This window comes from Filicampus tigris, chromosome 14, assembly GCF_054856515.1.
Source record: "Filicampus tigris isolate MCC_2025a chromosome 14, RoL_Ftig_1.0, whole genome shotgun sequence".
NCBI lineage: Eukaryota > Metazoa > Chordata > Actinopteri > Syngnathiformes > Syngnathidae > Filicampus > Filicampus tigris.
In genome coordinates, this window is record NC_141230.1 from 3,454,172 (window position 1) to 3,577,500 (window position 123,329).

The following is a 123,329-nucleotide window of genomic DNA, read 5'->3' on the forward strand; positions in this document are numbered from 1 at the left end:
GTGAACGTGTCGCTGCAGGAATCAGTGATGTCATTTCCCGTTCACCAACGATTCACTGAGTGCACGTGTCGCTGCAGGAATCAGTGATGTCATTTCCCGTTCACCAACGATTCGGTGAGTGAACGTATTGCTGCGGGAATCAGTGATGTCATTTCCCGTTCACCAACGATTCAGTGAGTGAACGTGTCGCTGCCATTTCCCGTTCACGCGAACGAGAACTCCATGCAGTCAGTGAGTGAACTGAGTTTTGCTATGAATGATTCGCGACTCGCCAAGGAAGGAACCACTCACCAATACCACTCCTTTCGTGCTCGAGGGGACAAGCTTTCTTTGGCATCCGTTTCTCCAAGCTAACGGCTAATGTTAAGCCCACCCAAGTACCGGGGGCAAGTGCATGAAAACAAATAAGAGCTCTGACAAACTTAAAGTCCCTCGCCAGATCGTGATGAGGCTCCCCGATCTGCAGCAGCTGGGAGATGACGTTGTTGTGGACATGGGACAACTTTATTTGAAAACATTTATTACAATACACAGACGTGCACTTAAATATTACTATCCTCTCTGTCTACTGCAACTATAATGTGGTGCGATCATCATAATGTTGGTTTGCCATTAAATTGTACTTTTATTTCAAATCTTGTTTGGTGCTCCAGTGTTTTATTAATTTGACAAGCCTGCACTTCGTAACACATGAAAACAAAAACACACCGGGCGCGTGACGGCGTGTGTTATGTCCTCCAAAATAACAAATGTTTATATTTGTAGGCATAGTGTCGACTGCGATTATTGTTGTTGTTAGTATTTATCACCATTATTATAACCATGATTATAATGGTTATGATAATGGTTTTAAATATTTGAGTGTTTTTTTGTGTGTTTTTTTATTTTTGAAAGTCCGGTGCATTATCACCAAACACGAATACGACTATTGCCTGACGTGATTACAGTACATCAATGCAAACGCATAGGTTTTTGTTAGCAAAGATAATCCAAACGCACCAATTATAAAACTATGATAAGTAGAATATCAGGTGTGGACGATTATAAAAAAAAAAAAAATATATATATATATATAAAAAATATATATATATATATATATATATATATATATATATATATATATTTTTTTTTTTTTTTTTCGGGGGGAAAATCCACCCGGCCCGCGGTCGGGGTGGAGGTATGCGGGGCTGAATGATTCGGTACAAATGATCTTTAGAACGATTCTTTTTGATGGACTGATTCTAATGATTCTGTATTGTTATGCCCATCACTATGAGGAAACTCTCCAACAGTCGCCTGCTAGGTGCATGGAGGCATAAATAATCGATCTCAGATTGTTCGATTACAAACTATTGGAGATCCCAGATATACAGCATCACTAGTGTGATAAACAAGAAAATATTTAAATAACAAAATAAATGTTTTCTTTTCATATTAATAAAGTACTCATCTTTTTATCCTCAGCAATACAGTATTCAAGTTCTAATTTTATCAGATTATTTTCATATTACAAATGATACATTTATCAGACTAATATTTCAAGTTGTTACAGGGACACCCCAATTTTTCTTCCCCAGGTGTCCCTAGTTTTAGATATATTTTTTGGTTAGGAAAATGAAAAGGGTTGTCATTTTCTATTTTATCAATAAATTTGGGAGAAATTAGGAAATAAGTGACTCCATGAATATAACGCCTCTTGTTAATAAGGAGAATGGCCGCACCCCCTACCGTCCTATCCTTGTTCACTGAAGGTACCGATTACAAACCCTCCATTGGAAATCATTGTACTTTCATTGCTTATAACGTCCAAAAACGGGGATCAATTGGCACCAAAATTTATGTGGACATCCCTACTAATGACCACTTCAACATATCAAAAGGATTAACCTCTCTGTGGCTGATTTATATGAGAATGAGGAAATGTGGATGTGAGCAGAGCTACATAGATTTATGCTGGGATGAGCGCAAACAGCTTCTTTGCTTGAAAAAAAAAAAGAAAAAACACTACTTCTTTGCTGATCACGTTTAGGACGGGTGAGGCAATTAACACCAGTCAGGATATTTACAGAGACTGAAGTGGGAATGAGTGGACGTGCACATTTATTTGGATGAGGAATGGGCCCAGTTTTTCGACCTACAACACGCCGTCCAATTTGGACGTGCAATTAACAGCCGAAATGGTGTGTTCCAATGCACACACCCTGTGGAGTCGGATGCGCACGTTCAAGATACCCCCAGTGTTCGATGAGGTCTTACCTCACTCTGACCCCGCTTCACTCTCCCGGCTGCAAGCGGTGTCGGACAACGCACGCGACTGCTTGGGAGGCAACCTCGCGACATCGAAGACGCAGGCTCATGATCACCTCCACACGCAGCGCGGACAGTAAGCAGCTAATGTTGTTGTGCTAACGCCTTTTGTTTTAACGGCATGAAGCTAGTTGTTGCTATTAGCTGTGCCGTTATCCTACTGTTAGCCGGGGAGGGATAAAGATCCATGCTTGCCTGATTGCTTGCCCGCTGCCAGTCGCCGTCTGCTTCCTGAGAGTTAACACGAGTTTAGCGTCGCTAAATGTCCGAAATAAAAGCAGTCGAAATTCGTGTGCGTATTCATGCTCTTGTCACCTTCAGCCTGTGTAAGTGGAGAAGCGATCGCCACGGTATTTTTGATTTTGTAGAGGTGATCATGATGACATCACATTTTATGTCAATAAATCCAAACTATTGTGCAGAACACTTATTATTATTATTCTTTCACAGATTGAAGTGGACAAGAGTAGTGATGTGCATTTGCATTTTGATGGCGATCGGTCGCAGTTTTAGACAACAGAGCTGACAAAGCGAGCAATATGACCACTCTTGCCTCCCTCCCGTGACGTAGACCGCTGAGACCGAAAAAAATCACAAGCCTAGCTCCAAAAGGGGGCGGGGCAATTTGTCATAAATCAAATCACAAAAAAAAACTTAAATCACCACAGAGTCTTTACATGCAAACCGATTATATTAGTGCCAATGTTAAGCCCATCCAAGTGTCCCTTTAAGAATATTACTAGAACTAGGTTTTTTCACCTCCACAATATTGCAGAAATTCGTCCAATTCTATCTACGAGTGACACAGAAATCATAATCCATGCGTTTCCCACAACTGTCCTCGATTATTGGAACGTTTTGCTCTCTGGTCTTCCCATGTCTAGTATTAAAAGTGTAGCTTGTATAAAATGCTCCAGCTAGACTCCTGACAAGGACGAGAAAGTTTGATCATAACCTGATACTAGCCAATTTACATTGGCTCCCAGTCCACTTGAGATGTGATTTCAAGGTTTTGCTTCTTACCTACAGTATAAAATATTGCACAGCTTAGCACCTTCCTAACTTATTGACCTAGTGGTACCGTATGTTCCATTCCAGAACCTTTCTTCACAAAATACTGGGCTTTTTGTGATCCAGAGAGCCAAATGTAAGTCTGGAGGTACTAGAGCTTTAAAAAAAAAATGTAATTCTCTGTTTATTTAGTTTTCACAGATCCAAACCAACAATGCTTATACATCTCACATATTATTTACCTGTCACAGTTATGCCTTCACATCTGTATTCACATCTCTAATAAAAGTGCTATTTATTCAGGCACCAGTGTTCTGGAATGGCCTACCCATGCATATTAGAGGCGTTACCACAGTAGAAATGTTTAAAACACAACTAAGGTTTTATTTATATACTTTTGCATTTAGTTGAGCTATTTGTTGGTCTGTTTGCTGCCGCTTCTATTCTCTTTTCTGCTCCCTCTTCCACAGCCTGGGAATTAGGTGATAATGATCGAAGTGGAAGTGGCTGTTTGGATTCTTCAGCAACTGACTGGAACAAGATCGGAGGTTGACTGCATCCTCAGATGCGCTGCTATGGAGATTTCTGCTTTCACCAACTGGGCAGGGACCTATTTCACCGAAGTCGTCTTCTGCAGTAGAGCTGTTCGATTTTGCCTAACAAGAAAATCCTGATTATTTTCTCTCAAACCCAATTTTACGATTACGATTTCTTTGTAAAATAAAAAATAATGAAAAATGAAGTATTTTGAATGTCTTTTATTTAAACTTAATTCTTTTTTCTGTGAACTCAAAATGGCGGTCAATTTCACTTAATACACACAGAACAATCCATTGGGATTAACAGCATTTGACTTACACAATAGATTTCAGATCTGTTCTTAACTAAACCAATAATGACAGAAGACAGTGCATATACCATCTGAAATGAAATCATCAACATGAGAGAAGGTAGGCAGTCAAGTCTGTTAACCAAACAGTTTGTCAGCAAGTCATTTTGCCAACCAGCTAGTGACTAGCCTGCTGTCTTTCTCCCTGGTCTTACTTAAACATAAATCAATGATTAGCGCAAAACTGTCACTCAATAATACAATGCACTGTCAAGCTTAAGTACGGATGCATAGTCCGGCTGGACCAGACTTAATGAGCCTTAAGTTAAAATGCTAAGCAATCAGTCACTAAAGCCCATTTCGGAAGCGTATCAATGCCTTTGTCGTTACTTGGCTGTTGGCCTCTGACTCCGTCCTAGCATCAAGTGTGTTTGCAAACTGACATTGGGCTAGAGAGAACCCTCCTGGGTTAGCTTAGCGCTAGCTAGTTGGTTTGACACAACACAGATGGATTTAAAACTTTACCAAAAGCGAAAAAAGAATAACTGGGTTATATCATTGACCAGTGTAAGGCGAAGGATCCTGGAGATTAAGTTAAATTCATTTTAGCTAAAACGGAAATCCTTTCCGTAGTTTGATGCAGCTACATTAGCATGCCGGACTCATACAGTCTTGGTGCACTCCAAATTCTTGGTGCACTCCAATATGTTTAAAAAAAAAATGAATATGAGGCTTGCTAAAGCGCTTTGTACACGTGCATGTACATGAGTTGTTTGTGTGTGTGTGTGTGTGTATATATATATATATATATATATATATATATATATATATATATATATATATATATATATATATATATATATATATATATATATATATATATATACATACACACAGTGGGTACGGAAAGTATTCAGACCCCTTGAAATTTTTCACTTTCTGTCATTGCAGCCATTTGCCAAAATCAAAAAAAGTTCATTTTATTTCTCATGAATGTACACTCAGCACCCCATCTTGACAGAAAAAAAGTCATAAATGTAGAAATTTTCGTAAAAAAGAAATATAAGTATTCAGATCCTTAGTAGAAGCCCCCTTTTGAGCTAGTTCAGCCATGAGTCTAATTGGTAATGTTGCAACAAGTTTTTCACACCTGGATTTGGGGATCCCCTTCCATTCTAACTTGCAGATCCTCTCCAGTTCTGTCAGGTTGGATGTTGAACGTTGGTGGACAGCCATTTTCAGGTCTCTCCATAGATGCTCAATCAGGTTTAGGTCAGGGCTCTGGCTGGGCCAATCAAGAACGGTCACAGAGTTGTTCTGAAGCCACTCCTTTGTTAGTTTAGTTGTGTGCTTCACGTCATTGCCCTGTTGAAAGGTGAAACTTTACTCTCATTTCACAAACGCAATATTTATTATTTACTAGAGGGCTTGCATAGAACACATTCTTGAAAAAAATATGTTTGGGTTGACTTCCTCTTTAAATGTATTATTTATTCTACTGTACGCCATACAAAATTTGGAACGTTGAACCAATGTTTCGGAGTTGTAGGTGACTTTACTTTACTACGCAATACTTAATGACTGTTTTCTAAAACTGATAAATTAAGCATTCGTGGGCCAGGGGGCACAACTAATAACTAATAAAAACTAACAACCTCTCCTTAAAGCTAATTATAAGTAACTGAATCACTAATGAAAAATCCCCAACTATTATAACCCTGATACTGTGAGGGAAGGAATCATCTGTCCATCCATTTTCGGTTTGCTGGTCCTGACTACGGTCGCCGATGAGCTGGAGGCTATCCTAGCTGACATTGGGGCCAGCGGTGAGGTACACCCTGGATTGGTCGCTAATCACACAGTCGCACATCTGGTCACCCTGGCTTTGGTCAATAGGGCTGTGTAGAGCGAGTAGATAACACCTAATGGAAAAGGGGATTCTGGACCTTTGCATGGCCTCTCATCAAATGTGAGCCTCGGCAAGTGTCTGGGTCTCCTCACCAGTGATGATGAGTCGCAGCACTTCCTCAAGCCAGCCAAATGTCTGTAGCCACTAGCCAGCACATGTTGTCTGTGATGAATGTACTCTCTTTCTCCCTCACGCACTTCTTTACTCCAAAGTTGAAATGGAGAGAAAGTGTGCGCCCAAAAAGGCTTTTTTTGCCAGAGTGAAATGGAAAAAGAGATTTGGAGAGTGGATGAAGTGGAAGTAAAAAACAGTTGGAGGGATGGAGGGAGGAACGGTGAGGCCAGTGACTGGCTTTACACCTCATCTCGGTGGAAACTAATTGGGAGAGAGCCGCAGGGCACTCATTTGAGCACTCTGCTGGGTAAATGTAGTGCAACCAACTATGAAGGGTAAATCAATGTATTACCTCTGCCTACACCTTGCTTTTTTCTCTTCCTTTTTCCTCTCGCAATAAGCTATCCAGCTAATAAAAATTCAATTGACTTGCACTATGCTTGTGGGCATACAACTATCGACCCAAGTTGCACTGCTGAGAAGTTCTGCTAGTTAGCAAGAAAGAAATGCCAAACCACCAATCCCTGGAATGAATAGAATAGAATACTTTATTGTCCGTCCCAAATGGTGACAGAAATTCAACTTCGACAGGGCTCACAAACACATTCACATATTCCCATCAAGACACATTACAATAAAGACCAAAACAAAAAAAAAAACATCCAATAATCTATTTCAAAGTGTTCAGAATGGTTGCGGCAGATGGAAGGAATGAGTTATTGTAAATATTTTTTTCGGGCCAGTGGAATTTTATACCTTCTGCCTGACAGCAGTAGTAGTCTGTTGAAAAAGTGTTGTTTTATGTTGTTTGCATGTTCCAGGTAGTGTGACATCCTCAGTGGACATGCTTTATCTTTAAATTTAAAGTGGAAGTCAACGCAAACATTTTTTTTTTTCAAGAATATGTTCTATGCAGGCAGCACGGTGGTCGACTGTTTAGCACGTCCGCCTCACAGTTCAGAGGTCGTGGGTTCGATCCCGGCCCCCGGCCTCCCTGTGTGGAGTTTGCATGTTCTCCCCGTGCCTGCGTGGGTTTCCTCCGGGTACTCCGGTTTCCTCCCACATTCCAAAAACATGCATGGTAAGTTGATTGGACTGTCTAAATTGCCCCTAGGTGTGATTGTGAGTGCGGATGTTTGTTTCTGTGTGCCCTGCGATTGGCTGGCAACCAATTCAGGGTGTCCCCTGCCTACTGCCCAAAGACAGCTGGGATAGGCTCCAGCACGCCCGCGACCCTTGTGAGGATAAGCGGTATGGATAATGAATGAATGAATGAATGTTCTATGCAAGCCCACTAGTCAAAACAGGGCATTCCGATAAATATTGCGTTTGTGGAATAAGTGTTAATCTGCTCGTTTTTAGCCATCTCCGGGTGCGGCCGGAGATGGCTAAAAACGAGTGGATTAAGACTTATTCCACAAACGCAAAATTAATCACAATGCCATGTTTCAACTAGTGGGCCTGCTGGGAAGATATGTTTGGGTTGACTTCCGCTTTAAAGAAAGAAACACAGCAGAATTTAACAGCCCAGAGGTTGTCGAGTAACATTTTCAGGGAAAAATATGCCTCTGATGTTGCTCGGAAAGCTGCACAGTTTCAAACACAGTGTTCAAAACTTTCACAAATTTCACAGGACTACAGAAAAACTAATGACGATGACAAACTAATTTCGTTGGTGGCCCTTTTTTCATATCGGTAATATGACAGTGACAAGCTAAGCATGGCTCTTGGACTAAAACATGATGAAATGAGATCATTTTAGTGGCTGGTCTGTCAGGCATACTAAATGCATGAACATTATACAAAGGTTCATTCGAAAGTAAGTTACAAGGTTACAAAGTCTCTCAACATCTTAAACATAGTGCATATGTTACTCAATTGTGAAAACTTTGATAGTAAGCTTCGTTTTCCCCGTACACCTGACGCAAATGGCCTGCTAGCTTGCTTAAGATGAGGTTAGCTTTGTTGCGCTAATGTCAGTTCATTAGCCTATGTGTATGCAGAGCTGGTCACAACTCTTTTTTGCCGGTCCGTCCTCCGTCCGCGACCTTCCGTTTTCGTCCCTCCATCCTTGTTCATAAATCATCGTCCTCAGACCCCGGTCGTCATCATCCTTCTTTTAAAAGAGCTTCCGTCCTTGCATGGCGTCGGCGCGCCCCCCCGCCGCAATGCCCATCCATGCATGACATTATTTCAAGCTCATTAGCTGGCTAAATTCCTATGAACATCCACTTGTCGTGAGTGGATTGAATTGTTTACAACTGTAAGCTGCCAGCAACCAGTGTCGTGATGAGATGATGAAGATGATGATGATGAAGCGCGGACCAGAGCGAGCCAGGGGACATCACAAGAATATCTAAGATTGCATAATAACACAATACTATTGGGTTTTGTTGCACGTATTCACTTTTTATTGCGTTATTTCGCAATAAAAATAATTATTGCAAAATAAGGCAATGTTATTTTAGGAGAACAAACGTCTTCCACTTCCGGGTCACAGCATTCTGTGTTTTTTTCCCGCCCTTGTCAGTAAAATGGGCGTCCACTAGAGGGCAGACTATGCCTATGAGAACAATAATGCAGGGAGGGAACGCACATGGAAAAAAAGCGTTCTAGTGTTATGCAAGCTTAGCAAGGCAAAACCCAAGAACCCAACACAAGACGTCAGTCGGGACTTGACCCGGTTAGGGACGATTAGAGGGATGGACGAAAACCTACCTCAATCCTTGCTTTGTCCGTCCTTTTTAATAGAGTTCTCATCCTCCGTCCAACCGTCCACAAAATGGGCGTCCATCCGCCCCGTTCCGTCCCAGGGACGGAATTCCCATCTCTGTGATTATGTTACTGTTATGTGTATAAAATACAGGGATTTGGGGCCGTGTCATATTGGCCCACACTTGGGTGACTGAGAAATGAAGGGAAATGTATAGTTTTAGACCTGTTGCTGTTCCCCATGTGTCTAAATTAACAGCACACTTTGCTTCTGTAACGTTAGCAGCATGCTAGCAATGAAGTGTGGGGAAAGAGGGAGCATAAAAAACAAGCCCAACAGTATAGATAAATCATAATTTTGGCCATTACTCAGAAAGAAAGATTAGAAAGATTAACTAAAGGGTGGGTGCCAGTGGTTTACAGGCGTAAAATATATTTTTGTTTTGCTTGTTTGATAGATAAGGCATTATGTTTCACTAACATGATAGTATGTTGTCAAATATGTATTCGATGTGTCTGCAGTATAGATGTTCAGGTTGCGCTCATCCGGCCTACAGTATACGTCATCAAAATCCAAATGTCTGCCATCATCTTAATTACCGAGGGGGCTCCTCTCTTCACGCCAAACCATATTTACTTCCGTAACATGTGATAACACCATTAATTCTCGGATAAGGTTGTTACAATATAAAAGGCTTATGCCTGTTTATATTACACCTGTGAAATTAAATCGATACAACCCAAATACACATGTATAAAATGTGGGGAAGGAAAAGGGACTCTCTTCCACTGTATTTGGGAATGTAGGAAAATCTAAAGTTTTTGGATGGTTGTAAAACTTGCTGTAAAAGATGTTATTTCTAAGGATTTACCATTGGAACTTTCATTCATAATTTTGGGGAATTAAAAAGCACACTAAATTTACAAAGAGCGAACACATTTTCATTGATATGTATTTATTATAAGCCAAAAGACTGATTGCGATGCACTGGAAAAACGTTAAAAAACAACCATCGGACAGTGGACTAAACAAATGTTGGAGACACTTCCACTGGAACGCATCACTTATCAGCTGAAAGAGAAAAAGGGACTGAAAGAGTTAAGATACCATATATTAGGGGTGTAACGGTACGCTAAATAACAGTTCGGTTCAGTTTGGTTTCTTGGAAATTTCGGTTCGGTATATTTTCAGTACAAAAAAACCCCTGATTTTTAAAAAAATATATGTTTATTTTGAAAAGATGACAAGTAAACGGTACATTTTTTAGAAAAAAATAAATAAAACTGAACTCTCTGGGTGATAGTCTGAGAAATTACACCAGAATAAAAAATACATTAACTAAACACTAAAGATCTCTTAATTTTGTAAATTATTAAGACAATGAAATCTTTAAACACTCAGCAGCAACAGCCAATGACTATGACACACCTAAGTATTCAAGTTAAAGACAAGTTGTCATTACAGTACATATATACACTTTTTGTGATGAAAAAAATACATACAATAACAATTACAATTATTGCTAACTATATTAAAACTCTTTTTGTAATGAAATATAGTAACTTTAAAGTCTTGATTGATTGATTTACACTTTTTAATCATTAAAATCTTTGAATGTTCAACAGCATATAAACGAAAATCTGTGTTGTGGTCGGATTTGTGTTTTTCTGAGTGATGTTTTTGAGGTTCATGAATGCATCGTACAGCTAGTGAGAGGAGCAGTGGAGAACGAAGTAGAGAGCTGTTGTACTTTGTTTTTGGCTAAAAAGACTGCTTGCTTCCTCGTTTAAGAAACATCCAAAGTCGGATGATGTCGTTTTAAGTGCTATTATGTTAGACATGCTAGCTACAGCATAGCCGCCGATCTCATTTAGCAATGTCGGCACACAACTTTGGGACTTATACACGTACCTTTCCCCATCGGCGATTTTAACAAGAAAGCTAGAATGTTCCCAAACAGGAGACCGCAGTGTACAGGGGAACTTCGAACTCTGGCTTGTTTGCGTATTCGTTTGCTCCTCTTTAGTGCGGCCGCCCTCCTCTCACATGTGCAACAGTCAATAGCGCCGGTGCGTAAGATCGCACTAATAATAAAAACTGATCAGGAACGGTACGCAAGGTGGACAGAATCGAACATGCCATACCAAAACTTATTGGCATACACCCACGTGTACCTTTACGCCCCTACCATATATGCTCTTTGCCCAGGACACTGACTTGACTGATGATGAAGAGGATGCCTCGAATCACCTTTCGTTTTTCATGGTTTTGATCTGCTTGAAGGGTTGGGGTTGGAAAGGTCTGTGTATATTATTGTGTCTTTACTTTATGGTATGGTGATCGGATTACTAATATACTGCAAGTCTTCAAATTACTACGACTTTTCGACTTTACAACGCCCGTGCCTCCTCCTCTTCTCTTTGTCTCCAGCACCATAGTGACTACGTTTACATGCAGTCAATATTCGGGTTAAGGTCAAAATTCCGATTTCTGAAAGATTCTGAATGTCCTGTTTACATGAATGAGCGGACAGAGTTTCTCCGGCATTTGAATAAACCACTGTGACGGTGACGCACGGCGTCGTGACTCAAATGGACGTCATTTCCGCGTGTAACTTTCAACTGTCAATAAAACACTTGATATTCATGTCCCTCACCACAGGAATGATGAAGCAGTTGGTTTCCTCCTCGCTCCAAAAGTGTGCTTTTGTGCTGTGTCTCAGAGCTTATGTGCGCGCAACCACCGCACCTCCACACACAAGCACTTCCTGTACTACAAAGACCAGTATTTCTTGCGGTTGTGCATGCGCAGAGTGTCTCGATCGTGTCTGCGCGCCGGCAGTATCTTTGCCTTTTTCGCCCTCCTCTCCTTCTTCATTCACCTCTCAGTACAGCATCTTCTGTTTTTATTTGAATGTTTTTTCATTTTTTTATACCAAGCATTTTGATGTAAATTTCGACTTTAATGGTGAAATCCAACATACGCGGAAATTCAGGTTACATCGCTAGTGTAGGAACGGAACTCGTTGAGGACTTCCTGCACTTGGTGTCTCAGAGGGTGTTTTGTTGAGTGTTTGTGTGTATTTTAAAATTGTAAAGCACAAATAAACATAGTGTTGGGAAAAAAATAGTTTTTTGCACATGTGCGTCAGTCACCGTTGAGTATCGTATGCATTCCGTTCACATTAGATGTCACATTTGTTTATGAAATGCAAATGACAACATAAAAAGATAAGATTTAACAAAGAATATGAATTGGGCATAATGATCTCCATTGTGAATGTAACCTAAAACAAAACAACACAATCAATTATTTTGATGTTAAAATACTTAACAGATGTTTACTACATCCCAATTGCAAGTCATATGGACAGCAAACATTGTTAATATTTGCTCTTTACTTTGGTTGGATCACATTTATGAATTAATGTGTTACATCCCATAACAGTGTGTTAGCAGCATGAGGAGAAGGTTTCAGATATGCATTGTGTCATTTTTATTTTGATAAAAACTGAAAACGGGTGGCACAGACCCGACATCAGTCATATAACCAATAAAAATGTATATTGTGTCCTTGACATAGGTGTCCTGGCTGGTCCACCTGGCTGGTTGCAGTGCATATGATAACAGAGATGCTAGTTTTCTTATTAGCGGTCTTTCCATCATCAACGCTATAGCTTTTAGTTAACTGTAACAGTATTGCTTAATGCGCAGGCTGAAGATGAAATTGCTTTGGTGTAGAAAAATAAATTATAACTATGATTAAATACAATTAAAATATGACAAAATACAAATGAACTATATAAATAAAACAAATTAAACACATTTTAAAAAATATGTATAATAAAAATCATCACATAAAAATACAGCAATACAGACCAAATACTTTATAGCATGTGAGTTTTCTCCCATGGTGGTATTCTCCACAGTGGGAGAAAAGGGAAACAAAAGTGCATTGCTCCCCCCTGCAGAGAGCCCAAGGGCGGGCTGAAGAACGCAGCCAGAAATTGGGAGGTCTGAGGTGGGATTTATCCACACCCTCAGGCTTGGGGATATTGTAGGCCTTCACAGACTTACATAAGAAAGGAGTTGTCCGCACACGCACACACACACACACGCAAACTCAGAAATTCAATGATTTGAGAGACAAAAATGAAGCTCATAGCCATCAAATGATGCAATGATCAAACAAAAAGTTGATTGTTTCATACTTTGCGCATGTGTGTTGAATTGTCTCATCCCACCTCTCATTGTGCTACTTAGAGGCCCCTGATCTGCACTGTTTAGCCCCATATGCCCCCCAACCCATTCCTCGTACTCCCTTGGCGACGGTGGCTCGCCGCTCGGCCTCCTGGGAAATAGCTGCGGATAAGTTATTCAATTACAGCGCCATCATTGGCCTGCGTGCTCTCTGAGGACGCTGCTGCTGATGATGCTGTGATTACACCGCCGCTGCTCCTTTATGGCTCTCTAAGCCTGCAGCCCAGTAGGTGCATTCTTGCACTTCAACATGCTCACTTTGCGGTGCTTTTGTGTGCTAATCCAAATCTCTAAAGTCAAGTGTAAGTCAATAAATGGAGAGGGAGATAAGGGTCAAAAATAAAGTCATGAATGCATTTTGGCTAACAGAGCTGGTATTCATTTAGTAGACTATCATACAAAATGAGAATTTTGTACAACTTTGTACCGTAATAAGTTGAAAACTGACACTATGGTATTACTGTATATACAGGACAGGATGTTCAAATGATAATAGAGTGTAGAAATCTGCTAAAGTTGAACTTTAGGCGTATGGAGTATACCCTACTTGTGGCAGTTATCCATGAGGCAGAGATGGGAAATCTAGGTCCAAAAACTAAAAACCCTGCCACAGTTTGGCTTTAGCCACAGGTGCTTCTACTTTACCGGCAAGTAAACAAGCTCAGTTGATTCGAAGTGGCAAGAGTTTTACTTTCTAAACCTCCATTTGGTCCAAAATGCTGCTGCTCACCTCCTAACTGGAGCTCATAGGAGGGAGCACATAAAAATACAAAACAATACATCTATATTTTGGCCTTCCTGTACATTTTAGAGTTCATTTTAAGATTCTTTTATTTGTATTTTAATCTTTAAGTGGTCTCGCACCACCTTACCTCTCTGAACTCCTCCACCCCTACGTACGCACCTGGTGCCTCAAGTCAGGACCAGACGCTACTGGAGGTTCTGAGAACTAAGCGGAGCCTCAGAGGAGATCGAGCTTTTTCTTTTGCTGGTCCTTCGATTTGGAATGACCTTCTATTAAACATTAAGCAAGCCCCCTCTATTAATATATTGTTTTAACTGTCTTTGTTTTTTACATGTCAGATTTTTAGGTTATGTGCAGCACTTTGTGTGGTTGTGGTTGTTTTTAAAGTGCTCTATAAATAAAGTTGAGTTGTTTATGATATGGGAAACGATTCCATTGTGAGTCAAATGACAATATAAAGAAAAATGAAACTACAGTGGAAAAATTGAGGAAGATCATTTGTTATATTGCTTGATGAATCTGCATCATTTGCAGATTGGTTGTTTTATCAGTATTACTGCACTACTGACCTGACATTACCTAGTGACTCTTAATGGGTTTATGTCTGAAATGTACATTTTGTTGTAGTGGTTTGGTTGCTGTAGTATTACAGTTGCTCCAACTACCAGAGACAAATTCCTTGTGTGTTTTTAGCATACTCAAGAAACTTTGGTTTGTTGGTCCATCAGTTTGTTAGTGACTGGCTACGTTCTGGTTCATGAGGAACGACTAAAGACAATAGGACTGTGCCATTCTTATTTATTTTTTTTACTTTATTGTAGTGGAAGTTATTCCATCATGACACAGATGGGACAATGTGGAAAAACTTTTACTTTATTTTTTTTCTGTCAATTTCTTAGCTAGCAGGCTACTTCCTGGTTAATGAAGGATGACTAAATACAATAGACACATATATTTTTATTTTAGCAGGCAAAATTAGTCCATCATGATGTAAATGGCAAAGCAAGAAAAAAAAAATTGGGAACCCCGTTCTGTTTGTTTTTCTGTCTGTTCATTAGCTAGCAGGCTACTTCCTGGTTTATGGAGGATCACTTCAGACAATGGGACGTTTCAACATTGTGACTCAACTGGCAAGAAAATGTGCCATCTATGAGGAGACAAATGACTAATGAGAGACAGCATTTGCTTGTGTTTAATTGTTTACTGCATACAATATAAAAAATTGCTTTGTGTGTATTAGTGTCTAATCAATTGTCACAATAGATACTCATCATTGTCACAATCAACTCTTTGCTATGGGAACACTATTATTGCCAGGAAAATAAAAGAAACAATGTCACTTGAGACGGAAGCAGGGAAGCAGCAACGCCTCAGCACGCCAGCACACAAGGCGGCCCCCTCACACACACACCCAAAATCCAAACACATCCCTTCTCACGGGACAAGTGAGGTGCTCTTTAAAGTGCTGCCATGATGGGTCTGCCCTATCTAACCAGTGCAGACCCACAGATGCCCTCCCCGAGGGGACGGGCTGGAGGGGAGCAGGGCAGCGGGCCTGGAGCCTCATCTGCTCTGCCCAGAATACAAATAGGTCACACACACACACATGCGCACACGCATGCACGTACACACACACAGACACACAACCACGATGACCATGAACAAGAAGGGGTTCTGCCAGCTGAATTCCTCCATTAGCCATGATGGGAAGGGCCATCTGGTGTCAGTGTGGTGAAGCAAGCAAGTTTGTGAGTACGCACACGTTAAAGCATCACACACACACACACACCCACACACACAGCAGATTGGATTTTGTTTGAGAGATGGCGGTACTTAAGGAGTATCTATTAGCGCCACACCAAAAAGATAACATTTAACTACAATGAAAAACAAACTCGATGATTTTGGCAATCAGTTATTTTTGGAGAAAAAGTCATAATCTCAGGAGAATTTGTTTTTTTCCAAAGGAAAAGTTTAATATATGAGGAAAAAAAGTAACATTATTATGCGAAAACAAGTTTTAATCTTCAAGAAAAAAAGTTGTGGGTATTTGATAGAAACTGTCTTATTCTAAAGAGGGCAGTGGGAATTTTTATTATTATTATTATTATTATTGTAGAAAACAAGTATTTTTGAGAAAGCAGTCATCTATTCAAAACATCACAAAAACACAAAATCATAATTTTCAGGAATTTTCAGAGTTGTACTGTTATCAGACCAAACTCTTCAAAGAATGAAATATTCTATTTACTAGAATAAGCCTAAAAGGCAGAGCTGGGCATTTTACTAAAAATTGAGCGTCCGTTATTCGTTATCCGTGTCCAGTATGGGTACCCTTCCGTGTATAGGCCGGTCCGCCTCTAATTTTAAACGTCCATCCGTCTGCGAGTCCGACTAAACTTTCACTAGCGGCAGTAGTGGATGTGCAATTACACGTTGTTCAAGTAGAAAGAAAGCATGTTCCCTGCCCCCCCTTGCATTGCCCCACTATTTGAGGACTGCACAAAAGCAAGTCTTCCGAGTAAATTTGCATGCGTAAAAGTGAGTTCTTCCAATTTTTTTTATTAAAATTGAGGTTGAGATAAAAGTGACAAGAGAGAGCAATTGTTCAGAATACTCTTTTGGATTGGAGTCCATTAAGAAGCTGTGAAACCCAATGCAAATGAGCATTCACCACACATCACATTCATGTGCTTTTATGAGCAAGAAAAGCCCTTCCTGAGATGAGACGGAATGTGCAATCTCAGCACTCCAGAGTTTAGAGTCCACTCCAAACATCACAGACATTGTTTCCTACTGTACTGCACCAGCGCATTCACTCTTTGAGATGTTCACTCTGTTTTGGAAATTCCTGGAAGAGAGAAAAACTTGAGTCAAGTTAAAAATAGACATTGTTTAGCCGTGATGTCATTCCGTAAAGCTGAGCTCTGAAGTTTCCTTTTCGCTGTCTGCGCGGCCTCTACAAAGTGGATAAAGGAGAAAACGTATCATTTGTTTTGGCTTATCAAAGATTCTGGCCTGATAAAGAATCAAGGAGGGAATAAAGATATATATTTAATTGAATGTATACTTACCGTATACAACACATGCACAAAAGGACAGTTGTGCAGAGTTTGAACACAACATCAAATATTTCCCTTGGGTCATAATGAAAACTTTTGGAGAAAATAAGTTGACTGAGGAAAAAGTCGAATGTTTCTGGAAGAAGTCTAGTCAAGTCTATTCACTTTTTGTGACATTTTTGTTTGGTTGTGTGACTTGAAATTTTTCTGACTTAAAATATGTACCTTGGCTCATATGTACCTTGGCTCAATAAAGATTGGGAATCACTGCCTTATAAGATAAAAAAAAAAAACGAGAATTGCTTAAAACAAATCTAGAATTTCGTGAGAATTTGCTTCTAAGAAAATGAACAATATGAGAATAAAAGCTGTTTATCCATAAAAAAAATTATAATTTTACGACAACATCATTTTTAAGCGAGGACAAAAAGTCATATTATTTTCAATAAGAAAAACTACAGTTATTTAAGAAAAATATCTTATTCAATATAGCACGTCCGCCTCACAGTTCAGAGATCGTGGGTTCGATCCCGGCTCCGGCCTCCCTGTGTGGAGTTTGCATGTTCTCCCCGTGCCTGCGTGGGTTTTCTCCGGGTACTCCGGTTTCCTCCCACATTCCAAAAACATGCATGGTAAGTTGATTGGACTCTCTAAATTTACCCTAGGTGTGATTGTGGGTGCGGATGTTTGTCTCTGTGTGCCCTGCAATTGGCTGGCAACCAATTCAGGGTGTCCCCTGCCTACTGTCCGAAGACAGCTGGGATAGGCTCCAGCACGCCCTGCGACCCTTGTGAGGAGAAGCGGTATCAATAATGGATGGATGGATCTTATTCAATAATCTATATATATGTGGAAAAGCAGAAATTAGAGTAAAGACAATGACAAAGAAATTCTTTTTCTTTTTTTAATGTTATATAACACATTTGGGGGCGGCACGGTGGTCGACTGGTTAGCACGTCCGCCTCACAGTTCAGAGGTCGTGGGTTCGATACCGGCTCCGGCCTCCCTGTGTGGAGTTTGCATGTTCTCCCCGTGCCTGCGTGGGTTTTCTCCGGGTGCTCCGGTTTCCTCCCACATTCCAAAAACATGCATGGTAAGTTGATTGGACTCTCTAAATTGCCCCTAGGTGTGATTGCGAGTGCGGATGTTTGTCTCTGTGTGCCCTGCGATTGGCTGGCGACCAATTCAGGGCGTCCCCCGCCTACTGCCCGAAGACAGCTGGGATAGGCTCCAGCACGCCCCGCGACCCTTGTGAGGAGAAGCGGTACAGATAATGGATGGATAGATAACACATTTGGAGGGAAAAAAAAGCACATGTTCAAGAAAAAACATAATCTCATGACGAGAGTATAATTCTGTTCAGGAAAAAGAAAAGATTATTATTATTTGTTTGAGAAATTACTTGAAGAGTCATAAAATAAAATAAAAATAAAATACAAATAACACTTTTTGGAATACTATATTTGCTAAAACTGTCTGTAGGACCTGACAGAAGAATATTATAAAACCTATCTTTTGAAAAATCATCCCTTCATGCCCATTTTATACCTCTAATTTAATTTTTAATTATCATTCCTAAACTTAAAGTCATGGTGCAATAAAACTAGCCAACCAGAGACTGTAAAGACAGAAGGCGTGACCGAATAACGTGTCAGTCATTTTTCTGTGCACGCCACACACTCGTGCACTCAGTCTGCCAGACTGCAGCACACAGCGCTGTTTCGCTGATAGCTTTCTTGGGCAGATTATTGAATTCCAGTTCCAGCAATTCCAGCAACAAAAGTTAGAAGGGAAGTATTTTGACAGCGCTCGTGATGTCATTTAAATTGACCACGTGTCTTCTATCGTTAATTGATTGTACATTCCCAAAAATCCAACATCAAACCAACATTTTGTGTTTGGCAACTTCCCAACATGAATAGCCTTGGCTAAAGACTGCTTGTACACTTCATATTGTACATACAGCTGCATGTCACGTGCACGTTTGTAAGGGGATAGGAGTAGTGAAGTGAGGTGACATTCAAATCTTACTGGCAGTTTGAACATCGCAGAACAAAAAACATCTAATGCGAAAAAAGAAAAAGGGCAGATTTATATTTTGAAAAAAAAAAAGTGTTAACCAGAAAAAAGTTGGATGTTATTCTCTGAAAAAGTTTAATATTACGAGAAAAATATATATATTTTTCAACAACAAAGTTGCAATTTGATGACAAAAATGTGATTCTTCGGGGGTGGAATGTATGATTACTGGTCATCTGTCAATCACAGGGCACATAATATCGTTGCTGTTGGCGGAATTGTCATAGTGTCAAAAGGACAACTTTACAGGGGGTAAAAAAAGAAAAAAACGCCAGATTGTTTGAGTTCGAAGGCACTGCTTCGTTCAAGTTGTATTATACCTTATAAGGCTGTTCGATTTTGCCTATCAAGAAAATCCTGATTGTCTTCTTTCAAACCCAATTTTCCGATAACGATTACTATTTCCTTGTAAAATAAAAATGATGGCAAATAAAATATTTTCAATATCTTATTCAAACGTATTTTTTCTTTCTTTGAACTCAAAATGCCAGTGAATTTAACTCTAATTTAACTAACTGTTAATACACACAGAACAATACCTTGGGATTAAGAGCAGTTTATTTATACAACAGACTTCAGGTTTGTTCTTAATTAAACCAAAAATGAAAGAAGGAAGTGCATATACCAAGCATGAGAAAAGGTAAGGCCTAGATAGACCAAACCGACGTCGGAGATCCTGAAGCGTCGTGGCGTCTGAATGCGCCGTCTGATAAGTGTAGTGACCACCGTCGTAGTGTCGTAACCCGTCTGTAAGCGTCTTGTGGGCTTTTACTCATGTTGAATCGGCGTCGCGAGTCGTGACATTTGGTCACTCTTATTGGCTGTTAGCTAGCAAATCAGCACTTGGAGCACCAACGGGAAGTGATAAATGGGGATAAACAGTGAGCACGCCTTCGCTGCCTTAATCTTCTTACAAGTACAAGAGCGAGGGTTGACAATGTAAGTATTTCACAATACCGTGTCAAGAACGTGAGGGTTTACTTGGGAGTGGGAGTTCATCGTGAGTGAAGAATATAACTGAATGCATTGTTTACGTTTTCATAATCCGCCCCCGGCCAATAGCTTTCCGGTTGGATTTTTCGAACCATGAGAAATAGTTACTACCGCCGCATGCGCAGAAGGTACTTTAATGGTCAGCGTCGCTGTCTGTCGTCGCGGTGTGTTTTTCTTGCGTGACGTGCCGACAGCCGGCCGGACGCCAGAGGGAGTAAGGATCTGTCACTGTTGGCCAACGTCGGTTTGGTCTATCTAGGCCTTTAGTCAGTCAGTCAGTCTGGAAACCAAACAGTCTGTCAGCAAGTCAGTCGGCCAACCAGCTAGCTAGTCAGCTAGCCAGTCAATCAGGTGAGGTAGCTAGTCAAGCAGCCAGGCTCAAGGTGATGTGCTATTTCTCTCTGGTCTTACTTAAATATAATAATTAGTGCAAAACTGTCACTCAATAATAACAATATGCAAACACATACATGGGCCAAAGAACAATGTGCATATAGCTTACATTTTCAAATGTAGACCTATGCATTTTGCCAAAATATGAAATTGTATAAAAAGAAAAACAACATGGCATGCTTTTAGTTACTGTAATCTAGTAGCAACAATCTTGACAGGAAAACAGAGAGACAGACACACATGCACACATAGTGAGACAGACAGTAAATATTCTCACACTTACACACACGCACGCATATACTTGCATACTTTGAGTACATGATGAGATAATACACTTACCGATGTTGTTAAGCAGTTTGTGCCCAAAGCATTGTAAGTTGCGTTGCAGAGCCTTCACTATGTTGGCTCCGCTGTCGTCTAACTCTTCTTTCAAGCCATGGGCTATTTCCTCTCCCGTGTGGGTCACGAGGGAAGTAGGACATCTGCAAGCAGACACTTTCTAGTTTCCATTCATCGCTTACAAAATGCACTGTCAAGCTTAAGTACGGATGCATAGTCCGGCCGTTGTTCGTATGAAAGGGACGGCTTTCAGACGTTGAGTTACTTGCTCATGAGTTGTGTCGTGCATACGGGGCAGGACAACTTCGCTAAAGTACTTTCTTCCAGGTAGTTTGTAGCGGGAGTCCAGCACGTTTGGCAAGTAGGTAAACCCCTCCTTTTCCACAGTATAAATTGGCAACATGTCTTTTGCCATATGATACGTCACTGCATCCGTAATTCTTTCCACCTCGGCAAACGAAGTAGAATCGCCGGTAGCCATGGTTGTTGTTGTTGTTGTTTCAAACTGCGCTGCGTGGGAGGAAGCGCAAATGCAAAGGAAACTACGGTGGCTTAGATAAACCAGTAAATCGAACCTACCGATTTCAACGTTTTTAAAATCGTTTTAACCAGAAAAGTCGGTTACGGTTCAAAATTGATGTATTGAACAGCCCTAATACCTTATATTGCCATTGCACACTCACGTCAACGTATTACTCCCTAAAAAATGCATTCAAATGATAATTTAACGCTGGAAAGTACAAACACAAAGTAGGTGGCAGCCGAGTACTTCAAAGTCCGCGATCATGTGAAACCCCATCGTGCAAAAAGCCTTTGAAAACGTCTCAAAAGCGAACCTCTGCCCTAGGTTACAACACCTTCACAAAACGGCTTCTAAAAGGTTTGTTGAGTGATGCAATAAATAAAACAATGAGCCAACTAGCAGCCCCGTCTATTAAGTAGATATTACGTCCGTGACACACACGATCGCGGGTCCATCTGCAACGAAGCATCACATCGATCCATATTAAACAAACAAGCCTACTTAATCCAACGAATCTTCTATATTCACTTGTTATTGTCTAAAAAAAAACACCTAGGCGTCAAATAGAGGTGACATTTATGCCACACACCTTCCACAGTCCAGCTTCCACAGACCGAAGAAACGGAAGTAGTTTTGTCACACGTCTGCAAACGTGCACTTATCAAACGCAAGTTGCATTCAAGAGCGGCAATGTATTTGTGTTCCTATTTCTGTATTTACTATTTTCACCACCTTACCCCATTAAGGCCGAGACCTCATAACCACGTTTCAACCACTAGAGCCAGGAGCGCTGTTGCATCTTTCTACCTTTACTGCCGGGAGAGCGCATACCTCATTTTATTTTTTTAATCCAATTCTCGGTATCCTAGCCAACAAAATGCATTGGAATATACACGTGATGCTGTCGTGACTCCTCGGAGGATGTCGGTAATGTCCGCCAGTAATGGCGGATGCTATCAAAGTGAAAAAGATGACGCGCATGTGGTCTTGGAACCAGCGCAACCAGTCAAAGGTGATATGTGGTTAAGATTAATGTTGTCAAGCCATTAAAATATTTAATCGCATTTAATCACATTTTTCATAGTTTACTTGTAGTTAATCACGCATTTTATTCATTTTGAAAAATCCTTTGTTTTTTCTGTCCCATTATTTTATCGAATTTTAATACCCTAAGCATGAATGAGAGGATTGATTTCCTTATGCAAATACTTCATTAAAGGTAAAGTCAACCCAAACATATTTCTTTTCCAAGAATATGTTCAATGCTGGCCCACTAGTTGAAACACGGCATTCTTATAATTATTGCGTTTGTGGAATAAGAGATAATCCACCCGTTTTTAGCCATCACTGGGGGCGGCCATTTAGTTATTTCTGTCGACTGAAAATGACATCACAGCTGCTCATGGCTCAGGTAACGACCAATCACAGCTCACCTGTTTTCTGAAGCCAAGCTATGATATAGGAAAAATGATATTTTTACATGTTGAAATATCATCCCTATTGTCATCCACATTTGAAATTCTTTATTCCTGGTCAAAACGATTAAACGTGAGATGCTCACTGAAATTCAATGAAGGCATGAAGGTACTTCATGTTGTTAACGTGCATGGAAACTTGTGTGGTGTCCAAGGCCTCCACCTGCACAAAGTGGCGTCTGGATAAGCGTTCTGCCTTGTTTGTGTGTTACATACAAGGGAACGGACGTGCGGGGATGGAATCTTCCAATAAATCCCATCAAGAGTGAGTTGGGAACAAGGAATTGATGTGACGAGCAGACGCTTGCCTCGTTTGCTCTTTTGGAGTGCACTCCTGCACTTGCGCCCAGAGAGATAAGTCCTGCACCCTGGCCTGGAAATATCTCAGGCATCCTTGTCCCCACACCCACTCCAGTCTTATGCCTATAATCAAGGAGAGAAAAAAAAAAATCATTTGTTGCGCCGCAATCTGTCTTTTTGATTAACACCCCCATTCACCTCTCTTTCTTCCTCCTCCTCCCACTCTACGCACACATGATGATTTAAAGGGATGCCAGAAAAACACTGTGACAAGTCTAATTTGGGCCGCTTGGGAGAAAGAGAGACGGTGAGAGCGAGAGGGGGCCTAGTCGATTCTCCACAGTTGGGGCGAGAATGAAGCTGTTGCCATGGCGATTCGCTGGCAGCTCGCGTCCTCGTGTTTGGAGAGCACTGGCTGTACCCAAACGCCTGGGAGGGAAGGAGGGGAAGAGAGGTGAGGCGGCGGTGGTGGTAGGAAGGAGGTTGGGGTGGAGTATGTGTGTGTGTGTAGGGGGGGGGGCCGGGGTAACGCAAGGGCTCACAACAAAAGAGCAACAGAGAGGTGGCTTGCACAACTGTTGATGACAGGCTTGACAGCTGAGGGGGCTGACTAGGTGGGGGCGTGGTCAAACTTGCTGCACTGGTTCAGGTATCAAGTGCAATGTCATGTCCATTTGCTGCTTTCAATGTGTGTAGCCCTGCTTCATGCAACTTCTTGTATGTGTTCTCTCCTCACCTTTTTTTCAAGACCAGTCCTGTATTCAAAGAGAAAACATTACGGGAAAAAGGTTTTTAATATTACGAAAGAAAAAAATGTAAACCTGTGGGACAAAAATCAGATATACGTCAATCCTCAGTATCTCTTGTGCTCATTAGGGTCAAAGGTGTGCTGCAGCCTATCCCGGTTAACTAAACTAGTCGGCAGCCAAATATGGATATCTTTTTCTTTGATATGGTAAAGGTCAGCGTAAAAGGGCTAATGAGTGGTTAGTGCATCCACCTCACAGTTCTCAGTTTGGGGTTCGAAGTCTTCCTGTGTGGAGTTTGCATGCCCTCCTTGTGCTTGGGTCAGACTTTTCTCCACATTCCAAAAACATGCATGTTAGGCTAATTGAAGGCTCTAAATTGTCACGTTTATTTTCAATAAAAGGAGTCAGAACCTTCCAAAAAAAGGTCTGGGTTATTTTAGAAAAAAAAATTGATTGATTCAACAAAAAAGTATTAAGTTACTCATACCAAGATGAAATGACAATATTGTGAAAAGTGTTGTTTTTTTTAAAATGCAGTACAATGAAAAGTTTAATATTACGAACAAAAATATTTTAAGAAAAAAAGTCACAATTGTTTGAGAAAGAAGCTAAACTTGTTAAAAGAAAAATAGTAATACAGTGTTATGCATTAAAAAGTTATTGTTTCAAGAAAAGCATAAAAAAATTCTGAAAGAAAACACTTAATTACAGCAAAGGTTTTTGAGATTATGAGATATAGTCGTACTTTTTTAGAGAAAATGTCGTAAAGTTTAACATGTTGAGGAAGTGTGTTTGTGTCAGACCCAATTATAATATCTTCTCACCTTCTTATCTTGAAGACCCCTTTAATCTCAGTGTACTTTTTCATTCCTGTTCTTAAAGTGGAAGTCAACCCAAACATATTTTTTTCAAGAATATGTTCCCAGCAGGCCCACTAGTTGAAACACGGCATTCTGACTAATTTTGCGTTTGTGGAATATGAGTTAAGCAGCAAAATGCACTCATTTTTAGCCATCACGGGGGCGGCCATTTTGTCTTCTGTCGACTGAAAATTACATCACAACTACTCACAACGACCAATCACGGCTGACCTGTTTTCTGAATCTGATTGGTCGTTGCGAGCAGTTGTGCACTTCAACATATCAAAAGGATTAACCTCTCCGTGGCTGATTTATGAGAATGAGGAAATGTGGAGGTGAGCATGAACTACATAGATTTATGTTGGGACGAGCGTACACTGCTTCTTTGCTTGAAAAAAAAAAAAAAAAAACACTACTTCTTTCTACACCAGTCAGGATATTTACAGAGACTGAAGTGGAAATAAGACTTGCACATTTATTTGGATGAGGAATGGGCCCAGTTTTTCGACTGACAACACGCCGTCCAATTTGGAAAGTAAACAGCCGAAAAGATACATTCCAATGCGGCCACACTCGGTTGTGGAATCAGCCTCGCTGGAACTTTTTGTTCACTCAAAATTGACGCTTGTTCGATGAGGGCTTATCTCACTCTCTGGCGTCTCTGTCTGACAACGCACGCGACTGCTTGGGAGGCAACCCCGCGACATGAAGATCGACGCAGGCTTGACGCAGAGTAAGGAGCTAATGTTGTTGTGCTAAGACCTTCTGTTTTAACGACCTGAAGCTAGTTGTTAGCCATTAGCCGTCCCATTATCCTACCTTTAGCCGGGGAGGGAAGAGGGGGGCGTAAAGCTCCAATCTGCTTGCTGCTGCTGCAAGCCGCCGTCTGCCTCCCGAGAGTTGACACGAGTTTAGCGTCGCTAAATGTCCGAAATATAACCAGTCGAGGTTCGTGTGCGCATTCATGCTCTTCTGAAAGTGGAGGAGCAATCGCCACGGTATTTTTGATTTTGTGGAGGTGATCATGATGAGATCACATTTTATGTCAATAAATCCAAACTATTGTGCAGAGCACTTTTATATTTTCACAGGTTGAAATGGACAAGAGTAGCAATGTGCATTTGCATTTTGGTGGCGATCGGTCGCCGTTTTAGACAACAGAACTGACAAAGCGAGCAATATTACCACGCTTGGCTCCCTTCCGTGACGTGACAGCTGAGACCAAAAATATAACATAAGCCACGCCCCAAAAAGGGGTGGGGCAATTTGTCGTAAATCTAATCACAAAAACAGACCTTAAATCAGAGTGTTTTGGGGGCGGCATATTTTTACATGCAAACCTATTATATAAGTGCCAATGTTAAGCTCAGTGTCCCTTTAACAAACTCACCCCGGCCCTCCATCAGAGAAGGGAAAAGTCATGTGGCCCTCACAGGAAAATAGTTTGGGGACCCCTGGTTTCATTCATGTCACAAAATAACTAGTACAAACACATTTTAAAACGTCATGTATTGAACAAGTTTCTACATTCAAGTCAACACAAACATTTTTTTACAAGAAATGTGTTCTATGCAGGCCCACTAGTTGAAACACGGCATTCTGATTAATATTACATTTGTGGAATATGAGTTAACACTAGGAGTATGAGAGCAGTCATTTTGACTGTTTTCAAAATTTCATGTGTTATTACTCTGCGTATTATAGGTATAAGACGCTACTGGCCTCTTGACGTTTCCTAATTCTGTGTATAATTTCATTCCCATGGTGCAATTTTATGGTATTAAACAATATAAAAATAGTTATGAGCCAATACTCCTTTAACTATGGCATCCCAGTCAATTTGGCGGCACTACTTTATCTTATGCATGTGGTGCTGGGACAGCGCAGCCGGGTTTCTATAGCAACCAGTGGTTGTATTGAGAAACTCTGCTGGTCATTATGATCTCTATATACTGTATACTAGGGGTGTAACGGTACACGTGGGTGTATTAATACATTTTGGTATGGCATGTTTGGTTCGGTCCACCTTGCGTACCATATCTGATCTGTTTTTATTATTAGCACGATCTTACGTACAGATGCTATTGACTGTTGCTCTCGGGAGAGGAGGGTGGCGGCACAAAAGAGAGAGCCAGAAAAGAGCCAGAGCTAGAAGCCAGACCCCGTACACTGCGGTTTCCTGTTTGGGAACATTCTGGTTTTCCTGTTCCCCATCAGGGAAAGGTGCGTGGATACGTCCGAAAGTTGTGTGCCGACATTGCTACATGAGATTGGCGGCTATGTTGCAGCTAGTACGTCTAACATGTACGGCATCATCCGACTGTGAATGTTTCTTAGATGAGGAAGCAAGCAGTCTTTTTCGCCAAAAACGTCAAACTTAAATAGTGAGATTTATCATATTGTAGCGTCTTCCAGGAACACGCCGCCAGACGTAGTTAAATTATCACGTTTTTAGTAATCCAAGTACAACTGTTGCGCTCTTCTTTCTCCGCTGATCCACTCGGTTGCTGTACGATGCATTCATGAACCTCGGAAACATCACAACGCAACAAACCAATTTGTTAACAATATGCTGTTGAACATTCAAAGATTTCAATGCCTAAAAAATGTATACAATTTCATAAAGACTTTTTTAAAGTTACTGTATTTTTTCATTATAAAAAGAGTTTTAATATAGTACGTATTTTTTAATCAAAACAAGTGTATATATGTACTGTAATGACAACTTGTCTTTAACTTGAATACTTAGATGTGTCATAGGCTGTTGCTGCAGAGTGTTTAAAGATTTCAATGTCTTAATAATTTACAAAATTTATGAGATCTTTATTGTTAATGTACCGTATTTTTTATTCTGGTGTAATTTCTTAGAATATCAGCTGAATGGTTCGCTTTTATTTATTTATTTCTAAAAAATGTACAATTTACTTGTCATCTTTTCAAAATAAACATATTTAAAAAAAAATCTGTACCAAAAATATACCGAACCAAAGTTTCCCACAAACCCAACCGAGCCGAAATGTGATTTAGCGTACCGTTACACCCCTACTGTATACTGTATGTATATATATATATCCATCCATTATCTGTACCGCTTCTCCTCACAAGGGTCGCGGAGCGTGCTGGAGCCTATCCCAGCTGTCTTTGGGCAGTAGGCGGGGGACACCCTGAATTGGTTGCCAGCCAATCGCAGGGCACACAGAGACAAACATCCGCACTCACAATCACACCTAGGGGCAATTTAGAGTATCCAATCAACTTACCATGCATGTTTTTGGAATGTGGGAGGAAACCGGAGTACCCGGAGAAAACCCACGCAGGCACGGGGAGAACATGCAAACTCCACACAGGGAGGCCGGAGCCGGGATCGAACCCACGACCTCTGAACTGTGAGGCGGACGTGCTAACCAGTCGACCACCGTGCCGCCTATATATATATATATATATATATATATATATATATATATATATATATATATATATATATATACATATATATATATATATATATATATATATATATATATATATATATATATATATATATATATATACATATATTAGTGCTGTCAAGTGATACACTTTTTTAAACTAATTAATCGCAAAATTTTCCATAATTTATCGTGATCAATCATATTTTTCAACTATAAGTTTTTATGAAGCTTGGAACCGATATTTACTTGAGTAAAATCTTGTAATTAATGTGAAAAAATAAAAGTATATTTCGATTCAAAAACGGCTCTAATACCTTTCTTTGGTCTTTGAACACGATTCTTTTCCTGTAGAATTCGACAGTTGAACGATACACCAAAGACGTAGAACTAATATGGTATTTGAATTTGGCTTTGCAAAGTGTGTAAATTATTTTGGATTTCTCTAATTAGCAGGCAAGCAACTTTTTAAAGTAATGTATTACTATTTATTTTAAATTGAATAATTAATCTCCATGTGTTTAAAAAATACATGTAAAAAAGTCCCCCTGGCAAGGTGGAGGAAGAGCCGTGTTGCGTGTGATAAAATAGGCTGTTCGGTGTGATAGACATGATGTTGTGAGTAGTGCATGCCAGACAGTCGAAATAAATAAAAAAATGAGCTTATGTGGGGCTTGTTGACATAATGCACCAATGGAAAAAAAAGAATTCCGGGTTGCGCTCGGGACGGAGTTGTTTTGTGTGCCGTACTTCCCATTTACTTCCTCTTTCGAAGTGAAGTGCAGTAAAGCCATTTGTGGCACGCGACTCCTTTCCTTCGGCTCCAAACCAGCAGTATTTTATTACAGCTGACCTGCAATCAGCGCGAGAGCCGCACGGGACAATATAAGTGCTCCGGCAACTGTTTCCCATTCTTTAGTATGACAATTTGCATTAAAAGATATACAATTGTAATAAATAAAATACCTTTATTAGATAGCCGACTTGAGCAGCAAGTAATAATAATTTTAGTCGATGACGTCATTGTCAGAGCGCAAGCCGTCAAAATGACTACTACTTCTAATAGTTTCACAATCCTGGTAGTCCTAGTAGCAGCAAAATCCACCCGTTTTTAGCCAACTCATGGGCGGCCATTTTGTCACTTCTGTCGACTGCAAATGACATCACGGTTACTCAGGGCTCAGTTAACGACCAATCACAGCTCATATGTTTTCTGAAGCTGAGCCATGATAGGTCGTTACCTGAGCCCTGAGCAACTCCGATGTCATTTTCAGTCGACATTGTGTCAAAATGGCCGCCCCCTGAGATGGACAAAAACAGGTGGATTTTACTGCTTAACTCATATATAACAAACGCAATATTAAAGAGAATGCCATGTTTCGACTAGTTGGCCTGCATAGAACATATTCTGGTAAAGATTTATTTTGTGTTGACTTTCCGTTTAAATTTACTTCCCAATGAAGATTCAAGCTACAAAGTTGAATATGAATAGTTTGATTAGAATTCTAAATTGTGTGATTTTTAGTGGTATTGACTTAATTTGAGCCGTTGCTCGCTGATCAGCGATCTCACAAAGTATGCACGTACCTTTTGTGGCATCATGCATTAGGAAGGTAAACTGTGATTTCTGAAATTTTGGACCAAAACTTTTATTCAAGCTGAATTCTACAGTTTCCATGTCATTTTACATTACTGGACAAGACACTTGGAGGCCTTATGAGGTACAATGGTATCTTTTATGACATCATGTATACCACGGTTCAAACTGTGAGGTTTAGTAGGAAATGCTTTTGTTCAAATTCCGAGTGTGTGCAATTTTAGTGGCAGATTTGTCAAAAATTACTGAATTGTGCAATCTCAGGGAGTACATTAGACATAATCCACCAATCAGTACTTTGACTATCATTTCCTTCCTCATCTGTAGTGGTCGCTTCTACTGTATGTGCTGGACATTGATTGGCCAGCGGCCAGCCAATCACATACTAGTAGCATTTCAAAGAAATTCACAACAAACTTGGAGGCATTTCCATACACGTGTCAGTGCACGTTTCGGCAGGTCGGAGAGCGAAAGCCGGCTTTTGATGCGCTGTAATCGCGGTTGTCCTGCTGGCACGTCCCTTTCACCACCCCCGCCCCGCCCCCCACCCCCAGCGGGAGGCTGACCTTGGCAGGGCCTGACAGAGAGACGGCCCGCGGGGAACTGTCGAGTTCCGCGCCAGCCCACTCGGTCTGTGCAGGTGTACTGACGCCTGGACAAACACAAATGCACAGCGCCCACCCACTCACACAGGCACGCACACACATATACACACACATGCAAATCCACTGGACCGGGGGAGACACCCTTGGCTAGCAGATGTGCTAACGCTCTATTTCTCTGCATTCTTCTTGCACTGTCGTCTTCTCTCTATTTCACAGTTATGTGACTATTTATTTTTCCATTTTCGTTTTTTTTTTGTATTGCACACACACGCACGCCCTCACTTGCACAATCACACACACTAGAGCTGGGCTAGAGGAATCCCATCTGTTGGTTATACAGCACAACATTTGTGAATTAAGAAAAAATATCAAATATCTCAATGACATTTTTCCTCACAGAGTCAATGCCATTCAAAAGAGATTCCACAGTTCAATTTGAGTTAACCCTATTAAATCGTACATACGGCATATATGCTATATAAACAATTGGTGGATACCCAGTGGGATACACATATTGTACAGTAGTAAACCACACTGTGAGTAATGCTCAGTTGTTGTTTTATGCACGTTCATGCCATAGGTCACATTACTACAAAACACGCCTACATGCCTACACGCCAACACCAAACCAAACATTTTTTTTTTCAAGAATATGTTCTATGCAGACCCAATAGTTGAATAGGCATTCTGATAAATATTGCGTTTGTGGAATAAGAGTTAATCCACACATTTTTAGCCATTGCCGGGAGCAGCCATTTTGTCACTTCTGTCGACTGAACATGACATCACAGTTGCTCAGGGCTCAGGTAACAATCACATGTTTTTAAAATGTAGCTGCTCTTGGTTTAATGTATAACAAAATAGATGAACACACACCCCAAAAAATTACATGCATTCCATCCAAAGATAATGTTAATTGTTTGGATTGATGCGCTGTTGTTTGGATTGTTAGTATTACTCTACCTCATACCTTTTTCGTATAATTGATAGTCGTAACTTGCGTAGCAATGGACACCCAAACTGCGGTATTCTTGCTGCTGCTGATTGCTATTTTTTGCGCGATCGTGTCCGGCGACTTGGCTCGGAGCCGAGCCCCCATTGTTTACAGCCGGAATCAGCTGTTAGCACTCCGTGCTAACCATGCGCCGGCTCCCGGGGCGAGACCCGATATCCCCCGTGAGCTGAGGAGGAAGAGACGGGGATCTCGTGCGGGGGTTAAACGCCGGGAAAGGAGGAGACGATACCATCCCGTCCTCCCGTCTGTTATCATGGGGAATGTTAGATCGCTCCCCAACAAGATGGACGAGCTAGCGGCGCTTACCCGGCACGAGAGGGACTTCCGGGAGGCTAGCCTGATGCTATTCACGGAGTCGTGGCTAACAACGCTAACGCCGAACGCGGTCGTAGAATTGGACGGCTTCCAAATCATACGCGCGGACAGGACGCTGGAGAGTGGAAAGAGGAAAGGAGGAGGGCTGGCTGTGTTTGTGAACGATAGATGGTGTAATCCTGGGCACATCACGATTAAGGAGCAGCTTTGCAGCAGGGATATTGAGCTGCTAGCTGTTGGCATGAGGCCATTCTACATCCCGCGAGAGTTTAGTCACGTGATCGCGGTGACCGTCTACGTCCCACCAGCTGCCAGCTGCGACACAGCCTGTGATGTCTTGACTGCAGCAGTGAGCAGGCTACAAACACAGCACCCAAATGCCCTGGTACTCATCTCTGGTGACTTCAATCATGCCTCCCCTTCCTCCTCTCTGCCTTCATTCACACAGTATGTCACCTGCCACACCAGAGACAATAAAACACTGGACCTTTTCTATGCCAACACCAAGGAGGCATACACATCACTGCCCCTCCCCCCGCTGGGCAAAGCTGATCACAACCTGGTGGCTCTCCAGTCTGTGTACAAACCTCTGGTCCGCAGGCAGCCAGCTGTGACCCGCACGGTTCAGAGATGGTCTGGAGAGGCCGAGGAGGCCTTAAAGGACTGCTTCAGCACAACTGTGTGGGAAGTATTCAGCGATGCTCATGGGGAAGACATTAGTAGTCTAACGGACACTGTTACAGACTATATAAATTTCTGCATGGAGAACACCATACCCACCAGGACAGTAAGGTGTTTCTCCAACAACAAACCCTGGATCACACCAGACATAAAAGCTCTCCTGAAGGAGAAGAGGAGGGCTTTTGCGTCAGGCAACATAGAGGAGCGGAGGACTGTGCAGCGCCAGCTGAGGAGGAGGATCAGAGAGGGGAAAAGGTCCTACAGGAAGAGGATGGAGGAGCAGCTGCTGCAGAATAACGCCAGGGGAGTCTGGAGGGGCCTGAAGACCATCTCAGGCCACGGACAACCCAAGACCCGGACTGAGGGGGACCTGCAGTGGGCAAATGAGCTGAATCTCTTTTTCAATAGGTTCGATCAGATGCCTGCCTCCACTCAGTCTCTCCTGCTGCAGTCTCCACCTACTCCTCCTGCTGGGCGTGTCACCCCCTCCCCTCTTTTCTCCACAGACTCCAGCTCCCAGCTACACCAGATAGCCACCACTCCTTCCTGTCCAGCCTTGGCCTTCACAACATCTCAGGTGAGGAACCAGCTGAAGAAGATGAAGGCGAGGAAGGCAGCGGGTCCAGATGGCATCAGCCCCCAGCTCCTCAAATCCTGCGCAGACCAGCTGTGTGGAATTGTCCAGCACATGTTCAACCTGAGCCTGAAGCTGGGCAGGGTCCCCCAGCTATGGAAAACATCCTGCCTGGTCCCGGTGCCAAAGACCCCCCACCCGAAGGAGCTCAACAGCTTCAGACCGGTGGCGCTGACGTCTCACCTGATGAAGACCCTGGAGAGACTGGTCCTTGTCCACCTGCGCCCCCTGGTGAGCTCCTCAATGGACCCACTCCAGTTCGCATACCAGCCTGGCATCAGTGTGGATGATGCCATCATCTACCTCCTCCACACTTCACTCTCCCACCTGGAGAAGGCGGGGAGCACTGTGAGGATCATGTTCTTTGATTTCTCCAGTGCTTTCAACACCATCCAGCCCACCCTACTGGGAGACAAGCTGGAGCGGGCGGGGGTGGCGCACCACCTCACCACATGGATCCAGGACTACCTCACAAACCGGCCACAGTATGTGAGAACACAGGACTGTGTGTCTGACGTGCTCCTCTGCAGCACGGGGGCCCCACAGGGAACTGTCTTGGCTCCCTTCCTGTTCACCCTCTACACCTCGGACTTCAACTACAACACCCCTACCTGTCACCTGCAGAAGTTCTCTGACGACTCTGCGATTGTCGGCCTCATCACAGGCGGAGATGATCGGGAGTACAGAGAACTTACTCAGGGTTTTGTGGATTGGTGCCAGCAGAACCGCCTCCTGATCAATGCGGGGAAATCCAAAGAAATGGTGGTGGATTTCGGTAGGCGCCAGCACTCTTCACCTGCACCAGTGAATATCCGGGGAACAGATGTTGAGAGAGTCTCAACTTACAAGTACCTGGGTGTTCATCTGAACAATAAACTGGACTGGTGCGACAACACAGACGCCCTCTATAGGAAGAGTCAGAGCAGACTCTTCCTACTCAGGAGACTGAGGTCTTTTGGGGTTCAGGGGACACTCCTCAGGAACTTTTATGACTCGGTGGTTGCATCGGTCATCTTCCAGGGAGTGGTCACCTGGGCAGGCGGCGTCTCGGCCCGGGACAAGAAGCGGCTGGACAAACTGGTCAAGAGGGCCGGCTCTGTCCTGGGCTGCTCCCTGGACTCTGTGGACTCGGTGGGGGACAGGAGGATGTTGGCCAAGCTGTCATCAATGCTGGGCAACCCGGACCACCCCCTCCAGGGCACCCTAACAGCACTCCATAGCACCTTCAGTGACAGACTGTTACACCCTCGCTGTGCAAAGGAGAGATTCCGCCGTTCCTTCTTGCCTGCTGCTGTCAGACTCTTTAACAAGAACATTGTGTAGTCTCTACAAACTGGCGGTCATTAGTGCAATTGTGCAGTCCTGCACCTGAGCTCGTATCGTGCAATACCCAATATTCCCCACTACTGTAATACCGTGCAATACTCAACATTCCCCACTACTGTTAGTCTAGTTTTATTTTTATCCAATGCTGTTCCTTACATTTCACTACAGCACTGCAGCACTGTCACTTAGAGTATTTTTTCCTCTGTACTATGTACAGGCCGAAATGAGTGTTCCTCATATTTTTTATGTAGATGTAGGTTGGTGTGTATACACATGTGTATATACACATGTTACTGCGTATATCTACATAGGTTTGATTCTAAATGTTTGCCGTCAATGTTATACATTAATGGCCACATTATGCCGCCGCCCCTGTGTGACCTATATCTTTGCTACTGTAACAACGAAAATTTCCCCACTGTGGGATCAATAAAGGCATTCTTATCTTATCTTATCTTATTTTTTGTCACAGATTATGTCAAGGACAGGACCTCGATGTAAGTAGTGCTAATGTCAATTTAGCCTGTTGCTGTTTTTGTGCCTTAGTTGTGAACTCTGCAGTACAGTATATATTTCTTAGTCTCCACTTGGCTGCAGCGCTTTGTGAAGTTGCTGCGCTCAGTCTCCTCTTGGGTAAAATTTATCCATGTACATTTGAGGAATGATGGCTAGAAATGATGGAAATACACAATAATGCTCACCTTATCTTAGGCTGTTACTGTTCCCTACACCTGGGCCCTGTTCTATTAAACGCCACAGTCTCCACTTTGCTGTAGCGCTCTGTTTTCTTGCAGCCCTCAGTCTTCTTTGGATCAAAATTCATCTTACAATTGCCTTAGCATTGTTGCAGAAAAATATAACAATCTTACCACAGCCTTTCCAGTTGTCCACCATCTTTGTGACGTGGTTAGCAACAGGGCTTCTCATTATTTTTCTGGTGTATGCTTTAAAAACAGTCAGTTTTATATACAAAATGGGGCTCCCACAAGAATTCAGTTAATATAAAAGGTGCGTGTGTGAAAAGTAAGACACAATGTTAATGTTAAGTAATTTTTGTGTGATTCTGCTTTGAAATCACTAATCAGTGATCTGGGCCCCGAATACATTAAAGAAATGCTAATTGAATAAAAAACCCTGTAGTGCTCTTAGATCTGCAAACTCAGGTCAATTAATGGAACCTAGGTTTCAAAGCAAACATGGTGACACAGCATTTAGCTGTTATGCTCCACGCAATTGGAATAAATTGCCAACAGAAGTTAATTCAGTCATTCCCAAAGATAAATTAAAAACTGTTTTTTTTTTTTACACATTCCTTTGATTAAGGTCTTTTGATCACTTTAAAAATCAATTTTACAAATGCATGTTTTCGCATACAGAGGTAAGTGTTTGCAAAACAGTTGTAAGCATTTGTGAACTGTCGTAAGACGTGTCGCCAAATTTCTTTTTGATTCGCAAATGCTCGAGGTCACGTGACCATGGTTGCCGTGGTTCAGATGTATGTCATCCTATTCGTGCATGGCATTCACAAAGATTTGCCGCTCAGTGAGATTGCAGCACCCATTCTCCACATGCCAGGGCAAACAAAGCACAAAGAAGAAAGCAATGAGGAGTACTAGTGGTGTAACGGTACTCTAAATCACATTTCGGTTCGGTATATTTTCTGTACAAAAAAACGGATATTTTTTTTTTAATATGTTTGTTTTTAAAAGATCACAAGTAAACGGTACTTTTTTTTTTTAGAAAAAATAAATAAAAGAGAACCATTCGGGTGATATTCTGAGAAACTACACCAGAATAAAAATACACTAACAATAAAGATTTCTTAATTTTGTAAATTATTAAGACACTGAAATCTTTAAACACTCAGCAGCAACAGCCTATGACACATCTAAGTATTAGTTAGACAAGTTGTCATTACAGTACATATGTACACTTTTTGTGGTGAAAAAAACGCAATAACAGTTACAATTATTGCAAACTATATTAAAACTCTATAATGAAAAAATACAGTAACATTAAAAAGCCTTTATGAAATTATATACCGGTACACTTTTTAGGTATTGAAATCTTTGAATTTTCAACACCGTAATGTAACGAATTGGGGTATCTGTGTTGTGGTCGGATTTGTGTTTTTCTGAGTTGTGATGTTTCCGAGGTTCATGAATGCATCGTACGGCGAGCGTAGAGGAGAACGAAGAAGAGGGACAGCAGTTGTACATTTGAAAGAAACTATTGTTGTACTGTGTTGGCTGCGGTCCACAGTAGCCGGTGGGATTAATAAAAATGTGATCATTAAATTACACCTGACGGCGTGTTCCTGGAAGACGCTACAATATGATAAATCTCGCTATTTAAGTTAGACTTTTTTGGCTAAAAAGACTGCTTGCTTCCTCGTCTAAGAAACATTCACAGTCGGATGATGCCGTTTTAAGTGCATTATTATGTTCGACGTGTTACCTGCAACATAGCCGCCGATCTCATGTAGCAATGTCGGCACACAACTTTCGGACTTATCCACGTACCTTTCTCCATCGGCGATTTTAACAGGAAAGCCAGAATGTTCCCAAACAGGAGACCGCAGTGTACAGGGGACCTTCGAGCTCTGGCTTGTTTGCGTATGCCATAATAATGCCATTTATCCACGCATATATGATTTATCATGGCTTCTGTCGTACTGGCTCCTCTTTTGTGCCGCCACTCTCCCGTGTGCAAGGGTCAATAGCGCCCGTGCGTATAATAAAAACTCAGAAACGGTACGCAAGGTGGTCCGAACCGAACATGCCATACCGATGTGTTTTTATCTTCGGAGTAACAAAATAAAAAATAAAATAAAGTACATCACTGCTACTTTTGCGAGGCAGCTCGTACATTACTTTCGTTTGCGTTTCTCCTGCCAAACTGGAAACAATTTTCTGGTTGACTCGGGCTGCAAGATTGTATGAACTGTACATAATTTGAAGAAAAACGGAGAGGATCATATGATTGGTATGATGTCTCCAGCTGACTCTATTTTAGAGTGGCAAGGTATGAATGTGTGTGCCCCTGTCAGAAAACACAGGCCCGTATTCCACTTGACACGTCTATCTATTGTGGTCTGCAACAACACAGACAAAGATTAACCTAGCAACATCATCCAATGCATAGTCCATTAGTTAACAATATGCCTAAACATTACAATTCATTGTATTAAGCAATTAAACAGCCAAACAATACACATTCACACGTTTCATCACTAGAATAGTTAGCATACTAGCCAAAATAACTAACTAGTGTTCATCAACGTGACATCACTCACGAGAACATTTCCAAGCTATTATGTACAGCAGTTACCTGACACGAACCTGAGTGATTAAACTCACCTTTTACATTTACACACAACAACAAACGTGGTGAAACACGGGCAATCTGCAACTACTGAGTTTGCTGGCACGAACAAACTACTAGCTGTGTGAAGGGAGAAAAAAAGAAACAAAATGTCACTCGTTATCAACACTTAGCGCTCGAGGAGCATTCAATGCCTGCTCACAGTGTGGGACATCTCCGCACTACATCGAAACGCAATGAATTTATCAAATGCCAACAATTACTAATAACAAAACAACGTGAGATTTCTAACATGAAGTATTTCTTAATAAAGTGTGCTTTACTCCAAATAACTTTTCACCACAATCCTATTCTGAAGGCCACGAAAAGTGACGTGAAGTCTTCAGTCGGCACGTAGACGACTGAAGGACAATCCTCGCAAAAGTAGCGGTAATGTTCGTTATAACAACAGCCAGGGGGTGCCAAACATAGATGCAAGATGTTATCTGTGTTGTGGTCGAATTTGTGTCCTGCCAAGTTGTTTTGTTTCCGAAGTTAATAAATACATCATGCGGCTGGATGGGAGGGCATGCGAACGAGAGTAGCGGAGGACGAATAGGAGAGGCATTGCTCTTTTTTGACTGAACGGTTGTCGTACTGTATTGGCGTCGGCTGCGGCCCACAGTAGCCGGTTGGACTAATAAAAACATGATAATTCAAAAAAGCAAACATTTTGCAATAAAATGCAAATGCAATAGTATTGCGTTATTACACAATCTTAAATATTCTCGTGATGTCCCCTGGCCTGCTCGGGACCTCATGATAATCATGATCATCATCATCATCATCACATCACGACGGTCTTGTATTGGCAGCTAAATGCTATCTTGGTTAAACAGTCGTGAACAATTCAATCCACTCATGATACTCCCAGCCGGTACGTGGATGTGCACAGGAAATTAGCAAGCTCGTGAGCTTTAAATAATTTTTATGAGTTCACGGACGCTTTGCGTCCGGGGGCGGACTAACGGAATGTAAGGAGGAAGCACTTTAAAAGGATGAGGACAGACGGGGACCGAGGACGATTATTTTTATGAACAAGGACGGAAGGGTACCCAGGTCGCGGACAGAGGACGGACCAGCAAAAAAGGATAAAGTGTCCATCTCTGATAATTAGTAATAACATTATTCAACATTAAATTGGAGTTTTCAACCACTCATATATTGTGATGAAAAGCATATCTCATGTCCCTCTCCACTTGACCATAATATTATAAGACAACAAAGAATGAAGTCAGGATTTATGAACAATTATGATTATTACCAATTTTCCCATTTACTTACATTGATTTCTGGACAAGCCAACTTGGACCAATTCCCAATTTGTGGCAGGTAATCCTTGACCAGTTTTTAGAAACTAGGGCTAATTTTAATTTGAAATCAATATTCAATTATATGCTCTATCTCAATAAAAGATGGTTTGATTTTTTTTTTGTCCTCACATACTTACATTATGTAAAGTGTAATGATCTCTGGACAGTTGTGATACTGGTTTGGCTGCCGTGTGCATGTCTGATGTTGCTCGCCATGGTCCAAGCCAGGAATGCTCAGGGAGTTTGTGTGAACGCTCCGACACAAAGAAAATTAGAGGGAACACTGGTTTGGTCCAGACGGTAGGTTAACCTGCTACTCCAGGAGTTGGTAAACAGTTCCAAAGATTTACAAACAATTGCAAAGGAATTACAAATACTTGCTCGTCTTTGCCATACTGTCCCAAATGGCCGCTAACATTTGCATCTGTATCGCAAACACCATGCCAAACTTTTGCACGTTGTCTCTAAACATTGCAAAAAGTTGCTAAATGTCGCAAATGATAGAAGACCAGCTGATTTTCATCCGAAAAATTGACAAATCCAACATTTGTTACCTTTGCAAGCAATCGCCGCTCACTCAGATACCACCTAACCTTTTTGCAGTTCTGTATTGTGCTTCCACAATCTCCACTTGCACTGCCCTAAGTCTCCTCTTGGATGAAGTTTGTTCCAATAAATAAATAGAGCGACCCAATCTCCTCCACAGTTTTTTTAGCATATCTGGTTGTGACTGATGCATTCAGTGATGTATTTTTGGTCGTTTTGAAGTGAAAAACCAAAGGGGCTAAACTGAGCCAAGCTGGTACTGTACAGAGGAAAACCGGCAGAAATAGTACGTTTAGGATGGAAAACAACACATCCTACTGGAGTAGTAATATTTTCTTATATACAATACTACCTCTCCTACACACATTCTTTCAATTTTCCTCCAGAGTCAAATCGGAAGCGCTTTTATAGAGTGAGAACGTTCGCCCCCTCACATTTTGTTACATGACTAATTGACGAATGGTTTTACAATAATTTGATGAGATTGGGTCGGATGATGCAAGGGAGAAGTGTGTAACGCTAATAACGTCTTGATGGCTTCTGAAGCCTCCGTGATGATGCCCCGCAAATGAACCCCCAGACGCCCATATTATCTCCGAGCCGCTGCCACCGCGAGGTGACGCATTAGCAGCCTGTCTACAGTTGCTCGGTGCCTCTCAGGTGTTTAATAAGCCCTACTGGGGACAGAATATATCCGGCCGGCCCTTTTCAGCCCATGCAACTCCCCCACAAGACCCTCAAACTATCTGCTCTCATCGTATCATTTCCGCTCTCCACTATCCCATCCATGATTTCCTCACGAAGCTCTTGTCTTTGCAATTTGTACAACAATTGGACTTTTATCAGTGGTAAACTGATGCTTTATAATAATACACTCTTACTGCTTTAAAATTGTGTCATGTCTTGCAAAATGTGTTTCAGAGGCAAAATAGTGCATGCATGAGTCAAATTTAGTTCAAAAAGTATCAATGCTTCAAAACACAGTACCCTCACTGCTCAAATTTTGTGGCCCCAAGAATTTTGTAATGTACTTAAAGTAATACAGTGTAATCAGAAAACATTTTGGGGGCTCATTTTTTATAAATGGTTGATCAACATTTTAAACGTGTTTTGCATAAAAATATGTTGTTAGTGCAACACATTTTTGGGGATGTACGTCAATGTAGCTTGAAAATTGTTGAATTCAGCTGCAAAACTGTGCTTTTTTGGTACAATTTCTGAGAAACTTTTCACAAGACAATATCACCTTAAAGAACCATCATCTTAAATTGATGTTCTGAGCTGATAGGATGGCCACTTTTGTCACAAATCCGCAAAACGACAACAACACAACTGTATGTCAGGTACGACAGACTGTGACTGTGTGGCTTCAATTTCCTCAGGTTTCAAAGGGTGTGATTTTCCCACACAGCAAGCAACATGTCACATCACCCCTTTGTGTGTGTGTGTAGGGGTGGGGGGGGGATGCGCGCGCGTGTGTGTTTTGTAAAAAATCCATTGGTGTTGCATCTGGATCATTGTAACAAGCAGTTCCACCTCCATCGCGCTGCTGCGGGCACTGAACGATCCGAGCAATTCCCTCTTGTTCCGAGTGCTGTTTGTAGTATTTTAGGTGGGTGTGCTCACTGTGCTGTTGAGCGCTGCTGTAGGTGTCATGGAGAAAAAAAAGCAGACAAAAAAGCTTTTTTTGCAAGAATTGTGTAACACGGCCTTCCTGCAACCCTTTCAGTATACAAACAACTAAAAAGCATTGGGAAATCGTTAAAGAAAAAGAGAAAATATCATAATGCTGGATATGCTTTTAAGCTGCAATGTGCTTGAAAAAAAAAATCCATTAAAAGAAGAGGCTGAATGGTTTTGCATTCTGCAATTACATCCTTTTAAAACCGAGGTGCAGAGATTGCCCTCAGAGGGCCACTGTGAACTATGAAACCATATAAACGTATGTTCGACACGTCATTTTATGACACTATTGTCGCTGCGTTTGCTTATTTTAAATTTGTAACCAAATTCATTTGAGCACGATTATTCAGTGGGATTTTGTACAAAAAGTCATGCACTGCAAGTAGAAGACAACTGACATATTTTTCATTCTTTTAACCACCATGTTATAAATCAGTACAGTATTTACATTTTGGATGCGAACTAGCAGAGATGGGCACTTTACCCTATTTTGCTGCCCGTCCGTGACCTGGGCACCCTACCGTCATCGTCCCTCCGTCCTTATTCATAAAAATAATCGTCCTCCAACCCCGTCCATCCTTGTCCTATTAAAGCGCTTCTGTCCTTACATTCCGCCACCGTGTGGGAGCGATGCTAATAGTAGAGGGCAAAAGTTTCATAATTCAGAAACATTATTTAAAACCTTATTCACATCCACTTACCAGCTTAGAGTATTGCGAGTGGATTGAATTGTTTACGGGCGGCACGGTAGTCGACTGGTTAGCATGTCCGCCTCACAGTTCAGAGGTCGTGGGTTCGATCCTGGCTCCGGCCTTCCTGTGTGGAGTTTGCATGTTCTCCCCGTGCCTGCATGGGTTTTCTCCGGGTACTCCGGTATTCCTCCCACATTCCAAAAACATGCATGGTAAGTTGATTGGACACTCTAAATTGCCCCAAGGTGTGATTGTGAGTGTTTGTGATTGTTTGTCTCTGTGTGCCCAACCAATTCAGGGTGTCCCCCGCCTACTGCCCGAAGACAGCTAGGATAGGCTCCAGCACGCCTCGCGACCCTTGTGTGGATAAGCGGTATGGATAATGAATGAATGAATGAATTGTTTACAACTGTTTAAGTGTCACCCAAGATAGCATTTAGCCAGGGGACTAGAATATTTAACATTGCGTTATAATGCAATACTATTGTGTTTTAGTACGCAGCTTTTGCATAGTAACACAATGAATTTTCAGTTTTTAATTGAGTTATTATGCAATAAAAATTATTATTGCAATATAAAATAAAAATAATTATTGCAATATAACGCAATGTTATTTTAGGATATTTTAGGATGAGAACGAAAGACTTCCAAATCCGGGTCGTAGCTTTCAGTGTACGGCGGACCTAGCATGAGCATGAATGACGGTTTGGAGAGATTTTTACGCTCTAGAGATGTCCCAGACAAGGACATAATTTGCATGCAAAGGGATAAAGTATGTACTAAATGTTAACAGTTAGTTAAAAAAAAATCAAAATTGCTATCCAACTTTTTCCTCATCACTGAAATGAGCATCCTGTGCATAATCCATGGCATTACATGTGTTGAACCACTAAAGGGCAGACTATACCTGTGAGTACAGTGTTACTGCAGGGAACGCAAATGAAAAGTGTTGTGCAGGAAGTTAAGAAAGGCGTCTACGTGAAATCGCAGAAGATAACAAAGGTCTTGCTTTTTAACACAACCCAACACAACACGTACTTAGTAGCATTTTGTACAAAATGCAATGCAGTGCCATGAGTAGAAGACGGATATATTTTTAACATATTTTTGTTGGTTCTGTGAAGCAATGTTCAAATTACTGATTTGGATCTTCTGCAACACTTATTGTGCATTTGAGTCCATCCTTTTGTGCTGTTGACCAAAAGGGCCCGGGCACTGAACAAAAATGTAGACTGCTACCTTAGCTTCTCACGCTAGCTTGTTAGCTGCCACCTGGCCAGCTGCCATATGCTTGTCACCTGGTTTGACACCTGTGCATTACATCAGCCAGCTCGCCATCTTCTTATTGCACCCCAAAACAATCGCCCATGCACCCCTTCATTGAGCCCACCCAAGCCCATTTATCATGTCTTTCTTCCCCTCCACCCAGCCATTCTACCCTGACAGGCAATCGCAAGCCTCTCATTATCTGAACTGAAACAGGAGGAATATTAAATGCTTAGCCTTCATTGTACAACGGCAGGCATCTCTATCATCCCCTGCCGAAAGCCAATCACAATGCTCCAAAACTACCATCCACACCGTGTGTACATGCAGATGAGTCCTGACGCCTTTACCTTAATGAGTGCTCCCATGGGGAGGAACCACTGCGAGGCGGGAAACACCCGCGAGGGAAACCGAGAGGCATGCACTGCGATCAGGCGCTCACCGAAATGCCGGGTAATAAAAGCAGTCATTATGAGGAGTTCTTCCAGTGTATTATCCAAGGCTGGTAGCACACACACACACACACACACCACGGAATATGATTCATATTGTATAAAACTGACTGTTTGTATTGTATGATTTTTTTCTAAATACAATCATGTAGCAAGATCCTTTTTTTACCCTCCACATACCCATTGATGTGTGTCATAATGATTGTATATGGTTTTGATGCTGAATATAGGGATGTAATGATGCACTCAAGCCCTGATTCGATTCTATTTACAGTTCCTAAGTTCGATTTGATTAGATTTTTTAAAATCTTTTTGGTTTTTACAAAATGAATGACTCATTTTAAAACCAAAAGATGTTTTTATTTCAACATCTGCATTTTGTCCTTATTACAAACAGTAACTTTTTGTAACTTTAATAATTTTAAGTGTTTGTCTTATCAGTGTTTGTAGGTTTAAAGTTTCTTTTTTTCAGACAGTGGTCTTCTTATTCTAGTGAAGAGGAAATCTCTTACCTTGCTGACAGTTTTGGCTGTCACATCAGCCTTCCTTGTGACGTGTCTAAAAACAGCTGACCAAGTTGGGCAAACCTTCAAAATAAGGCTCCCTGATGAGGAATAAGAAGCCCACTGTCTGAAAAAAAGAAACCTTAATCCTACTTTAACTAATAAGAGGACATGATGAACATCATAGTGCCTTATCAGTGTTTTGTTAGTGCCAGAACTAAATATGAAAACGGTAAAGAGGCTATTACTTTTCTACCTTCGGTACTCAAAGTGCTTCACACTGTACCTAATGATGACTGAGCATCAGGAGCAACTGGGGCTTCAGAAGCTTTCCCAAGGATACAATGCCGGGGGATCGAATCCACAACCTCTGTAACCACTCTACCACTGAGCCATGCATCCCCAAAAATCAATACATGTACAATAAATTTGACTGTTATCATTACAAATCCATCCCATTATCCGAACCGCTTATCCACACCAGGCTCGCGGTCGTGCTGGAGCCTATCCCAGTTGTCTTCGGGCAGTAGGTACACCCTGAATTGGTTGCCAGCCAATTCATTACAAATTCTTGTGATTAAAATTTCAATATCGATTCTTTTAATTGTTTTACATCGATGCATATTTTAATCCAGTTTAAATCGACTTTCAATAGATTTTTGATTAATCGTTCCATCCTATATATATATATATATATATATATATATATATATATATATATATATATATATATATATAATATCAAAGTCAAAATAGATACATATAGAATCAATTCTTTCGCCAAAATTGATTACGGAAACCAATTTATAATCCAGTGTGGTTATAATTAAATGCATCTTTATTGAGGCAGAATAAAAGCTTAATAGAATATTTGACTCATCATGTTAAACAGCCTTCTAGTCACCAGATACATACACATACATACACACACAGATAAATCAACTAACCAACTCAATAAAAACAGATGCTGACGGCTTCATGAGGAAATTATTCAGCACAGCTACCACGACAGCAGTTCATCTTCTATAGTGGTACTTAATAAATTGTCACATTTGTGGATATGATGTACAGATGAAAACACACCAGCGCGAGGTGCTACTTATATGATTAAATAACTATTTATTTACTTATTGAAGTATTGTGACTGTCTACTCAATCAAGGGGATTTTGAAAACATGTTGTCGCTAAAACTTTAACTTTTGCATTGTAAATGCAATTTTAGGCTGACCAATTTCAAAAAGCCTGTTAAGGGAGAAAGAAAACAAAAGTAAAAGAAAAAAAAGTTTATAAACTTTTATAAATGTATGTTCCACTTCAGTCCTGTAGGTGGTGGTTGTAATATCATTATAACCAGCTGCCAAGTACCACCGCAGAGAAAGAGGCGCTGGATCGTTTTCTTTGATATCTCTGTGGGTTTTCTAACAAAAATGTAAATGGACCCACGACCAAAGGTGCCAACATTTTTTTGGGTACCGCTTAAGTGAAATTTAATTCCAAAACAGACATGCACAAACAAATAAATGAAAATGTTTAATTTGTGACACATATCTGTGACGTCATATGCAGGAAACGAGCCGGTTCGGACGTCAACATAAAGAAAGTCAATCCAAAAAGGGGAAGTCAACTCAAACCTTTTTTGTCAAGAATATCGCTAGTTGAAACAAGGCATTCTGATTAAAGAGACACTTGGATGATCTTAACATTGGCACTTATATAATAGGTTTGCATGTAAAAATGACATCAGTACTAAAATGCCCACCTCAAAAGACTCTGTAGTGATTTAAGGGCTTTTTTTGTGATTAGGTTTACGACAAATTTCCCCGCCCCTTCTTGGGGCGTGGCTTATGTTATGTTTTCGGTCTCAGCTGTCCACGTCACGGGAGGAAGCCAAGCGTGGTAATATTGCTTGCTTTGTCAGTTCTGTTGTCTAAAACGGCGACCGATCGCCCCCAAAATGAAAATGCACATTACTACTCTTGTCCACTTCAACCTGTGAAAGAATAAAAGTGTTCTCCACAATAGTTTGTTTTGATTCATCATGATCACCTCCACAAAATCAAAAATACCGTGGCGATCGCTTCTCCACTTATACAGGCTGAAGCGGACAAAAGCATGAATGCGCACATGAACCCCGACTGGTTTATATTTCAGACATTTAGCAACGCTAAACTCATGTCAACTCCCAAGAGGGAGACGGCAGCTTGCAGCAAGCAGCAGGGTAGGCAGATTGGAGCTTTATACCCCAACCCCTTAGGTAGGAAAACGGGACGGCTAATAGCAACAACAAGCTTCAGGCAGTTAAAACAAAAGGCGTTAGCACAACAACATTAGCTCCTTACTGCCCGCGCAGCGTGTGGAGGTGATCATGAGCCTGTGTCTTCATGTCGCGGGGTCGCCTCCCAAGCAGTCGCGTGCGTTGTCCGACACCGCTTTTGCAGACGCCAGCAAGCGTCAGTGTTCAGCAAACAAAAAGTTCCAGCAAGGAGGCTGATTGCACAGCAGTCATTAGTAAGGATGTCCACATAAATTTTGGTGCCAATTGATCACCGTTTTTGGACGTTGTAAGCAATGAAAGTACAATGATTTCCAATGGAGAGTTTGTAATCGGTCCCTCCAGTCACTCCGACCGAACAAGGATAGAACGGTAGGGGGCGCGGCCATAGTCCTCATTAACAAGAGGCGTTATTCATGGAGTCACTTATTTCCTAATTTCTCCCAAATTTATTGATAAAATAGAAAATGACAACCCTTTCCATTAGGGATGTGCGCGACTAGTCGTTTAACCGTTTAATCGTCTACAATTTATTAAACGTTTTGTATTTTACTAGTCGGTTAAACGCGGCATTAAGTATCGCGCATCTTGTTCCACGCGCCTCTGCCTCGGCCTCTGTAAACATTCTGAGCACCAAGAGAGAGAATTGCTCCCTCTCCCCCTAAAAAATCCAATTTTTTTGTCTAAGCATTCATATTACATTAAAAATGCGACCTCTGTCTTGTCTGCTGTATGAACACATGCGTCGTCAATGTGGCCCGCCTGCGCAGAAGAAGAGACGACGTCACACCCGACGTTGTGTTTGCGGAAGTAAATGTGGTCCAGCGTGTCGGGGCATTCAAACGATTAGGTAGCAGGTAGAAATAAATACAGTATTTGGGGGAAATTGTGAGGCGACGCTTTCATATCTCATTTCATGGAGACATCACTAACGATGACGTCACGTAAAAAATCAATCTATCTGAGCCGTGGCTGAATTACTACGATCGCCATAAATGTCCACTTTATGCTTCACGTTTCCAGTGGGATTAAATTAAAGTAAAATAAAGTCAATAGCGTTACTCAAAACAACTTTGCAGATTCGATCACCCTGCTGCCAGCAGTCTCCCTCCACCTGCGCGGAGCGCATCTTGGGCTCGTCAATGTCGTATAGAGTATATGCGCCCTGGCCGTTCAGAGCGCCAACGCATTGGAAAAGATCGGATACGTATCCGATCTAGGACCACATATGAAAGCGACCCAGGTCGCATTTGAAAAAATCGGAATTGAGCCGTTCAGACTGTCATAAAAAAATCAGATACACGTTGCATATGGGCAAAAAAATCAGATCTGGGTCGCGTTTGCCTCCGGTGTGAACCTAGCCTTAGAGGAAAGACACACAGCTGAAAACTTGGCTGCTCTCCTGCGGAGTGTGATGGGTACGTGGGCACTACAAAATAAAGTCGTCGCCTGTGTGCATGATAATGCAGCTAACATGGTGCTAGCGAGTCAGACCCCGCTGGACTGGGAGTCGGTACCATTACTCATTATATTATTCATAATAAATGCCATGCATTGCATTGGAAAATGTATCAGAAATGTATTTCTCTTTCAATTGTTCACCTTTATTCAGTCAGTTGGTGTTACATCAATAGAATTTAAATTAACAAACTGCCCTGAATGTTTGGGCTAAAATAGCCCCTAAATACACACAACATTAGCATTTTAAACTTTGAATTCAATATGTATTAAAATTCAAGTTTCCTTCCTTATTGACTAGTCGACTAATCGGCGGGCAAATTAGTCGAAGTTCCCATCCCTACTTTCCATTTTCCTGATCAAAAAAGATATAAAATGAACTTGTTAGTGAAAACATGGCCATCCAGGCCCCACCATCTCTTTAATATGGCGTTTGTCTCAGCGTGCAACGTCATTGGAGCAGTTGTTGGGGCGTCTTGGGGCCGTGTTCGACTGATTCAACATGTAGAATCGGGCCTTGCTGTCGGGACAAATGATCACCGTGATTGGCTGTTAGCTAGTGAATCAGTGCGCTGAGCAAGAACGGGAAGTGACAAAAACTGACAAATAATGAATATTGAAGCGATTCCTCAAGAATTAAATCAACTTCGCTCATTTTTCTCATTATGGACATAATGGCTGGCGGGACAGAAGAGCGCCCCAAAAAAAATAAAGGACAGCCGTTAAAGGGTACGCAGATTGAGTGATGAAAGGCAAATTATGGGAAGCTATTGAGAACAATTTTTATACTTGAGTTTATTTTCATACAGAAACCGTTCGTAATTGTTTGGTAAATATGCTAACTACTTCTGGCACTACTTCTCACGCATGCGCAGAAGGTCCGGAGTAGTTGGCGTCTCCGTCGGCTTTTGCAGTGTGCTCTTCTGTAATTTTCCGGTCCGACGTGCCGTTTGATTGGTGTGTAGGGGCCTAAATGCTCAGTAGGCACTTATAAAGTGGGGGCCGCCCCATACCCGGGGCCCAAGTGCATCCCTGCGCCTGTTTTAGCCACGCCCCAAAATCTGGACAACTGAAAAGGTGAAAGAGTTTAAACTATTCCAACAAGTCAGTCTTTCAGCACTTATTTTCAAAGATTTTTATATATTTAGAAACAAGATGACGTTGCAATTTCTTTAAAATTAACTAATTTAATCTTCTTGAAACACCCCGTGAGGTCCTGCCCGAGGCCGATCGCTCTTTGCGGGAGGGAGGGCGTGTTGGACTCGTCAGACCCCCTCCAATTTCGGCGGGGGCCCCCTGTGTAATTCGACGCATGCTGTTCAAGCTTACACTATATTGTATTCCTTCTATGCATGTATGTGTGTGTGCTTATGAAGCCTCCACCCACCGGTCCAGCCTCCATTTGAGCCGATCATGTGATGCGGGGTTAAGTCATTTGCAAGTACAACACAACTCTGTGCAGCTCTCCCCATTCATTTCCTGAGAGCTGCCTGCCTGCGCGCAGCAGCTGAGAGGCAGAAGGGGAGGGAGCTGCGTGTACACTCACACATTCACACACACGCACATACACGCGCACACATGCACGCACACTTGCACGCTCACACTCACACGCGTCCATACTCACAGATAGCAGAGGAGACGAGGAGAGGGAGAGGAGACCGTGGAAAGGAAAACAGTCTCCACGGCTCTGCAGCTTCTGACAAGGTCTGTGTGCACTTCCATTTCTTTTAGCTCCTCTCTTGCTTCCTCTCTCAGCTGCGGCTGTTGTTGTTATTGTTGTTGTGTGTGTTCATTCGTTCTGCGCGTGTGCATGGCTTCAGCTGTCATTGCCCAAGGAGAGATGACAGCTCACCTTATGTGTCACCGCGACACCGAATCTTTCTAAAGAGAAGTTCAAATCCACCCTTTTTTGCGAGGCAACTTTTAAAGCTGCGCTAAACTTGTGTTGAAGCAAAGTGGAAAAGTTTGCCCCCTCTCAGAAAGAGTTGTGTGCCCTGTGTGTTCGTGCGTGTGTGCGTGCGTGCGTGTGTGTGTGTGTGTGTGTGTGTGTGTGTGTGTTGTTTGCCTACTCGAGCCTGCTGTGTGGCAGCTTAGAGACGGCGGCTGTTAGCAACGGGTTAAACATTAGGGCGGCTCGGGTAGCGGGAGGAAGGACACGCGGGGGGGGGGCTGTAGCGGTGGGTAGTAGGAGAGTGTTGCAGGGCTGGGTGTCTTGGATGTCATCGGCAGTGTAGGGTAATAGTCATTGGTATTGATGGGGAACTGTCAGGGTGGCCGAGAGAGAGAGAGAGAGAGAGAGAGAGAGAGAGAGAGAGAGAGAGAGAGAGAGAGAGAAAGATAGAGAGAGCGAGCCCACCAGGCCAAAGGGGTGGGGGGGTGGTCCTTGGCTGTTATTTTCAATTACAGTGGGTGAGGGAGGGTGTTAAGGTGGTCAGAGCTGACAGCAAAGGCATTTGTAAATGTAGTGAGGGCAGGCAGGAGGGAGTGAGGGGGGAGGTGGAGGGCGGGTGGCCTCTGCTCTGGGGTTTGATGTGGAAACTGAGCGCTGACCTCTGTGACTTTACCCCGACATCTGCAGAGAGAGGCCCTCGCCTTGACTGTAACTGCGTGACAGCTGTGTGTGTGTGTGTGTGTGTGTGCGTGCTAATACACAATGTGTGTAGATGAGACCCCCTGTAGATCACTTGATGTTGTTCATGGGTGATTATTAGTGTCCAATTGAACTCTCACTTAAATACGTTTCCATATTAGGGGCGGGGGGATTGGCTCATTGAAGAAGTTATGCTTCATATGCCACAGCATTTGGTACACCTGTGCGACCGCAAAATACGATGGAGGAAAATAAATAAATAATAATTTAAAAAAATATATATATATATATATACATGAGCCATTCTACCGAATTGGTTGAAATTGCAGTCCCACAATGAAAATCAAATTTTAAAAAACAATGAAGTGTTCAGACCTTGCATATTTAGTAATATCTTGTTATAATCTATTTTACCACAAGGCAATAATTGAGATACTCTTAAACAGAATGTATAAAAAGTCATCTTTTATATGTCACTTCCTATTGGGAGGTGGCTGTCCCAATCTCTAACTCCTAAATTTCAATTCATTAAAAAAAATGTAGAAGATTTTTGCCAATTTAAAAAATACTTTACTTTTGCTTTTGCTTTTAAATGTATGGTGAAAAATTAACATTGATTTTGTAGATTCTTTTCAAATTAGAAGTTTTTATGTAAAAAAACCTGTCCCAACTATTCATACCACTACCGAAACGCAAAGAGTATTTGTCTGTAGGCAGGGCTTGGTTTTAGCCACATCCCCAGAAATTTCACCAGTAAGAGACATTACTTTCATGTTCAGTCATGTGCCCACCAAAGTCTGAAAATCAGCATGTGGTTTTAAGGACCGTCACTAACGAACACCTCATTTCGGCAATAAAATGAGCACTTTTGATGCTAAATGTACTGTTTTCTATCTCTGTACACATGCTCAAAACTGTCTGTGGTAGCCACATTGTGCCTTGCGTTGTTGAGTATTGTCAACAACTATCATAAAACGTCACTACCGAAACGGTCACTACCGAAACGTTTCAGTAGTGACATAATGGTTTCGGTAGTGACAATATGATGTTTCTTTTTGAATAAAGTACGTTTTAAATAATATAATACATTGATACATATGTCATACATAGACCTTTCTGATTTTAACAATATTTTATTTCATATTTTATCTTAGTTTGAAGGGAAAAATAAAACCGAAACAGTCACTACCGAAAGATACAGAAAGGTTTTGGTTGTGACATAATGGTTTTGGTAGTGACAATATGATGTTTATTTTTGAATAAAGTAAGTTTTAAATAATATAATACATAGATACATATGTCATACATGGATCTCTCTGATTTTAACAATATTCTATTTCATAATTTATCTTAATTTGAAGGAAAAAACACCAAAATGCCAAAAGCCTAGCAGAGACAGAGTACAGGCGAAGGGTTAGAATGACCCAGTGGAATCCGAAGGATATTTAATAAAGGAAAGAGAAAGAAATAAGAGACGGAAGGAAGAGGGAAAGCTGAAGTCTACCAATGAATTATCCAGCAGAGAGCAAAGGAAAGTCAGAAGAGCATGGAGGAAAAGACAAGACCACCGGCTGTCCCCCAAAAACAGAGAGAGAGGGAACATACATACAGGGAAATGTATGTTACAAAAATGTTTGTCATTCCAATTAAATTTTCATCTGGAAGGTGAAACCACAGTTTTTCTATGATGAAGAGCCCTGTGATGGACAGGTGACCGGTCCAGCGTACACCCTGCTTTTGTCAGCTGCGATCAACTCCAACCCCCTGCGACCCTGAGTACAGCACAAAGCACTAGAAAATGGAAAAAAAATATATGTTTCATTAGTTATAATACACGTTAAAAGTTAAAATATAGCAAAACTACTTAAGTGATTACAATGCTACCCTCGCACAAAGTATTACTGCAACAGCAGCAACAATATGGTCACTACTGAAATGTTGCAATCACTACCGAAAAAACTGTTTTTTTAACAAAAATAAAAAGTATTGAATTATCAACCAACATTTTTTGATTATGATTGTTTAAGGGTATGTTTTTTTTTAATTAATGATGACTTTTGAAGTCAATTTGATCAACTTTCTACATTTTACAATGAAAAATTGCATATACATGCATATGATTTATTTAGGAAAAAGTCATATCAAATTCTTTTAAAAATTCATTTTGATTGGTTTTGATGTCAAAACCATATATATTAATTTATAAATAATACTTTGTAAAGGGGGGAATGGAAAAAAATATGAATCGGCTAGTAGAATTATTTTTATTCTTCTGTAATTGTGTGTTTCAGTAGTGACACATTTTAGGGACAGGCAAGATATTAGGGAAAAGCTAGAAAATACTATTTGAAAATTGACTGTACTTTTACTATAGTTGTGCCCCTTAGATATGGTGCAACATGAATACAATAAAAGTTTTTCTGAAATAAAATACAAATTTCATACATTTTCCAACTCTGAATTTGAACCAATTTAGTAGAATTGCCCATATGTGTGTATATATATATATATATATATATATATATATATATATATATATATATATATATATATATATTAAAAAGTTTAAGTTTCCTGCGTGAGAAAACCCACGCAAGCACGGGGAAAACATGCAAACTAGACACAGGAAGGCCGGAGCCGAACCCACGACATTACATATATGAAATACAGTAATGCTTAGTTTTGAGTGGTACCATTCCAGCACATTAGTCCTTTTTACACTGCTTGTGCAAATCAGTGTTTTCCCAATTCTTTTTTTTTCAATGTTTTTGTTTGTGTTTTCTATGCCACCAACATTGGGAACTGGTAGGGACAAAGTCAACCCAAATATGTTTTCACAAGCAGAGGTCATGGTTCCTCAGTTGACACTGTAGTTACGTTCCTATAGCAGTGACAAAAAAAACCCAAAAAATCTTATGTCAGTCATCCCATACTGTTACCTACGCTAGTGCTGTATTAAGTCATAATAACAGTAAATATTTATATGAAAAACAGTTTGACACCAGAAAAAAACACTAGCCTACGCGGTAACTGAGTGTGTCTGAAGACATGTTTTTAAACTGCTGCTAAAACTAATACACACTTTCGTAACCTGGAAATGTCGGTGTGTATATGTCTGTACTGTAGTAAACCAAGGGCCCCCTGGAGGATCAAAGGCGAGAGGCTGTCTGTGTGTAAGGGTCTTCCACAATGCTTTGACAATGGTTTAACCCCCAAGGCTGAAAGCAGTGTTTTTGTTCCTTATAATAAAGCTGGTGCTGACATCATCTAATCATCTGATTGCATGATCAGGCTTTGCAAGGTTCTGAAGAGGCAGAGATGGATAAATGACCGAAGCTCTGTTATGCTCTCATATGGTTGACCTTGATTTTGGAACTACAATATTTTTACTATAGGAGATCAGCGAAATAGAAAATGTCAAGTTCAGGGGAAAAACTCTTGCTGTCATAAAACCTTTACAACTGTCCATGTTATGTTAAAAAGTCCAAATGTAATATTCTTAACCGTCATACAAGTTCAAAAATAAGATTTAAAACAAAGCACTGTCTTTACTGATGTGATGCAAAGTTATTTTGGTAACAGTTGTGCTTAATGCACATTTTTTTATACTCTTAATTTTTCATATAAGTGTGTTTAGCTGCATAAAAAGAACAGAGTGTCTTTGAGAACAAGTGACAACACATATGTTTGTGTGTTTTTCCTCCTTTGTCTTCTCTTCTGCTCTTTCCTTTTAGTCCTTTGCATGTTTTTTGGAATACATATTTAAAAAAACAAAGAAAAAGCAAGGTCTTGTATGACATGCAAATGACATGGTGATTGTAAAGTCTGATAATTGTGCGACTTCGGAAGCATAGGTGTGGTACCCACCAAAATTTGATCTAATTTAATCTGTATGAGTTAAAATTTGATCTAATTTAATCAGTATGAGTTAATGGTCTTTCCAATTCAGAGGCTCCACTGTCATCTGCGGAGTGGTGTACAATTGCACTGCATAATATATATATATATATATATATATATATATATATATATATATATATATATATATATATATATATATATAATTAAAAAATTATCATTATTATGCTTAAAAAGGCAGAATTTATGATTAAGTTCTAAGATCTCATCCTGTAAACTTGTCCAGGTGTACCTAATGAATCAGGATGTAACAATAACGGCGATATTGCGATATCATGGTATCAAAATTACCACAACATCGTCTTCACCACGTGGCAATATTAAAAGCAGCACATCTCCATCAAAAAACTTTGCTTTTCACTTGCTTGAGCTGAACACAGCTTTGTGAACTACAGAGGTGGTTGTTCTGTCAGAATGACGGACCGGTCCATCAGACCGATGGACGGCCATTAGGCTGTTGACGAATGCCAAGACACGTTTAAAAAATGACGGACTAAGCACTGACGGAAGCGGATTTTTGTCTGTCAGAGCAATCATCAGTAACCGGGTGAAGCACCGACGGACCTCTCAGTCTGTCACTGACGGATGCCCGTTTTGTTGACGTGTTTTTTTTGTTGGTTTTTTTGGGTGGTGTGGATTAGGTGGCCGGACTGACTGACTGACGGACCGTCGGTCTTCTGACGGACTAATGGACTGACTTAACTGACTGACGAACTGACAATTACTATTCGGTTTGGCTTGAAAAAATGACGGACTGCCGAACGGGTACCCAGGCCTCTGACGGATGACGGATGACGGACCGGCAATTGTGTACAGTGCCCACCTCTGGTGAACTACGTAGACCATGATACTCTGCACTGCTGAGCCAATAGGAGCACATCACAATAAAACGACTGGCCAAGCCTCTTTCTTTGCCACTCCTGTTATTATGTACGTAAATAAATGTACAATTATATTGTGCCCCCCATATCAGGAGATTTTTTTTTCAATATCTTAAGTTTTTATACCATATCGTGAGCTTTTTATATCACCCCACAAATATAGTGATAATTATCGTATCTTGAGGTTCATATTGTGATATTATTGTATCGTGAAATTGGGAAATTGTTACTTCCCTACTAATGAAGTGTCTGATTTGTCACCAAGGTGTTTTGCTTTTAGTTGAAAGAAGATGACCTTTGTAAATCATTATTTTAACTGCTGATTCAGAGTGCTGTAGTAAACTGAGTGGTGGTGACACATGGGGTGCTAATTGCTTGCAAAGAGAGCATTACATTTCTGAACAAAATTAATGACAACAGGAACCTACAAATAGCATGACGTAAGCACGGCCGGACTTGTAAAGGTGAAGGTCACTTAAAAAATAAAGCGATTCACTGACGACATTCTTAGAAGTGTTTTTGGTAAAGCAGAGTGAAACTTCCAACCGTCGTTGTCTAGTTTAGCCTAAAACCCTCTGGCATGCGCTAGTGGTTCTTGCAGACTGTACTGCTGCACATCGTAAACCGTGTGATGTGATACAGTTTCAGTCATAATCCCCTCTGTGACAGCTTCTACGGTTGCTCCTATGGTCGCTTCTATTGTGGCTCAACCCCCACCCCTTTCACTGTACACAGGCTTACGATTGCGATCAGCTCAGGTGGCGGTGCTGATGGCGACGGTGGTGGTGGGGGACTCAATTAAAAAGGCAATCACCAATGGATAGACTCCATCTGTCCATCAACACTCGGCCACCCCGGACATTTAATCAGCCACCGCTAAGAGGCATCTCCTGGTCTGACGCTCAAATTGGTCGCCTGCTGACAGACAGAGTCCGTCAGGAAGTTCTGCCCTCTCGTTCAAAATGTCCAGGATTCACCCCTCGTCAGCTGGATTAACTGCTTCTGTATTGACAAACCGCTGGATGATTGTTCCGCTTCGATGGAGTGTATAGACATTGATTAGCAGAAAGAGTGCAGCTCTCTCTATGAGTTGAAGCCAGAGGAAAGTGATGTAGTCATGTGGACATGAGCTTTACATTCGTAATTCTGACGTACATAAGTGTGCGACACCAGTAAAAGTGCTGACTTCACATAGTACAAGCTCTAAAGCTGTTGTAAAACTCACACACTTTAGAATTTGACCAAAATGTTGAGGAAAAGTCGGACAAAAGTTTGCAGTTCTAACTACTTTGTATATGAGATCTCAGTATACCTACCAAACTTTCTGTGGTTCTGGAATAAGCGTCAAAATTGTACATTTCAGTTTAACAAAATGTTGTAATTTATGCTTTTTCTTTGGCTTCTTTGTGACACATATTCTAAGACATAGACCAGCCTTGCCAAGGGTTCAAAAGAAGAACGTGAGAAGAGAATAAAAACAATAACACGAAAGGTAAAGCAAGCAGACTCTAGGTTTAGCTTGTGCATTGTGACTTATCTAACTTAGCATAAAATGATAGCATCACCGGTTAGCAATGTTGGTATAAAATGTTTGCATAATAGGAATTGCCCCTTGTTCTCAATGCTCTGCTAGATTGTTTTATCGTTTAATATTGGTTAATATTAGAGTAAGATGACTACATTTTGACCTTTAATCTAGATATTCCTATTTCCATATTTTCCCAGTGGGACAAAATTGTTTCGCATTCAGAACAAATGGAAATTCGATCAGCGCTCTGGACCGGTTCGTGCTCGACCAAAGTTCCACCATTTGCTCAAGGTTGTGGGCAAAAGGTTTAAACAAATCAACCTGAAGTCCAACAATAAAACAAAAAAATCATTCAATTTTCCCCATATGTGGTGTTCTGATACCTCTGGTTTCTGGAATTCAACAAAATTGATGTGGTAGGAAGGTGAAGCATTTTCTACCTTGACTTCGTCAGATTTAAATTTCACAGTCAGAAACGGGGAATATTCAAAGTCAGTTTCTGTCCCTAGCGTACAGTCTTCAATAATCAAGGCTAATCAGTTGACATCTTTACTTAATAATATTTTCCTTTGTCTGGGGCACTTAATCTGTAACTTTGAGGGTACAACCCAAATACATTCCATTTAACACCAAAAGATACATTAAGGCACTTATATTTTCTGAAAATATACAGACCCAGCTCCCCTGTGCTGTTACTTGCCCCTGTCAGATGGTGACAAAACGTTCCCTCCTCCCTCTTTGTGTTTTCTCTTGTGGATTCAACCTTTGACCCCAGTGTCCAGCTCGTGTTTGTTGACCAAAATCGAGTTAAGGGTGCGCGCCGAGCGATCGCAGCATGTGACTTTTGTGGCCCGAGCACGGAAAGTGTTGTGCAACAGCCCTGTGAAGCTGTGGCTGATAGTCTAAACACTGATCTGTCCCCAACTAAAAAAACAAAAGTTGCACTGTAACAAAGGACGTTATGACTTGTCAATGGCAACTTCTTGTTTTGAAGTATTTCACTGAAACATGTTATCACCACACTGACCTTTAAACACACACAAGGAGGATTCTGATTGTGCCTTAATCACCTCTCATTGAGCCAAGATCTTGTTGTTGATGTTTTAGAAATAAAAAAAAAACTTGTCTATTGTCACACCCTTACGGGAAGAGACTGGCTTAAGAACGCTTTGCTCCCGTCATCTGATTTAAGCTTGCTTTCACATGTTTCCATGGCGAGGATGGAAAAGCATGCCACTGTAGGGCCTGACTATCTGTGGCCACGATTCTCACTGTCTGGCCAAATATGGGTTGCTAACAAGGCTACAATGATCCCGTGCTTTTAACCGTTAATGTGCTGATTTCATTTGATCTCAGAGTAGGGCCAACGTAAAGATGCTGCCCCTGTGGCACTCTGAGTCAACTCCCAAGGAGTGGAAATTATGTCAACAACATGTGGAATCCATTTAGGTAGCGCTGGCATTCCACAAGGTCCTTGGCGTCAACACAAACGACTTCCCGCCATAGACTGTAATTCCCCGGGTGTGAACGGCTTCCACCAGGTATCAGCTCGGCACATCATGCTTTCAAACGATGAAAAACAAAATAATAATAATGAAGCGGTTGATGGTCACCAGGTGACTAATTGAAGTAAACAGAGTGATGAGGTTTTTATTGAGTAGAATTGAAGAGCCGGAGTGCTTTTGAGGTCCTAACTCCTGCATAATTTTTAATGAGGGCCCATGTACGGAAAATATTAGCACCTGTCACCTGTGCATCCTATAGACATGAAATCCGGCACACACATCCATCATGACAGGTTGATCAAAAACTCAATCACAGCCTATGCTGTGAAATGACCACCTAGCCATTTGTGTTTGAAGGTGTTGTCTTTGGTTATATTCAGGGGTTGTAGTTGAACAGACTCCTAGGGAATTCACTCAACTGCCAGCAGATTTTAACCATGTATGCTAGATTAGCTGTGCGATGTTTAGTTGCAAAATTGGTGAGTTTCCACGGATAACTCTGCTCCACAAGGTCCGATCTTGACCTGACTGTGTATAAAAAAGGCCCTTTGCTGAGATCCATGCATCATATTAGACATCAACCTTCTCCTCTTAGGGGAATTACTGGATCCTTTGTTTCCGTATTGCAACAGTTTATATTAGACACATGGATTATGTTCAATTGCAATTGCTCATGACACATGAGGGGTGAGGCGTGACACCAAAGATCTGGCATTATTGCAGTGGTTTATTATTTTCAATTCACAGTTGTTTGGTTGTGTCAGATTGTGGACCTTATATTGATGACGGAAAGGATAATCAATAGAAATTGAGGTGGCTGTTACAATGCATTTAGAGATGTTCTTGATGAGCTTCTGTAATGCTCTCTCAAGAAGATCTACGTTGAGCTTACCATATATTCCTGGTTGAAACCAACAATGGCTTAATTCTTGACTTGATACTGCCTGATGCACAGTACATCACTATCAGTGCCGGTGTTGCCCGTGAACTCATCTAAAACTAACATGCGTTTCCACGTGAGTTGGCGATAGTCATTCCTGGAAACGAGTCAGCGCATTGATGCTTCGACACGGCTGTGATTGCAAACGTGTAGTAAAACATCAAGGCCGGTCTTTGGAGATCATGTGAGTGTATGTGTGCTGTGATGCACTCAATGGGCATTGTGGAAATTGTATGTACATACTGCGTATCCTGGGGTGGAAGGGTACAATTGAGGGAGGGGGGTACTTGCTAGAACACATTAAGATATACTGTACATTGCATGTTAGAGCACCAGCGCACACATGCAGCACACAGCCTGGGGGGATAAAAAGCTACTGAGAGAAACCCCCATTAGGGCAGAAGTGAAGCGGCATTCCATATAGAGCAAGGGAGGCATCTGGGTGGTGGGTGGGAGGCATGCAGGTTATTGTGAGCATGCTGGTACTCCCAAATGCACCTCCCTGTAAGGGCACAAGATAAGAAATGTTTCATTTTGACTTGAAGCTGAAAAACAACGATAACGCACCTTAGCAATCTCTCATAGGGCTTTTACTGTCATTGCTGCCATCTCCTTGTGCCGAGGCTGTAACAATTGGAGTATTTTATAACAACATATTGGATTGTTTTAGTACCAGAACTGTAAATCTAGTTTTTAGAAGCAGGTTTTTAGAAGTATGTTGTAAACTAATGTGTGGTCTGATGCCGAAGTTTGTGTTAAGTTCTGGTGGCCAATTATAAAACACTTTCTGACTGGCTGTTTAGCTTGACGGTTTAACAAGCAAGAGAATATTGAGAATCTCATTATATATTAGCAAATCAGACTTGTCATAAAATGTAAGGATTAATTTGAGTAATAGCTGATTTCCTAGCTGATTTCGACCTTCATGTATCAGGCAATACTACTTGGTTGTTGTCATGTCACGTCTCTTCGCTCGCCTTTAAAGCGAAGTATGCGTTTGAAGGATAAGTCTGGCAGCCAAAGCGAGGTACACAGATATCAATTTTTAGCAGCTTAATAAATTTTTGACATAGACTAACTCTTATCTTATCAGGTTACTAAAATTGTAGTTGCAAACAATGTCTTTCCCCTGACATTTTTTTGTGATGAATGACTTGGGAGGCACTTTATACGGTACATACAATCACTCACAACCACAACCAGTTGCTTCTTTTGTGTGCAACAACAGCACAAGCTTCAGGTCACTTTCTCATTGTTCATTCCGTTCCGTATCACTATCATGGAGTCTGTAGCTTGGCCGAAGTTAGTTTAGACCTATTATTGAATTAGACCTATACTGACTTTGCTCAGAAAGGAGGAAAAATGCTCAAATTCAACCCGATTATTGAGTTGTGCACCCTGCTTTGACCAGGTCCATACTTGGTCAAAACATGCCATTATAACATTTGTTTTTACTGGTTATTTTGTGATATAGCTTAAAGTGGAAGTCAACCCAAACATTTTTTTTTCAAGAATATGTTCTATGCAGGGCGGCACGGTAGTCGACTGGTTAGCACGTCCGCCTCACAGTTCAGAGGTCGTGGGTTCGATCCCAGCTCCGGCCTCCCTGTGTGGAGTTTGCATGTTCTCCCCGTGCCTGCGTGGGTTTTCTCCGGGTACTCCGGTTTCCTCCCACATTCAAAAAACACTCATGGTAAGTTGATTGGACTCGATAAATTGCCCCTAGGTGTGATTGTGAGTGCAAATGTTTGGTTGTCTCTGTGTGCCCAACCAATTCAGGGTGTCCCCCGCCTACTGCCCGAAGACAGCTAGGATAGGCTCCAGCACGCCTCGCGACCCTTGTGTGGATAAGCGGTATCGATAATGGATGGATGGATGTTCTATGCAGGCCCACTAGTTGAAACAAGGCATTCTGATTAATATTGAGTTTGTGGAGCAGCAAAATCCACTCGTTTTTAGCCATCTCGCAGTGAGTTGATCTCCCTGGAGCTAGCTGGCCACTTTCACTGTGGGTACAGCATCGCTGCACATAAAACAATGGCATGAAGACAATATTTGTCAGCATGTCCTTTACAGGGGTTGTGACCATTTGTCCACACCCTTGCCCTCCTACTTCAGTGTTTCTTGACTCTATGGCTTTTGATTTCCAGGAGGTTATGGACGGGTGGGGGCTCAATTATTCCAGTGGAGTATTTAACTTCTTTCTCATGGTTACATCAAAACTTAATGTCAATTGTCAACAAAAGTGTCTGGAGCGGTGTCACAAATCGCTTTGACTTGTGAGCCTGGAGTAACGCCACCTCACGTTAGTGCTGTCACGGTCGCGGCTTGTTTAGTCGCTGTTCCTCTGCAGCATTTTGGAGGCGCATGATGCAAGAGGATGTCACACTCTCCTTTGGAGCAGGAGCAATGCGAGTGTGAATTAGCGCACACTGTGGGTGGCTGTAGGTGGCAGCTTGCGTACTGAATGGGCTTCTATTCTTCTGCTTTCATGAGCGAGACGCTTGCGTGGATTTCTGTGCGAGTGTGTCTCGAAACCAAAGATAGGAGGGTGTAGGCAAAGGTCACAAACAAGGTGTGTTTGCTTGAGTTGGTGTTCATGCACGGCAGCCAGACTGTAGCAGAAGCCACTCATTTGATCAAGTTGAGCAATGTGTAGTTTAGGCATACAATGACGCTGCCTAGTCTTGCTCTTTTTGATCACGTCTCAGTATGGTATTCTGTTTCATGTTGTAGTAAACAACCTTTAAAAATTGCTACTGTCCACTGCTGCTGTGAACCAGAATTTCTATTCTATTCTATTCAGGAAGCGAGCCTGACATGCAGATGGAAGCGCAGACAAAACCAAACAGCACTTTAAAGTTTTGGGAGTTTTATTTCTCGGAGCAAGCAGACTCTCAGGGGAGCGATGTGGTTTTTGCAGAGGTCGGGAACTTTTGCAGAGACAAGAAACCCCTAAGATTTATGAATGATTTCCCCCGCTGGCGTATTTAGACATGGCTGATGAAATGAAATGCAGGTGCTTTTTTTATTCCTATGTTCGTTTTATTCATGGAGCCAACTCAGCAAAATGTTCCGACACATGGTTTTCATATGCTCATGGGTCATAACAGTTGCAGTTTCTACTATTTTGGTGAGCTCGTTTACCTCTTTCAGTACCACAGTGCAGTTTTACACCACTGCAAACTACAAAAGCAATTCTAATTGATCGTCTCTAAAAGCAATTGTGAGAAAAACAGGGTAGTGCACTAACTGTCTGCAATCAGCACACCCTGTTGATTCATTCTCAACTCTCTGCCTAAGACACTGACATGGAAGCAGGAGGTTACAACTTTCAGGGAGAGATGTTTAAAATGTGTTCCAAGTAATAATTGATCATTTCCTCCCGTTGTCTATCAACTACATTTAGAAACGTAGCTTCATTACCTTTCTAAAGACAGATAAAAAAAAAGTATTATATTCACAGCAGACATACCTAATGAAGTGTGTATTGATTGGTTTCTTGTAAGTCACAACACCATTTTAAGCCCGGAAGACATCCTTCTGGCAGCCATTGTAGACAAAGAAAAGCAAAATTATAATTTGGTCGTCTTGCCTCTAATCAAATTGCACGCTTTAGTGTTTGCCAGATGGGAAGGGAAGCAGTGATATGCCCCAAGCTAATTATTACCTCTGTGGTGTCACCGGGGGGTTTCGTTGAAGGGGTCTTTTGTCACCTGATAGTGGGGTGCATGAGTGATCCGGATCAACTCACTCACTCTCATTCTTTAGCCACGACGTGTTATTTTGACATTTTGTTATTGTGTTTGTCAGTGAAGGCAGTAAACTTCAGCTGCATCCGGCAACTTCACTTCCCCCCTCCACCCTCCCTCACATCTCGACAGGATTAGTGACACAGGATCCCCCCCTGGCAGAAATAGCCATGAACCAAGGCCAATACACCAGAATATGGGAACTTCCAAGGGTCTTGTGCGTATGTTGTTTATTTGTATCAACTACAAATGGACGCGGTTTCCTCCCAGGTGCTCAGTACTGCCTGTTTTCACATGATTTTAATAGAATTTCATACAAAAATAATTTTTCACCGTAATTAGTTGAAAAATGTCTCCCAAACCACCCAATAGTCAATCCAACACAGTTAATGAAGTCTTAGTAATCGATTATCATGCCCCTCATTAGTTGTTATATTAAACTTGAACTTGAAAAAAGCACTGACATACTACGACAGATACTGCAACTCACATAGTTTCAAGTTACAAACGGTGTGCAGTGAAGTATTTTGCCCAATAGAATATGTTATTACGTGGCACAAGAGCAGACACTCAGTTCCCGCCTTACTTACAATTTTTTATTTGATTTTTTCATGTTTATGGCCCTGCCATTGGCTGAAACCAATCCAGAGTGTACCCTGCCCATCGCCTCAAAGTCAGCTCGAGCTCACCCGCAAACTTAACGAGACAAGCACTATAGAAAATGTTTTGATGGATATTCATGGACTCTAAGTGTTTTCTTGTTAAAATATATAGATAAATATTTACTCGTAACTATGGCTTTGCTTCTGTGTTAGCATAGGTTGGTGATAAACTACGGCTGATTCCAAATTACTGTACATACAAATCCGGATTACATCGCTATAGGAGCATAACTTTGTTGAGAAACGAGGACTAAACTTGACCAAGAACAAAAAAATGCCGACAGCTATTGGATGTTGACCTTCATCCATCCAAAATGTTCTTCTGCATTGTTGTGTTTTTTCTAAACTGTGTCATTTTGACTTAACTTTTTTTTTTCTCAGGGGGCGTAACATAGTTTCTTATATTTTATGATTCAGTCACATTTTTTCTAACTTCTCTGTTTAACCAGCGCTTTCTTTCACTTGTGCAGCTTTGGTAACATAGATCTTGTCTGTCTGTTGTGTACCAATGATATCTTCTCTGTGTGACCAACTTAAAGCCTGCAAGTCATACTCATGAGTGTGTAAGTCTGGCACATTCTTTCTTGGTCGTGAAGTAAAATGATCCAGCGTTGTGTGTCCTGTCAAGAAAGACAATAGGTCAAACTTGTTCTCGCAAGAATTTAGTCAAACTTGATGCAGCGCATATTGGGCAAAACTTTTTTTTTTTTTAACATATTCTGAAAGGAGATTTAAATATATAAAGGGGATAAATAGCTAAATAAAATTAATAATAATAATAAAAAAGACTGCATTTTCCATACAGTTCATGTTTGTGTGTCAAGTTGTGTGGTGGAAACATTTGATTTTAAAGCGAGATTAGGAGTTAATCAAATTCCCTTGAATTACTATGTGGCAAATTTGTAGTCAATTTAATTTTTTTTGTATCGGTTATAGTGGTAGGGACAACATAACTGGCAGAATATTCTAAACTCCTTTTCCTTTTTCCTGTTTTATTGAGAAGAATAATAGTTCCCATAGAAGGTGAACACGACTAGTTGATGACAGTTGTAGTAGTTTTTGTTCTTTAAAAGGCAAACCAAAATTGACAGCACCTCCACTGGTTGCAGCTTAGTACTGCACTCTCTTGGGCCTTGCTCAAAAATTTCCTAGGAGCATCCTTACGACTCAGCTGGCTGCTCTCGCCAAGCAAAATACAGCTTATGAAATAGAAATTCTGAGGCCATTGACTGAGTGCTAGGATTTTTTCTTTTTTCTTGAATAATAATAATAATAATCAAATTATGTTGTTTTTGTGTTGAGTGCTGATATTTCCCAGTTCATGAACGCATCACTCTGTTCGCGAGTGAGAGAGAAAGAGAGGGAGGAAGAGTGCGCTTCCTGCTTCGATGTCCACCACGGGCATAAACACACAGAGTTTTGGTTGTAAATAAACGTGAGTTTACTGAATAATGGCTGTCCATAGATCCATAGAAGATGCTACGATGTGTTAGCGTACCAAATAGGACATTGTGTTACAACGTAACATCAAGCACACACGTGTATAATAACTACAGCTAGCTTCTAGACACAACTGTGCCTATGTCAGAAATGAAATCAGGCATAAGCCATAACTTGCTTTTTTAAATGATCCCCATCGTGCTGCCATGAAAGGCAGCTTTGCATTGTCTTGAGTATATTTGGTGAAATGTACTGTAACGTTTGGATAGTGTTGTTCCGATACCACTTTTTGGTCCCAATACCGATTCTACTACCTGGCTGTGCAGTATCGGCCGATGCCGATGCTGTACTGATACCTCGCCGTTTGAAAAAAATCCAAAATAAACGCTTTCTTTTTTCTAAAGAATTGCACACTTACTTGGATGTAAAATTATTCATATTTAAATCATCACTTGCGAAGTATCTGTAGTAACACACAAAATACACATGTTGAATAAACAACGTATTTTCATAGTTCTTCGTGCTTGTGAGGGTGAGACATGGGATACATACTGTATTCACATGAATGTACATTTGTAATTAAGCAAGGTGCAGCATTTGTACTTATAAAATATATTCAGTGATTCTAACCGACCCCCCAATGCTTGCCGTCATATTTGTATGCTGCCAGAGGGGCATGCGGTCGAGTGAGTGAGATAACAGAAGTCCGTTATTTGTTTCTAAAAAAGGTTAACACCTGTGCTGTTTATGGTTGCTCTAATCGGTCAACTAGAGATTTTATTTTGTGATACCAGCAGGGATTCAAATTAACCGGAGGCAAAAACGAAGTTGTTTGAAAGCAGACGCGCACAATGGCTGTCAAATCTTCAACGTGACCACTTAACACCATCACAACATACAAGATTATGATCTGATGACTTTATATCAGTTATTGTTTTATTTTTACTTTTCATTCAAGATTTAGTTCGCACTGCTGTTTAACATTAATCTGTTAATTATATAGGTATACAAATTTCATATACGTCGATGGAACATAATACAACATTTTGCTGAGCGATGAGTTGTAAACAAACTCGTCTCTTTGTTAGCAGTTAGCAAGCTAGGGCCAGCTCGAAAAGCTTCGACGGGTCATAAAGACGAGTTTATCTGGACACAAACCATTTCATGAAAGACGTTTTACACCATTAAACTAGTGATCGATGTACTGTGTCAATCAAAAGAAACATACTTTGCTACGAGACGAAGATCCAGCCGACATGCCCCCAAAGTAATTTCAGGCTCTTGATAGCATCAAAGTCCCCCCAAGCAACTGCCTCCATTGTGGCGATGTATGTCCTTATAGCGACCTTTTTCACAGAACTAGACATAAGTAGACCGATGACCAATAACGCTAATAATGGATAAGGCTTCTCCTCGTATTTTCTTTCTGCATGCCGCTCTCAAATATGCGCGCTGCGTTCAAATAATGATACCGGTACCGATAACCGGCATCAGCGTTTTATTTGTTAGTACCACCCGAACCGATACCGGCGTTTTAATGCGGTATCGGGAAACCACCCGATATTAAATTAATTAAAATTAATTGTCGACGATTTGGATCGTCGACATCGTCGTGATTAGTCGACTAATCTTGGCAGCCCTAGGGTCAATTTGACCCAATTTGTGTATCGGTCCATTTTTGGCCCAAAATTGTGTTATTTTTAACCCAACTGTTTTTAGAGTGATCAGGTATAGTGCTTTGGATGTCATTCAAAGACAGAAAGAGAAGAAAAAAGAAAAAAAAATCATGTTTAAAGATCAGTTAAGATTATGATTGGTAGACTGAGCCAACGTAATATTTTGAACTTTGATATGAGCTACTTGCATACACTCTATGGGTTGAAAGTCAAAGTATGTTTGACCACATAGTCCCTTTGTTTGCTTGGGTGCACTTCCTGTAGTTGAATCAAATACAAGCCCTGAGACATGTGAAGGCGACATCACCGAGTCAGACTGTGCTTTATTGCCTTCAACATTAGCGTTCATTGTGACTAAATCACTAAATCAAGCAGCTTTCTAAATGTTGCCGAACAGAACGAGTGTAGGAGTGAGCTGCTCGGCCCGCTATGACTGTGTCACATTCGGGGGGTGTCCACAGGAAATCATTTTGGCTCTTTTATACTTTTGCAGCAGTCAAAAAAGGAAGCTTTTTCACGTCTCATTCTCCCCACTCTCTCTGCTATGGTGGAGGACCTGGTGGGAGGCAGAGGGAAGGGGGGGGGGTGCTCTGTTGGCATTCTTGCACTGTGTGCTTTGCGCTCGACCGGTCCTTGGCTGTAGTCCATATCCCCTCTCTACCCTCTCTCGCTTCTCTTACTACCACTCCCCACCCCCTCCTCTTCTTCCTCCTTGCACACCCCTTGTGCTCCTCAACCATCTCACCCCCTCAGCTTGCCTCTTCCCTGTCGCTATCAACTCCCTTTATGCACCCCAGATAATTCATTGCCCACTTCCTTGCCTCATCACTCCTCTTGACCTCCCTTGCATGCGGGGCCAATGGCAGCAGGTCCGCCCTCTGCGACACAGATGTAGCCGGCCGCCCCCGGGCACTCGACTTAACACTGATGGAGGCTGGGTGGCACAGTCTGTTTTGGGCTAGTAGATGCGCATGCAAGGGAAGGGCAGGCAAGGCGGCAATTTATTACATCTGCTTCAGTAAGTTGATTCAAGCTTAACTTTCACCTGAAGAAATAATGGCGTGTGAAACGGGAGATAAGCCGGATGGGTCCTTTCACCTGCTCGTGTTGAGATAACACGGCGCGGTGTGCAATCAACACAAACACGTTTGGCCTTTTCTGCTAATCAACGCAATCAACGGAAGCTTAGAGCAAATCTGCTGTTCATTTTATCCAAAGTGTTCCCTGTAAACCAGCATCATATGGATGCTAAAGCTAACAATTCTGGCAACCAGACAGAAATATATTTTTTCAGGCTTGTCTTTTAGGGCAATTGGGTAATAGTTTGTCATTAGACCATCAGAGCTTTCACCTTCATTTGAACCAAATATTCAGTTCACGGTTTTGTGTTCCTGCGCTGTGGTTGGTTAACGACCAGTCAACACAATACCCTGCTTATTGCCCAAAGTCAGCTGAGAGTTCACATGCAACCTGAATGAGGACAAACTATTGAACTTGAATAATGACAAATGGACGGATGGGTTTTGGGTAGTTATAATGATATGATAAACCCTTTCTGTAGAAAAAACATCAATGCATGACTCGGGGCAAAGTCAACACAGAAATGCTGCATCTTCAGAGGTAGTATTGGAAGCCCCTTTTCCACTATCCATCAAAGCTGGAATTTGTTCACCTTTTTTTGTGTCACTGTTGTCTATAAATGGCACCAACACAGAATTAGGGCAATGAGGTTGACCGGCATTTCCTGCCAACTGAGATAGCATGAGAGCTGTTACTTTGAAATTCACTTCTGCCACACTGTTGTGTTGAAAATCTTTTTTAAATCACACCAGACACTGGAATGGGTGTCATCTCATGATCTGATTGCCGGATGCTGTGTCGCTGTGTGATAGCACGCACCATTGCTGCAGGTTCTGTGTTAATATAAATGCCGCATCGTCGGTTACGGTAACATTGCATAATCACTGTGCAAAAGAGGTTGCGCATTATATGGGTGAAGGTCTTGCGACACACGTCTTCATTAATGTATCAATTAGTCATCAGTCAATCAGAGGTTGAACTCAGGCCATAGTTCTCCGCTAAACGTAATCCTGCATCCATTAAGAAATTGTTTCCCAACTTTTTCAGAGCCAAGGCATCCATTTTACATGAGAAAAATCTCCCGGAACACAACCAAACAAAAATGTCACAAAATGTATGACTACTGAAGTAGTGGTGATCATTTAAAGTTTCTGCCTGTCATTATACGTCACTGGCATAGAGAGATGAACAACAACAGCTCTGAAATAAATCAGTTTTCAGACAAATTAAGTGAAATTGGATAATTTTTTGTGGCACCCCTGAAGATCTCTGACAGCACTTATGTGCCTTGGCAACCTCACTGTGTGAATCACTACCTTAAGACATTTTGTCAAAATGCATGTAAAAATACATAAAACATATTACATTATAAATGCAACCTCGGTCTTGTCTGCCGTGCGAACACGTGCGTCGCCAAAGTGACCTGCATGCGCAGATGAAGAGACAACGTCACTCGTGATGTATTGTTTACGAAGGTAAATGTGGTCCAGCGTGTCGGGGCATTTCTACAGTGAAGCGATTAGGTACTAGGTAGAAATAAATATAGTATTTGTCGAAATTAGCGCATTTTGGGCTCAGAATGACGTCAATGTCGGATATATGCGACCTGGCCATTTGGACCGCCGCAAAAAATCTGATACATATCCGATTTAGGACCCCATATGAAAGCGACCCAGGTCGGATTTGAAAAAATCGGAATTGAGCCGTTCAGACTATCATATAAAAATCTGATACATATAATTATGGGAAAAAAACCTCAGATCTTGGTCGCATTTGCCTGCGGTGTGAACCCAGCCATTTTCTTCGCTAAAATTCACAAAAAGTAAAAAAAAAAATTGTACTGTACAGTATTATACTACATACAGGCATACACTAATAATAATTCATTTATATCGAAGGTTAAGAATGGACTTTAATACATTAATTCATTGGACATTGTGCTGTCTTTTCTGCTTCATGTGCCTTAACCACTAGGGGGCGGTATAATACATACATAATACATGCACAAAGAAGACAACTACACTCAATAATATAATACAGTCAGCCAGCCATTATCTATACCGCTTATCCTCACAACGGTCGCGGGCGTGCTGGTGCCTATCCCAGCAGTCTTAGGGCATTAGGCGGGGGACACCCTGAATTGGTTGCCAGCCAATCGCAGGGCACACAGAGACAAACAAACATCCGCACTCACAATCACACCTAGGGGCAATTTAGAGTGTCCGACTAACCTACCAAGCATGTTTTTGGAATGTGGGAGGAAACCTGAGTACCCGGAGAAAACCCACGCAGGCACGGGAAGAACATACAAACTCCACACAAGGAGCCCGGGGCCGGGATCGAACCCACGACCTCTGAACTGTGAGGCGAACGTGCTAACCAGTCGCCCACCGTTCCACCCTAGTACAATACAATACAATACAATTTTATTCATGCAAGCGCATTTCATAACAGCTAGAGCTGTAACAAAGCACTTTACAAAACAATAAATAATAAACAGTAAAAAGGCCATAATACACAAGTGTTAATCAATAAATTAACATAAAACACTATAAGCTGCAGTAATTATTGTCATTTTTGTAGACTAGAGCATGCCTGTGAGGGTTATGCAATCTCTCTGCGTGTGTCGTTGCATGGGTGATATTCAAGAATTTGTTGTTTAAATGTCTATCAACAACATAGAGCTGGGCACTTGACCCTTTATTGCCCGTCCGGCCGCGACCCTCCACCCTTGACCTGGGTACCCTTCCGGCCGCGACCCCCATATTCATAAACATTGTTGGCCCCCGCCCCGTTCCGATCCCCCCCCCCCCCCCCCCCCAAAAAAAAAAAAAACGTGCATGATGCCACTGCGGGAGAGATGCTAACGGAAGAGGTTTATTTATAGATAACTAGCTGGCTAACTAACTATTCAAACACGCTGTGGACACAGTTCAAATGCGCCACTTACTCACGTACGTATCCAGCTGCGTGCACTAACTTCCATTGCGAGCCCTGGGGTTGGTTTTATCGTATTGTATAATTATTTGGGTCCAACAGACGACAAGTCTGCAAGCATTCAACAAGTTACTTATTTTCCACACTTCCCCTCCTTCACACTTCCCGGCCTTCAAAATAAAAGCATATCAGCAAACCACTACACAGCAGTTTTGCTACGGCATATTTCCGGAAGTAGGAAAGTGCATGATGTGCCATACTTGAGTGCTGCGTGCAGCTTGAATATACTTCCGGACACAAGTTGCTTTGAAAGAAGCCTAAAAAGAAGCCTTTCACCGAGCAGACTGAAATGAAATTTGGCCGCCTCGTGAGCACGTCACACTCATGAGGGCCGATTGGTGGGCCGGACTAAAATCCACTTCCGCCTATGATTAGGCCAGCCATTTTTTTAAATTTGTCACCCCCCACCCCTCCGCCCCAAAAATGGGCATCCGGCCGGGCCGGAGGGTCCGACCCAGGGACGGACTGCCCAGCTCTGCAACAACATTAATGCTAGTTTCTTTAGCCCGTATAAATAAAGTTGTATTGTATTGTATTGTATTGTCTGCGGCGTTGTGCATTGTGTGTTAGCATTAAGGTTGTGAACTTTAGCAAAGCAAAGTAACATTGTCCGCTTAGATGCACAACATGCAATTATCTTTGTCTTAATTGTTCATGATTATTTATTATTTTTATGTTTAGTTTCAAACTTCAACTGCAAGTGTCAATAAACAGCATGAAGCAAGTACACTTTGCCTGTTTGAAAAAAAATGCTGCTCGATGTTGTGACGTTCGTTGTTGCCATCTCACGGTAGAGGGATATAACTCAAGTCATTGCTCGTAACACAAGTCTAAAAATTGCACACGTGATGGCTCGTATTTCGAAAAACTCTGAAGTTGGCTCACTCGTAAGTAGAGCTACCACAGTATATATTGTCCCAACCTTGACCTCAACCCTGCCAAAAAACACTGGGATGAAATAGAAGCAGGACTGCAACCCAAACATTGGTAACCTCAGACCCCACAAATGTTCTTTTGGATGAAGCAACATGAATAGTGAGGGATTTGCCATGTTATGTGTGGGAGCGATTGCTGGCGTGACTAACTACAATTTTCATATACAGTTTTTATTCAGTAAATTCCACTCCTGAAGCCTGTTTCACCAAGCAACAAGATTTTTGGCAACTGTGTCAATCATGAGTTGACTCAGAAAAAAAGGTTGCCAGAAGCCATGCCGATACACACATATTTGGTTTGAAGTGTCTCTTTTAGAATTATTTGGGCCAATTTCTGTGGTCCTTCAAAAACAAAGTTATGCTACAGATTTTGTTGGATTGCTACCAGATTTAAAGCACAAGTAGGCTACTAGACAAATGGGTGAATCTCATGTGAAAAAAGCTTTTGTCAGTGCATGTAGACAAAGGCTGCCTAATTTGTTGACTCTCCATAAAACACGGAACTCTATAACTTACCTCCACAAGGCCAGAGCTCGACCTTTATGTGATGAGGTTCCTGCCGTGAAAAGAGTGCACAGTAGTAGGAAAGTAGGCACACTTGATGATTTTCCAGTCAAGTACTAGCTCCGGTGCAAATTTCGAGACAAATTGCATAGACACTCTCTAAAACATTATAAAAAGTTTTCCTAGATGAGTGGTGTCCATGGTCTTATATTTTTGTATATATTTTGGTTGCTAAAATTTCAGTTCGTTTTTTTCCTCAAGGGATTTTGCTTACTGGAAGGAGAAATGAAATGCCTCAACACTCGGCTGACTTACCCTCCTCGCTGCGTCTGACTCCCCCACACACCTGGGATGGCCATTTTATTTCAGTGAGCAGCAAATGGAAAGGTGATCTTAATCTACCCTGCACCTCCGCCCCCACAGCCCCCCGCCCATCCGCTATCTCGCACACACAGAGCGCACCGCTGATGGACAGACGGGCAGTTCATGGTCGCCTGCGCAGCGAATGCACTGATGAAGACTATCAGATGCATTGTTTGACGACTTTGAGCGAAGAAACTGCTTCGTCGGGCCTGCGGCGGAGCAATCGGTCAAAGTATTTCGACCTGACCCCCCTCCATTAGCTCGTTACTCGGCGTGAGGCCTCCCTCGCCACTGTTTGCACTTTGGTCATTGCAGTCACAAGCAGCGGCGTGCACTGGCCATTGATTTGCCACGAATAGCTCGCTGCAGGCCAGTTCATTATGAGGGTGTTCACACACCGCTGGATTAGCGGGACTGCGGATGGATAGAGTGGCTCTTTCTAGCGGTGCTCAAGCTTATGTTGCATTTGATTTGATTGGCTAACATGAATACATTTAAAGACGTAGAAGTAAAAAGATCCGATTTGGAGTTGCGGTCATTATCAGGGAAAACAAGCCATTTACTTTTCCTTTTCCACTCCCTTTGCCTGTTCTCTTCAACACATGGCTCGAGGCTGGACTCTAGCTGATGCTCCACCCGCTCAAACAGTTACCATGGCAACGCTATCTAGGCCTACCAAGACCTGAAGCCGAAGGACATGCTGGACAACAATACAATAGCAGCACAGCCGGGGTACCTGGGGGACTTAGACCTGAAAGGGAGGTATATATGTGTGTGTGGGTGTGTAAGGAGGGGGTTGGAGGTGGGGGCTGCAGATTGAGAAGGAGCAAATCCTCCCTCCCCTCTACCACTCTACCTCCATCACACACAAACACCACCAGGATCAGTCTTGCGCTGGAGAAGCAGTGGACGATATGTGGCATTTAATCGGCCCTTTGTTTCAGGATAAATTAGTGGTTTCGGTGGCCCCAAAAGGGGCGGCTTAATCCATGTTCCCACACAGCACTTTGGTTCAGATCAATTTGCTTAGATATGGTGGGCCTGTTCTCTGGTGTTACACTTGTTAGTACACTTTTGTTTGGGTGCAACTTCCTGGGTTCAGCTATTTGTTGCTGTCTGTTAATCGGTCAAGTGTCACATGCCAGTCTCACAGTAGAATTTCATTCACGGAATGAGAACACAACGTTTTAACTTGGTAATCAAACAAAAGAGCCTCACACATTTTGTGGTAGAAACGCATCATACAATTCAGGATTTACTGATAAGTGTACGTAAGAAAAGCAAACTCAACTATAGTGGTGGCTAGGGTTTCACAATATCGGCAATATCGTGTTATCACAATATTAAATTTGCTACAATATATCGTCGTCGTCATGTCACGATATTAATAGCAGAAAATTTGTTTAAAAGCCCAAATTGTTTTCCATTTTTGCAGTTCCAGCACCCTCTGGTGATAGTTTATTAGCGCAGTTTAATTTGATGCCACCTATGTTTCAGACCCATGCTAATCGCCAATAGGAGCTCATGACTGGCCAAGCCTTTTTCTTTGTAAATGCTGTCATCATGTACAAAAACAGAATATTGTGTGTGTTTTGTTAAATATGAGCATTTTTTGGTTGTTCTTTACCATATTGTGAGCTTTTATACAGAATTGTGAGCTTTTTATATATCGCCTTTGTTACGGCCCACGTTGGGTCGTGGCCGTTTTATTTGTGTGTGTGTGTGTGTGTGGGGGGGGGGGGGGGGTGTGCGTGTGCGTGTGCGTGCGTGCGTGTGTGTGTGTGTGTGTGCTCTACCCTGCTCTGCCCTGATTGAAGCCACCCAATCAGAACAGGGGAGGGTAACCAAATTAGTTAATTTGCTTCAGGTGTGGCACCAGCACCAGTTTAAGAGGGACTGGGTTGCTGGTGTTCGGGGCTGGCTGTGTTTGATGCAGACAGTCCCTTGTATTTTGATTTTGTAAACCGCTGTCTTTTGTTTAGTGCACCTTCTTCGCCATAACCTTAATTTATCCTTTTGAGTGGCCACGTTAACCATTCGTATTCGCCATAGATTTGACCGGTCATTCCTCAGTCATTATTCGTTCGTGTGTGCACTAGGGCAGTCGGGTTTTGGGTGAGCACTCTGATTTTGTTGTTTTAATGGCCAGGTTTTGTGTTTGTGCACTTTTCATTTACCCCTTCCAACTCTCACACCTATGTTAGACCCCTCCTCCTTGCCATCTAGAGGAGGGGTCGTAACAGCATTTTTTGGGAATGCAAACAAAATGCTGCAAGTGGTTGACATGCTAATTAAATCAAGCTTTTCTGGTTCCTTTTAACCTCTATATATTAAAAAAAGTTGAAAAGTTTCACTGAGAGAAAATTCAAAATTGTACCACACCGAGGCACACGAACCTGAACTGTGCGATTGCTGGAACCATGGCCTTGCGTTAGCTGATGGTCCCACGACTCTCTACACCATTCATCACTAACCGAGGTTTATTTGACCACCTCTTGACTCGTCACAATGGCGTACCCGACGGAATAACAGACATGATCGAGGAATAGCGTTGCTATGCGGAGGCGACTTGCTGTGCTTGTATTCCACACTTCTGCTAGAATAATAAGAGGGCTCGCTACCTAAGGTCATCTCCGGCTGAGGGGGATGTGGAATATACATTGTTGTTATTGGCTGCATTGCCTTAACAGCAGCAGCGTTTACAGGCCGCCAGACAGAGGCTGAGTGCTCGCACTGAGGGCGGGGGGACGTTAGCTTGCATGTGTGTGTTTGTTTGCTGCGCATTTGCGGCTTTTTTTTTTTTTGCCTGAATGACACAAGGAACCGTGACCTGGCGGTGGTGTCGCAACAACTGTTGAGTAACTACTTATACAAGCTAGTTATTGTCCGTCAGTGAAAGAGGAATAGGACTGCGGCAGCCCACCAGTCAGCCGAATGTCTTTATTAAAAAAGCATAATGACTCAGCTCATTCTAATTCATGTCAGCATTTCATCATTGTCAGAGTTAAAGGTATATAATTGGGCATCTTGACGTGCATTCATTTATCACTCAAAAGTTCTGTTCTTCTACTGTGGGTATTAACTTTTTAGAGCTTGGTGACTTAAAGTACCTGGAAATCATTTTTGGCCTCGGAATCTGCACGAACGATTACATTGAAGTCCATTAATAGTCCCATGGTGCAGAGTATTAGAGTTAAACCCTTCCAAAAATAAAGATCAATTTAGGTCATATCTGTTTTTTGTATTGTTTTTGTTTTTTTAAATATACCCTCGTACTGTATACAGTATATTGCTTTCAAGCAAAGTTTTATCATTTGTTTGTCCAGATTAAAATTAGAATCTAGTAGGTTATGGCAAAACCGTGTATGTTATTTTACCCTAACTCTAGTCTCTATTTCCACCTTTTATGCTGACCCCCAAAACTAGAAAAGGGCAATTCATTTTCTAAAGGGGCCAAATGAGAAACAGGAACGGTTTTCTAGGTTTTCAAAATGCTAACCTCAACTCCGTATTCCTTATTCATTTTAATGAATTTATATAAAACATGATTTTTGTTGTTGTTTTAATAAGTTGATTCTTGTGTAGATATTGTAACTTTTGTTATAATTAGGAAATTCATTTTAAACAAAATTATAAGCAGTTACACATGTAACTAAACAGACAAAGTTGTTGGTAACCTGCTGTTTATGATAGAAAACCCCAAAATAATTACTGGAATAACTTGAAGATGACAAAAGGAACAATACATAAAAACGTAATTGAGATCCAATCATTGTTGTCGTTATTAGTGCAACAGAATTATTTTTAAAAACAAACTAATGAAAATAGCCTGTACAAAATCAACAGTACCGTAAACTTATCCTTTTTTTTTTTTTTGAGGGACTCATCATCATAAAGTACTTTCTCTAATTCACGATGTGAACATCACGTCGCGACTGGTATTTTGGCCCACTATTTATGATCCAAGTTCTCCAACCTTCTCTGGTTTGAAGGCTGCTTTCATCAGACTGTTTCCAGCTTCTTTCACAGACATACAAAACGATTAACAGGACTGTTTAGAATAGTCTGATGTTTTGTTTTCAGCTATTCTCGTTTTAATTGGCTGTGTGTTTGTTTCTTGATCCCATTGGAAGACCCGCGACCTACAATTGCAACCACGTTTTGTGACAGTGGGCAACACATTTCATATCAGGGCCTTGATAGTATTGACATTTCTTTGGACCCTGCACAGGTTCAAGGCATCCTGTGCTGGATTTAGTAAAGCAGTTCCAGAACATAAGTGAGCCTGCTGTTTGTTTCAGTGGCTACAGTGTTGTTTTCTTTTGACACAGGGTGCAGACAAAATTGATGGTACCCCATTGTTAAAGAGTGAAAAAGCTGCAATCATCACTGAAATAACTTGAGACTGATGAGACTGGAATTTGCTGAAATGCGTTTTGACAAGCCACAATGCTTCTGGGATATTCTTCTTGTGATGATTGTGTTCTTTTTAAATCAACAATTACAAAAACCATGTCTACTCTGTGCATACTTATTTTTCTACATTTTTTAAATGTGCTATTAGCCTCCCAGATAGATAGATAGGTAGGTAGATAGATAGATAGATAGATAGATAGATAGGTACTACTTGCAGGAAGTAATAATTAGGGCTGGGACGATCCACTTTTGTCCCAATCCGATTTGGATCATGATACTTGGGTTGTGATGCGATACTTAAATATTATAAAAATGTTTATTTAAAAAAACTGAGGCATGTGTTTTCAAAGTTTTAACTTAAGTGCCATTTGACATTCATTCAAGTGTCACGATTGAAAATTGCATAAACTGTTTCAGTATCTGTTCCTGATACACAGGAGTGCAATAAATAAAACTCCATTCTCAAAGCTCAACTTTAAAGACCTCAAATGTTCCAAAAGAATGTCATAGAACTTGAAAATCATATCATAACATAAAGTTATCAAAAGTACTTCATCAACGTATCAATATGGTAGCGCCGTAAAAAGTATCACGATACATTGCAATACGATATTTTTTCCCAGCCCTAGTAATAATGTTGTTAACATTAGGACCATTGCTTGGATCATCATCACATGTGCACATCAAATTAAATCACAACATTAAAAAAAACACAGCATATTTGCATATTACATTAATTGTTCACTGTGTGTGCTGGTCAAAGACGGTTGATGGGCCGGATGTAGCCCACAGGCCAAAATTTGCCCAAGCCTGCCCGAACTGTAACCCCCTAAAGCTATCTGCTTAACTTTAACCCAAACCCGAATGCACTCGACCATAAGACAATTTTTTGGAAAAGTTTGGGAAACCATCCATCCATCCATCCATCCAACCATCCCGTTTTCTATACCATTTATTGTAGATTTGATCCTTTTAAGGTCAGAAATCAACTCCCACTGTTCCCCTGTTTGTGACAGACAGATATGTTTACTTCTTTGTATGTCCTAATTCAACATGCTCACACCTCCTCTTTGTCCCTTCGCAGGCCGCCGAAGAGACAGGATGTTAATGCTTGACGGAATGCCTGCAGTCCGAGTCAAAGCCGAGCCCCTGGAATCGGAACAAGGGGTAAGCGAGCAGTTGTTTTCCAGACGATTCCCCATTTCCCTCACCACCCCCTCTTGCTTTCCTCTCCGTCTTTCCTCCTCCCGGCAATGGGCAGATAATCACTCCCAGGCTTGAGCAAGCGAGACAGCGAGCGTGGGGGCTGTGAGGAGTGGTCGGAGAGCATGGTAGCGAGGAGGAAGAGAAGGAGAGCCACAGCTGGGACAGGAATGCATTAGGAAGGAGGAGGTGGTTTGGGGGGGGGAGGGATTGTTAGGGAGTCCATACTAGTTGGGGGCGATTGTCAGCAGGGAGGCCGGGTCACAAGCAACTCTGAATCTTCTATCTCTCCGCATCTTTACGTTCCAACATTGATTCTCCTCTTGCCATTCTGTCTTACTAACACATTAAGAATCTTCCTCTCGTGCGCACACGTTACACGCGCACACAAACGCAACAATCCTCATCCTCAGAAGAACAGGATCACAGCTCCATCTCTTCCTCAACTCCCCCCCACACTCTCCCGTCGCGCCTTCTATCGCCGAGTATGAATCACAGACGCAGAAGTTAAACGTCGCAATTCAAGCCTTTTGCTCAACTCCCATCGGTCGCCATTGTCTTGAAAAGAGAGTTGATTCTTAGTTGGGGCGGGTTTATAACGATGTTACCTCACACAGGGTTTGCATGGCCCTTGTAGAGGATCAGGACTCTCTGGTCCAGCATACCTATAAATATAGTGGTCTTGTTATGGAGAAGCTGTTGCTAGGTTACACGGGCTTTGTGTTGCTGCCACAGCTGTGTGTGTAGCTGTGTGTAAGTGTGTGTGCCGCGTGTGCAGGTCACCACATTTCTGTAACAATGATGCATTAGTGTTCAATTCCTTTTCATTTAAACTTATATCAGTGGTGTAAATCTACCGCCCAAATCACTTAAAATGTTCTTTTTACAAGATCTAAAATGGGGCATTAAAAATTGTAAAATATTGTAAAATGTAAAATATTTTTAACCAAAGAAATGTTGCAGGTGGGCAATGCATTCTGGGCCCAGGTTGAGTCACAGGAAAAGTGGTGCAAATTCTCAAATATCTCACATGTATTGCAGAAATATTGGATCTAACAAAGTTAATCATTAGAGGGTTCCTCTGTTCATGGGCTGTACAATGCCAAAAGATTTCCAACAGAGACCAGGATAGTTTGAGTAGTTATTAAATGTTTGAATCTTTTACATCGTTTCATCGATTACATCGATTATTTTTTAAAGGTTTCATGTTTGTGGCTTCATGACTGTCAGCGAATACATACCATAATAGTATTTTACGTCTTGTAGCCAATGTGACTACTGTCTACACAGGTATTGGTTAGGATGGAAGAATTCACAACACATGTGCTGTTCTGCATTCCAAAATGCGGCACATCCGTCTATTTTCTCTAGCGCTTGTCCTCATTAGACTTGGGGCTGAGCTGCAGCTTATCACAGCTGACTTTGGGCAAGACGTGCAATATATCTTGAACTGGTCGCCAGTCCATCGAAGCAATGTGACATATTGAACCCTGATATTTTTCAGTACACTACAGCAACACTCGAGTCATCCGAAGAGATTAGCCTTTTTTACGCAGCCTGTTCATGCTGCTCCGACACCAAATAGGGGAACCAAATGCCTGTGAATACTCTCATTCATCACGGCCATTGTATTCTCCGGGCACTGAGTCGATTCCAACTCAACTGTTCAGGTTGTCTTAGAAAACGTTTTAGCTGCTCATCTGAGCAGGCTTCATCAATTCGCGCTTAAAGGTGAGGGTGCAAACATTGAAAACTTTTCTGTAGCCCTCTAGAACCCCTTTTACAATGCATAACTGTCATTAAAATGTGATTGGGTCAATGGTAGACAGCAGTTTAATCACTAAATACAATTCAGAACGTGTCGTCTGCCGTTTGAATCTCGCGCCCCCTCATATTCGGCTTTTTCCGGAGATGTGACGTCACAGTAGCCGGAGTATTCAGTGACTACTAATCATGAACAATTGTACAGTCTATGGTGTAGCGAGCGGTTTAGCTATATCTACGTCACTTCCGGTGGCGAGAGCCGCGATTCCTCGAGCTTCCATGAGGTTTGGAAACACTCAGAATGAGTAAGTAAAACCTATTTTCTAATCGATCTGTGGTTGACAACTTGCAGGAAGTGACTTGTATGTATTATAAAACCTATTACCAATGAGAATATGAATTTGAACAGACTCTGAAAAATGTTTGCCCCCCTGACCTTTAAGCAGGTTAGGTTAGTTCTATTCAGAGACCAAGAGGACCAAGCGGTCCTGCCAATATTTCACCTTAACAGGTAGTATCAAGAATCTAGATGCTACCTAGAAAGGATCTAAAATGTAGACTTTACAGATCTGATCGTCTGGATTGGATCAGTAGATATTTTGGATTGTATGCAGTCCGTTCATATTTTACTTGCTTGACTATAACTTCAGTGCGATGCCGAGGGTCGGATATGCTAACTGGCGCTTGCATGTCAAACACAGGGAACTTCCATTGCGCTTACACCACGTCTCCATCCGGAGCTGTTTAATCGGGTTATCATGCATAATAACATTTTATTGTAAGAGTCGTACTGATTCGACTGGTCATTTATTTGAACAAAGGTACGCCACTCGCTCGCTCCACGCGAGTATGATGGCGATTCGCACGGCCCGCACGCATGCGCCGTTGGGTTAGCTGCTTTGTCTTTGTTGGTTTAACTTCTTCTTCGTGTTTGGAGGCGGCTGTGCGCTGCCTACATACACACCATGGTGCGATCGGGTTTGTTTTCCATTCATTATTCCATCCAACGTTTTATCGAAGGCTCTCTCTCTCTCTCTCTCTCTCTCTCTCTCTCTCTCTCTCTCTCTCTCTCTCTCTCTCTCTCTCTCTCTCTCTCTCTCTCTCTCTCTCTCTCTCTCTCTCTATATATATATATATATATATATATATATATATATATATATATATATATATATTAGTGGTGTAACGGTACATGTGGGTGTATTAATACGTTTCGGTATGGCATTTTCAGTTCTGTCCACTTGAGTTCGGTATATATATTTATGTATACGGCGGCCCGGTGATCGACTGGTTAGCACGTCTGCCTCACAGTTCGATCCCGGCTCTGGCCTTCCTGTGTGGAGTTTGCATGTGCCTACGTGAGTTTTCTCCGGGAGCTCCGGTTTCTTCCCACATTCCAAAAAGATGCATGGTAAGTTGATTGGACACTCTAAATTGCCCCTAGGTGTGATTGTGAGTGCGGATGTTTGTCTCTGTGTGCCCTGCGATTAGCTGGCAACCAATTCAGGGTGTCCCCCTGCTTACTGCCCGAAGACAGCTGGGATAGGCTCCAGCACGCTTGCGACCCTTTTGAGGATGATTTGGTTCCAAGATGCTACACACAGTTGTGACAATGCCCCGCCTTCGCAGGGTTTTGTGTTAAACTCGATCACAGCTTATTGCTGGATGTTCTGTTATGGCTCTGATGTGGCTATTTTGCTGGTTTGCTGTGTGAAAAAGGCTACTGCGTGTAAAAGCCACCAATGTTCCGCCTTTTGTCCGATGTAGCACCTACTTTGGAATGGGAAGAATAAAGTGGGTGCAGGTGGGTGGCGCATGCGTGTAAGGGAATGCCGTAATGAGTTGGCTGAGTTTGAAGTTCAACACCTGACAGGCATTTCACATCTGTCCGACAAATATTTGATGCATCATAACGCATCTGCCTCATAGCTCATATACTTATCTTACTGGGGATGTTGCATAAACATGCACGCAGTTGTGGCAATATCCCAGCTTTGCTGGATTCTGTGCAAAGACCGAAGACAGATCTTCTGATGGGACTATCTATCGCATCTCAGTGTAAAAAAGGCTAGTTATTCCTACTAATTTCAGATCTTCTCGTTTTATGTTGTAGTTGAAAAACCAATGCCTGATCCCAGTTTAGCATCACTTAGAGTCACGTAGGCGAGATGAAACAGAGGTCATTCGTGAGTGCACAGTTGAATGGGAAGAATACCAGATCCTTGTAGCCAGATGGGTTATCTTGGGTCTTGTGGAACTGTTTGGTCACATGGAGTTGGTACTTCTTGCTGATAAGAAATCTCCACATCTGAGCACTTAAGTGTGGCAGCAGGTGGTTCCTCTCCGAGTCTTTCTGGGTGTTCTGCTCTCTACCGCGCCTCAAGGCTTTTGAGCTCCTGTGAAGTCAGCCTCCATTCGTGCAGCGATGTCAATCTGGATGCGCCCTCAAGTGGCTTTGAAGTGCGCCGAGATCCAATCTCCCGCCCCCAAATGACTGCGCCTCCCCGTCGCAGGCCAGACAGGCCGTGACAAAAATGTGGTCTTCATTTGGGTGGCAGGGAGCCAAGGCTGGAAATATGGCCCTGCCTCGTTAGACCCTGCCCCCGCAAGGGGCTGGAAAATGTGCCCTGCTGACCGGTATTCCCTATTAAAGACAATGGTACCAGAACCGAGGCAGGAAGGCGGATTGAGTGCATATTTGTGTACATGTGCGCGCACGTGCATGGATGTGAGTGTGTGTTTATGGGTGTGAGAGAGAGAAGGGGGGGGATTGTGTCTGTCAAAGCAAAAGTGGAGCTGGCTTAACTTTTCTTAATTCTGTTTCTTAATATGAAAGCCTAGTTTTTGTTTTTGTCATTGGACAACAGATCCTCCTGAAGGATCAAATCATCTCTTTTTTTATGTTCTGAACAACTGTTATCCTGTTGTCCATATCAATGACTCGTTAAGCACAATAATGCTGCCTGGAGGAGTTGTGCCATGGTGTAGATATGGGCCATGAAGCTGACATACTTAATTATGGACTTCTTTGAGAAAATAGTCAATTTAAAGACTTCTTCAACAAGGACAACTTTTTTTCAACCAGGTGACATCTAGGAAACTAGTTGTGAGTGAATCAGCAGCGCCTCTGCTGATTGCAGCCTATTAATAAAAGTAGCTTTTCGTTATTGTAATTTTATTTATTTTGGGGTCGGTGGGTCTTAATGACACAAAAATAAAGTCATAATATTTCAAGGAACACTATCTCTTGTCCCGGCGAGGTTGTCGGCTTTAGCTGATATAATGTTGAGCTTCTTTTGACAGCAAACTACTAGGGACGGAATCAACAGTGTCTTTACTGGTTGTATTCAAGTAGTTCACTCCACGTTGCCTCAATTGCAGATGCAATTAAATGATAATCATTTACACACAATCAGCCAAATTCTCAACAATCAATAATCTACTATTATGTCCTTTCCTACGTCAACCGTGTTTGTACTGAATATGACTCATAACACTCAACAAAAATACAAACACAACACTTTTGTTTTTGCCCCCATTTTTTTAGTTAAACTCAAAGGTCTAAAACAGGGGTGTCAAACTCCAGTCCTCGGGGGCCAGAGCTGCTCATGTATTGAATGTCCATTTCTCAACCATAAGCCGTCTCTAAAGGCGTTTCAGAGAATTTGACAGTACATCCAACCAGCCTTACAACCGCAGACACGTGTAAACACACCTGCCCAGGACATCCACATCCAGCACATTCACCTCCAAGATCATCTGAGACCTGCCACTGGGATAGCTGCTGAAACTATCGGTTTGTATAACCAAATAATTTCTGCAAAAACTGTCAGAAACCATCTCAGGGAAGCTCATCTGCATGCTCGTCGTCCTCATCGGGATTTTAACCTGACTCCAGTTCATCTTTGTAACCGACTTGAGTAGGCAAATGCTCACATTCGGTGGCGTCTGGCACGTTGGAGAGGTGTTCGCTTCACGGATGTATCCTGGTTTACAGTGTTCAGGGCAGATGGCAGACAGCGTGCGCGGCGTGTGGTTTTCTGAGTCCTCAGACCCCCCTAACACCTCAATAAAACAAAACTGCCCCTTTCAGAGTCTCCTTTTATTACGGGCAGTCTAAGGCACTAATCATGTCTAATCAGCAACTTGATGTGGCACACCTGTGAGGTGGGTTGGATTATCTTGGCAAAGGAGAAGTGCTCACTATCACAGATTTAGACTAATTTGTGAACAATATTTGAGAAAAATGGTGATATTGGGTATGTGGAAAACGTTTTAGACCTTTAAGTTCATCTCATAAAATATAGGATCAAAAACAAAAGTGTTGCATTTATATTTTTGTTGAGTATATTTCAGTGAAATGGTCATAGAATTGAAATGAACATTAAACATCATTTTTGGGTAGAAACAACAACAAAGCCCTTCATGCGGACATGCCAAAACAACTGAAAATGCATATATGCATTCCAAGCCAGTAGTTGTACACGTCAACTGCTTGTCCTGCTACACAAGATGATCTTTTGAATAGCCTCCTTAAATACATGTCATATGACATATATGTGATTTGATCTGAACACAATATCGCAGTAAATGTGGAGAAAAGTGTTACAAACGCAACTACTTTTCATTGACGGAAAAGGTCATGCTTTCAAAGATGTCCATTTTGAAAACTCGGAACATTTTCAAAGTTTGCTTTTCAGCCCCCAAAATGCTGTTATCATGGAAAGGAACAGCCACCAATATAGTTTTTATCCATTGTCAACATGTATCTGTCTATCTATCTTGAGTTTTATGTGGCCCTGACTATGAGATGGAATATTAAATGCCATGAGCACAATCATGCACGCCCACACAATTCACAAGGGCGGAGCGAGAAGTTTTTCAGTGGGGTGGCCCTGGCTGCATGCGGGTGTCATTCTTGATAATACCTATGCTTTGTCATTTTCTTAGCTGTTGCTTTGCTTTTGTGTACTAACTGATAGTCTACTTCTATCTCAAGTACGGAGGCATTCCTACTGATGTGTAGCTAACAGCCAATCAGACTGATCAATTGTCACTGACGGCCAACGCTAATTTTGCATACGGTGATCAACGGCTCATTCATTCATTCATTCTAAAATGCAGAATGACATAAAAATCTCCCAATTCTTCCGGATTCTAAACGTTGCTTTTTACTGAGGTTTATTCCTGCTGGCATTATGAGTGTGTGTGCAAGACTGGTATATTTGTGCAATTTTTCATGAACCCATGACTGTGGATGCTATGATAAACAATGACTTTTTGACCATGTTGTTTGCTTGCTATAGTGTGGGAGTAATCATTTTGATTGATGTTCGCTATAAGAATAGAATATTCTTTACTTAACACAGATTTGGATCGATTGTTTATTGTTTCTTGAAATATGCAGTTAATCTAAATAACTTGTAACAGTGTATCAAGGCGTCTAAGTAACCTGCATGCATGTGGGAATTGTACATGTTCCTCATGTTCCACCTTCAACTATCTGAAATGCCGTGATGAAAATCCTATCTTTGGAAGACCTATGCATAGTAAAACTATTACTACTAATAATAATTGATTCTGAATTACAGATGTCCAGAATGCTTTAAGGCGGTTGGGTTTAAAGATCATATGGGCACATATTTGTTTTTTTTGTGAGAATTCTTAGTACGTGATTCTGTGAAGCGGACCGTAACCACATGCCATAAACCTTGACCCGACGCCGCTGAACCTGAGGTGAACCCGTCCAGAATGGCAGCGGGGTTTGTTTTTCACTGGCGAGGGCGTTACAGAGTAAACAAGCATTTTCATTCTATTCGTGAGCTTGTAACATTTCCTGTAGGCTGAGCATACAAGCTTGGAGTATAAATAGTAGGCTACTACAAAAAAGAAGAAACAAACAGAAAAAAAAACAACACATGCTACTTGGAGGAGAAAAAAAAATCTCAATTCACTACTCGCAGCCAGCATTACATAAGGAGAATGAAATGTGAAGTGGGGGTGAAAATCCATGGCGGGGCACATTTTTCATAGCTGGCTTTTCCTTCCAGATTTAATAAGCTTTACGCATACGATTAGTTAAAAGACAAAAATAAGTGCCATATGAGCTCCGTCTCCGATGAGTCTGTGAAAGGCCTCACTGTTAGGATCATGACTTGTGGCACCCCTCCCACACGGGACACGCTGTGGACAAAGATCACTTGAAATCCCCAAGACGGCTTGTGGGGAAACAAGTTTGTGATGCGTTCAGGGTCACATCGGAGCGCCTGTGTTACAGCGAGGCTGAGAGAGGGGAGACGGGCAGGAAATTGAGCCCATATGATGTTTTTTTTCCACAAAGGAGATTTAAGAGGAGGGGGTAGGCAATACACAGAGGCACATTTCTGTGGGAGTGATGGAAAACAGGAGGAAACGAGAGGCGGAACACCGCAGGGAGGGAAGGAGAGGAGATGATGAAAGGTTACAAGTGCTGAGTGACACTATCTTTATTATGTCGCCATGTGTTTCTTAGCCGTTTGCGCATAGCCGTAGCGAGAATGTCATCAGTTTGGAAATATGTCCGCACTGAGGCTCAATGTCGCCTCTCTGCCAGTTGTCAGTTGAATTAATCGTTAAACTTGTCAAAGTAATGACACTATTGATTTTCAATCCAAAGACAGAGTAGTTAAATGAAAGGTTACACGTGTTCGATGGTGAATGGATCCATTCAAATAGCGATAAAACTGATTTCACAATTGGCACTCGTATTGATCAATATGATGAGGTTGATGCAATAGTTTCAATTCACATTTCGTAGTATGATGAGTCCTCTGCCTTAAAGTGGGAGTCAACCCAAACATATTTTTTTTCTAGAATATGTTCCCAGCAGGCCCACTAGTTGTAACACGGCATTCTGATTAATTTTGCGTTTGTGGAACATAAGTTAAGCAGCAAAACGCACTCGTTTTTAGCCATCTCCGGGAGTGGCCATTTTGTCTTCTGTCGACTGAAAATGACATCACAACTGCTCACAATGACCAATCACGGCTGACCTGGTCGCAGTTGTGATGTCATTTTCAGTCGACAGAAGACAAAATGGCCGCCCCCGGAGATGGCTAAAAACGAGTGCATTTTGCTGCTTAATTTATATTCCACAAACGCAAAATTAATCACAATGCCGTGTTTCAACTAGTGGGCCTGCTGGGAACATATTCTTGAAAAAAATGTTTGGTTTGACTTCCACTTTAAATAGTAAAAAGTATCTATCTATATTTGTGATACTGGTCCTGTATTTACATGGTATTGATCAATAACAAAATTTGCAGTATCACACACTAGTTTTTATTGTGGGGCCTCGGAATCACTTTTTTTTTATCCCCAATTTTGTTCATAGGCGTAATATAAATATTATTCATTTTGAAATGTCCAATTTTAACAGATCCTCAAAGTTTGGATGATTATTGTGCGACATCATATTGAGATTGCTTATGATCTTGCAAATCAAGGGCGAGGATGGAGAGAAAGAGCAATCGAGAGGCTTCACTCTCCAGTAAGTGCCAACATGTCATTTTGGAGCATAGCAAGAATGGTCATCAATTACGAAATACATTCGACCCCACATAGTTGAGGCTCAGCGCCTGTGGATTCGCATACTCATATTTGCATAAATAGGATTTTTTTTTTCTTTTTTTTTTTCAGTATTTTTTTTTCAATGTTTTTTCATATTTGTGGGTTTTGTTTTTGTGTTTTCCAACTTTGATTTACATTGAACACCTCTTTCCCCGGTGTCCTTAGTAACAGGTGCTTAGAGTAATAGCAGTGTGAAAGTCACGAATTTGAACGAATCACCACACCTTCAAGGATTTCTAGCATAAGAATACTTTTTATTTTGAAAGATGTTGGCCCAATTTTTTCTCTTGGGCTAACATCTTACATCATCTTAGAATTGTCCGAACTGGTTTAAGTGCTGGTAGAAAGATGTCAACAAGATGGATTATTGTGCAATGACGTAGCAGAAATCCAAGGATGCACGAATGGTTTTGAAAATGCGTCTAACCTCGGATGCCGAAGGCAGCAGGTGTGGAAATTTGAATTTGGTGCACATCATCATCACAGACGACTCTCTACAAGGCATTGCTTCCCAAACGTTCGGTTTATCACATATGGTCATTTTAAGACCCGTTCTGAATTTTGGCCAATATATTATTTCTTTTGTTGGTTTTGCTCGTTACTTCTCAACAAACCCTCCAAACATAAAAGGTCATGGCAAGAAAACTATTGATTTTTTGGGACAAATCGAAGACTGACAGTAGATGAAGAATGAGAGTGGCATTTATCTTCATTATGTTACTTATTTGTTTCCCTTAGTGGGATAGGTGTATTTGTAAAGTACAGTACAAAACTGAGGGCTGGCTCCCTCCGCAAAACTCCTACTGGTGTTGAATGATATTCGACAATAGATTCTAATTTGGTGCCAAGTCTTTGCCACGCTAAACACTCACTTCTCAACTGAACGATTTCTGAAACGTGATGGTTAGAATTAGAGATAGACCGACATTCTTTTTTCAGGGCCTCTATTGATACAGATTATTGGTAGTCCAGGAGGCCGATAGCTGATATTCGGATCTGATATTCATTTCCAGTAAAAAGGAAAATATTGGCGTCAAAATCTAAAAAAAAAAATACTTTTAATTTCAGCATATGTTTAGTGAACAGTTTTTCCGATTTGCATAATGTTGATTTTTTTTTTCCCAATATAATTCCAATACATTTTTGACAATATAGATCTTTGTTATAACATTTTAACAAAAAGTTCTTGGAGCCCCCATGGTCGTCAGCATGTCTTAAAAAAAAATAGCTCCATATTCTTTTCTAGAGGAAATGATAGCCGTCAAAACGCCGAATATCGGCACCCATAATCGGCCTGGCCGATAATCTGTCTATTCCTAGTTAGAATAGCTGGGATGCAAGTTTAGGTTACTTTTGACCACTCTGCCAGTCAAAAGAGTCAAGTGATCTTCAAGCCGGCACTATTAGAATACTTAAAATTTTGAGCAGCCAGCCAAACGAATGCTTGTGTCCTTCCGCAGTCACCCAAAGTGCGGCCTTATTCCGCGATGGATGGCGTCCCCTTCTTCCTCAGCAGAGTGAAACCCGAGCCTCCGGAAGACCTGCTGGCCCACGACCTGCACTTCCACACGCAGACCGAGCCGGTCGACCTCTCAATCAACAAGCCCCGCCCCTCCTCTTCCTCCACCACCACGTCATCCTCCTCCCCGCTGAGATCCGCCTTCTCGCCGTCCTCGCTGTCGTCGTCGTCCTCTTCGTCCTCGCCGTCGGTCATCACCTCGGCGGCGTCGGTGCTCTCGCCCGGGATGAGAGGTCAGCCATATTTGCACATCCTGCACTCGGTGCCGCCGCCTCCGTCCAGCCCGCTGGGCCTGCAGGGCGCCAGGAAGCTGGGCGGCCGTGTTCACCGCATCCCGGTGGTGGTGCAGTCGCTGCCGCTCATGTACACCACGGCCGTGCGTTCGCCCTCCAGCCTCAACAACGCCATCATGCTACCTCTGCTGGACGACGCCAAGGCCCAGGGCAAAGGTGAGAGTGGTGCAAATGAATGAGTTAAAAAATTTAAAGGAGTTAGCGAAAACAGTTCTCTGGCGTCTTATTGAAAGATCGCTGACAATGACTCATTTGTTGGGGGGGGTTATGTCCCATGCAAATGCGGAGTATGACTTTTGTTACCATGGCAACCCAGTTGGAGCCAGGGCGTGTGATGTTGCCAGCTGCTACTCAGAGTGGCCAAATCTGCAACTTTGTCACTACATTTAGCAAGCAAAAAATCATTTTGAGTCATTTGAGTATTGGAGATTTATGGAGACTGACTCCCTCCAGAGCAGGAGATGTTTACCTGTCTGTGTCCAGACTGCACATAGAATGCGTTTGCGCGAAGCCACCACTGGCTAGTTCAACCATTGTGACGTCTCGATTCAGCAAAATTCCAAACGACTTGCTCTCAGACACATTTTCGGATACAGGCAGGTCACAAAAGATTTACCGGTACTTGGTTGTGTAATTTCACACTCGAGTTGACAGGGACCCCAGACCAGCAACTTATTTTCACAAACAATTAAAAAGGCTTTTTTCCCCCTCCAAAAACGACAAGTTACATAGATACAGTACATACAGTACATAAGCTATACCAGTGGTGCTCAAGAGCCCCTATCCAGACAGTTTTCCATCCCTCCCTGCCTGCAACACACCTGATTCAAATTATCACGATCGTTATGAGGCTTGACCAAAGCTTGCTAATGAGTGGATCATTTGAATCAGGTGTGTTGCAGGCAGAGAGGGATGGAAAACAGGTCGGATAGGGGCATTTGAGTACTGGACTTGAGCACCCCTGAGCTATGCTATTCTGCCACTGTTGATACAGTGGAACTAAAGTGAAAATTAACCTAATGGAAATGATGGAAATAGAAAATGAAAGTAGCATTTAAAAATTATTAACTGTCATACGAGTAAAAAAAAAAAAATTAATGTAAAAAAATATATTTTTAGTGACTGTGTAATTTGAAATGAAAATAAAACGTTTATTCCTTAGTGATATGCAAGTGTTGACTCGATGCATCGTGTCATTTCAACAATCTCAACCGTTATCCAAGTGCAAAATAATGTACCACTGTTTAATATAATAGACTGATTCATGCAAGTGTAAAAATAGGTTATTCACTCTATGACTAAAAAATAATTACAATTGAACCTGTCACTCTTTGATGGTACAAGTGAAGTTAAAGTTTGTAGAATAAAACAAAACAAAACAAAATCAAAAGCAATGACGCTTTGAGGATGAGGGAAACTCGACAAGTTTCATCACGCTTTTAACATTGTTAGTTGTCATGCAAGTCTAAGAATGAGTACACCACTCTATTGTATAATAACTTCAAACATTCGCGCGTTGATGATTCATCACAGATTATTCAACACAGTCATTTAGCTTTCTGTTAAATCTGTCATAAAAGTATTAAAGAAGTTGTGTACAGTACAACTTCCACCGCTGCAAAATGAAATTACAAGTAGATCCAACTCAAATCAATCAATCACATTTTATTTATATAGCACTTTTCATACATAAAAATGCAACTCAAAGTGCTTTAAAACATTCAAAGCAAAACATAGAATTATCTTCAATCAAAAGAAAAGATAAATTATTTAAAAGTTGTTGAAAGCCAAACTAAAAAGGTGTGTCTTGAGCTTCCTCTTAAAAATATCAACAGTCTCTGCAGACCTGACATCCTCTGGCAGGCTATTCCAAAGGTGAGGACCAAAATGGCTGAATGCAGCCTCGCCATGCATTTTGGTCCTCACCCTTGGAATAAATAAAAGGCCGGCGCCAGAGGACCTCAGGATCCGCGAGGGCTGGTATGATAAAAGCAAGTCGGATAAATAAGATGGCCCAAGACCATTAACACATTTATAAACTAATAAAAGTACTTTAAAATCGATCCTGAAACACACAGGGAGCCAATGCAGCAATTTCAAAACTGGCGTAATGTGCTCCCGCCCTCTGGTTCTCGTCAGCACCCGAGCGGCTGAATTCTGCAGTAGTTGCAGTGGTGAAATGCTCTTTTTCGGGAGGCCAGAGAGCAGGGCATTACAGTAATCTAAACGACAGGAAATAAAGGCATGCATCAGCACTTCCGTGTTAGCCTGAGAGAGAAACGGGCGGACTCTGGCGATATTCTTAAGGTGATAAAAAAATGAATTAAAACCACTTGCACTTTGGCAACACCTGACGTAATGGAATAGATGGATTTAAAATGTTTAACTGTCTAAATTGTCTCAAGTGCTGCACAGCAACTAAAATAAAAACAACTGCTCATGGTGAGCTCAGTTCGGGACCTTCTTTGCATCTCCTTCTTGCTTCTGAACCAGTAGAGCTCAGTGCTGCCCGGAGTGTCGCGGCACCACACTGAAGGCGCGCAACTCGAAATTTGAACCCGCCTGTATACTGTAAAAACCCACAAATAGTTAAAAATGTGTGAAATCTGAGCCTTAACATTGTGCTCACTATCAAGGCCAAGGATGCGTGCAGAAGGACATTTCCTGCATTTGCCTGGCTGATGAGTCTCTTCACATGAAAATGAAGCACAACTGATCTTGTCCAACTTTTCCTCATATTGCCAACTTGGCCGTGTACGAAGTGAGCAGATAGCATAGAGGCAAATGAACCAGATGGATGGATGGATGTTTTTTTTTTTTTTTTTTGGTTAACTTCATAGTTTAGCTCATCAATAGATGGTCAAATGACCTAAACTTCATGTTGGCTTTGTGTTTAATTGAGAAGACAATAAAGTAATAGTGCAAAGATAGGAATGGAACCATTACAAATGTTTGTGAATGTGCGTGTACATTTGTTTTTTCACTTAAAAATAAAATAAATTGAATAAAAAACTAAAATAAAATTCAGAAAATAATATTTTTCCACGATGGCCAAGCATACAATCTTTGACAGTTTCAGAATCAGTAAATGGCAATTTCTACTTTGTCAAAATCAACGAAGCACGGAGGGAAGCAGCTGTAGCGTTCTCTTGAGCTGTGCATGTCCTCACCATCATGGCACAGCTCCGGTTGTAAGATGTAATCAAACTCTGCACTTTTCCTATTCTCTCCTGAGATCCCTCTGGGAAGTTTGGATGCTTCTCGATGTGGTGCCTTCGACATTGTCATCTTGCAGTATTCCCACGCAATCGTGACACATTAAACACACAAACTTGATGGTAAAATAAACAAGTATTTGTCAGTCCAGGCAGGGTTCAATCATCTGTTTTCATTGTCAATTGTACGTTTCAAAGTTGAAACGGACATGGTTTTTTTTCCAGTATCTTGCCACTACTCCTGTTAGAGTCACTAGCCACACTTCAAAACAACACCCTGCAATGTGGGTAGGCTATGCGAGTGTTGCATTCACTGTGTCAAACACTGTAGGAATTTCTGAAATCTTGAGAACACAGATGCCCTCTGCATCTCTTGAATGCAATTCAATTCAGGCGGGCTGGGCCACTCAGGGGTTGGTTTTGGGACGCATGTGGCCCACGGGCCGCTAATTGAAGTGGCCTGGTACATGTTGTGACAGGGCAAGATTTTATAACTTGGTGTACCAAGTTGGGATAGACCGATTGTCAACCGGGCCGATTATCATCAAAATGCCAAATATCGGTATCGGCCTTTTTAAAAAAAAATCTAATGGCCAAAAATAAATCATTTAAAAATTGTGTTAACTTCAATGAACTATTTATGTAAATTTTCAGTTAACTTTATTAGATATTCTACTGACCCTGGCAACATTCTGCAACTTTTTGTTTTTGTTTGAAATCAAAGCAAAGATAAGTGTGATGTTAACATTTTGAAATTTTGGAGAACTTTATTTACTTTAGAAAACATATGGAACTATTGTTTAAGCTTTCATTTGACTTTATAAGACATGCTGATTACCCTGGGAGCTCCCTGGATTTTGTTTGAATTTTACAACAAAGATGTATATTGGCAAACATTTAGAATAACAATAATAATAATGATAAAAACAACATTTTGCAAATCTGAAAAAAAATAATTCAATAAACACATCCTTAAAGCTGAAATCAACCCAAATATATTTTTTTCAAGAATATGTTGCCAGCAGGCCCTCTAGTTGAAACAAGGCATTCTGATTAATATTGCGTTTGTGGAATAAGAGTTAATCCATTCGTTTTTAACCATCTCTGGAGGTGGCGATTTTGTCACTTCTGTCGACTGAAAATGCCATCACAACTGCTCAGGGCTCAGGTAACGACCAATCTCTGTTTTTGACCTGTTTTCTGAAACTGAGCCGTAATTGGTCGTTACCTGAGCCCTGAGTAGTTGTGATGGCATTTTCAGTCGACAAAAATGACCAAATAGCCACCTCCAGAGATGGCTAAAAACGAGTGGATTAGCTCTTATTCCACAAACGCAATATTTATCAGAATGCCTTGTTTCAACTAGTAGGCTTGTGTAGAGCATATTCTTGGAGAAAATATGTTTGGGTTGATTTCCCTTTAAATACATTTTAACAAAGTTAAGAGTTTTAATTTTGGGGGGAGGATTTTGATGCCAATATTTTAGTTTTTACTGAAAATGAATATTGGCTCCAAATGTCGGTCATCGGCCTCCTTGACAACTAATAATCGGTATCGGCCCTGAAAAAAACATATCGGTCTATGTCTAGTACCAAGTAATACTTGGGTTAAGCAAACTTGACTCGCTTGAAATTTAGTGGGGACTTGCATTGCTGGAATCTTAAAAGTTTTGATCTGAGCATGACGTCTTGTGTCTTGCGTCAAACAGCATGTGGTCATTTTGTGTGTGTTCCGCTCTAGAGGAGCCCCCCGCCCCCCACAGGCAATGATGCTGCCCTTCAGAGGTGAACAAGCTATTAGCTGTTTTTTGTTGCCTTTGATTCCAGGTAGCAGCAGCAAAGCTGCAAACATCTGCGGCGCTTCCAATGTCATGCAGGGTGTGACTGCTTCTCTCTCTTTGGGTGGGGTTTTTACTGCCAACCACGGGGAGGCAACCGACACTGGCCGCTCTTGTCCACCTCCCGTGCTATACACAGAACCAGTGTTCATTTTTTCGTAATGAGCTTGCTTCTGGTCACATCCTGCAAGGATGGACATTTAGGCTTGGTGCCCGCACACGTAGCCTGCACATACAAACGGGGGTGTGTCATTAGCTTCGGGTGGGGTGATCCTCGCAGATACTTCTTGTGAATTTCTGGGAAGAGAAAACTAGGACGGCAAAAGCAAGACTTGCATAACAGGGCGTGGATGCTTATTGAAGATGGCTGGTACTCACACACATAACACACACGCGTACAGTAGGCCTACACACATTAACAGAGCCAAGTTGACGTCGAAAAAAAACCTGATGGATTTAGCCACTTTTAAAGCAGTAGCGGCCAGTGGACAGTTTAAGATTTCAAAAATAATGGCATTAAACTTCCTGTAAATTGCCGTTAGCTTGAAACCTTGATCAACTGTTCAGGTAATATTTTATGTCACATTTTAACATGGTTGACTGTCATCCGAGTGTTTCGATAAGTTAACCTGTGTTAGAACTAACACATGAAAGAATAAAATCTGAACTTTCAACGACAAATGACATAGGTGTGAAAAAGTGAATTGATGCTTTTGTGCTGTCTGAAATTAGCTTTAGTGAGGTCACGCGTTTATGACTGTGTTTATTGTTGAAGATGCTTTTTTTTTTTTTTTTTTTTTTTTTTCTTTTAAGCGGCACCTCCAAAATTGCAAAAGAGATCTTTTGGGTTTAAGCCAAAATGTAGTTGATGTAGTTCTTTTTACAGAAGCATTAGAATAGTAGCATACTCACGAATGCCTCTTCGACAGCGGCAATAAAAAAAAAAAAATCATTGTAGTGGTACCTTGACTTATAAGTAACCCAACCAATGGGTTTTTTTTTCACAATTTTTGAGTTCCAAGTGAAACAAACAAAATGGCGCAGTTATGTAGCTTACGACTGTCATGACCTCACATACGGGCAAGGAGAGCCACAGTCACCAATGCACTTTCAGCTGTTTTTTTGAGCGGGGCGAAGGAGAACACTTGCAAGGAATGAGTCCAACTCCAGCTTCTGATTTCACTCAGCCGGCCACACCCCTTAAAGGCTCACATCCTACACACGTACGTGCAGCACAGTAATTGCACTTTATAAAAACGATTTGTTTCTATGCATTTGTTTTTTTCTATTTTTATACAATACAGTTCTAGTTGGCTTTATTAAAAAAATTAGGCCTGAACAATTAATCAAATTCAAATCGACATTGCAATGTAATAGAATGAAATGTTCAAAAAGCAAAGGCTGCAATTTGGAAAACAAACTTTTTTGGGCTTCTTTAATTATAAAGTCTCTATTATATGGGTATAGTTCACGTATTTGTAGATTTAAAAAAAAAAGAAGCATTTTTTTGGTTTGCCCACCGCCCGCCGTTCACGGGCTGGCCCATTCGCTATCCCCTGCGATTATTGGTGGTCCACTGGACATCGTGTCACATGTTTTTGTCATAAAATAACGTAACACATACAGTAAATGTTGAACTGATAAAGCCACATATTGTTTGCATTATTTTAGTATTCTGACTTTTGATTTACTGTCTTATTTTTACGGCACACTTGTACGTTGGATTTTAGTTGTTGTAATTGTCTTAGTGAATGCTGAAAAGACTGCAAAGTGTTTACTAATTTAACAACTATTATTGAACTCGATAAATAACCTGTTATATTAACTAATTAATTAATCAAACTTTCATATTAATCCATGGTTTTAATATATAACCAAAACATTTATGTATCATCAATCTGATATTGTTTAGCAGTGTGTGTAAGGGGAAAAATACAATTATTTTACTGTAAACAGGAAATGTACCATGAAAAAATAATCGGTCATTGAATCGCAATATTGAGGGGTGAAAAAAAAATCACAGTTTGATTATTTTTCAAAATCATTCAGCCCTATTAAAAAACAAAAAACGTGTTGTTTTTTTTCTCGGCTGCAACAGCATTGATTTCAATTGGGACAATGCATTTCGTATACTGTACGGGTAAATTGACTTAGGAGCATGGTCACGGCATGAATGAAACACTTTCGTAAAGGTAGTGTCGCATTTCTCAAAAGACAGAATTTTTGCTGGCGTACCTAATAATGGCTCTCATGAATATAGCACAGCATGCATTAAGTATGCAAGCGAATAAATAAGTATGCATCTGAAAGCATCTCCACCTATTTGACTCACTTTAAAACCCATGACAGCAACACAACAGGGTGCAGTGATGCAAGTCGAATGAAAAGCTTTCAACATTGATACAAAAACACTTTGCCCACACCCGCATCCACACGCCCACAAGCGCGCGCGCGCACGCACACACAACCACACGCACAGGTCGCCCATCCTCTTTAAGAGAGGGCGGATACACTTCCTTTTCACTGCTGCCTCCCTGTCTCCGCCAGCGGGTTGCCATGGAAACAGGGCATGACTGGAAACAACAGGAGAGCGAGAAAGAAAAGAAAGAAATGTGGTGATCTGCCCACCTCTCCAGCACTCCTCCTTTGTGTCCCTCGCTCAAAATGCAGCCCCCTCCTCACCCCACCTCGCATTTCTAGCTAATTACACTCCCTAATTGCAGGCTTTCCATAGGCCAGGCGAGATGGTGCCCCCCCGCCCCCCACCTTATGCCCCCCCCCCCTTCAGATTGTAGAAGTAGAAAGCTTTTAAAAGCAGTCACTACTGCTTTATTTGCTGCTCTTATTATGGGCTAAAATGGCTCCGGTGCCATCCGAGAGGACCCTTGATGGCTTTGAAATTCATATAGGGGAGTTTCAATGGACAACATGTTCTCGATTGACTGGATGGCTTTGTATGGGTTTCTTTCTGAATTACTCATAATCAATATTTAACACTAAGAGTACGAGAGCAGGCATTTGGACTGTTTTCAAACTTTGATGTGCCATTAGTCTGCGTACCATGGTGCAATTTTACGATATTAAACAATTTAAAAATAGTTACGAGTCATTATTCCTTTAAATATGGCATCCCAGTCAATTTGACGGCTCTATTCTTATTCTTACGCACGTTGCGCTGGGAGGGCGCCGCCGGGTTTCTATAGCAACCAGCGGTTGCATTGAGAAACGCTGCTGGTCACCATGATCGATTGAAAAAAGTCTTAGAGTAGAGGAGGCGTTAAAGCTGCTTCAAAAAAATGACGAGTCTGAGGATGAATTGCTTGGCTGACACACAGCGAGTCAGAGTAAAAAAGTTCACCTTCCCCAGCCAAGAGGAGCCGTGTTGCATGTTGTAAAATAGGCTGTTGGATGTGATAGTCATGATTTTGTGGGTAGTACATGCCAGACAGTTGAAAATAAATAAAATAATGAGCTAATGTGGTGCTTGTTAACATAATTCTCCCATGGACAAAAATAGTTCCGGGGTGCGATCTGGACGGAGTTGTTTTGTGTGCTGTACTTCCCATTTACTTCCTCCTCTTCGAAGTGAAGTGCAGTAAAGTCTTTTGCAGCACGCGTCTCCTTTCCTTCGGCTCCAAACCAGCTTTATTTCATAACAGCTGACACGCAGTGCAAGAGCCGCACAGGACAATATAGGCGCTCCAATTTTAATAAACAAAATACCTTTAGGTCGGCACGGTGGTCGACTGGTTAGCACGTCCGCCTCACAGTTCAGAGGTCGTGGGTTCGATCCCGGCCCCGGCCTCCCTGTGTGGAGTTTGCATGTTCTCCCCGTGCCTGTGTGAATTTTCTCCGGGTCCTCCGGCTTCCTCCCACGTTCGAAAAATATGCATGGTAGGTCGATTGGACACTCTAAATTGCCCCTAGGTGTGATTGTGAGTGCATATGTTTGTTTGTCTCTGTGTAGTATAAAATAAAAATAAATCTGATTTTGGCCACTGTGTGGCCAGGTCACGTGGGCAGGTGGATGAGTCCGTGACCATTATCAACTGTACCAAAACCAACTGAAAGTGGGGTTGATCCACTGAACAATGCAATTTAAGAGGGATGACAAGCATCGTAACCTATTGCTGAAATTCATACAGTTGTTTGAAGTTATTTTATTTGGAAAAAAAAGTAAGGACAGTATAGTAAGAATATTTCATATCTGGTTCTATGGTTGTCATCATCATTGATTCACTGGAGCCGTTTTTTGTGAAGCAAGAGTAAAATGAGAAACGGTTCTTTTTTTAAACATGCTAACTTTAGCTATGAATTAAAATATATATATATATTCAGTTTTAATTTCTACGGTGAGATGCTTAGAGGCCGTTATCATCGCATAATTAATCACCATATGCATTTACTGACTTAAGACAAATCAACGCATCCCTCAAATAGACACCTCTCGTTTTCCCCATCACAAAATTAAAAGCGTGGCAAGTGTGATTATCTTTTAAAACACACTCCCTGCAGGAAATACGGTATGTTCATAGATTTATTTTTTTGAGGGCTGAATGGCAAATGTCAAGACGCGAGAAGGAGTTAGGTCCCTTGGAACGTATACCAGGTGGCGTGTCTTCCAAATTCAGAATATTTGGCCTTGGCGGCGGTCAGTGCTCATTCCAGATGTGACTTTGTGCCAAAATCGATGATTCGTGGTGGATGTGCATGCGGCACTGGATTTCAGATTATCTTTAAGAACGGACAATTAACAGTCATGAAAGAGTTCCAGTCATTAGCAATGAAACTATTCTATATACATGGTGTCCAGGCAGGCATGAAAAATGTTCAAATGAAACCTGACTTTGGTCCGTTTTGATTCACACTGTCATTGAGGTTGTAAACCATTAACACATTTTGTGGTGTTGAAGAAGACTATTAGGAAAGCTATCATGAATTGATTACGGTACCTCTCCGACTATGCCATTAAAGGACAAGTTTAATCTTTGTTGTTTTTGTCCCACCTTCATGGTCTCGTCTGATCCTCACAGCACACATGGAACACAACGGCCTGTCGCCGCGTCACATCAAGAGCGACAGCGATGACGACGACCTGCCAAACGTGACGTTGGACAGCGTCAACGAGACCGGCTCCACTGCTCTGTCTATAGCCCGCGCTGTACAAGAGTGAGTATTTCTCTCGTTTACATACAGTATGTTGAAGCGCCATTCTGTCCATTCTTTTTTTTGTGTTCAGTTGTGTGGGAGGAATGTGCCTTTTGAAGTAGATGTCATGTCTGCACGATGATTGGCAATGAACGACCAGTCACTGGCTATCTGATCTGAAAGGTTCTGTCAAATCTTAAGTTGACCAGAAAATATATATATATATTTTTTTTTTAAATGATTACATGAGTCTAAAAAATCTGTTAAACATTGATAAACACACTGTGTTCAAATTACTTTCAGTTCAGTATAAATGGGGGGAAGAAAATCACTAAATGTTTTAAAAATAATAACACTGGTCAAAAGAAGATTTTAATCAGATATGGCTCTATGTGTCCCTGAAAGTACTGTTGATGCTAATTTTCAAAAATCTGTCATTATAAAAAGCACATTATTTTTTAAAGATATTTTTATGTTTTGTTTTTAGGTTTGACCAACAAAAGCTTGCGCAATATGGATTTTACCATACATTGTAATTTCAAGCGATGACATTTCAGAAAAAAACTCCACCTGTTGCTGAACCTAACCCTTAATTTAAAATGATTCCTAAACATATTACTATGATACATATTATTATTGATTATGATTATGATGATGGTGATGATGATGATTATTATTAAAACCTGATGTGCTAGGGAAAAAAAATTGCAGATTGGGAATCAGTGCAAAAATTGACTTGCATCTCTAATTAAAAAAAATAAATCTGTAAACATTTGTTGACCGGTGTAATTATTAGATACCAATTGCATCATCCACTTAAGACACACACCTCTCACCAAAGAGATGCCTCCCTAGTTCTCCCATCAGAAAAAAACAGCTAGTAATCTGTTTTAAAATCAACTAAGTTCAGCCAGTGAGCTCTGGCATGCTTGTTGCCCCACCCACTGGAACATTTACTGCCAAACTTAAAATAAATGCCTTATTCTTAAAGCAATGAACAGGTTGAACCACTAGCAAACTACTGCTGGTATTGGCTACTATCACTTTACATACAGTGTGTCACTGCTCACATAGAGATATTAAACAATTAACTACTGAGTCCGTTTCAGCTTTGTTGCTAACTAAAACAGCAGCATGTACATAGCTTCTTAGACAAGTTCAAGTGTGCACTCCTCACGCATGTTGTAAACAAGTTTCCCGCACCGGCAATTAGCGCTCCAGTGGGCTCTGACATCTGGCCGCTCTGCAATTTTCTCTATTTTTGACGTAGCCCTCTTGAATTGTGCAGGTGTAGCTAATGCCGTGGGCTGGTGACAACTTTAAAAGGTCAGAGAAACCTAAATGAAAATGTCAATTTCAAGGACAGTTTGACTATTCCATAAATGTAGGAAATGCATTTCTAAAAGTACAGAGTTGGATGTTTCCCCCTCTGACATAATAGACCTTGTCAATCTCCCTGGAAGTGCTTTTCCACGCTGGGCTCGGACGTAATGGGTTGCCGCGCAACGACGTATACGATCGTGCATCCTTACTGCCTCCGGGCATGGGGAGCCGCAGCAGTGCCAGCCCATCTGTGTTGAATGAAAAGACTCGCCTCTTGAGCGGATGACAGCTCCGACGCTCTCCCGATGACAAGAAGGAAGTCGGGACCCCGCCCCCCTCCTTTACTGTGGAACATAGAGCCAGAACGGCCGCCTGGCCAGACTCGAGTTCATGCCCAACCGATGGGTATTTAGTCTTACTGCGAGGAAAGTATTCCCAGACTGTGCTAATCTTTTTCATGTGGAAAGATGATGCTACCAAATAACTTCTGGACTTGGAAATTGCACAGTAACTCTCCATTGATTGTTGCACTTTCGGGCTGCATTATTTCGACAGTTGATGAATCTGTCGATTATTTTGTCCATAAATCAGTTAATTGTATTAAAATCAACATATTTTAATTTCCATACATTTATTTCTTTTAAAAAATGACATATTTTTTAAGTTGACGTAAATTAATTATGATTGTTTGCTTTGGTCTGTCACCAAAAAATGAAAATAGGCAAAAAAAATGTTAAACAGTAAAAGCTAAGTTTTATTTTGATGCAAAACAAAGCTAATCAGTCTGCGTTCATGGAGGACTACAGAAATCGAATAAACATTTACCACTTGAGAATCTGAAATTCTCAGCATTTTGACAATTTCAAATAAAAAAAAGGTATCCAACCGATTCATCGATTATCAAAAAAACTATCGATTAATTTGGTAATTGATTACTTGTCCATAAATCGATTAATTGTTGGGCCTCTACTGCAACTATACATACACGGTCATAGAACAGGAGTTCAGAACATGCATGCATCCCTTTAATAATACTATGCAACGTACTGTAGGCATGGGCTAGTTACTGGTTTCAAGATGTCCACTTTAGAAAGCCACGGAATTGAAACCATCGGAAGCGTGAGCTGGTTTTTCCTGAAACAGAGGCATGACGATGCCTGCCTGTAAGGGAGTGCCGGAAATTGACAGAGGAGTGAAGTTAAACACCTGGCATCTCTCCCACCCTGTTGTGTTAAAAGCAATTGTTGCTGTTAGACAAGACCTTTTCCCACAGTTGTGGTAATATTTTGATTTTGTTTCAATGGCACCAGATATACTCTTACGCCCGTTATGGGATTTCTCCATAAAAGTTGGCAATGCTACATGTTGCTGTTCACTACAAACGGCAACGAGATGGAATGGGGGGGGGATGAAGTCGCGACCCAACAATTTCACTTTTCCTACCCTGCTGTCTTGAAAGCAGTTGTCTCTGTCAGACTTTTTATTTTACACCAGACGTCAACAGCAAACTTTAATCACAGATAGCGTTAACTAATAACTGATTTCAAACTTTTTTTTTTGCTTTTTTTTCTAGCACAGGTTTTGGAGAAATTTTCTTTTTTGTTGTTTTTCAGTTTGACTTACAAACATCTGCACAATAAAGATTTGACCTTGGATTTTATAGCTAGGATCTTACAGAACAAATTTCCACCAGTTGCTGAACCTAAATCTTAATGCAGAAACACTACTAAATATAGCACTTTAATATATTAGTATTTATGATGGTTATTATTATTATTGAAACCTGATGTGCTAGTGAAAACAAGGGCACATTTGGAATCAGCACAAAAAAAATCTAGAAAAGTTGACTTATCTCTGCTTAAAAAAAAAAGGAAAAATGTATAACCAGTGTTATTTGATTGTGCATTGTCGTGTTGCTGTGTGGAAGCGTGTAGACAGCACAGAAATGGATACAATTCTCCTGCTCTGTTGTGTCAAAGGAAATTCTGATTTACTCCCCACTATTTTTACAATCAGATTCTTTGGTTGGATGTCTGTGTGAAAATGCCCACAGTTGCAGCATGATCCTGCTTAGCTGGGTTCTGTCGAAGAAAAAGGCATTTAAATGCCAGATCATCTGTTAGGGCGCTGTTGGCGTCTTTTTGTAGGGTCTCTGTGTGAAAGAGTTGCATTGTGACATGTAAGTTACGTGCGCAACATATTCCGACAAAATTGCCTGCTTTGTGGCGATGTTTGTCCACGCGGGAACATGCTAGACTGGAGTGCGGGTTGGGGGGGGTCGTCCGTCTTGCGTTATGTGCAGAGGTTGACACGATGCGTGCGTCTGTGTTGACATACGGAGAGCTCCATTGTGAGGTTGAAAGAAAGGATGCCTTTCATTCTACATTTGCATTTAGGCGAGCATCATGCAGAGCATCACAGAAGAGAGGTATAAGGGCACAGTTTTCTTTGCGGGTATTCATATATTAATATGATTGAAATGAGAGAGGAGAGTGAGAAGGTGTGTGTGTAGAGTAGGTTTCTTCAGGAACCTTCTCCATATTCATGCGTTTCCCAGGGGAACAGTGGATAGGCTATTGTTGGAGGGCGGCACTTGAAAAGAGAACAGTGAGGCTGGAAGGAGTGTGTGCTCCTGCGCCTGCGTGTGTGGAAGAGTGACTCCCTCAAGTTGGTAGTTGCAAAGACCACGAAAAGTCCTTACAACGTGCGTCATTCATTGTGCGACATTGGGCCCAACCTGACATTGGGGAAAAAGTCGGGTGTACCCTGGACACATGCAGACAACCAAGTTTGAGTCTGCCCTGCACACTGGGCCGTGCGGCACAAATCAAATGAGCTGTTACACAGTCAGCTGGGTTTGGCAACTAATTTAAATGAGTGGCTGTTGAGCGACATTGCAACCCTGGAGATGTAACGGCCAATCACAAATGCACATGAGCTTCCACCAAAAAGCAAGCAAGACCCACCGCCCCTGTGCCAGTAAGACGTCTCGACTCCTTCATGCTCTTCTGACTTTCCTTTGCTCTGCTTTCCTTCTTCCTTCCATCTCTTATTTCTTTCTCTTTCCTTTATTAAATATTCTTCGGATTTCCCTGGGTCATTCTAACCCTTCGCCTGTACTCTGTCTCTGCTAGCCTTTTTGGCATTTTGGTGTTTTTCCCTTCCAATTAAGATAAAATAGGAAATAAATTATTGTTAAAACCAGAAAGATCTATGTATGACATATGTATTGTATTATTTAAAACTTACTTTATTCAAAAATAAACATCATATTGTCCCTACGGAAACCATTATGCCACAACCGAAACCTTTCTGTATGTTTCGGTAGTGACGATTTATGATAGTTGTTAACAATACTCAATAAGTAAATATGCTAGATCTGAACACTTCATTGTTTTTTAAAATTTGATTTTCACTGTGGGACAGCAATTTCAACCAATTCGGTAGAATGGCTCATATATATCTATCTATCTATCTATCTATCTATATATATATATATATATATATATATATATATATATATATATGCTTGCTTCCTCGTCTAAGAAACATTCACAGTCGGATGATGCCGTGCATGTTAGACGTGCTAGCCGCAACATAGCCGCCGATTTCATGTAGCAATGTCGGCACACAACTTTCTGACTTATCCACGCACCTTTCCCTTCATCGGCGATGGGGAACAGGAAAGCCGGAATGTTCCCAAACAGGAGACCGCAGTGTACGCGGGGACCTTCGAGCTCTGGCTCTTTACTGGCTCTCACTGTTGTGCCGCCACTCTCATCTCCCGCACACAACAGTCAGCGTCCGTGCGTAATCTCACGCTAATCAGTGGACCGAACTGAACGCAAGTGGACCGAACTGAACATGCCATACCGAAACGTATTAATACACCCCAGTGTACCGTTACAGCCCTAATATATATGTATATGCAGCAAAATGGGCATCCGTCAGTGACGTCACAAAGCTCTGGGAAAGAATAATAATTCTTGTAAAAAAACGCTGATAAACATTAAATATACATACATACATACATATATGTAATGTTGACATGTTTATAACATCTCTGATATTAATTTTAAAAAATTCATGAACATCACCAGTCATTCAGGTGGGCTTTTGCTATCCTGGCTCTGTAAACAAGTCCATACACTACACATACGCTACGCTGGCTGTGTTGTACAAGTCTTGGTGCCCAGAGACCACAATGACAATTTTTTCCTACATGGCTTCTACGCTATTTGCCTGGCACATACGTGCCATGTATGTGACAAAGTAGTAAGCACATTCTTGAAGCCGTTTGGCTCCATTGTAATGTACAGATTCGGCCCTATCTACACAAACTGAATTGACTCAAAAAAGACTCAAAAGTTGACTGTGTCTTGTCAACAATGTATTTTCAATGTTTGTTCAAACAACACGTGCCTGCTGGTTGCATTGGTTATATGCTATTTTGAATTAAAGAGATATTATTTAATAAATAACACGCATACAGTAGGATTGTTTACCAGTGAAAAAACAACATGAACACGATTACTTTGTGATTGGATGATCTGGAACGCGGAGGCGAAACTTCCGGCTCCCAGCGCAAAGGCTTTCAGCTCTTGACATGAGACAAGGCTAAAATAAATTAGCTTTGGGTCTCACATACACACCATGGCAACACAGAACGACCCCGGAGTGAACGATGTTGTGTTTGCTGAAATGTCCTATCTCGCGGAGCTGATCAATAACGTCATTGATAGATTACGCAAGTTCTGACTTGACATTCGATCACCGATTTTGCATAAAATGCAAAATATGGAACGATTTCGATCGGCTCGATCTGATCGGTGCAAAGTCTGGTTTAAACCGTTTTGGGTGCTTCAAATGACTTATGACTTCAAATTAGAAATGACTCAGGATAATCTACAACAGGCTGTGGCTTGTAAAACAAGTTTGTAGTTCCACCTTTAGCTGTAACATTATCAGCCCTGCTTTCTCTCTCTTTGTCTGATAATGTCATTATGTAAAGGCCCATTGGTGTGCAAATGTAGAGCCGGAGTCTAGACGATTTCAGTCAATATTAAGGGACTTAATGAATGCAAGGCATGTCGTGCTTCCGGGTATACATGTACTGTCCTCTAAGTCGACACGTCACTCTGGCTTGTTACTCAAGACGTGGCGAATGTGTAGGTGGCAGGAATGCAGCGGTGCTAGGAGTCATATCCTCTGACAGGTACCACAATGGTCGACGGGAGGCCACCCAGGGCACACTTTCTCACGTCCTTTCCTGTTTTCTCTGCAAAGCCGCAATTAGACGCAGCGTGAGAACCTCATCCGTTAGCATGACCCGCTTTCCTTTTCGCCAAACACACAGATGCTATTGTGTTAATAAAGCAGGATCCAGACCACCCCTTTAGGGCGACACACACATTTTGATCAGCCCCCGTTTTGGAGAGAAAGCAGAGCGAGGGGAACTTGAACAGAGGTCAGCAATGTTTCAAATGCTTTAAAGTGCTACTTCCGTTTTTTCCCTGGAGACACAAATAAACAGAGGTTTGGAGGCAGCGTGGCTGGCTTTGCCTCGGGGGCTCACATGAGAAAAGTAGCACCAATTGATGGTCACACCGCAGCTACGTTACGATAAGATCAAAGTTTCGCTTATGTAAAGTAATGGATTAATGAGCTAATAGCTCACTTTGTAGTTCTAAATGCCTGATTTTGCTCCACTTGGTTTTTATGCATACTATTTGTTTTGATTTGAACTCCCTCCTTTCTGCAGCGGCTTTTCATAACGACATTGAATGTTAATTTAATGTTTAATTAGCCATTAAACCTTGAGTGTTTTAACAAGTGCAATGTTTGTTGCCTCAAGTCAGTCCCAATCGATTAAATGAGAGTAGTGATGGTTAAAAACAACAAAAACATCTGTCCATATTGAGTTGATGAATGATTGTATGATTTTATATATTCAATTAAATATGTTTACTTTTTATATAGTCCTCACAATATCATATTCATATTATATTCATATCTATCATATTGTCGTGACTCAACTATTGTTCAACAATTATTTTGACTAACCTGTTTGTTGTGTTGTGATAAACGACAATACATTAATGAAATATTAAAAATACTAAAAATTGAAATAAAATACCCCAAATTTAATATATTGTGCAGCCGAATGTAGAAAGGCGGGTTCATGAGAATTTCCTTTGCAGCTTCACTTTGGCAATAGGCCAAGAGCAACAGGTGTCTGCTGCATTCTCTTCTGCTTGTCCGTGTGCACCATTTTTCTGTGAAATTTAAAAGAAAAATGATAGTGAAAGAAGCAGGGGGAAACAGGAAGTCGCTTTGCTGCGGTGGCGACGGGCCCTTGGGTGAACTGTCTGACACCCCAACCCACCACTTGATCTTCGTCTCTCATGACATGCTTCCTCATTTGGCCCTCTTAAATGCAAATTAAAATGCAATACATACAGCAAGGTATTTAGTCATTTGGTGGGTCAAGGCAAGCGCACTTAGGACTTCACATCCATGTACTGCAAAGATTTTGAATATTATCACCAACTAAACCATGTGAATTTGAGACAGTTCAGTTTTAAAAGCATTTAGACTCAGGGCACCTTATAAACCCTTCATTCATTCATTCATTATCCATACCGCTTATCCTCACAAGGGTCGCGGGCGTGCTGGAGCCTATCCTAGCTGTCTTTGGGCAGTAGGCGGGGGACACCCTGAATTGGTTGCCTGCCAATCGCAGGGCACACAGAGACAAACATCCGCACTCACAATCACACCTAGGGCCAATTTAGAGTATCCAATCAACTTACCATGCATGTTTTTGGAATGTGGGAGGAAACCGGAGTACCCGGAGGAAACCCACGCAGGCACGGGGAGAACATGCAAACTCCACACAGGGTGGCCGGAGCCGCGATCGAACCCACGACCCTTATAAACCATTGGCAACTTATTCCATTTGTGTGCAGCATAACAGCTAAATGCAGCTTCACCATGTTTACTTTGATCTCTTGGCTCCACTAATTGACCCATGTCTGCAGATCTCAGAGCCCTACAGGGCAGCTTTTATATTCTATAAGTATTTCGTTGCAGCATGTATTCATGACCCAAATATTCAGTGATTTATAGACCAGTTGCAGAATTTAAAAAAAAATCTACAGCTAATTGGGAGCCAGTATAAAGCCTTTAGGACCGGAGGAATACGTTCCGATCCTTTGTTTCGGTCAGAGCCCGAGCTGCAGCATTCTGAATGGGCTGCAGCTGTTTGATGCACTTTGAGGGAGTCCATTATGAAGACCGTTAATATGATGACACTGACAGTAGTGCTACTGCAAATGTCAAGATTTTATGTCACAATAAAACAGGTTGAAAACTTTGGTAGTTTTGATCAAAAGAGTTTTCCTCCCACCTTCTTCTCTCCACTGGCATAACGCTGCTTCATTTTCCTCACAAAGTGCCTGCAAGTTAGTTTTGCTAATTGCGTCTTCCTGAATCAAGTCTACAACATGCGCGTTGTGAAGATAAAATTGTCCACTGCATGCGAAGGAGCACTCGAAACGATCACAATAGGTGAAGCATTTCGACTTTTTTTTTTTTGAGCATGTGAATTAAGCCTAATTCAATAACGATTGCTTTAATTCTAAAAAAAAAAAAAAGTAATCATTTTTTTAAGTTAATCATGTTTTTATGAGTTGTTTTGGGTCGTATACCCAATCACCCCCCCACCCCGACTAGAACAGACATGTCCTAACACGACTTCTACCTTGCTGTGGTAAATTGTGACAAATTACATCTTCAAAGTGATATTGATCAGTTATGGGTGTACAAATACCACAATTATGGACGGCAGAATTAAGTCAGCAATCGTTAACCTCATTGGACTGGATGGAGAGCTCAGCATCGATGGATGGGGTAGTATGGGAGAAATAAGAAGACCAGCGCTCAGTTTCCTTTCATTACAGGAAAGGCTTACACTCCCACCTGCTGGCGAAATTGCACAATGACCTACAGACATGGCCGCTCAATATTTTGCCTCTCTATCTATCTATGTACGTTTGTATGCATGTATGTATGTATGTATGTATGTATGTATGTATGTATGTATGTATGTATGTATGTATGTATGTATGTATGTATGTATGTATGTATCTATTTATCTATCTATCTATCTATCTATCTATCTATCTATCTATCTATCTATCTATCTATCCGTCGATCCGTCTGTCTGTTTAATCCTACATGTTGAAGACTTGGGGTACAATTTTTTTGTCTACTTATTCGATACTTTATAGCACAACGCTATTTATTGTCTGTACTATATGTAAACATTCTAAAAGTGTACTTGATTTTTTTTTTTTTTACAAACATTTGGTTTTAACAATGCTCGAATCATTTTAGAAAAGCGTCAATCAAATAGTTGCAGGACCAATATGTCACCGTATTTGGCTTTTCTTTTGTTTTCCAGTTCAATGTCGCCGTTCAGTATTGACAGCATACGGCGCCCCCGGAGGTCGGAGTCACCCGATTCCAAAAAGCGGAGAATCCACCGGTGCGATTTTGAGGGCTGCAATAAGGTTTACACCAAAAGCTCCCATTTAAAAGCACATCGGAGAACGCATACAGGTCAGTGGCTTTCAAACAATGATGTACACCCAGCCATCGAATGCAATTCCATGCAAAAGTCAAAATGGTTTTTTTGAAATGCCAGTAGCTTGCTTTATCTTACTGAGCTTCATGAAACGTTCAGCTCTCATGACCTGTACAGGTGATGTTTATAGTAAAACTTTAACATTCTTAACTGCTGTACAAGTGTAAAAAGAAGTTGAACTGCTAAAAAAAAATGTCAAATGTGTAAAGATAACCACCAATGCAGATTAGAAACACTTTAAAGCTTGATAACAGCTAATGATGCCTAGCAGCTAGCCATTTGGCAGATAGCTGGCCAGAGACTACCGCAATAGAAATTGCTGCTTCTTTTTTCCTAGGAGTGCTTGGGATCGGGGTTTTTTCCCCGCAAAACCTCAACTAAACAAATTTAGGAATTGTGTGCTATATTGGCACTAACCAGTGACATTAACCAAATGATCAACTTTGATGGTGCTGTTGACTATTAACCAACCACATTGTCAACTTTGACGATGCTGTTAACTATCAATGTGACTAACCATGTTTGAATAACACTCATTTAACAGTGAGTTAGCTAACACTTGGTTAACCAGTGGTTAGAATTATGAAGGACCAAAACTGCCAGAATCAAAAATAGATAATAGTGAAAAGAAAAACAATGATGTGACAAAACATAATTGAAAAAACGTATGACGTAAATACATTACTATGTAATTATATATATATATATATATATATATATATATATATATATATATATATATATATATATATATATATATATATATATGTATATTTTTTTTTTGCATTTATTTATTTCCACATTTATTTTGCCATTTATTTGTCATTCTTACATCTTTTTTGGTATTTGTATAGTTCAACCCAAACCACCCAAGCCACACTTAGGACCGCCCCCCTCATTTGAATAACATCTCTGTATTTATATATATATATATAAATATATGTATATATATATATATATATATACATACAAAAATATAAAAGATTTAATCATTAAAAATAAATAGCAAGATAAGAAAAAATAAGAAAAGAAAAACAAAATAAACAAAAATAAATATATACATACAGTTAAATATTAATGTATGAATATTTTATTTGTATTTTTTTTCAGTTATATTATTTTATATTTGTTTTTATTTTCACGGCGACACGGTCACGACTGGTTAACACGTCCGCCTCACAGTTCAGAGGTCGTGGGTTCGATCCTGGCTCCGGCCTCCCTGTGTGGAGTTTGCATGTTCTCCCCGTGCCTGCGTGGGTTTCCTCCGGATACTCCGGTTTCCTCCCACATTCCAAAAACATGCATGGTAAGTTGATTGGACACTCTAAATTGCCCCTAGGTGTGATTGAGAGTGCGGATGTTTGTCTCTGTGTGCCCTGCGATTGGCTGGCAACCAATTCAGGGCGTCCCCGGCCTACTGCCCGAAGACAGCTGGGATAGGCTCCAGCATGCCCCGCGACCCTTGTGAGGATAAGCGGTACAGATAATGGATGGATGGATAGATAATGATAATCATCTTAATTAATTTTGTTGTGCAAGCTAGAACTTAGCACACAAACCAAAGAAAAATGCAAACCAGTGTTGAATATTTTGATGCTAGCAAGCTAAATCAGCTATAATGACATGTTGCTGCCCTAAATTAACAGTATTGGTCATATCTAAAGTCTTTTTTTTATGTTTTGGAATAGGCCGACTGGTTAGCACGTCCGCCTCACAGTGCGAAAGTCGTGGTACGAGCCCCGCCCCAGCCTTCCTGTGTGGAGTTTATATGTTCTCCCTGTTCCTGCGTGGGTTTTCTCCGGGTACTCCGGTTTCCTCCCACATTCTGAAAACATGCATGGTAGGTTGATTGGACACTCTAAATTGCCCCTAGGTGTGATTGTGAGTGCAAATGTTTGTTTGTCTCTGTGTGCCCTGCGATTGGCTGCAACCAATTCAGGGTGTCCCCCACCTACTGCCCGATGACAGCTGGATAGGCTCCAGCATGCCCACGACCCTTGTGAGGATAAGCGGTATAGATAATGGATGGATGTTTTGGAATAATTGATATAACCAGTACATACAAGCTTTTCATATTTTTATGTACAATTAATGCAGGTATTGGGGCCCAAACGAATAGAGAAAAATGTGTTAGTAATGGGCGTTCCCCTAAAATTGTTTACAATTGCTTAAATTAATTGAAACAAACCCAACTTGTTCCCTAAACTTCAAATCTCAAAGCACTTGACTATTTCAAACTCAACTTACACTGAAAAAAAAAGATGGTTGAATTTACCCAATTTTATTTTGTCAAGTGGTTGCACAAAATAAAATAATCTGTATCCAGATGCATTTTTAAAGTAGATGTACAGTGTAATCTCCTTAAAAAATCAGTCTGGATTCAGATGATTTTATTTCATGCAACCACTTGACAAAATAAAATTGTGTACATGAAAACTGAAAAAAGATCCTTTGGATTTACTTAATTCGAACATGTACCGGTTGCACATGGTTAAAATGTGGTAAGTCGATGTCATTTTCCCATGTTTTCAAGAATAAACAAACGAAATGTGTTAGTTTAACACATTTTACTCATGTGCAAGCAAGTACTTTTTTCAGTGTATAAATGGCTTACAGATGATTTGTTTAAAAAACAACATCAAGCATTTAATTTATGTTTATGACTCAGCAACACATAGACACTTTTTTTTAAAACACATACATTGTAAATGACTTTTTAAAATCTTTTAAGGCCCTGATACACAAAAACGACGTGGCGTCCGGCCGGCTGTCGGCACGTCACGCTGGCAAAGCACACCGCAACGACAGACAGCGACGCTGACCATTAAAGTACCTTCTGCGCGTACATAGATGTACCATCGGCGGCGTTAGTCACCATTTCTCTTGGTTAGAAAACTCCAACTGGAAAGATGTTGGCCGGGGCCAGATTATAACAACGTAAACAACGCATTTGGCTCTATTCTTCGCTCACAATGAACTCCCACGCGAAGTAAACCATCACGTTCTTGACACAGTATTGTGAAATACTTACATTGTCAACCCTCACTCTTGTACTTGTAAGAAGATTAAGCCAGCGGAGGCGTATCACTGTTTATCCGCCTTTGTCACTTCACGTTGGTGCTCCGCGAGCTGATTGGCTAGCTAACAGCCAATCAGAGTGACCAAATGTCATGACTGGCGACGCCGATTCAACATATGTAAACGCCCCCAAGACGCTTACAGACGGGTTACGACACTACGACGGTGGCCACTACATCAATCAGACGACGCTTAAAGACGCAACGACGCTTAACAACCTCCGACGTCGGTTTGGTGTATCAGGGCCTTAATTCAATTTGAAAAATGTAGTCACACGAGAGGGTCAAAATATCAGCACTACGTTGAAAAAACTTGAACAATTTGGTTAAATCAATAACTCTCTGACAGCTTAAAAAAAGTGAGTAGTAAAATGACTATTTCAGAATGTAAAGTAAGGGAAAAACTAACCTGTCTCGCGACGATCTAAACCCAGCTCACGTTCCCTATAGTAAGGAGACACTATAAGGTGCTAAGTTTGTCTTTTAGAGCAGGTGTGTTTCTGTGTGTTCCCGTTAGGAGAAAAGCCTTACAAATGCACCTGGGACGGCTGCACGTGGAAGTTCGCCCGCTCAGACGAGCTGACCCGCCACTACCGGAAGCACACGGGCGTCAAGCCCTTCAAGTGCGCGGACTGCGACCGCAGCTTCTCCCGCTCGGACCACTTAGCCCTGCACCGGCGTCGACACATGCTGGTGTGAGACAAGTGAGAAATGATCAGCCGGGAAGGAACCAGCATATGTGGGGGAGCCGGATCTCCCTGGGAAATGTTCTTCAGCTGGCCTGGACACACGGGAGGAAGATGGCTGGCGGGGAAGAAGAAAGAAAACAGGGTCAATTGGGGATCCTCTCAGAAGGAACAGACAGTCAGGAGCTTTTATTGTCTTTTACAGCACTGTTTGGAAATTTTTAACATGGACTCTTTAACCGGACGGGGGGAGAAGATGCAATTTTCGGAATATTTTTTGTCTTTATAATGTGAAAGACCCCAGAGTGTGGATTTTCCTTTCTTTTTTTCCCCCGTTTTTAATGACGCTGGCTCTCAAGAAGAAGATCCGGATTGGCAGCAGAGGGCGCCATTTGATCATGGCTGGATTTCCTCTGGCCTTCGAATGAACCACCCACAAGCTCATTGACACGATAGCCATTTTTTGGGGTGGGCTCACGCTCAAAAACCATCATTTAACAACAACAAAAAAATATGGAGCCTCTTTGTTGTTGTTTTTTGTGCAGTGATAAAGCAATCAGATCAAGTGCAATCTTAACGGTTACAACAGTACGTATGTATATATATATATATATATATATATATATATATATATATATATATATATATATATATATATACACTTTTTCTTTAAATCATCTTTTTCCTATCAGGGGCCACTTTAGTCCCCCGAGGGCCATACTAAATTGATGAAAAAATACCAGTGGACGAATGTTTATTATTATTATTATGTGTTATGCGCCTTGTGGGTCAAATGTTTTCCGGGGGCCTTTTTTTCTCAAGGTTTCATCGCTTGCTTTCAGCGCTTCAGCAACATCATGTACAGAGAACTTTGCAACAATCACGATAAGCACTCTGCTTTCCTTACTTCTTCTCTCAGCTGGTTTTGGAATTTGTGGATTATTTTTTTTGCACAGCAGCACTTGACTTTAAAACGGCTGAAGTGTTACAAAGATGACGGCAAATGCACACACACACACACAGAAGAGCAATACATTTGTGAATAGAGCTTGTCTGGGTGATTGATGTCAAATTTTATTTTTGCTCCCATCTCTGCACAAAATTTAGCTGCCTCGAATGTCATCAACCTCTAAATAGTTAGTCTGGATTGTAATGAGAACTGCAGTTGGTTGCCATTTTGTTACAACATTACATATCTGTGTGCATGATATGGACAAAAGCATTGGGACTATAGAACAGGAAAAACCCTGAATGATTAAAACAGAGGAAACTGGAAATTCAACACATAGGAAATAATGGAAATAGAATTAGTCTGTCTCAGGGTCAAACTGTCACCCTTATAAAGCCTTGACTGTAGTGTTGGCTTGTGCATTTGATACCTGGGCCTTTAGTTGGGATTTACCCTACTTAATTTTTCTCTTAATACCACCATTATCTCATCGCAATCATAGTCACCAATGCTACATTTAAATGCAATGTTATCAGTAAATATCATCTGGAGAAGTTCAGAATAAAAATATTTTTTCAAATAAAATACATCATACTCCCCAAGATGCTCATTTTTAAATGTACTAATGTGTGCAGATCGCTATAGATGTGTTTTGCTATTTGAAGCAGTAACAAGTTTTGCTCTGACCAACCGATCAGATGGCAGCAAAAATGCTGACGTCATTGAGGGCCATCGCTCTGCCCCCATGAATACAAATGCCGGCAGAGCCAAGCAGCAGAAAGAATGTATTGAAGTTGCGCATGACGGAGTGAAAATTTGGCGGCAGAAAGGCAATCTACAACTTATACCTGATCAGACCACGTCGAAATACCTGCACAGCTGGTTTAACATGGTGTATTTCATTCATAAAGATGTGAACAGTGGGCATCAAATCTGAATCATTGTATTATTATTGCGAAATTACCAACATCGGGTTTATCCTGCCTACCGTGCAGAGTTACAAATGTCAAATTTAATATATATTATAATGTAAAAAGTATATTACCATTTTGGACATTTCTAGGGTTGCAGCAATACACTTTCGGATAAATTACATTCACTTAACTTAGGACTGTTGGGTGTGTTAGAACCTATTAAAACCAAAGAAATATCCCAATTGTGCGCATTTAATCATTAAAGGCTAGCTTGCTGAAATTGGCTCTAGTCAGGTCTCACAAGATTTGCTGAAATCTTGTAGGATGTCTCATCAAATATTGTTTCTTTGCTTCTGCAACATTTCCTTCCAAAATTGTGTTCAGTTTCCAAATTGTCCGACGTTTTGGGCATTCAAAATTGGCATTTGAAAATTAGCGTTTCCACTGTGTTTAATAAGCCCACCCTCCCCAATTCTTTTGTCCATATTAAACAATAGAACAACAGAAAACTCACCAGAACTAATGTCAATATTTTTTACAACTTTTCAATTATATCCGGGATTATCTTTCTTCCCCATATAAAATGCAGAGACATTCTTGTTCTGCCTGCAGTGTTAAGGTCGTCCGTATTCTTCGATAGTGAAATGCATTTATTGGAGCCAAGCCAGTAAAAGGAACCAGTGACCCCATATATATATATATATATATATATATATATATATATATATATATATATATATATATATATATATATATATATATATATAAGGATGGATGTGTACACACACACACACACACACACAATCACACACATAACAGCACCTTGAAAAAGCTTGACACCCATAAACACCCGCCCTCATTAACCCCGCCATGTGTAAAATGTATGTGTTTTCCTTTATTTATGTACTGTATATAATTTGTGCACATATCAATGTGTTATGTTAGTGATAGAATATCAGCACCTTGTTTGTTTATTATTATTATAACTTTTTTTGTAAAATGATTTTTATTGAAGATGTCAATTTACAAACAAAAATAATCATCATTATCATATTTTATGATCCATATAATATATATATATATATAATATTTTATGATTGAGGGTCACTTCAACACACTTATTACTTTTCTTTCTGTACAAACATTTTTTGTAATATATGTGATGATGTTTTTAAGTCATGTGTATATACCGTATATACTGTATGCAGTATACTGTATATGCGTTGGCTAAAGAGGGCTCTTTGATTCGAGGTGCAGGATTTATACATGGGTCATAGAAATTAATTTCTTGTACACAGTCAAACATGAGGCTAAATTCTGTTCATTTTCACTGGTTTAGATTAGCAGTTACACAAAACAATAAAATTTGGACATTACCTGATATTTTTATGTTAAACTGTTCCCCACTACTGCTCTTTGTTCTTTCAATGCAACATGTACTTATAGTTGTAAGAACAACATTTGTGTCAAAGTGGTCCACATAATTTCATTTTTTGTTATTTCGCCATAAATAATGACATGATCCATATTTTTTGTTTAGTAATTTTACATTTCAATGTGTTCCACACAAATATATTTCTTTAAGTTTATCCACCGCTTAGTTTTTTTGTTTTGTCAACCACAAACTTGCAATATCACAAATATGAAGTTGATTTGAGTTGAGTGTTTGTTTTCAATTTGCAACATTTTGTGATATGTTAGATTTAAAAAAAAAAAGTATATTATTTTCAGCTTGTCAATTACTTTGTTCGTTTAATTTAAAAACACAAGTTGTGCTTACAGTAATATTTTTGTCAAACTGTTCCACATAATTTCATTTTCTCAATTAAGCGCAAAAATCTGAATTTGACGGAAAAATGTACATGTTTTTTGGGGGTTTGTTTAATATTTTTTGTCAGACGGTTACTATTTATTTTGTTAGTTGAACAAAAAAATGCTAAATAGTTTAAACATCATTTATTATTTTGTGTTGTGTTTTGTAAATTTTGTCATTGTTACACATTTACACACACAATTATATTATGTTTATATATATTATAACTTTATCCAATTTTTTAAAGGAAAAATATGCACTCAAATTGCAAATATGAACAATTCCAGGAAAAGTATGCGCCTAACAGTGTGCAATTCCAAAATTTACCCTGAATATATCCTTAAAGGTGTATGCTTCTAAATTTGACAAACATTTTCTGGAAAAATAAAATGCCCCTTAAAGTTAAACTACCTATCCTGAGCGCCAAGGCATTTGTGATGTAATTTTCAGTCAACAGCAAGTGACAAAATGGCCGCCCCCTGAGGTGGCTAAAATATTTTGCTGCTTAATTCATATTCCACAAACGCAATATTCATCAGAATGCCATGTTTAGACTAGTGGGGCACACAGAACATATTGTCAGGAAAATTGTTGACTTGACGTCCACTTTAACAAGTTATTTTCCCATTTTAGTTTTTATGTAAATTTTTTTACACACAATTTCATTCACAGAATGTTTGTGTGAAGTGTGAAAGTTTTACATACTTTTTTAAAATTAAATGAGTCAATTTCACATTTTTGTGTTGAATTGACTAATTGAGATTGTATGGTGGATGATGACAAAATTCTTAAACAAATAACTAAGTTAATAATGGATAAAGGTATTATTTTGTTGAAATAGTAACATGAAATTGTGTGGTTTACCTACAGCTATTAGGTAAAGTCTCTGTATTACATTGCTTTCAATCAAATCTTTCTTGGGGACTGAAACGTTTTCAATTTATCAATGAATTGTTTGTATAAACATATCAACAAAATTCCCAATCAGTATATGAATTTGTTTTATCTTAGCAGTGTTTTGAAAAAATAGTATCCTGACCAGACAGGGTGTATTGTATTTTCTCTTCAAATCTTTTTAAAGCATAATTTTGTAACGGTAACCAGGGTCAAAGTTATGCAATAATAACAATACTAATAATAATGTTAATAAATAGTGCCTCATGTCACATTACTGCTCCGTGCAGCATTTTCATTTTCCAAAATGGTTTTTACGTCACCAAGCAACAATTGAGGGGGAAAAAAAGCACAGACCCGATATGCAAGTTGGACCTCTCATGTTTTATCAACAGTGAATTTTTACGCGGTGAATGCACGTGTTTGTCGCATCCAATCACCAACATCACACACAGTTCACTGCACATTTTCTTACAAAAAAACGTATTTGACTTTATCAAATTTATTTTGTGATCCCACAAAAAAAAAACCACACACACACACGTCAAGGAATCCTACTCGATGTAGATTGATGCCTTTTTTTTTTAATTAATGAGTCTATCAGTTCTATATACTGTGTACTTTACTTTCAATGTACTTTTTGATTTTGTGATTCGGAGAGTAATGAAGCTGACGGCTGTGTTTCAATTTGCAGATATTTCGTACAGTTAATGGTTGTTCTTGTATTTATGTAAAGTGAGTGTAGTGTAAATAGCTTTTGATCTTATTTTTGATCTTGACGTAATGAAAAATGTGATCTCGCGCAGCAAACCGCAAAAGGGAGATTTTGCTCACGGAATAACAACACAAATGTACATTTTTTTTGGAGGGGGCGGGGTGGTTGGTGGTTCAAATCTTTAAAAAAAAAAATGGTGCCCATTTTTTGTGTTACTCTTTGTTTCTTTCTCAGAGTTGTTTTAAGTAGCCTATCCAGTCTGTGCTTTGTCTTCTACTTCTGTATTTCTTTTTCATATGGATGGAGCTGTGAAATTTAAATAAGTTGAAACATATAAATGTATATTAATATGAATGGAGGCATGAAGGTTACGTAATAAAATTGCATTTTATATGTAATGCTTGGGTAATATGTTGTTATTTTAATTAAAAAAAAAAAATCTGCCACTCGAGTCATTAAATTGCAAACTTATTCCTAAAACCCTTGGGGGGGGGTGAATGGTTGTAGGATCCGTCCCTAAAGCTGTATAAATCTTCCCCTAGATGATTATGTTACAGTTTTAAAAAACATGCAATTCTGCAGAATGATGCGCCAAAAGTAATCTATTCACAACTTGTTAAAGTTGTTGAATATTAAAGCTGTACAAATGAGATTTTGACCCAGCAATAATGGAAAATGAGTCCCTAAATTTGAACCATTCCAAATTTTATTGAAATGTTCAGGAAAAGTTGTCTACTGGAACGATATGATAAGTCCTACTAATCATTTTACAGAAAAATATGGACCTAAAGTCCAACAATTACAAATTTGACCAAAATACTAATGAAAAAACATGCCGCTCAAGTAGTATGATTGGGAATTAAACCCATTTTCTCAAAATGTTTGCCCAAAATGAAAAACGTGTCGCTGAGCATGTACAATTCTGATTTTTACCCAAATATTCAAAATTAAATACTGCGTGCCCCCAAGCTGTACAATTATGCATTTAAACAGCATTTTCTGAAAAAAATATATCCCTAATGTTGAGTAATTTCCAACTTGACTTGTGAGGGGAAAATATGTCCTAAAGTTGTACGATTTCAAATATGACTCTATTTTGGTTTGGAAAAAAAAGCCCCGGATTTCATATAATTTTGAATTTGACCAAATATGTTTCAGAAAAAGATGCCCCATTGCCATGTATTCAAGAGGAACGATGTACCTCTTCTATTGTGAATTTCACCCATTTTCTTTTTCAATTTTTGGCATGTGCTACATGAACATGTGGTAAGCCCATGTACTGGTGGATGATAATTCATTTTTTTCATTCATTTTCATCCTTTTACTCTCAAAAATGTGATCATGGAAAAAAACTAATCAAGCAGGAGGATTGGTTTTAGTAGAGAAAGGTAGGCGATAAAAGAACATTGTCCCATTGGGAAAAGGTTTTATTCTGTGTTTATTAATTAATTAAAAATAATAAATATATAAAAGGCACTTTGAAAAGGAGCTTGAAGACAGAAAAAACGTCTGGCAGATGTTCACGCTGCCAGGTCCTAAGTGGAGAAAAAAAGAAACACCTTGAAATTGCTTTTTGAAGACAAATGAAGGAAACGACACCTTCATCTTGTTTGGAGCATGACTTAAAAAATACTTCTGATGTTGGCACATGATTTGCTACCTAAATATGTGGCAATTTATAATTAATAACATTAAGAAGAAAGTACATTCTGCAATTTAATAAAATTTGCCTTTTACGTTATTGTTGTCTGAATGAGTTAAAAAAAATATTTAATTTTTTTTTTTTTTAAAAAGAGGTGAGGCAAACTGTAAAGTCTTTCACCACATCTCTGTCAATGCCTGGCCACCGGGTCAGGCCTCTGCAGCGTTGTTTCACCCTCACGACGCCCCTGGCTAAAACACAGGCACTCAAGGCATTAACCCAACTAGAAGTTGTTTGGGAATAATGTACAAAGCCCCCTAGCCACCTAGAACTGTTCCAGCATGAAAGCTCACCTTGACTGCGGAAGGGTGCAAACTCCTCTAGAAACGTTGCTTGCTGACTGTGAAAGTGTGGATTTGGGACAGTGTACAATCCTGTGCATGAGAACTAGCCCCCAGTTCCATGATGTCCTGGTTAGTGTCAAGGTACGGAGCTGACTCAGGAGAGTAAATCCACCACATTGGAGTATTAGGTCACATATGTAGGTGGGAACCTTTCATAGGGACCGGTTGTGCCGGTGGGCAAATAAACAGGGTGCGCAATGATGCTTCATGTGTGTGTGACTGTGTGACACCCCCGGTAAATATAACAGTTCGGCCAGACTCACTAATTAACTCGACATTTTGTCAGAAGAAAGTTTAATCGGTTAAAAGCTGAATCTTATCGAGAAAGTCTCCAGTGTGTGCACATTTTTTTTTTCCGGGCGATATGCTTATTTAAACCATGGGGGAGGAAGAGGAGGACATACAGTACTAGTTTCTTTTCACCTAAGCCCTGGGAAAGCGAGTGAGTACGACACAGTCAAAACTAAGTTGGACGCCCACTTCGTGGCTCGCAGAAATGTCATCTTCGAGAGGGCAAACTTTAATCTGCAGAAACAAGAAGAGGGAAAGGTGGCTGATGGCTTTCACACGGCACTACATTGTCTCGAGGGGTACTGTGGGTACCGTAGCTATTCGTGACGAAATGGTGAGAGACAGATTTGTTGTTGGCTTGAGAGATGAACATTTATCAGAACAATTGCAGATGGACCCTGAATTAACGCTGGTGAAAGCAATTAACAGAGCTCATCAAAGTGAGCAAATTAAGAAGCAACACATACATATATATATATATATATATATGTATGTATGTATGTATGTATGTATGTATGTATGTATGTATGTATGTATGTATGTATATATATATATATATATATATATATATATATATATATATATGTATGTATATGTGTGTATGTATATATGTATATTACAGTATATGTCTATCTTCAAAGTTGACATTGCCAACACTCAGCTTGACCGCGTGCATGTGTGGCAACGCGGTGGCGCACGGCCAAAACAATACAGCTGCAACATGGGCGAACAGTTAAAGGAGCACAGCAGGACAGACAGATAGACAGACACAATGCAAACGATCCAGAGATGCGAAAGAACATAGTTTGCAACATTGCCCGGAGATGCGAAAGAACATACTCTGCAACATTGCCCAGCAAGAGAAGAGATGTGTAAGAAAGGCTGCAAGAAAAGGGGGCATCATGCAAGAGTGTGCAGAACAAAACAAAAATAAGTAAATAAATTTTAAAAAATGAAGTGAGTTCTGTCACAGAGACTGATGATTATGCGAACGAAGTTGCATTCCTTGGGCTATCTGTCAGCCGAAACAATGAGCAGTCCACGGATGACAGACACAAATATGGACAATTATAATGCAGTGTAGAGTTCTCAAAGAACAGGGAAAAGTTCCTGGGACAGGTTATTGACTCATCAGGGGTCAGTGCGGAGTTAATGTCAAAGTTATGAAGGAGCCAGGTGAAATCACCGGGATGAGACGTTTCCTGGGGATGACAAACCACCTCAGAAAGTTCCTGCCTCACCTGGTGGAGAAGATATGTTGTCTCAGAGATCTGCTTATAAGTCCAACATGTAGGTCGGGGGACCACAACAGCAGCAGGCATTTGATAGCATCAAAGCAGACTTGACAACACCCGCACAACACCCCGGGGCTGTCGTTGTGTGACCCAAATGCTGAAACGCTTGTCTCTGCTGATTCACCCTCAGTCGGGGTGGGCGGCGTACTTCTCCAGAAGCAAGGAAATGTTGGAAATCAGTGGCATATGCTTCGAGAGCCCTCAGCAGCACTGAACAGCAATACGCCCAGATCGAGAAAGGGGCACTTGCCTCAACGTGGGCCTGTAGAGGTTTGCAGAGTTCCTCATAGGAAAAAAAATCCATATCGAAACAGCCAACAAACTACTAGTTCCCCTGCTGGGCTCCAAGAGTCTAGATGAGCTCCCGCCATGCATTCAACGTCTTCGAATTAGTCTGATGTTTTCTTGTACTATCTATCATGTGGCTGGCAAAACCATTGTAACTGCAGATGTGCTGTCCCCGGGCCCCTGTCAGCACCATGTCGTAAGCCGTCCTGCTGCAGGGAAGAGGCTAAAATAAATACAAGAACATCAAGACAATGATGCCATTCTCCTATAGCTGAAGAAGTTCTGTCTAGAGGGGTGGCCTGACAGGTTTTCCGTGGAAAGAACATTCAAGCACTAGCTCCCATTTTCAGGTAAGCAAGTCTTCTTTTGAAATAAAGGAAATCAGTGCCGTCAGCTGCTGGGGTTTGAATGATCCTATAGGTTTCTGCTCATTTAAAACCAAGTTTAATGTTGAATGAAACAAACTATCATCTCTCCCATGCACCATTTTAAACGTTATTAGGATTGACTTCCGCTGCTGAGAAGCGACACTGCTCACGAAGGATACATCACAAAAAAAAAGGGCTTGGTCTCTGGACCAACTTTCTTAGTGGGTGTGGCTTACCAGCCTAATACTGTCGTACCACACTAGTGGGGAAGGGAGTAGGTTTAAAAGCCCTTATCCCAAGAATGTGTATATACAGTATCAATGGCATGCGGTGCGAAGATGCACTTCTCCCAGTTCAGCGGGAGGCTGTGCCTGGCCAGTACATGGCAAACCTTGGTGGTCACCCCGTACACCAGAATGTCATCCAGGTTAAAGGCTGAC

The 123,329-nt window shown here is 41.0% G+C and overlaps 1 protein-coding gene and 1 long non-coding RNA gene across 3 annotated transcripts; one reads left to right on the forward strand and one right to left on the reverse strand.

The window, feature by feature from the left end:
- Positions 1 to 16,415: 16,415 nt before the first annotated feature.
- Positions 16,416 to 49,861, reverse strand: LOC147136072 (uncharacterized). 2 transcript variants are annotated; one of them, XR_015089562.1, is made up of 3 exons: positions 49,434 to 49,861; positions 20,754 to 20,896; positions 16,416 to 16,738 (listed from the first exon to the last, which is right to left on the reverse strand). It is a non-coding gene; the product is annotated as an uncharacterized LOC147136072 (long non-coding RNA). The 2 variants fall into 2 exon arrangements; XR_015089561.1 differs by lacking the exon at positions 49,434 to 49,861 and adding an exon at positions 23,060 to 23,159.
- klf12b (Kruppel like factor 12b) lies at positions 49,263 to 118,999 on the forward strand. Its single transcript, XM_086051638.1, has 6 exons — positions 49,263 to 49,513; positions 78,081 to 78,163; positions 89,032 to 89,539; positions 99,469 to 99,604; positions 109,371 to 109,528; positions 113,148 to 118,999. Exons 2-6 carry the CDS (start codon positions 78,098 to 78,100, stop codon positions 113,327 to 113,329), a joined length of 1,050 nt encoding a protein of 349 aa, XP_085907764.1. The 5' UTR covers positions 49,263 to 49,513; positions 78,081 to 78,097; the 3' UTR covers positions 113,330 to 118,999.
- The last annotated feature ends 4,330 nt before the right edge of the window (positions 119,000 to 123,329 follow it).

Coding starts and splice junctions, on each gene's coding strand:
- klf12b (XM_086051638.1), top strand. CDS start 78,098: ATGTTAATGCTTGACGGAATGCCTGCAGTCCGAGTCAAAGCCGAGCCC. Junction 78,164..89,031: donor CCCTGGAATCGGAACAAGGG/GTAAGCGAGCAG, acceptor GTCCTTCCGCAG/TCACCCAAAGTGCGGCCTTA. Junction 109,529..113,147: donor ACATCGGAGAACGCATACAG/GTCAGTGGCTTT, acceptor TGTTCCCGTTAG/GAGAAAAGCCTTACAAATGC.